Source organism: Sciurus carolinensis, chromosome 7 (genome assembly GCF_902686445.1).
Source record: "Sciurus carolinensis chromosome 7, mSciCar1.2, whole genome shotgun sequence".
Taxonomy (NCBI): Eukaryota; Metazoa; Chordata; class Mammalia; order Rodentia; family Sciuridae; genus Sciurus; species Sciurus carolinensis.
The window spans coordinates 12547518-12691696 of record NC_062219.1 but is presented as its reverse complement, the minus strand read 5'-3'; the positions used below and the strand labels follow the sequence as shown (position 1 = coordinate 12691696).

At 44.6% G+C, this 144179-nt stretch overlaps 1 protein-coding gene across 1 annotated transcript; it reads right to left on the bottom strand.

Annotated features, from left to right (window-relative positions):
- Positions 1-35005: 35005 nt before the first annotated feature.
- On the bottom strand, positions 35006-122618 carry Cnksr3 (CNKSR family member 3). Its single transcript, XM_047559687.1, has 13 exons — positions 122001-122618; positions 69419-69582; positions 62408-62610; positions 61875-61962; positions 55778-55819; positions 53133-53252; positions 51277-51336; positions 47238-47306; positions 46845-46991; positions 42115-42239; positions 40780-40973; positions 40207-40296; positions 35006-37864 (listed from the first exon to the last, which is right to left on the bottom strand). The coding sequence occupies exons 1-13, from the start codon at positions 122050-122052 to the stop codon at positions 37572-37574; spliced, it is 1647 nt and encodes a 548-aa protein (XP_047415643.1). The 5' UTR covers positions 122053-122618; the 3' UTR covers positions 35006-37571.
- Between the last annotated feature and the right edge of the window lie 21561 nt (positions 122619-144179).

Sequence of the window (144179 nt, the reverse complement as noted above, 5' to 3'; positions counted from 1 at the left end):
CCAGTACCGCAAAAAAAAAAAAAAAAAAAAAAAAAGGGAAGGACTGAGTGTGATAAGAAGGCGAATCGGTGGTGTGGATGGGAACTGAGGCTACCTGGAAGGAGTAAGTGATGGGAAGCTATCCCGATGGACCGCAGAGGGCAAAGCTGAGTGTCAGCTCACTGGGAACCTGCGTGGGGCAGGGGTGAGCTGAGTCGAAGGCAGGCTCCAGGGAGGAGGAGCATTCTGATTTGCAGAGAACTCATCAATAGGAGCAAGACTCTCCAACACCAGGAACTTCCTTTTCCTTCTTCTTCTATTTAACTCAAGCCTCCAGGTATGATGAATGGCACAAATGGCCACATAATGTTGGACAACTTAGGTATATTTTCCAGAATTAAAGACTAGCATTCAAAGTTTAGCTTTTCTTCCATTCCGTCCCTCTATGCTCTGTGCTCAGGACTCACTTAATTAGGAAAATCCACACCTCCATTCCAATACCTTCCAGGTCTCCCTCTTAAGCAAAGATCTTCACATTCATCTCATCTAATGAGTTACTTTATTAGCTTAAGACACCTCTGTCCCTCAGAATTCCAATGTTTAAAATAGCCATTCTCAAAAAAAAAAAAAAAAAAAAAATAGCCATTCTCATTTTGAACGAATGAGATACTAATTGGAACAATTTTAGCCAGACTGTCTCTTAACAGCAGCCTACTGGCTAATAAATCCCAGGGAGTCCCCAAACTGTTAAGAACCTCCCTTTGCCGTCTCTAAATCAAGCCGTACACAATACTGATGAGAAAACCACCCCCAGGTCAGGAGGGAGCACCTGAGCCTTCTTTACCTCCCATGGTCTCGAGAACAAGACTGAGCCAAGATCCTATAGGGACGGCCAGGGCCGCAGCACGGCACCTGAGCCCCGAGTCAGGCTGCAGCTTGCTAGAGAAGCAGGTCTCTGCAAGCAGGGCTCTCACCTTTCACCCATAAAGCACTCGGTCCAAACAGATGTGAGCTGTTACGAACCACTGTCTCCCCAGCAACTCCGGCTCCAGTCCTGAGCATCTCCCAGGCAGTGGTCAAGCGAGTCTGAGTATTTTCCTTGCCTAGAATGAGTGGGCTTTTCTGCAGCTTCCAGACTGTGAAGGGCTGCAGGGGGGCACTCCAGGAACCTGTGAGGGCAGGTCAGGAGGGAGGCAAGGCCACAGGAGACCAGCATGACCTGGGTGACCAAAGTGGTAGAAAACCAAGTAGATGCTGGAAATATTTTTAAACATAGATCTGCAGTGAGGTTTCCCACGTCAATTATGTGTTGACTTTTCAGGATGTTACCAGCAACCGGTGTCAATTTGGCATGAAGTCAGAAGTGTTGTAGACCAAAGATTCAACTAAAAGTAAGGAGTTAGTCAGATTACCTTTGACCTCTACAGGCCCAGCAACTGACTGGCGTAAACAGAAGCACTTCTGTGATGCCAGTTCCACCCACACTGTAAAGTGCCAGCAGCCAGGGTCAGTGTCTTGTCCACCGAGGTATCTCACGATGCTAATAGTGTAGGCACTCCACAAATATCATTGAAAAAGCGAAGGAAAGGTGGAAGAAATAAATGATGCGAGCAGGTGTGTGTTGTTTCCTATGCTCTTGAAACAAATCACCATGAACTTGGGGGCTCAAAGCATCATGGACCTGTCATCTTATTGTTCTAGAAGTCAGAGTACAAAATTGGTTGCAGGAGCTGCTCTTCTGAAGGCAGCAGGGTTTTGTCAGTTTCTAGAGGACGCCACATTCTTTGTCCCATTGCCCCATATCACTCTGACCTCTCTGATCTTCCTGCTTCTATCTTACAAAGACCCTGTGCTTACATTGCACTGGGATAATTCAGAATACTCTCCCCATCTCAAGGTCCCTGACTTAATCACATCACAGTTGCCATGTCAAGTGACATATTCACATGTTCCCAGGACTGAACATTTCGGGGAGACCATTTTTCCGTCTGCCAGCTGTCTACTGGGGTAGGCTGTTCCTCTCACCCAAGTTCAGTGGTTTGTAATACACACCTGTTCGTGCATTCCCTGAGTGACTGGATCTCAAGCTCCAGAATGTAAGACAAGAAGATAATGTCCTCCAAATCCCTCCTTCAGTTACCATATCAACAGAGCTAAAGCGGAGGAGAATCGACTTTTCCAGATCCCCCACCACCCTCACAAGTAAATCATAAGGTCTTGTCATCCTAACCTTGTCATAGTCCTCAAACTCCTCCTCCCCTCTTGCCACCTCACCTTCGGGTCTCTCGTTTGGGGCAGAACTGCGACACTTTTCCAGCAAGATTTCTACCCCCATGTGAATGTCCCAACCATCCTCTGTAATTCTGTGTGATGTCTTTAACATGCAAATCTGTTACTCCCCAGGAGCTGACCACATATTCTTGAGAAATATTTACTGAAACATTTGTTGAACAGAATTGGTGATGACGGAGGTTGATTTGATAACAGAGGTCCTATCAGCTGAGAGTCTTCAGATTGGATCTTAACTATTTCTATCATGCGTGTCAGTTTCATAAGACAATCAATTATTCTGGTAAATTAATTCACATATAACACACATGAATCATTTTTATAATCACAGATTTGGGGGAGTCAGAGGTGTATCATAAGAGTGATTGATTGAAGCCTTAGCCTGGACTGAACCCAGCCCTGCCACCAAGTGGTAAATGTCATTGGAATAGCAAGCACAGGGACATGTGTTTTCTTTCACACCTTCATTCTGTTTTAGCCTCAGATGTGTAAGGAAGTCTATGAACTATGTCCCAGAACGCATTGACCCAGCAAGGAACTGAGGTTTATGGCAGAAATTAGAAGGATCTTTATATCAAAGCAGGAGAAAAAGAATACTTGTGAGCTTCACCATAGAAATTAGTTATTTTTTTCCTTCTTTTTTCTACTTAACAAAACACAATCAATCATACCTGTCTACTTGACATCAGTGGGGATATAATAATCTATAAGGTTATTTTCAAGATAACTCAAGATTTGCCATTAAGAAATAAGACTTATTTTTTAATGTAGCCATATATATGGGCAGGTGTAGACCCTCCCTGCAACGGTAGTTTGAAAACAACATGCTACCTGTTGGTGTAGGTGGAAGCCCAGTAGCTGCTGAAGCAGGCTCATGCTGCATCACGGTGCACATCCACCACCGACCACGGTCAGCTCTAAACTGGTGGGCACAGACACCCCATTTTACCTCCTTCTTGGGGTTTCCTGTCGCAGAGAGACTAACTTATCCTAACCAAATCACACATACAAACCAGAAAGCAAATGTCTTCCACTAGAGACAGGAAATAAAACACTATGCATCAACATTAGCCTGACCACCTTTTCTGTCCTGTGTCAGAGAGGGGGCTCAGAGGCAGAGGAGAGAGCAAGGGAGCTAGAGATGCTCCTACAGAGAACGGGGTTCCCCAATTCATTCTGATGTCATTTCTGTTTGGATTCCAGTTCATGCACCTTAGCAACAGGCCGCTTCTTCCTGCAATAATTTACAAGTATCTCTGTTCCTTGCAAACCCAAAGATCTGATTAAAATACTGTTAAACACAAGAGATACTAAGGATGATTTTTTGATTTGCTGGTTTTTTAAACTTCTGTTTTTAATTTTGGAGCATTTGAGGAGATTTGTTGTTGTTGTTGCTATTCAAATATTTGCTATTTATTTCCAGTTTTCTCACAAGAAAGTAAGCTGAATAATGTTTGTTTTGAAAATTAAATTTAAATGTTCTTATCGTACAAGCAATCTGATTACTTATTTTTAATGGCCAATGAATACTGTTCTAAAAAAGATGAATTCTCTGCATTGTAAACAAAGGATATGAGTTTAATCTTTCCAATTATGTCATTCCTCTTAACTAAATCCTTGTTTGTCTACTTGATCTGTCAAACAATGAGGGAGGTATGTTAAATTCTGTAACAATGAAGTATTGACTATTTCCCCTTATATTTCCAAAAGAAGTCGTTTTACATGTTTGAAATGTATGTTCTTGGGTTCATAAGGTTTCTGACCACTTATTACAGATTGTGTCTTTTATTTAAAATGACACTCAGCTATTGAGTTTGCCTTGAAATTTATCTCAATTGGAATTAATGTTGCTGCTTCATTTTCTTTTTGTTTCTGTATCTAATCATTGTCCACCTTTTTTTTTTTTTAAATTCTGGCTGTCTTTTGTAACATCTCTAAGTGATTGTTTTAGGTATTTTGGTTTATATTATAGCGTTTGATCCTCTGCAGCATATCTTCTTCAAGGCTTTGTATATCACCTGCTTGTGTTTCTTGTAATCTCCGTATTTTTATTTTTTGCCTGCTGCTCTTTTGTGTTCTATCCATATTCCTGCTTCCAGGTCTAGAGCATGTGACTGAGCTTGATACAGTCCGTGAATTGCCTGTGATCTGAGCTACTCCAATCAATGCGAACACCTGCATTTTATATAGGAGCTCTTAGGAAGAAAAAATCTTTCACACTGAACCTAAACTTGTTAAGATAGGAAATTAGAGCAGCTATGGTCACCTCATTGGTCTAACAGTGAAGCCATAGAAACAAATAGTTGCAAGGTAGAAGAATGTCAGAGTTCCAGAGGTCTTGTTTTACCTCCAAAATTCAACTGTAATTCAATATAAGTCAACTTCTGGGCTTGCACTACCCAATAGTATGATAGCCACTGGTGACATTGTGACATTGTGAAATGTAGCAAGTGCAGCAGGAATTAATAAAGATGGTTTCTTATTAAGAGAGAAAGAGAGATAAAAATGCAAACAAAGATAAGTATCTTGACTCAATTTGCAAAATTAGCAGCAATGCCAGAACTAGTAGCCCGATCTCTAGAATCCATTTCTTGGAGTTTATGAGCTGAGATTTGCAGTAATTAGTTAACGAGGCAGGAGTAAGGAACTAAAATATACGGTCTGCATTTGATGTGTGGATTTCCAGCCATTTCTTTCCTGGTTTTCATTGCTTATGTCCACTAGCATCAAATATAAATAGCAGTCTTCAGAGCTAAATTATCCCTAACTATGCCAAGGACAAAGAAATAGCTCCTATTATGTTCCCATCCATAAAGCTAATAAGTCAATTCTTGTTTAAGAAAATCTTGCTTAAGACTTGAGCTTGCTTAGAAGACTAAATGAATTCAATTCCCATATTTTAATGACTAACATATCAGACACTGATTCTGACATTTTAAAAGACAGGATAGAAACTCATTTTTTTAAAAAATTGTTGTAGATTAGCCTCTCGATAGTTATGGATTGACCTCCTGATGATTATGCTATTATTACCTCAAATGTGTCCTAAATGGGTTGCCAAGAAGCCAGGAAATCCAGAAGCAGTAAAGATTGGAAAGAGTTCAAATGTATCTGGAACTTGCTTTGGATATATATCTGGTTTAAATTTTTGCAGATCACAGTAAAGAAGGATTTTACATAGTAATGACAACTAAAAGAAAACTTGAGAATCAGAACTAAACCAGTCAGGTTCAGAGTGAGGCTGCATCTGCTGGAGAGCAGAGAAGCAGGAAATGGCCAAAGCCCAGGGCCTGCCGTACTGGAAGTGCCAGATCTCCTGGCCCCCAAACACTGGGCAAGAAATACCCAGGATCCAAAGTCAATGACTCTCAAGGTAATTGTTAGCCTTCTCTATACTGAAGTCTCGCTTAGAAGAGTTCCTCCTTCCATCACCAACATCCTTGCTAGGGACAATCTCACCCTTTTCCTACAGATTTTATTGTTACTCTAAGTTCTGCATTTCGAGGAGAGAGAAGAAGAAAAAGGAGAAGAAGAAGAAGGAGAGGAAGAGAAGGAGGAGACAGCAAGAGAGTCACAGAAGGAAGCAGGCATATGGCTAAACTCACAAAACACACCCAAAGCATCCCCACTGAGGAAGAGGCCAAACTTCTGTTTCCACCAAAGGGTGTGTGAGCTCCCAGATCCGCACAGCCAACAGCAGATGGCCTCCGGGCTGGGTGGGCTAAACATCTCAGTCTGGAATCCACCGGGCATCCTGCTCCCAACGAGGGTTTACAAAGAGCCCCTCACCAGCACTGGCAGAAGAAAAACAAAGGCTCTGTACAAAAGACTGAGGCCAAGTCAGATTGAACTAAATGGCCTTGACTGGCAGCCAAGTGCATTTCTGGGAAAATTAACATAAAGCTGAATATAGAACTTAAGATCACATTTGTAAGTTTCACCTCCATTTTTCATTTTTTTAAATGAAGACGATGGGAAGAAAATTGCTATTGGAATAGTTATTAACCAGAGAAAGGAAGAAAGTTTGAGGAGAAATTGTTTCTTGATAATAGAACTTTATCAATAATGATAGTATTTTATAAATAGAATAGAATGTATATTAGTATGATAATACATAGTCATTGTCAAAATTAGTAAGTAGAATCCATCCAGATAGTGCAATCCTATTTATAGTCCATGTTATGCATCACTTTAAATCACCATGTTGGAGTTAAATATCATCAGCCCTGCAACAACCTGGTGCAAACTGCAGATGCCACAATGTAGTAACAACGAGTAATTGCATAAAGTACAAACCTCGCTGCTAGCTCGTCTGTCCTAAACCTCTGGAAGTGGTGCCTGCCATAATCAGTGACCAACCATGTCACTTCTTCCATAGGCTCCTGGTAACTGTAACCATGCATCTATCATTCAGGTCATATACAGACAGCACATATAAACAAAAATGGATAATCAGAAGAGGAAATTGGCCAGTGAAAATCAAAGTTCAGCAGAGAGACAAAAAGCACAAAAGCTAGAAGTGAATTTCCAAGCACACATCAGTGGAGCTAGAAAAGAAGTATCCGACAGAGGGAGTGTGGATACAACCTCCAGTCCAGAGCCTGGGGGGGCACCAGACAACTTGGTGAAGGCGAACTCAGGCACGTACTTGAGGAAAACTGTAGAGAGACAGAGGATGAAGATGTCCCAGAGCAAGTGACATGGAGAAAATTTTTAATTACATTAAAGGAACTCTCTGGGATATTCTGCATTAAAGCACAAAGGATAAAACGTTAGAAGTTGATTCAAACTTAGAAAGTTTGACAGTTCTCCAATACATAGAAAAGATACAGAAGGTAATCACTGGACAAACTATTCTTGATAAAGTTTTCATGAACACCTTAATTCTCAATGTGTTCAACATTTTAAATGACACAGTGCTAATTAATATTAATTTTACTATTTTTTTATTTCCCTATACATTTAAAATTGACAAGACAGTTTTTGACCTTTTGACAAAAATTTTTAAAGGTAAAGAGCAATTCCAAATTTTTCCCTTCACTTGTGTGATTTTTAGCTCGCTCAGGCATTTTTATGGTCCTGTACTGCTGTGCAAAGTGAAAACTCTCTGCTTTAATAGGAACTTGAATTCCAGAGTTTTGACCTCCCTTTACCTAAGGCACCAATATGTCTGCTCTTGACTAGAATTCACAAGGTGTATTAGCCCACTTTCTGCTGCAATAACAAAATCCCTGAGGCAGGTAACCTATAAAGAAAAAAGGTTTATTTTAGCTCACAGTCCTGGAGGTCCAGGAGCAAGGCACAAACATCCTGGCAAGGGCTCTCGTTGGTTATGTCACACATTGTGGAGGACATCATGGCAGAAGTGTGTGTGAGAGAGAGAGATTACATCATCAGAAGAGGAGGCCTGAGACATTCAAGGGTCAGACTAGCTCTTTTATGACAGCCCATGCTCTTGGGAGCTAACACACTCCATGAGGCCAGCACTAATTCCTTCGGAGGGTGAGACCCCCAGGGACCTCATCACCTCCCACTAGGCCCCACCTCTTCCACCTCTGACCCTGCCCCCGGAGACCAAGCTCCCTACCCATGGGCCCTTCCTTCCCACGGGCCACACTCAGACCACGTCCAGCCCCAGCACACAGCAGCGCTGCCTCCCGTCTCCTTCCCACCACCACGTGTCTGCCACCTAAAGAAAAAAAATGAAGTCTAAGTACCAGATGCATTTCACTCAGGTGACCACTCTCACTTTTAAACTGAAAATGAGTGCCTCTTTTCCAGAGTCCATCATGATTGTCTCACCTGTGAGGACAATTTCTTCCGTAACCACTCCACAATGATTATCTGCAATGCAAAGACTGATTGCTAAAATCTGAGTGCTCTGCACAGCAAGCATCTTCCCCAGAGCGAGCTTAATAGACCCACAGAGAAGGTCTTTCATGCCAATTTTCAGCTTTAAAATAGGGTCTCCCCGTCCCCGAGTGTGGTCTACATACTTCACCTGGCCTTGTTACACCTCCCAGCTGAACTGGTAGGTGCCCTGCTCTCTCACAGCCAGGGTTTGCACCTGGCCATCTCCCCCGCCATGGGTGTTCCCCTGTGCCCAGGATCTGACAGCCAAACTCAGAGACCCATCTTTCCTGTTTATCTTTAGACCCTTAGTTTCCACCACACCTATCAAATACTAGGTTTCCAGCACATTCCGGTTCTTTGGTTTGGGTTTGGTTTTGTTGGTACCCAGGGGTGCTGAACCTCTGAGCCACATCCCCAGCCCTCTTTATATTTTACTGAGAGGCAGGATTGCTTAGGGCCTCACTAAATTTCTGAGGCTAACCTTGAACTCACGGTCCTCCTGCCTCAGCCTTCTGAGTCCTGGGATTACAGGCGTGTGCCACCATGCCGGCAGCACCTTGTGTTATGAATAAATGAATGAATGAAGCCTCGACTCTTCTCTCCAGCAACATCTCTTTGAAGACAGCTTCTCTGCCTCCACCAGACGGACCAGGAACTCTCTTCTCGGAAGCTTGGACCTCTCTATCTCTGTGATCCACACCTTGTAATCATTCAAACAAGTACTGTCACTGCCTCTTTTAAAAACTAACAAAATCTCCTCCTGGATCCCCATTACCTCATATTCTTTAGTTGACACCTTTTGTTGTTTACTCCTTCACTCCACGAGGATTTACCAGTGACCCTATTAAAAGCAAGTCTGTTATCAAAGCGTTCGCCACATGGACCAGCTGACACTGACGTGGACAGATAATATGGCACAATGCCAATCATGCAACCAGAGGCGTGTGGACAGTGTGGTTTGATCAGGAAAGGGAGGGCCTTTCAGCTGGAGTGCACGTGGAAAAGAAGTTTTCCCTTGCAAAGGCCACTGTCCATCCTCAAGCTTAAGGATGAGTCAGAATTCACCCACCAAAGGAAGATGAAGTTGAAGAGGGTAGGCATGATTTTAAAAACCGTACCTTGCTGAAGTCTTCCAAATTATACCACATGGATATCCCGCAGTGAATCCCGAGTAAACGTGCAACTATATTGCACTGATTAAAATAATAAAAATGATAACAGAAGGGAAATCAGTGGTGTAGAGCAAACAGATCAGGGGAGAGAGGAGGGAAGGTCGTGGGGAATGAGATGGATCAAATCACGTTGGGTGCATGTAAGAATGTGGCAAAATGTACCCACTAGTATATATAATTATAATGCACCAATAAAAAATAAATAAGCAAGTAACATTGAAAAAGTAGACTCCAGCAGCGTCCATGACAAAGGACAGAGTTAAAAACACAAGGCGCTACTGACGTCAAGGCTGTTGAGCTTGAATGAATAACTGAGAAAAATGAGCCAGGCTTCTCATTATTTTTTGTGTCATACAACAGAACAAAACTAGGGCCCAGCTTCCCACAGCTGCGCGGAAGCGGAAGCCCGTCCATCCAGCAAGTGGAAGGAAGTGAACAGGCCGCCACCTGTTCTTACTCAGCCGAGGTGCCTCGGCTTCCAGCTCCATTTTTCCACTGAAGTCCCTCTCAACAACTCTCGCCTTTGTAGTGGAAGTGCTCAAAATCCTTAGTCCCCCTCAATCCGGCTCCTCCCCTAGGAAACTGGGTCTGAAAGGGAACTAGTTGTCGTAGCAAGTACAGGAAGTCATTTTTGGGCCTAGCATTTTGAACCAAGGGACTCATCTCCTACACCTGCTCTCATCTGCCCAAACCCTTAAATCGTCTTCAAGTTTCTTTATGTGAGGAAACCAGCAGCGGAGGAAGATCGTGTTGTTCTATTTACTTACATTTCTATATTTGATGAAAACCAAAACAGGACACACATGCCGTGATGCAGACACAAACACGATCCGCCCTGCGACTTCAGAGCGAGAAGCTCAGCATTCACGCTCCTCCCACCTCCTTCCTCCCCCAGGACACCTGCTTGCAGGTGCTGGCAGTTAGGTGACAACCGGGCTACTTTCGCTTCCTTTGAGCCTCCATGGGAGTCTGTTGTAAGAGTAAGGCTTAGTCTCCCTGTCCCAGGAGAACACCCGCTTTCCTCTCCCCGGGGGACTCATCCCGGCTCATTGCCAGAATCGCACATTCCTCACAAGTTTGGCGATGCCTTATAAAATATCTTCATGATTTAGTTGCAATGTAGCAACTAAAACGTTCTTCACCATATCTCGGAATCCACATGGCTCCTGGGGCCTCTAACTCTTGCCTCTGGTCTTGAAATAGTTTAGGCCTCCTTGCCATATTCTAAGGAAGGACTACCACAATCCTATTTCAAGGGCTACTGTCCTTCAAGAATTTCGTGACCTGTGACAGTTTCAAATAGTTGGTAGTGGTTGCTTGAAGTTCTCTCTTGGAGAGGTGGAGATGGTTCTTCATGACTCTTCTGGAGTGTGCACTCTGATCCACCAACCCTCACCACCGTGAGTGGGCATGTGGGAGTGACGCCCAGGGGCCGTGGCAGCCTGAAGTCCAACCTCTGTGTTGTTCAGTAGATTGTCTTTGGCTTGCGATTTTCACCCTCCAAGAATTAGCCCTGGTTACCTGGATCTACCTCCTGAGCCCAAGTCACTAATCTCTCCCCTTCCCACCTCTTATCTCTTTCTTCATTAACTCATGACTTGATGCATCTCACACACTGCTTACAAACCAATCTCCCCAAATTCAACCCCCTTAAATCACCTTGAGTTCCTAAATCCAAGCAAAAATTATACAATGTAGGAAAATTTTCTTGTCTGAACTTGTGCCCTATCTGATCAGCTCCTATCTGATTGTTCTCAATGACAAATTCTGATTTCTAAATCATCATCACCTAGTATACTAGTTGTCTATTACTAAGCAAGAAGCCCCCTAAAATTTAACAGGCTGAAAAAGCATTAAACAGTTACTTTCTCACCCAATTTCTGTTGGTCAGAAATCTAGGAATACTGAGGTGAGCAGCCCAGGATCGCATCTGAGGGGAAGACACAGAACACCTGGCTGGAAGGTCCACTTCCAAGCTGACTCACTCTCATGACTGACAAGTCAATGCTGAGTATGGCAGGACACCACAGCTCCTTGGCACATGATCCCCTCCACAGGTCTGCTTGTGCATCCTTACAACATGGCAGCCACTTCCCCCAGAGTCAGTGATCAGAGAGAGCAAGGTCCTGATACACCTTGAAAGTTACACTCTGTCCTTCTGCAGCATCCTGTGGCTATCACAGACCATCTCCCCTCAGAGTGGGAGGAGACTGCAGGGGGGAATGAATGCCAGGGAGCGGGGATCTCAGCGCATGTGTGGTGCTGGTGGGGTTTTCCTGGAGGCTGATCACCAACCCTGGCAAATATTGTCATTTCAAAGAGTGTGAAGTCGAATAGTCCCCGAACTGAAGCTAATGCCCTCCATAAAGAGCAAAAAGAAAACTTTTACACTTCCTCTGCAGAAAATGGATTTCACATTTTTGCAAGAAATCTCATTGCTTTGGGGCACATCAGATTTTTCTTAAAATTCCAAAAATAATATCATATCTCTTGACTGAAGGCTGAGGAGCAGCAAGGTGAACAGAAATTGATATTCAAAGTTCCCAAGTTTTCCTCTGGAGAGGCCTTTGGTTTGCTATTTTCCACAGGATAATAAGCTCCATTCGTTGAAAGATTTTCTTGCCCTTCTACTTCTGACAATAACTATCATCAGAGAATAATGCTGGCCTACATTTTGTTTTGTTTGTTTTACTCTGTTTTCTGGAAGGCCTGCAATGATAGCATGCAGAATTTCTGGCATTTCCTTACAATCTGCTAAGGAGATAGAAAACCATAAGTCTAATTAGGAAACAAAGTTAGCTTTGTTGCTACGAGGGCAGCAAGCCAGAAACCTGGCAAAGCTCAACAAAACAGAGGTTTTAAAATATTTATATCAAACTTTGTTTAGTTGCCAAACCTTAAAGAAAGAATCAGCAGATTTTCCACAAGGTGCATTAGCATCCCCAAGTCATATTTCCTAAGCCTCCTCTCCCTCATGAATAATCGAATCAAGAGACATTTATGAGAGAACCTACCACCAGACTTTTTTTTTAGGCTTCCAGGAGATGTCAAGAAAGCCAAGATCCTCCCTCAAGGAGCTGGCAGATCTCGGCTCGGCGTGGAAACCTTTCAGGCTGAGCAGTGGGTTGTCGCCTGCCTCCCCCTATGAACCTGCGGTGAGGCACCAAGTCCAGTGACTGCCATCAGCCTCTTCCTCAGCCTCTTCTCTCCACCCCACCTGCCCTGGTAGTGCTTCTCCCATCGAACCCTCCTATTCAGAACCAGCTTCTGTCCGTTTTCCCCAAATCCAGTCAACACGAATTGCCAACCTGCTCAGACACGACGCTCAGGTCTAGATCTTCATCCCGCTGGCAATTCCAGTTTCAGGGTAAAAGATGGCAACAAGGAGCAAGTCTCAGCCCCTGGTGATCTGCACAGCAGGAGCATGTCCAGGGCTGCACAGGGCCTGGAGCGCCAGGAACAGCATGATTCCCCTGGGAACGAGAGACAGCCACCTACCCAGGAGAGTGACAGGGCACTGGTTTTTCCAAATGGCCTCTCTGTATCCATTCTAGGGCCTTTCTGCTTTACTTGGGAAGGAAAATACTTAACCTACCCCCTGAAATGAAAGAGTCACTATGTCACTTTTATCCTATTTAAATGCCTCAACTCCTTCTCCTCGAACCTGTCACCAAATCACACAGGATTCTTCATAAAGAACAAGACTCAGTACGTAAGCAGCCAGCTTTAGGAAGTACAGCATTAGTCTACTCCTTCAGAAAGCAACACTTAAGCTTCCTAAAGAAACCTTTCTACATCGTGAATGAACAATTCTGAAACCTTCCACATAGAATCAATTTAGAGGCGCTTAGGGGTCATTAAAATACAAAGGTTCACATGAGATCATTACATCTTCCCTCCTTCCTCCCTCTTTCCTCACAGGGAGCACACTGTCCCCCTCCACTGTCCCACCTGTCCCTCCCTAGAACCCAGTTGACCAATAGACCTCCCCAGAGTCCAGAGGTGAGTGTCCGCTACAGAGTTTGTCCCTTGTGAAATGGAACCATCAAAACCTGAGGTCTGAAAGGAAAACATAAAAAATAAGAGCCTCAAAATAAATGTAGTAATTATCAGAACAAAGAGGGTAAGACACTTCACTCTAGTTGAAAAGGAATTCTTAAAATCGCATATGACACTGTAGCAATTGCCCTGATCTGTTTTATTTTGTTAAAGGTGGCAAGACACAGGGTGGACTTCTGAAACGTGCTGGTGTGAACTGCCACGCTGCTGACTGAAGGCATGGTGTTGTAGAGCAGATCTCTGGAACTCACCGTCCTACCCCGCGGGATCTGCCCACGCCCCTCCCGCCAGCCTCCGGAAGCCACTACTGCCGGGCTCAGCACGTGCCCTCCAGGTCCCCTGTGCTGTTGGTCAGTGCGGTTTCCCTCTTCCTGGAGGCTGACCGGTATTCCGCTGTGTGTGTTCGCACCTTTTTCTCTGTCCAGTCCTCCCTCTGTGGACATCCGTGTGGTGTCTACGTCTCACCTATTGTGAACGTGCAGCAATGAATGCAGGAGTCCTCCTGGCTCTTCAGGATCCTCATCTGAAATCTTTTGGAAGAATATCCAGAACTGGGATTGCTGGCTTTGTATGATCCTTCTATTTCTTGATTTTTGATCCTCGTCCATACTGTCTTGCACGGTTGGCTGCACTCTCGCCAAGAGTGTGCAAGAGTCCCAGTTTCTCCACGTCCTTATCGATATTTGCTGTCTTTGGTTTCTTTGAAAAAAAGCCATCCCGACAGGCGTGAGTGGATGTCTTATGAGGGTTTTGTTTGTTGGTTGGTTGGTTGGTACCGGGGATTGAACTCAGGGGTACGCGACCACCGAGCTACATCCCCAGCCCTATTTTGTATTCTATTTAGAGACAGGGTCTCACTGAGTTGCTTAGTACCTCGCTGTTGCTGAGGCTGGGTTTGAATTTGGGATCCTCCTGCCTCAGCCTCCCAAGTTGCTGGGACTACAGGCGTGGGTCACTGTGCCCAACCCCTTATAAGGTTTTTTTTACATATACATATGTATATATGTATTTATTTAATTAATTAATTTACTTATTTATTTACTTATTTTTATGTGGTGCTGAGGACGGAACCCAGTGACTCACAGGTTCGAGAAAAGTGCTCCCCCACCGAGCCACAACCCCAGCCCCCTTATGAGGTTCTGATTTGCATTTCCCTGATGATTAGTGACCATGAACACATGTTCTGTAACTATTGGCAAATCATATGTCTTCTTTGGAGGAATATCTGCTCCAGTTCTTGGCTCATTTTTCAAACCAGTTCTTTGTTTGTTTGTTTGTTTGTTTGTTTTTATTTTACTACTGAGTTGCATGAATTCCTTATTCATATTTAGATATTAACCCCTTATTAGGTATATGGCTGGCAAATATTTTCTCCCATTCAAGTAGGTTGCTTGTTGATTTTTTTTTTTTTTCCCCTGTGCAGAAGTTTTTTAGTTTGGAGTAGTTGCACTTGTTTTATTTTTGGTTTTTTGTTTTGTTTTGGTTTGGTTTGGTTTTTTGTTTTGTTTTGTCTCAGTTTCAAATCCATGAAATCATTGCCAAGACCATTGTCAGGAAGCTCTTCCTCCATGTCTTCTTCTGGGAGTTTTATAGGTTTGGATCTTATATTTAAGTCTTTAATCTGTTTTGAGTTGCTTTTTGTGTGTGGTATACATAAAAGTCCAGTTTCATTCTTTGCATGTAGATATCCAGTGTTGCCAATATCACTTGTCGAAGGGATGTCTTTCCCCGCACTGTGTATTCTTGTAACTCTTTGAAGATATATTGACCATATAGGTATGAATTTATTTCTCGGCTCTCTATCCTGTTGTACTGGTCAATATATCCACCTTTATGCCAGCACTACGCTGTTTCGGTTCCTATATATTTCATATATATATACACACACTCACACACACACACACACACACACATATATATACACATATATATAAGTTGTAGGTGGACACAGTACCCTCATTTTTATTTATTGTTATGTGGTTCTAAGGATCAAACCCAGTGCTTCATATGTGCTAGGTGAGTGCTCTAAGGCTGAGCCATAACCCCAGCCCCTTGGTTACTATATCTTTATAATATTTATTTTTTAAATCAGAGAGTTTGATGCATCTGCTGTGTTCTTTTTAATATTGATATGGTTAATGATTTGTTATTCCATATGAATTTTAAAATTGTTTTATTCCTGTTTACAGGAGACATGATCCTATATGTAGAACACACCAAGATTCCATTTTTAAAAACTGTTAAAATTAATAAGGGTATTCAGTAAAGTTTCAGGATACCAAATCGACATACGAAAATTCATTGTGTTTCTGTATAAAATTGAACTATCTAAAGGGGAAACCTGGAAAACAATTCCACACATAATAATACCAAAAAGATAAATTATGTAGGAATAAATTTAGATAAGAAGGTGAAAGGCATGTGTAATGGTTAATTTGAATTGGCAACCTGAGTGGATTAAGAGATGCTGATGATTAAGAGGCCTCTGGGTGTGTCCATGAGGGCCTGTCTAGGAATGATTGGCATGTGGGATAGAGAACTGAAGTGCAGACCCTCCCTAAGCATGGGCAGCAGCACCCAACAGGATGGAATAGAAGCTGGAAGAACAAGGAAGCAGATGCCGATGCCAAGCTCGGCTCTTCTTGAATGGCTTCTTGATCGCTGCTTCCGTTGTCTGAGGATATCAGACTCTCACTTCTTCACTCTTCCAAAGTGGACTCTGCCAGTGATTCTCCAGGTGGTTTCCAGAAACTCAGGTCTCGGACTAGGGTAGCACTGTTGATCTTTCTTATTCTGGGGCTTCTGCGTCTTGAACTAAGCAGCTGTTGGTTCTTCTAGTTCTCCAGCTGCAAACAGCCATTGTGGACTATCCAGCTTCTGATCGTGTAAGCCAATCTAATAAATCCCCTTTTTATAATCTTACTTCCTGTTGATTCTGTTCTTCTAGAGAACCCTAATATAGCATGTATACAGAAAATTCCAAAAAAACTACTGAAAGAAATTAAGGAAAGATATCCCATGTTCATGGACCAGAGATTAACATTTCTATTCTTTTCATTGAAAATATGAAAACAGAATTTAGTCAATCACAATTTAATTTTTAATTCATTATACATCATCATCATCCATCTACACTTGCATTTCTTTTACTATAATTCATTTTGAAAATGGTAAAATGAACACCCAGTTACCCCTAGCCTATCCAAGAACAAGAATATTATTGATTAGTCATGAATCTCATGTGCCTGTTCCTGTTCCCTCAATACCACCCATATCTCAGATCCTCAGCCATTTGCTCTGCCCCTGCCCATGCCTGCCTTGATTGTCAAGGGTGAGCATCCCCTTGTCTGTCAACTTTGTAGCCTCATCAACAGCCTGTACATCTAGTATTTCTAACACCTCCTGCCATTTATGGATTTGAATGAAAGGTCACACTACAAGACACATGCTCTGGGATCTTGTGCAGCCACTACAAAGACTGTGTGATATATCATGGAAGTGTAAGGGCATCAACTTCCCAAAAGCACACTCACCAGTGTGAGACAGGAAATGGGAGACACCAAGAGGATAAAGCCTCTCTTCTTCCTCCATCAATATGGACCATTCCTTATATCTTTCCAGAGAAGTCCCACTAAATAGAGCATAATTGCCTAGACATCCTCAATGTCTCTACATGGCTAATTTTGATGTGGTAGCACTTGAAGGTGTGCATTTCTTTGAGTGTAGGGCTATCAATGAAAAGTACCAACAGATGGGGTGGCTGAACAGAAGAGATTTATTTTCCTCTGGTTCTGGAGGTTAGAAGTACAGATGCTACCAGGGTTAATTTCTTCTAACATCTCTCTCCTTAACTTGTAGCTGTCCACATTTTCCCCTCTGTCTTCACATGATCTTTCCTCTGTGTATACATTCTGTGTGCAAATATCCTCTTCTTGTAAGACCAATAGTTATACTGGACTGAGCAATTTCCAATGACTTAGTTATCTCTTTAAAGACCCAATCTCCGAAAACACATTATGAACTAAGTTTAAGACTTCAGCACACAATTCATCCCATAATATTTTGTATCACTTCATCTCCTCTTTGGTTTCACTTCTTTTTTTCTCACCCTAGCTGCTCTGGGTTTTTATATTCCAAATAAGGTTCGATAGTTGCATCCTTGATACAACCTTGTTTTTAAAGATTTGGGAAAACAGAACTACACATGACATACCCATGGCTTCCTTCTTTTCTCATGCCCTTGGTTTCTTACCATAGTCAACCAACATCCTGAACATGACCTTTCATGTATATGTTGTATCTAAATAATACATTTTTCAGTTTTCAATGTTTAAAAAGAATATAGTAATGTCATGTGTCATTTTCTGGCCCTCACTTTTTCCACTCCACATTATCTTAAAATTAATCTCTGATGATAGCTATGACCTGTTCATTTTCACTTGCTGCAGAATCTGCCCTCATCAGGATATACCATGATGTAAATGTTCTTTTATTGATAGATATTGTGCAAAAAATAAAATAAAATAAAAGGCAGATGATCATGCAGCACACTTCACAGGCCCCATGAAGATCCTTGGTTGTGGATGCTCCCGGAAAAGAAGCAGTGGGAGTGAAGGTTCCCTGATGCGCATTTCACATCAGGAGCACCAGAGCAAAGTCTAACCACAGAATCCAGGAAGTCCCCAAACTTCTTGGAGATTTTAAGCTGCATGATTTAGGAAGCATCAGCCTTTCTCCTGGCGTGGTCAGGGGTCAAGTTTACATTTGAGTGGCACTGCGAACTGGCTGCAGGATTTGCTTCAGTAGCATCTGTGGTTGGGGAACAATCAGCCCTTCCCTGTCCTAGCAGAAGCAGCAGCAGCAAAATGGAGACTAAGTCTTGCATTTGATCAGATTTGATTATTCTTAGTAACGGATCATAGTCGGTTTCCAAAGATCTCTGCAGGAGCCTGGTTCCTTTTCTGGGACTCCAGCTATAAGGATCATTCTTTTACATTTAAGCATTTATATCTTGTTACCATTTTATTTTCCAGCATATATACCTAGGAGTAAAACTGCTGTGTCGCCGGGTATTTAGATTCAATACTAACCATCGCCTACCAGATCCCATCCATCCTCCTGGTACATCAAGGATTGAGGAATTGACCAGATAATACCAGGGTAACCTTGAAATCCAAAATTGGAGACATCATAAGAGAGGGTCTAGAGTCACTAGTTGGAAGAGGTCCTCTATGAAGTCATACGAAGCTGGGACATCCCAAGAAGACTTCGCATGAGGAAGATGTAAAATTTTAGCATGTAAAGCCCCTGAGATTTTGAGGTTGGTTGTTACAACAAGAGCAGAATACAAGAAATTTTTTTTAATTAATAAATCTAAAGGAAAAAGAAGAAAGGAGGTAGTATGGAGCAGATATCAATGAAATAGAAAGTCAATAAATAACAGGCCCTACAGAGGGAAGAATGTTCCCCCGGAACCTTAGGAGAGTCATCAGGCAACTGCCTTGTTTTGTATTCTTATCCTCTTTCCAAGTGTACCTTCATCTCCCCATGCTGTTCAAAGGAGCACACTGAGAGCCTGCATGTAGCAAGCTGTACGGGCTGGATGGCTTATTGCTTATTCACCAATTGCCAAATAAATTTTCTCCCATCACAGGAGACTAAGGGAGAGGTGGTAGGTGGTCCGAGGTTAGAGAGCAAATCTGGGAAACATAGGCAGCTGCTTTGAGCTTCATCAACACACACACACACACACACACACACACACACACACACACAGGCTAAAGAACAGAGCAAGAAGTCTAAAGTCAGGGAGAACAGGTGGAAAAGGCCAAGTGAAATAAAGGTACCTGGTGTGGACAGCAGGGCTTTCTGGGAAGCTTAGAACCAGTGTCTCCCATGCAAGGGGAGAAGATGGAAGCAGAGCTTTCTTATTTGCATGCACCAGGTATTTTCCATTGCCCAAAATAGAATTCAATCCCATTTCCCATGTAATGAGTGAGAAGTATTCTGCATTTTCAGTAAATGCTAAGAGTGCTTTTGATAAAAGTACTCCTAAATACAAACTGGGGAAAAGCAATCGCACAGAGCCCCGGTAACGGTGATCATCATTGAACACTACTTCATCTAATGACCCAGTGCCTCTTCCTTTTAACTTCTTTCTTTGTTGAACTGCATCACAGTTGAATGTCTCCTGTGCTTTAAGCACTTTTTTTTTCTTTTGAGTGTGGGGTTCCTGGGAAGCAGAACTTCTGCCTATTTTCTTATATCAATGAAGTAGAATGCCCCAGACTCAGATGATCCTCTGGTAGCAATGAGCAAAGGAAAACATTATTTAAAAACAAAGCTTTCAGGTCTGAGGCGATTTCGGCAGTGGAGTTTGTTACATCCAGAACAGATGCAACAGTATCTGTTGCACTGAGAATATTCTCAGTGGTTCTCTCACTCCCTCAACCCCATCAAGATGAGAGCTCTTAGTAACGCTTCCCTCTGTAGTCAACAGCCTTGGTGTTTTTACACTGGGTTTTCTCAGGTCCAAATTCATGTCCTCAACCAACCATCACACAACTGGAATTGCCCTCCACCTTGCCTACATTTAAACAATCATTCTTCCGCTTTACTGTCACCATTAATCTTTCTATGGATAATTTGAAACTGCCTGCAAAAACCTTAAATGAGCTCTTTATAGCATTCTGAAAGTGCTCACATTCTCAGCAGTTATTGTAATTCCAGGACTAAAGAAGTTGTCATCCACGGTCAAGGTTTATTCTTCCTATAAATATGATTCAGTTCTGACAGCTAGTATGTTTTCTTTAAAACAAAAGCCAATGTAATGAAATTCTATGCATCACAGTCTGCAAAATGCCTTAACATAAATACCTTCACATAAAATATTTTTCACAGAAACTTTAATAACCTTTTCCTATTGTTTTGAGTGCATAGTCAATAATTTTTACCATCTAGTTATTTTAATAATATTTATTCTGCCTACATGTGAGCTATAGAAAGGCTCACAATCCAAGCTGGAGATTAAATCATCTCACCAACAGATGAGTCAATGCTCTGGAAAGGGAGGCGAGATCAATTAATTCTGTCCAGAGTAGAGTTGGGGTGAACTTCTTGGGGTGATCTCAGTCTAGAAGGATGAGACCATTGTCAGGATTAGGAATTCAGAATTAAGAGCTATGTGAAGGGTCCAAGAAAATGCATCAGCTAAAATTAACTGGTTGCCAGTTAAAACACACACCAGATTTACACCCTGGCCTTGGTATTGGATGCTGTCTAAAGAGTATGATTCGACTGACCTGTGGGATCCCCTCTAAGGGAGGCTACAGTGGCATTCCTTCATTGAGAAAAAAAAGCTGAAGGCAGGCACACCTCCACATAAAGTACCATGCATCAGACAAGGTCAGTGAAAGCTTCTTCCATTTATTTAAATGCTCTGAGAGTAAAGAAGAAACAAAATCCAGAAAAGTCTTGGTTTAATTCTTTTCTTCTCCAAAAGCAGGGCTCTAGTTCGGAGGAGTTTTGATTCGTTTAGCTACTCATCTGATCTCAACGCCCTAGGCTGTGTTGATGCTTGACACTGCCATGCCCACAGATAACCTAAAATGCAAATGTATTCATTCCTTCGCGATTGTCTTTCCTTCTTCCTAGTAATCAAGAACAGTAGCCCTAGAAATAAACAGATGAGTAAGGTCAGACTAGGGGTCATCATGAGCTGTTCACTGGGGTGAGGGACCCAGGGAGGCAGATAATTATTATAAAATGAATGTGACACAGAGCCCAGAACAGACTTGAAAAAAAAAAAAAAAAGAAAAAGAACAAAATATGATTTTTGTCCCTGGGTCACTTGTAATCTGTCGAGTCAAGTCATACAAACTGATGATCGTATAGGTGAATTATGGCCAAATATCCAGAGTCATAGGGTCCCATCTAACGCTGGAGGAGACAGGCACAGAGCTCAAGCAGAAGGGGCTGGGAAATTCACCATAGCCACAATGCGCAGCCACAAGCCCACCCCAGTGGCATGGATAAACTGTGACTGTGAAAAACCACTGTTGACAAGAGTCCTTACAGATCGACACTCAGGGTCACTGCATCCGTGTGAGCCAACGACCCGCGTGCTCCGGGTGCCAGTGTGACTGACACGTTGCACGTGCCCAGACGGCTGAACGGCATGCCCAGCTCAGAGAACCAGAGCCCAGCCTGACAACCACTTCCACATCGTCTCTCCATCTGGACGACAGAGACGTCAGTTTCTCTTTCCTTATTTCTTCTACATTACTCCTTTGTTGTTGTTGTTGTTGTTGTTGTTTTAAGCCATAACAGAGGCCAGTCTGGGGGTACCACTTTAAGATGGCAATGGGAGGTAAAAGCCATTCAGCCCACCAGGAGAAGGGGACCAGGCTCACATGTCCTTCACTTCAATATATTTTGTTAAGAAAAGTCGGGGCGTGAAAGAGAGAAGACATGCTGATGATAAATCAAGCCATCGTTAAGATAAAACTCATCTTCTGAGGGTGTCCAATAGGAGACAGGCTTGTGTCATTTCTTGAGTTGACTCAAAATGTCTGAGTAATTGGGATTTGCACCAGTAAAAAGTCCATTGCCAGGCCACAGCCGCCACAGACGCCTTCTTACAGTGTGACAGTGGCATTATTTTGCTGGTTATGGACCAAAGGATGAGTCATTCCCTGTGGACTGGCTCTGAATGCTTGATTCACTAGAGGTTGCGATGGAGTCCACACCGTTACCACAGCCCCGATGGTTCTGAGGACGGACCTGCCATTCCCATTTAACCGCCCTGAGCCTGGGAAGTCGATTCCCATAACAAATGGAAATGTTATCTTCCATTTCACAGATAACTGGGAGCAGAGAGATTAGTAACTTGCTTCAAGTCCTAGAGTTCATGAGTGGAAAGAGCCAGATTATCTGACTTCAACTGCTACCAATTTCCAAAAGCCAAGACTTCTGAGATAGTTCCAATCTCCCATATCCCTCCTCCCTTACCCCAGTCCAGCCTCAGTTGGGATGATGGAGAGCAGAGATAAAAATAGGGAAACAGAACCTGACATTCACTAAACTGAAAGAACAATCTTTTACTTCAGAGACAATATTACTTTTACATTAAACTTCATTTTTAAAGCTCTTTCATGACTCTTTAAAATTATCAAAATGTTCTGACCAAGGAATGTCAAAATGATCGAGAGGTATCTTAAAATAAAACCTCGTCTTCATCCGCCTAATAATAAAGTTAAATTATAAACTCCTTTTAACGAGTCTAGTGAGTGGAAGAACATTTCTCTCATTTTAATCATTTTTCTCTTGATACTTTCTCTTATTGTAGTTGCTCCTTCACAAAAAATGTGAGCAAAGAGAAAGAAAATAACGAGAATATCACCATCCCTAGGTGCAAAGAATAATAATCATCCTTTCTTCCATTTCGAATAAGCTTTGAGGATTCTTTCTTTTTTTTTTTTTCCCCTCCCTACAACTTCAGTTTCCACAACTTTTCAGAGAAATGTGAAACTTGGTATAGACCACTGTGTAACAAACTGGTTGCTAGTCTGACCTAAAAGCTTGGGCTGTAAGCTGTCTTCCTCGGAGAGCATTGAATCCAAGCCAGTGACCGGTGGCAGAGAAGGCGGGATAAGTGGCCCCCTTCTTCATGTGTGGCCTCTTGTGTCTTCATCCCTGAAGTCTGTTGTAAATCTGCAGCATAAGAACAGTTGCTCAACTTAAGAGATGAGCTTCTGCAGTAAGCCAGAGGATCTAGAATCTGCCCAGGGACGACCGGGATATGACCAGGATCAACACCATGATGACCGACACTGTATGCATTTCTTGGTAAAGGGAGAGGACGGTGTGACTCAAGGTTCTCTTGGATATGTGACATTACTTGGTTAGTTTTGGCCAAAATCTCCTCTCTCCTCTCTCTAAATCAGTAGGTCACAGGCCATTGTTTCAGAAGGACTTTGTAGTAGGAACATTCTGTCTCCCCACAGTGTGGGACAGATGCCACTCCCTAACCCGGAGAACAGCAAGGCTCCTTAACAAGCCTGGATGTGCCATGATCCCTTTTTCCTTTACTTACATGAAGCCCCACATGGGGGACTCCCTCTGTCTTCACCAGATTTCTCGCAATCATTCCAGCCCCAAACAAATAGAAGCCCCAGGGCGAAATAACGATTGGGAATTTACCAAATCATGACAAGGTAAATTTATAGTTCCATAGCCTACAAGTTACAAAATACATTTTTAAGTCCTCGTAGGTAACCAAACATGCCCACGGTCCTACTAGGTTGGTGCGTCATGCAAGGCTTCCCACATATTTGAAGGAACATTGAAAAGGTCAGGTTCAGGGGACTCTTTAAGGTAGTTTTTAAGCAAAAGGTTTAAAACTATTCCTTTTCTAGTTAATTAGCACGCAATAATAAACACACAAGTAGAGTCAGATTGACTGAATGTTTGTGCCCCCTCAGAGTTCAGATGATGAAATTCTAATATTCGGGTGTCAGGAGGTGGGGGTTCGAGAGTGGTGAGGTCATGAAGGTGGGGCCCTCGTGATGGGATTCGTGCCCTTGTAAGAGGGGGCAGGAGGGAGCTTGCTTTTCTCTGTTTTGTGAGATTCCAATGAGAAGACAGCCATCTGCAAATCAGAATAAGAGCCCCACTAAGACCTGTACCTGCCAGCTCCTGGATCTTGAACTCTCCGGGCTCCAGACTGTGAGAAATAAATCTCTGTCATTTAGGACACTGACTCTGCGATTTCATCATAGTAACCTGAGCTAATTAAGACAGAATAATTCCAAATATAAGTAAAATAAAATATCATCAGCCAAACCCAGGAGTGGCTATACCACAAATAGTTCAATTCCTTTTAGGATGCTCACCTTTCCCGTAATCTCCAAGGAAGGAGCTGTGGTAGCCTCGCCCCAAAGGAAATGAGACAGTGCATCTGCTAGCTGGGGTAGGGGTGTGGAGCTCATGGAAACAGTGGTCTGTGAAAACTAATCACATATACAACAGGCAAAAGCATCCACACTAGCTATTTCCAACCCATTCATGCCCAGGATGACCAGGTCAGCGTGAGATTCTTCTCTACTGGTAATATTCAAGTGTTAAAGGGATTTACTTACTAGAACTCCTCAGGGGATGGAGTTACCTGTAAATACCTGCTAGGGTTTTCCGAAGACTAACAAAATGAAGTTTGGGTCTGTCCATTGTCTTTGGGCCAGAGTCGAAAAGAAGTGCTTTGCTTTGGGATTGGGGAATAAAAACAAAGAACGCCCACCCATGAAACAGGTTCTAAAACTGCAGGTGTGGTGAGTAGAGAGAAGGAGCAACAGAAAACAAATACATAGACTGAACCTCTACTTAATGATGACACGATTTCTTTCAAAATGCTTTGTTCTGAAAGGGATAGTGCTGCCCCTAGAGGCAGTTTTGGAAACAGACGGGCATTGGAAGTACCAGGAACCGGCAGCCACTGCTTGGGTTTCACCAGGTGGGATCATGGATGCTGCAGAAGGCCCACAGGTTAGACAACTACAGGAAAGAATGAGCCCCATCAGCACAACTTCCATTTGCTCCCTAAATATTCATGTAGATGAAAATCAAGTTTATAATATCTGAGTCTCTAATATCATTTTATATGTAAACGCATGAAAAAAATTTAGTTTTTATAGGCTTTGGATTTTTCAGGAATGCAGTTAGCGCATTCTATAAATAGAAGGAAGGCTGTGCATCAGCGATGATGTGCAAGGAGGCCACAGCCAGCTGCCTCGAAGCTCATCCCAGCTCTGCCACGACTGGCTGAGTCCCTCTGGATGACACCTCATGTAAAATGGGAATAACAGCTGTACTCGCCTCAGAAAGATGGTGTCCGGAACAGTGCCAGGCTCACGGTAAGCACTATCTGAGTGACATCTGTCATAGATGCTGTCTTGTCTAGAACTTTATCGGGAATTGGCCACGTTTTAGAAAATCACGTTGCCGATCTCTCTGGTATTGAATAGCCAACATCACAGGCCTGTGTGGTCTGCCCTGACATCTGCCATGCTTGTGTTGATTTTATTTTATCTTCATTGGAGCTTTACAGTCACAGTGATAGTCAGGTTCATCCTGACGATCTTATACAGGCACATTCACGGAATTCGATTTCAGTTCACGATTCTCCCCTTTTTCTTTCCATCCTCTCTCTCCTACCCTGTTCTACTTCCTCTACTCTGCTAGACTTTCCTTCATGTGTCTATTTGTTTATATTTGATTGGTTCTTTTTACTTATACATAAGGATGAAATTCCCTTTGGTATTGTTGCCGCCTGCAGCAACAATCTCACGGGTATTTATCGGAGGTGGACTGGAAATAAACTACTTCTATTCCTGTGCTGCTTCCTTGCTTGCTTGCTTATTCTCTAGCTTATAGAGGAAGAGAAGCTTGCTTGATTTTAGAGGAAAAGAAGCTTTGAGAGGGAGTTTTAGAGAAAGAGGCTTGCTACACTTTCAGAGATCTATTTCTTCTTAGAGTTCTACTGCTTCTTCTTAGAGGTGCGTCCTGCATCCTGCAAACTAAAGGTGCGTGCTAGAGGTGCGTGCTAAAGGTGCTATCTATCAGTGGTGCTTCTTAGTGGTGCGTCCCGCATACTGTGATCTGTGATCTGCGACCTAGAGGTGTGTTCTTAGTCCTCCGCTCTGCGATCTGCCATCTGCCTTCTGCCTTCTGCCTTCTGCCTACTGCTTTCTGCCTACTGCCCGCTTATATTCCCTCCAGGAGGCGGAGGGTAGGGCCATGCCAGTTAAGCGAAGATCAGGCGAGGAGCCAGCTGCCCCATCACGGCAATGGTCAAAACGAACAGGCATGAGCAGGAGCACTCGGGAACACATGTGCACGCGCGTTGTGTGCGTGGACTCACTTGAATACAGCCAATGATAAGGCACCTGAGTGTGTCTATGTTAACCAACTTCCTCACCGCCAATGTGATCAAAACAACTTCTGGCTGGCTGCCAGGCGCCATCTTGGCGTAGTCCGCATGGCATAGTCCCCAACAGGTATATTTACATATGCATATAACATGATTTTTAAAAAGAATTCATTCCAAATGTCCTCCCCTTTCCCATCCCTCCACTCTGCCTCTCGAGCTCCTTCTTCAACACTACTGACTGTCCCTTTATCATAATATGATATCCTATCCTTCCCTCTCCCTTTCCTTTATTTTACTCTAACTTCGACATATGAGAGAAAACATTGATGTTTGAATTTCTGAGTAGGGCTTGTTTCCCATAGCATAATGTTCTCAATTTCCATCCATTTATACCAGCAAATGCTGTAATTTCATTCTTCTTTATGACTGAGTAGAACTCCATTGTGTTTATAAACTGCAAGTTCCTAATGCATTCATCTGCTGATGGGCACTTGGTCTGATTCATAATTTAGCTATTGTGGATTGTGCTGCTATAACCACTGAGGTGGCTGTATCACTACAGTATGCTGATTTTAGCTCTTTTGGGAAAAGACCAAGGAGTGGGACAGCTGGGTCACAAGGTGGTTCCATACCTACTTTATTGAGGACTCCATACTGCTTTCCAGAGTGGTTGTACTAAGCTGCAGTCCCACCAACAATGTGCAAGTGTACCTTTTCCTTCATATTCTTGCCAGCATTTATTATTATTTGTATTCTTGATCATTGCCATTCTGACTGGAGTAAAAAAATTCACAAAATCAATGAAACAAAAAGTTGGTTCTTTGGAAAAAATTAATGAAACTGATAAACCCTTAGCCAAGCTAACCAAGAGAAAGAGGTAAAACACTCAATAAAATTGGTGATGAAAAAGGCATGTCACCATGGAAACCCCTGAAATACAGAGGATAATCAGAAAGTATTCAAAAAATTTAGACTCCAATAAATAGAAAACCTTGAAGATGTCAACAAATTTCTACACATGTGACCTACCCAAATTAAATCAGGAAGACACAGAAAATTCCAAGCAATGAATTACACATTCCATCAAAGGCCTACCAACAAAGAAAAGCCTGGATGAATTCTCAGCTGAGTTCTAGTAGATCTTCAAAGAAGAACTAATACCAATACTCCTCAAAGTATTCCAGGAAATAGCAAAGGAGGGAACCCTTCCAAACTCATTCTATGAAGCTAGTATCACCCTAATACCAAAACCAGACAAAGTCACATCAAGGAAAGAAAACTTCAGATCACTATCCCTGATGAACACAGATGCAAAAATTCTTAATAAAATACTGGCAAGTTACATACAAAAAACATAGTAAAAAGATAGTATGCCATGATCAAGTGGGGTTCAGTCCAGAGATGCAAGGTTGTTTCAACATATGGAAATCAATGAATGTAATTCATCACATCAACTGACTTAAAGGCAAGAATCTCAGAATCACCTCAATACATGCATAAAAAGCATTTCACAAAAGGCAGCACCCCTTCATGTTCAAAACACTAAAAAAAACTAGGGATAGTGCAAACATACCTTCAACATTATAAAAGCTATACACATTAAACCCAAAGCCAACATCATTCTAAACTAAGAAAAATTGAAAGCACTCCCTCTAAAAACTGTGACAAGACAGGAATACCCTCTTTCACATAGTCCTTGAAATGCTAGCCAGAGCAATCAGTCAGAAGAAAGAAATTAAAGGGATAGAAATAGGAAAAGAAGAGCTCAAACTGTCCCTATTTGCCAATGATATGATCCTATATTTAGAAAACCAAAAAAAAAAAAAAAAAAAAAAAAAACTCCACCAGAAAATTTCTAGGACTCATAAACAAATTCAGCAAAGTAGCAGGATATAAAATTAACACCCATAAACCATTTGCATTCCTATACACCAATGATGTATCAGCTGAAAGAGGAATTAGGTTAGGAAAACTATCCCATTCACAATAGCCTCAAAAAAATAAATAAATAAATAAACAGTGGGAGTCAATCTAACAAAAGAGATGAAAGACTTCTACAATGAAAACTACAGAACACTAAAGGAAGATACTGAAGAAGACCTTAGAAGATGGACAGATCTCCCATGCTCTTAGAGAGACAGAATTAATATCAAAATGGCCATACTACCAAAAGTGCTATCCAATTCCTATTAAAATTCCAGTGATGTTCTTTATAGGAATAGCATCATGAAATTCATTTGGAAAAATAAGAGGCCCAAAATGGACAAAGCAATCCTTAGTGAGAAAAGTGAAGCAGGAGGCATCACAATACCAGATCTTAGATTATAATACAGTAGTATAATAACAAAAACAGCATAGTATTGGCACCAAAACAGATATGAAGACCAATGAAACAGGACAGAAGACACAGAGAAGACCCATGTAAATACAGTTATCTCAGACAAGACAAAGGCACCAGAAACATACACTGGAGAAAAGAGAGCCTCTTCAACAAATGGTGCTGAAACCTGGAACATAGGTAACAGAATGAAATTTAACCCCTATCTCTCACCCTGACCAAAACTCAATTCAAAGTGGATCAAAGAACTAGGAATTAGATCAGAAACCCCGTGCCTACTAGAAGAAAATGTAGGCCCAACACTCCATCATGCCAGCTTAGGAACTGACTTCCTCAACAAAACTCCTAAAGCACAAGAAGCAAAATCAAGAATCAAAAAATGGGAAACAAAGGAAACAATCAAGAACATGAATAGAGAGTCTATAGAATGGAAGAAAATCTTTGCCACTGGCACCTCTGATAGAGCATTAATCTCCAGGATATATAAAGAACTCAAAAAAACTTAACACCAAAAAAGCAAATAACTCAATCAATAAATGGCTAAGGAACTGAACAGACACTTCACAGAAGAAATACAAATGGCCAACAGATATAAGAAAAAATGTTCAACATCTCTTTAATGCAAATTAAAACCACACTGAAATTCCATCTCATTCCAGTCAGAATGGTAACAATCAGGAATATAAGTAACAATAAATATTGGCAAGGATATGGGGGAAAGTGTACATTCATATATTGATGATGGTACAACCACTCTGGGAAGCAGTATGGAGATTCCTCAAAAAATTTGGAATGGAACCACCATTTGATCCAGTTATATCACTCATTGTTATATATCTAAAGGATTTAAAATCAGTATATTATAGTGATACAGTCACAACAATATTTATAGCAGCTCAATTCACAGTAGCTAAGCTATGAAATGAACTTAGGTGCCCTTCAACAGATGAATGGATAAAGAAAATGTGGTACATATACACAATGGAATATTAGTCAACCATAAAAAAATAATGATTTTATGACATTTACTTGTACATGGATGGAACTGGAGATTACCATGCTAAGCGAAATAAGCCAATCCCAAAAAACCAAAGGTTGAATGTCCTCTCTGATATGTGGATGCTAACACACAACAAGCGGAGAGGAGAAGAATAGAAGTTCATTGAATTAGACAAAGGGGAATGAAGGGAAGGGATGGGGGACAGGAATGGGAAAGACAGTGGAATGAATTTAATATAATTTTCCTATGTACATATATGAATACACCACATTGAATCTCCACATCATGTACAACCAGAAGACTAATATCCTAATCAAAATAAGATATATTCTGCATTTGTATAAATTTGTCAAAATATACTCTATTCTCATGTATAACTAAAAAAAACAAAAAAAAAATTTTAACTGCTTTTAGATTTCAATGTCATCTGTTTTCGTTTCTAAGAATTTCTTGATTTCTACTCTCATTTCTTCTTTGATCCTTTCTTCATAAGAGTCTTGTTCAATCTCCATGTGTTTATGCGTTTTCTATCATTTTTCTTGCTCTTGATTTCTAGTTTCATTCCATTATGATCTGATAGAATGCATGGGATTACATCATTTTTTCTTTTTTTTTTTTCTCCATGTATTTGCTAAGATCTACTTTGTGACCTAGGATATGGGAATATTGGGAAAAGTTCAATAGCTGCTAAGAATAAGATAAAATCAGCTATTTGGGGTGAAATATTCTGTAGATGTCTGTTAGGTCTTTTTGATTTATAGTATTATTTAGGTTGGAAATATCTTTATTGATTTTCTGTTGTGATGACTTATGTATTGGTGATAAGGGTATGGTGAAATCACCCAGTTTTTTTGTGTTGGGGACTGAGATTTAATGTTCTTGAGTATGTGTGTGTGTGTGTGTGTGTGTGTGTGTGTATTTATCCTTTGTCTCTTCTTATAATTTTTGCTTGAAATCTACTTTGTCTAATATGAGAATAGCTTCTCCTGCTTGTTTTCAGGGTCCATTTGCATGGAATATTTTTTTCCATCCTTTTACCTTCAACTTGGGTGTCTGTCTTGGCCCTCAGATGAGTTTCTTATAAATAGCATCTAGTTGGATCTTGGTTTTCTTTTTTGTTTTTGTTTTTTGTCCATTCTGCAGATCTATGCCCTTTAACTGGGGAGTTCATATCATTAACATTCAGTATTTAGTATAAATATGTTTGTGGTTTCCCATCATTATGATTTTTTGCTATGTTTAATACTGTCTTGATTCTCACTTAGTGGATTTCTCTTCTATTGATCTTCCTCTCTTTGGGGGTTTCTGGATTTGCTTTTGAGTTCCTCTCTGTGCAGTTTCTCATTGAGTATTTTTGTAGCACTGGCTTGGTGGTCATGAATTCTTTTAGTTTATTCTTGCATGGAAAGTTTTTATGCACCCCAGTCCCAAATTTAAAACTGAGCTTGGCCGTGTATAGTAACCTTGACCAGCAGTTTTTTTTCTTTTAGAGTCTGGAATATCTCATTCCAGACCTTCCTCAATTTTAGGGTCTGAATTGAGAAGTCAGAAGTGAGCCTTAATTTTTTGCCTCTGAATGTGTCCTGATGTTTCTCTCTTGCAGTTTTTAATATTATTTCCTTACTTTTCTATGTTAGGTATCTTAATTATGATATGTCTTAGAGAACTTCTTATTTGATTAGGTCTATTTGGGGTCCTGTAGGCCTCCTGTATGTGGAAATCTATCTCATTTCTGATATGGGAAATTTTTCTATAACTATCTCATTGAAAATGTTCTTTTGCTTGTATCTCTATGTTCTCTTCTATCCCAATTATTCTCAGGTTTGGCCTCTTGATGTTGCCCAAGAGTTCTTGTATATTTTAATCATGCTCTATAATTTTTTCCCTTTATTGCATTCTGTATACTCAAAGTTCATACAGCCTGTCTTTGAGGCCTGAGGTTCTGTCTTCAAGGCCTGAAGTCCTATTTTCTACACAATTTAATCCATTTGTGATGCTTTCAAGTGAATTTTCAGTTTGAGTCTTTTATTTCTAGGAGTTCTGCTTGGTTTCTTTTTACTCTTTTTTTTTTTTTCTTTTTTGCGGTGCTGGGGATTGAACCCAGGGCTTTGTGCTTGCAAGGCAAGCATTCTACCAACTGAGCTATGTCCCCAGCCCTCTTTTTATTTCTTTATTGAGGTGTTCTTTCATCTCTTATATTTGCTTTCTGAATCCATTCCTTAGATCTTCTTTTAGTTCACTGAACTTTTTTTTTTTTTTTTTTGGGCAGTGCTAGGGATTGAACCCAGGGCCTTGCTTGCAAGGCGAGCACTCTACCAACTGAGCTATCTCCCCAGCCCCATTGAACATTTTAATAATCAGTTTTTATAATCTTTTTCTGGGATTTCACACACTTCTATATCAATGGGATCATGTAGGGGGATAGTGAACTTGGGGGGTTAATTTATTTGCCCGTTTCCTCATGTTTTCAGTCTTAAACTTGCACATCAATTGAGATGGGTCCCCCTTCCTCTTTTATATCCACGACCTTTTGTGTGTAGTTATCTTATTTGTTTTGGGACTTCTCTCTGTTTTTGATATATGAACAGATGTCAAAGGGTGGGACAATTAGAGATCCTTCTCTAATTGTTCCTTCTCCTTGGGTCCTTGTTGGTTTGTGGGTTTTGTCTCTTCAATTCTTTGAGTTAGTTGGAGTAATGTTAAGGCTCAGGTGGGGCTATATCATATGTGGGTGAGATTTACTGTTGCTTGGTTGAGATGTTATTTCTTAGGAGCAGGATCTCAACTCTTGTGATCTTGAAGTGATCCAATCTCTTTCCAGTCTCTCTTAAAGGGAGGAGGGATCCATGGATGGCACTAATGTCAGTAACAGATGTACAGCCTTAAGATAAATACCTGCTGTCTATAACACTAATGGCCACCTATATAGAAATAGTGGAGTTGGCATTTAATAACAGTACCAATTATAAAATAAATGGGATCAGCAACTATAGTGACATAGCCACATCAATGTTTATAGCAGCTCAATTCACAATAGCTAAGCTATGGTACCAACCTGGGTGCCCTTCAACAGATGAATGGATAAAGAAAATGTGCTACATATACACAATGAACTATTACTCAGCCTTAAAGAAATATGAAATTATGGCATTTGCTGGTAAATGGATGGAACTGGAGACTATCATGCTAAGCAAAATAAGCCAGACCCAAAATACCAAAGGCCAAAGATTCTCTCTGATATGCCGATGCTAACACATTATCAGAGGGGTGGCAATAGAAGTTCGCTGGATTAGACAAAGGGAAATGAAGGCAAGGGAGGGACAACGGGAACAGGAAAGACAGTAGAATGAATTGGACATAACTTTCCTATGTTCATATGAATACACAACCTGTGTAACTCCTCATCATCTACAACCATGAACTCATACTCCATATATGAAGAATATATCAAACTACACTCTACTGTCACACAATATCTAAAAAGGACAAATAAAATAATTAAATTAATGGGAGCTAGATCAGGCATTTGACCGCAGGTGTCTACGATGTTGTCCGCTGTATTAATAATCACAACTTAAGTGAAGTGGAAATTATGAAATCTATATAATTTCTATTATTTAATAGGATTTGTTTCTTGAGTAAGAGACAATAGGATAGGAAAGCAAGAGAGAGTTTTAAGTGTTTGAAAAAGTGATCAGAGGAGAGGCAGGAAATAGGCAGCAGGAATCAGCTGTAAAGAAGAAAGAGTAAGTTTTCTCAAAGTAATAGAAAAAAAAGAGAGGAGGAGGGACTAGCAGATTTTGGCTGTTACTGGGGGTCAAGAGTGAAGAATGGGAAGGGGAGGGCCCAGAAGCCAGGTATGAGTGACTCAACCGACAAGATAAAAATAACTCAAACCCGGATACAACTGCACTCCACAGAAGTATGATCTAGGCTAAATAGTGAACACATGCAGAGAGAGCTACTAATGTGTAAGTGATAGGAATACGTAGATAGATTTTATTCAAACCCCTCTGCACAGTGAGAGCATACACAACCACACACACACACTCACATGCAGAAAATAATAGCGGAAAAAGTGAAGAAGAAGAATACAATAAAATGATGTTGTAAAAAAAGTTACACATTTTAAAGGTAAAAAAAAAATGGGAACATAGAGGAAAGAAAAAATAGGAAAAGAAAGAAAGAAAAATCATAATGAGAGATCGGGGACCTGATTCACTGCCGTGATCAAATCTGTTGGCAGGCCTAGATTCTCGGTCTCTGTTTGTTTTGGGTTCTGTGGTTTTGGCCACCGTCTCTGTATCCCTTGCCCAGTTGCTCACTGGGTGTCATGGCTCTCGGTTTCCAATCTCCCCGCGCTGCCTGGGATGGACTGGGCAGTGCCAAGGGACTGAGCGACCCTGCAGTGGGCCATGCAGGGTTCCAGATTGGAGTTCCCATTTGTTGGGCTTTGGACTTTGGTGGGTTTTGGAACTCTGGTGGTGGGTATCTGAGATTTTCCCACTCCTACTATTGGTGTGGCACTTCCTACCTCTGCTGGGCTTCTGGGCCTCTGGGGCTTCCAGAAAAAATCCACTTTTGGGGTGTAGGGACTAAGTGTCCACAGGTCTCAAGTTCACCATTTCGGATGTGACTCACCGGGGATCCGCCCTGGAGTTCAGATGTGCTCGCCCGGCCACAGTGAGCGTCTCTGCAATCGCTCTTCTGGGGTGCCAGCTACTCCATCGTCCTCACCTGCCACCTGGAGGTGGAGTGGTCCAGGCGGAACGTTCTCCGTGCCTCTTTCAGCCTCTGGTTCAGGCACCCTGTAACTTCCCTCACGTGCTCCCATGCCCGTCTCCGTCCACAGCTGCCTCCTGCCCTTTGTCACCTAGAGTTGCCCCCAAGGACCACCTTCATCCCCAGATACCACTTTGGATTCGTTTCCACTGAGACCCCCACAAACTCATTAAAATCAGCCTTCCTCTGTAAACCAGGTTTCCCGGGATCCACTGCATTTCTCAATTTCTCTATCCACTGGCCACGCATCTCCTGGACTCTGCTCTGCTGGCCGCCCAGCGGTGCGTCTCTGAGTATTATTTCTTATGCTCAAGTTACCCACTTTCTGCCGCTCTGGACTTTCTTTCTGCAGTTCAGTATTATGTACTGGCCCAGCTGAGGCGCGGTCTTCTGCTTCCTAAGTCTGGGGCAGAGGAGCTACAGGGGCCTCCTCTCTGCTCCAGCCCTGGCCCCTCCACCTCAGGGCCAAGTGCTGCCCGGTCTCACTACTCCATCCTGCCTCGGAGCAGATGCCCACCACAGCATTTACAATAATCATTTCATTGTTCGACTTACACTTGTTCATATTTTAGTTAGGATGCTATATCGGTGGGTATGTTTGGAGACTGGTTAACTTGTTAATCAGTTCGTTTCAGAACAGAAAGAGATGCGATGCCTTTGTCTGAATGTATTTCATCACCCATGATTTTCACGCCATGATTGTAAAGTGATGTTATAAAACTTTTATTACAAAACGGTGTGGGTGTCAGGTGGGGCTCAGAGCGCTGCTTTCAACTACTGACATCCTACATCTCTTCATGTTGACACACGTCCACCATGACACTGGACTAAGGCCAGCAGTTTCCATTCAGTTCTAAGAAATTCATATGAACTACTGTTTGATATATTGCAAAAGGAGAGGTTTACGATTTTTTTTTTAGCAGCAATATATTTTTCAAACACAATTTAGAAGACATCTCCAGATAAAAGTACAAACAAAAACAAAATTGCAGAGGCTGACTGAAAGCAGAGGAAGCCGGAACCTTCTTTGGCCTTCCCCCTGGCTGCAGAAGTGCGAATCTGGTACGGTAGTTTAAGTCAGGCACTGCATATAGTGAAGACTGGTTCTGAAAAGTCATTCTGAGGATGGTCATCCAATGCACAAGTGGCATCTTCTCCACAGAAAAGGGCTACCCTGCCAGTTAATACCTCCAAGGCTTTTTTATTTTTTGGCAACTGGGATTGAACCCAAGGGTGCTTAACCACTGAACCACATACCAAACCCCCACCTTTCTTTCTTCTTCTTTTTTTAATTTAAAGACAGGGCCTCACTAAGTTGCTGAGGCTGGCTTTGAACTCACAATCCTCTTGCCCTGGCCTCCTGAGCAGCTGGGATTACAGGTGTGCACCACCATGCCCGGCCCCTCCAAAGCTTTTAGAACTACAACACTAAGAACCCTCCCCTAAATCCAGGGAGTGAAAGGAAGCGCAGTCACCGTACTGCACCCACGGCCAGCTCAGGGGACAGCAGACGGGCAAGACCTGCCCGGCTCTCCTCTGAGGCCGCTCCCTCCTGGCCAGTGCCTGTCCACACACACTGCCCTCACACCCACGCGCACACTCGCCCAGTCACACCCTCCAGCCTCTCTCCTATCCCTGGGAGGGTGCACAGCCTCCGTGGGTCCCGGGGAGGTGGACAGCCTGCGTGAATCCAGTCACACTAACTGGGGAGTGGCTACCAGTTCCCTTACCCATCAGAGGCCTTCTACAGAGAAGAGGTTCACCAACTCCACTGAGTCTCTCACGGATGGACCTTCAGGCAGTTCAGCAAAATAAACAATTCCAGGGATGTGAGGAGGCCGTCTGGAGTAGGAATACCAGCTCTGCTAGAGCCCCTGGGAAGATTCCCGTTCTAATTTCACTCTGCACATGCCTCTGCGGCCCCGTTGCTAATTGGTAAAACCCCCAAATGCTTAGGAGGGTTTATTGCATTTTTCAATATGAGTGCCCACGCTGGTGGCAGCAAAGGTGGTCGGTCCCAAGTAGATGAGAAAGGACCGTGAACGCTCTTCTTCATTAGCTTCAGGTATGACGCAGGACAGAAATATTTCAATTACAGGTGACTAGGAGTAAGAAAAATATACAACTATATTTAAAACACTTAAATTAACAAGATAGTACTTTTCCATTCTAACAAAATATCATACATTCAGTTTAAATGAGCGTTAATACCCAGATGCCTTTTCAAAATACCTGATGCTAGTTGAAAATTAGTGACCTTGAGGCTTTCCGAGATATTTCTAATTATCAAAATGTATGCGGTTTTGAAAGAACTGGAGGTTGTTTTACCAACAGAAGAATTTTCATAATTCACTTAAAATCAAAAACCAAAGACAGACATTGAATAGGTCAAAATGCAAACTGATGTAGCTCTCATAAACCTAAATCTTGCTTTACCTTCCTGAATGAGACTTTGGCTTTCAGCAAATCTTATAGCTTCTTTTCCCCAAAAGACGATACGTGACAACACGGACCACACCTCTCACAAATGACCAAGTCCTTCTCGGTGTGGAATGAGCCCTGTGGAAATGTGCTCGTGTTTCTGAACTAACTGACCTAGACTGAGGTTGCTATGAAAGGGGGTTAACCGAGGGTCACAGGCCCACATGTGAACTCTGCTCTGAAGAGCCCCGCACACGCCTGCCAATGCCAACGGCGAAGCTGCTGCACTTAAAATATGGTATATAGCTTTAAAAAAATCAAAACAAAAATGTGTTCTCCACTGGCTTTTTCAGGTAAAGAAGGTGGACCAGCAACCAACACGTCAGTGTGACAAGAGCCATCAGTTTCAGTCCCCCCACCCGAGAAAACAACAAACAACGTCGCCAGTTCCTGACAATGACCAGAACCTTCTGGCCCACATGTGGATTTACAGGGCCACTCCGGGTTCCAATGCTGGGGACTGGAGGAAAAGCAGACCCTCCCCATCCCTCCTTCCGCCTCCACCAGCAGCACCTAAGGTCCTCTGCATCTGCTGCCATCCAATTCCGAGAAAGGCAGCATTCGACTTTCCAAAACAGGAAGTGAAATCACGCAGGGTCACTACATAACACTGTGGATGAAGTCCCAAGAGTCTGTCCACTGAGGAAGGAGGCACTTGGTAGCAGGAGACAGGCAGGGGTCCCTCCAGGGCAGCCCTCAGGGAGTCAATAGCTTCAGGCGGGTGAGCCAGCTGACCAGCAGGGACTGCTCTGCGGAGGAGGACTTCCCCGAAGAGGCAGATTTCTTCTTGGTCCCCTCCTGGAACGCAATGGTGGCGCTGCTGTGGAGATCTGAGTTGATGTGGCACCTGCTCCCTCGGATGTAGTCTGCGCCCCGCACCAGGTGCCGCTCGGCCGTGGGTCTGGAGAAGCGGTACTGGGGAGGGGCGCTCTCCTCGATGATGGGGGGAATCCGCTCGTTGCTGAAATACCTGCAGAGTGCGTCTTCCCCTGTGTCCAGAGAGAGCATGCAAGTCCGTTAAACAGCGCTCCCTGGCACGGTGCGTCTGCGGGGCCCTCTGCCTACCCCAACGTCAATGACACCCCAGAAGGGGGCGCCACATCCGGCTCTTCTCTCCGGCTGGGCTCCAAGGCCAAAGGGCTGTCGGACGCTCTTGCACCAGACAGGTTAACACGAGGGCCCAGCAGGGCCTGAGAGCCTGCACTTCTCTACCCACGGAAGAACTTTCAGAATTCACTTAAAATCACAAGTCAAGGACAGAAAGCAGCAAGATTCTCTCACTTTCCCCAGCTGTCCTTGCTCAGTGCCTAGGACATGAAGTACATGCTTCCAGGGCTGCTTCTGCTGAGGCACCCCCCCCTGAGCATTTAGCAAGGTGGGGTGCCCTTGGATGTCACCCTGAAGGAAGGACAGGCACCATTTGCCTTTGGTGATGAGCAAAGATTAAGGCCCTACAATGACTGGGACATTCCTGAACAAATAATGATCTTGCCTTAATGCCAGTAGGCCTCCTGCGACCAGGGAGGTGTTTAAGAAACTAAATAGGAAGTTAAGAAAGGACTCAGTGGCAACACATAGCAGTCTACAGAAATCCCACTGCCCAAAGCGTGCAAGGATCTGTGTATAGGATGCTTATGGAAACACAATTCATAACTGGGAAAAACCCAGAAAAATCCTTAATATCCAACAATAGCAAACTGAATAATTAGGTGCTTTAGCCATGAGACAGAACACTAATGCAGCCGCAATAAAAAAAAAAAAGAAAAAGAAAACTACGTGTTCTAGATAGGATTCGCTTTACAGAGTGTTCCTGAACATCTGTTTTTTTTCATTTTCCACATTTTTCCAAGTGTATAACATGTAAATATAGGAACAATTGGAAGATACACAAAACATTCACAGTAACTGCTCTTAGGTTGTAGAAGCAAATTCCAGCTGAGTTTTATTTTCTCATGCCTTCTAGATGTTTTTCAATGTTTTGCTTTTGTAACCAAAGAGAAAAGTCGCTTTTAAAAAGTGTCTGTGGTCAGAAAGCTACACATTGAATGAGTCTATTTATATGGAATGTCCAGAATAGACAAATCAATAGACACAAAGTAGATGAGTGTCAGTCAGGGGCCGGGACACCCAGAATTGAGGGAGACAGCTAAAAGGCACAGGGGTGCTTTTGGATGAAGAAAATGTTCTGAAAGAAGACTGCGATTGATGTGAACAGCCCAGAAACCACTTTGAGGGCGAACTTCACGTTCTGTGAGTTATATCTCTATAGTAATGTTGGTGTGTTTGTTAAAGTGGCTAAATGCAGATGGACATCTGTCATTCTAGAACAATCGCACAAGAAACGCAGAAGTAGGAGTGGTGGGGACATTTTCATACTCCCCAACTCCCAAGCTCCATCTCTCAACATATAAAAGAAAAAAAAGGCTGAGCAGGAGAAGCTCAGAACAATGGCAGAGGAGACATTAGCATCCCTGGATCTAAACAGAGGACAGCCTGCCACCTGCTGACTGCTCCACAGCTTCACACGTCAACGAGGGGTACCCTGAACCACAGGCTGGCACCTGCCCCTCGCACTTCAGCACAAGCCTGGTGACCCAGCAAGTCGCCAGGTGACACTTTCCCAAGGCCCTAGCTGATGTCAGGGGATGGTCACTTTGGAAGCCTAAGGGCCTCCCTCTTCCTTTTGCCACCTAAGTGTCAAGGAGCGTTAACCCTTCACCTGCTCTCTGCTCCAACACTGAGAAGCAAGGTTACCATCATGCCCTGCCAACGCTGATGACCAAATGCAATCCAAATGCAGCAAAAGTCAAAACATTTCAAAACACTTCCCTGAAGACTAGCATCATAACTAGTAACTTTGATTCCAGGGCGAATTCAACACAAATTTCTCTCCAATAGTAACCACTCTCTAACCCAAGAAGGATTTGGGGGGAAGAAAAAAGTCTCCATATTGGCTCATCAGAAAAAATAAATGGACCCAATAAGATTAGTCAATAATTCAGGATGAGATTATTTAATGAACACTTTATTTCACTTGTTTAAAAAAAAAAAAAAAAACTTTAAATAGAACTTTTAAAAAGGTCTACAGTCTTTTTAAAGGTCTTCGACCTTTTTATAGCCCACAATGCTAATTAGGAGATCTGCACCCACTATGTGTTCTGTGTCTTTCCCTGTATTCCATTCCAGAAATAAGCAGAGTCTCAGAAAGTTCACCTGATTGAACATAACAAAATGGGACTCGGAGAGGCTAAAGACTTTCTAATTATCACGACACATTCGGGAACAAAGGGGCGGGGCCCCGTGTTTTTCGGTCTGCTCAGATAACACCTACCTTTCCTCCCATGACCTCGAGGTCTGGCAAAAGGGTCCACGATCCCCATCCAGTTCCCGTCCGCGGGCATGGACAAAGGCCGGGGCTTGCCTTCAGAGAGACAAGAAGGAAGGTGACTAGGATGGAGAGTTTGGGGACTTCAGACTCTTTCCCTTTATTTACAACTTTTAGACCCCACATGAGCACAGCCCCCTAAGCAGAAGCAAATACAAATTTTAAAATAAGGAAAGTATTTTAAAGCACTGTGTTTCCACAGCAAGCGACGAGGACACGGGCAGGCTAAACTTGAGTCTCTGAGTCTACAACTCGGAAGTTAAACCAGGCAGTGAAAGTTGAGACCGTAATGTGAGCTCAGCCAGCTGGGCCTTGATGCCAGGAAGGGTAATGACTCAACGAGGCCGCGCTCCAGAGCTGAATTAAGGCCTCATACTTAGAATTTCATTGAGGTTTATGTTTTCCTCGGATTACCCTTCGAGTCTGCCAAATTCAGCCAACAGTTCCAAATAAGGCAGGGGGCGGTGGAGGAGGAGTCAAAGGAAAAACAGCAGAACAAGACAAACAGGGGAGGCTCACCATAAGACGGTGTTTTCTCTCTCAGTTTTGTGGGCAGAACGTTGGTTTCCACTGAGTACCCAGGCAACTGATCAGAGTCAGCAATGGTAAATCTTCGTCTCCGGCTCTCCTGGTCCAAGAAGGAATTTGGGGACTCCGAACCCTTCGGGCCAGGCAACGGCTGTTTACACTTACTGAATCCTCCATAGGTATCCCTGGAAGAGAATAATTAAGATGAGCAATTAAGATGCTCACCTCGGCTCCTGCCAAAAAATCACAGGAATCGTACTCCCTCCCGCACACGTGAGAAAATTTAACTCCTCTTTCCTCTGGGGTTGAGAAAAGCACTACCTGACTCCCCAGACACAGCTGCCCCCCAAACACACAGTTCCTAGTCAAATAACAACAGACACCGTGACCCTAATAAGTCACAGTCAGGACAGTTTTTTGGCCCATGTGTCTAAATGGTACAAAAATGCCTTTGCAAAGACAGCTCTGGGGTTCACACCTTCTGGCCCGTAGTTGAATCTCCTACTCGGGTCAGGGGTCAGAGGTTAAAGCGTGAGCTACGGAACCATTTTTCTTGCCCCAAGAGTACTATCCTTGTCCAGATTCAGCAAAGACGCCGCCTGATGTATAATGAAGTGGTTAGATTTGAAGATTATTCCACAAAGACAAAGGGCGCTTTATGGTAACCAACGGAGACTATTTCTGAACCAAATAAAGAAACTGGAAAAAGCCGGAACGCCGACTCCACCCTGATTCTCTCTAAATGTCAGTTTATAATAAAACTTAATTTTGGTTGATCGCAAGTTACCAGATGGTTAATAAGTTATTACTATTCATTATTATTGTTATTATTTGAATTTAGCAAATCCCTTTAGGCAATCAGTGAAAACATCACTGAACAAAATGCAGAGCCTGTGACCTCCTGCGTGGCCTACTCGCAGTGTGTGTGTGCACGTGCGTGAGCGTGCGGGTCTCCTCGAGGCAGATTAAAGAGCCCCAGCTCCCTCTCTTCTGCACCCTGCACTCACCCCTTTCTTCCCTGGGGCCCCTCCCAGAGCCCCTTCCCAGACCCCAGGAGTATATCCTTTTGTAAGTTTTTCAAAAGTAAGGTATTTCTGTATTCTTTACTTGCAGCACCCCCCTCTCCCCACCGAACGTCACGCTTCAAGCCCCAGGTAGCCTGGACCTCCCCCGGCACCCCACCTCCCACGCAGTGAGCCGCTCCAGGTTCAGCCCGCCCCACTGCAACCCAGCGACCTCCTCTCTCCAGATCCCGGAGGTGTTCCTGCCCCTGTGGCTAACCTACCGACGGGGGGCCAGCACACCCCAAAAACAGGATCAACGTACCGAGGAGAGTAGGGAACAGCAGGCGGAGGAGGAATGTACAGATCCAGGATGGCTGGCTTCTCCTTCTTCAGCGAGGCATCCATGGTGCTTTCGGGGGACTGGGTCGTGGTGGGAGGGGGCGAGGTCTGCAGCGGCAGCCACACAGCAAAAGAGCAGAAGTCAGCACAGATATTACCCTGGGGGCACCGTTCCCTCCCCAAGCCAAGGCCGACCCTGTGTGAGTGGTGGCCAAGGTCACCCACAGGGTCACAGCTAAGTATAGTACCCGGCGTCTGGGCTTCTGTAAGGCACTCAGAATTAACGCAGGGTTTTAGAAGCAGGTGCCAGGGTGTACGTCTAGCTCTGAGAAAAGCAGATGGCCTTCCATGCCTCCGTTTCCTCCTCTGGGAAACAGTGGCCCTGGCAACCAGGATGCAGAAAGCCGCCGTGACATGAAATTCACTGCAGTGCTGCTGCTGACTAGGAGTGTGGGCTCGGAACTCTGTGATCCCAGCTTTCCTGAACCTCTGTGGATCGCTGAGCCAGGCCTCCACCTCTGCCTCATCCATACAATGCCAATAAATGGGAATAAGAGGAGTACTCAACAGGGTAGCTCTGAAGAAGCAAGAGACTATGCATTGTGCAAAGGGCCAAGGACATCACTTATCGCCAAGTAAGCACAATTTCATGTATTTACATTTAGCTACACGTGCTGTACATACATACCTGAGTCAACTAAAAAACTTAAAGTGCATACCACTAAATTTTAATTATATTACTGATCTCAATTTAAATCTTGTGTGAGTGCCCCAGTCTCATCCTTCTGCAGTCTAACAATGACAACGACAACAGACTTTTTCTGGCTAATAAAGCACAGCAAGATCTTACAGCCAAGGTGCGCGAACATTTGGTGGAGGCCAGAGAGAACTGTGCTGCACCCTGGCCAGGCACAAATAGCTACCTTTAAACCCCCTCTGCCCAGGTGGTAACAGCTCTCGCTGTAGTGAGACTGTGAACCCGATTTCAAGCTTGGAAGGACCAAAGAGCCAGTGTGGCCTGGAGCTGGCAGTGGCCACCAGGAGATTCACAGAGAGGCGGCTACTTTCAGTAGAGACACCAAGGCACAGAGACCAGGCTCAGTCTGCAGTCTCCAGTCTCCTACCACATAACCCCATACTGTGGCCTTTGCCACCAATGCATAATTGGTCTCTTCTACTCAGTATGGAATTAACATCTCAATAGGTCAATCTTGGACCATATCTGAAGACACAGGGCCAGGATCCAGACCCGAAGACCTCAGAAGCAAAAGTAAACTGGAATTATTTCCACAGGTCAGAGGCCAAGGAGCTCACCGACGATTTGTCTACCAGCATTCACGTTCTGAAAATATCCTGGACATGTCGCAAGAACACTAAGTAGCTGAGCTGCTCAGTGACCTCTGCCTTTGGATGATGGCACAGATGCAAAACTAGATGTCTTTCTCCCTCCCCGTCAGCTCTTCCCAAACATGGCAGGAAGGCGGGCAAATCCGGAGAAAGTGGGAGAGTGACTCTTCCTAGCTGAGTTTCCGGAAGTCGAGGGGGCTCACGCGTCTGTACTGAAACGTAATTTTCCATTATGGTCTGAACACATCCATGTGGACGTTCCTGGGTCACCTCCAGCTCAGACGAGACTCCTGCCACCTCTGCCTTCCGCATGGCTCCTCAGCTTTCTGACTGTTGTCATCTGCTAGGTTCCCATCACCCTGGACACCTGCCTCTCCTTGCCTCGCCAGCATTCCCAGAGCCTCCCTAAGAGCCAGCACTACACTTAGGACAGCGAGGCTTAGGAAGGTTAGACACCTGGACAAAGGCCCACAGCAAACCAGCGACAGAGCTGGGAATGAGAACTCAAGGGACCCAGCATGAGAGCCACCCTCGTAGCCACCAGGCTGTGCTGCTCTTGAGCCCCATGGGGCTGCTTGCCAAGAGGTCCCTGCACTGTCCACCTTTCACCTGAACTGCCAGGACCACCTTGCCCCACACCTGGCCCTACACAATGGACGCCACCCTGGTCGGTGTTTCTTGTGTCGAGATATTGCAAGGGGTTGAACCGCTGTTCAAGTTCTTACGTTGAAGCCCTGTCCCCCAGAATGTAACTGCATTTGGAGATCTCAGCTTTAAAGAAGCAATTAAGTTAAAGTGGGGCATTGGGTTGGGCTCAATGCAATATGGCTGGTGTCCTTTTAAGAGACGATTAGGACACAGATACAGAGGGAAGACCATGTGAAGACACGGGGAGAAAATGGTTATTTCCAAGCTAAAGAGCGAGATCTCAAAAGAAACCAACCCTGCCAGCACCTCATCTAGAACTTCCACGGCCAATCAGCGTGCTTTGTTATGACAACCACAGCAGAACAGTAGAGATAGTAACGTAAAGCAGGTGCCCCCCTGTCACCTGGAGTGAAGTCCACGCCCTCAGCCTGGTCCTCCGTGCCTGCACCACACTGTCTCAGTTGACCTGTCATTTTATCTACCATCTCTGGTTCCAGGGAGTCCGAGCTACTCACTCCTTTCCAACCCCAGACCCCCTGTACCAATCTAGACCACCCAAGGCTGCTGTGGATATCACCACTGAAAGCTCACAGCTGTCCCTTCTCCAAAGGATGGCCATCAGCTGACAAAGCTGCCTCTCCAATGCAGGGCCACCAAGGCCCAAAGCTCTCTGGTGACACCAGGATCCTTTGAGCGGTAGAATCCTCAAGATCCCCTTCATAAGAATCGCAGTTCTACTTCTAGGAAACCCTACCTTACTCTGACCTAACTCTGCCCTTCCCTGATGGCGGCCTATCCGTGTCGTGTGGGCGAGTGTGTTTGAAGAACAGCATCCATCTCCGCGGCACACTCGCGCCTGCCTCTGCAGATCCTGCCTACTCTTCCAGCTCATGGGGAAGAGGCGCCCTCCCTACACAGTCCAGGTCTTCTCAGAGCCCAGCGTTTCCCCTGCAGCAGTGAGCCAGCCGAGCTAGCAGCTGGGAGGCACCCCATCACGTATCTGCCACAAATTAAGCACTTCTAAGATGCAAAGCATCACATTCTGAGAATTCAATTTTTAAATTTAAATTTAAGCATGTTTAAATTTTTATACTGAGCAACTCAACAAAAGTAGCTGGGGTATGATCGATATTCTCAGTGATGGGAAATGATACTTTGGCTCTGACTCCAAAGCACAAGCAACTAAAGTAAAACTAGACAAAAGGAATCACATCAAACTAAGAACATGGGCACGGCAGAGGAAAGCATCAGCAGAGCCAAGAGACAGCCTGGGCCCTGGTAGAAACCATAGTGTTCAGTGAAATGAGCCCGGCACAGAAAAACAGAAACGGCGCCACCTCACCTCTGTGTAGAATCTAAAAAAGTTACTCTTAGAAGCAAAGAGTGGACAGGTGGTTCCCAGGGATTCAGAGGGAAGGAGGATGGGAGAGATGCTAGTTCAAAGACAGGTTTTCAGTTAGCTGGGGGGAAGAAGTCCAAGAGTTCTTCTTATACAACATGGTGATGATGTTTAATAATGATGTGTGCACACTTGAAACCAGCTAAGAGGGTAGATTTTTAAGTTCTTACCATAAATCAATAAGTGTGTGCAGTAATGTACCCATTCATTAGCCTGATTTAGTCACTTCGCAATTTGTTTCAAAAAAGTAGTATTAATCATGTACCCTCTTGCTCTTACCTTCTGCTGCGTACAATTTATTTTCAAACCTCCTCACCCTCCCATAAGCTAGACCTGTAGATATGTTTGCAGTGTTCTCTATCACAAAGTGTTCAAACTGATGGCTTGAAACTATCACACCTTCCAAGTGAAGATGTATAAAAAAAAAATCACAGGCAGCTACAAATAAAATTGTAATCTCAATTTTATAAAAAGTTTTAAAATGTCATTTCATTACATTCTTGGCTTAGGAAGTAAACACTCAGGATCAGTCACATAATCAGGACAGCTCAGCAGTGAGCCCCTAGTTACAGGTATAGACAACAAGGGCCTGTATTGTTTGAAGAGAATTTAAATAACAAAGCTCAAAGTCAGTTTGTCTTTTATTATCACCAAAGATTGCCAGTTCTGACTGACTCCTAAACAATGCAATCAGGATGCTGTGTGGCTCCTGGGTCACATCCCGTACCCACTGTGCCTGTGCAGAGTGTCACTGAGGACTCAACCCCACGTGGGCTCTCCAAGTTCAGTGATCAATTGTGCAGAGTAGTATATGTTTGTAACATGAGGAGAAGATCTAAAATGAACCTTCTGCGATGATGGAAATGTCAATATCCGGGCTATCCAATATGGCAGCAGGAGCCACATGGGAATATATTCAATACCTGGAACGGGGCCAGGAAGATGGGAAGAACTGAACTTTTCCTTTAATTAATTTATTTAAATAGTCATAAAAGGGCTGGGCTTGTGGCTCAGTGGTAAAGCACTTGCCTAGCATGTGTGAGCCACTGGGTTCGATTCTCAGCACCACATAAAAATATATAAATAAAATAAAGGTCCACTGACAACTTAAAAAAAAGGACAGAAATAGTCATAAAAGGCTAGTGGCTACTATCCTGGTCAGAGTAGATCTAGAATTTATATTTTCATATAAGTAGGATGATCTAAGCATACACAAACCAATTCACCAATCACCTTCAAATGTAATCTTTTTTTTTTTTTTTTGACCTTCAACCTTATTCATGCACAGATGCTGGGTGAAGGCTCAGGATAACAGCTACCTGCACAAGAGGCGGCTTCCAGCGCAGGTTCTTCAGGGGGGCCGGCGTGAAGTTAAAACAACCCGTGGGCCTCTTCTTAAGCAGCAACACGACTCCGGTGGGATTCTCTCTCAGTTTCCTCACCAGATTTTTTAGCTGCCATCCCACCTTCAAACAAAGGCACAGAGGAGAGAGGACCATCTCATGAATAATGACAAATCAAGCCTACGAATGGACTGCAAGGAAGTCAGCGTGCGAGCAGACAGGTACACTACACATATGTTCACCTTAGCACTGCTTAAAAGAGTGGAAAACTGGATGGCAACAGAAAAGCTTTTAAAAATTAAACAAAATGATTTTTTATATAACTACCAATTCTGAAAGGGAAAATCAGGCCTCGATAAATAAACTCACCACAGTCTGCCGGTTAACCTGAATGACTTCATCCCCAGCATGAATCTTCTGCGATCTGTCTGCAGGAGACTATATGGAAACAAAGAAACCTGTCTTAATTTTTTCTACTTCTATTTCTGTTTCTATTTCTTCTTTCTTCCTTTCTTTCATTCTTATATAGACAATGAGTAACAGAAATAAAATTTTCTCAGGAAAAATAATGTTTTTTCGTCTCAAGATGAAACAGTCCGTGGAACCTGATGCATAAACACTGTATTATCTATTTTATTAGTGATGGTTGTCGCTGATAATCTCTCCATCAGAACAGCCAGTTCATCCAACCTACAGGGAGAGTCAGAACACACTGTCAAAATGATTAGCTGCTAAAAGCCGTTGGTTCATCTGAAACACACCTTGTCTGTATCCCTACTAGTCTTGTAAAAAACAACCAGCTGCTTAACCTGTAAAGATCTTCTTTGTAACTCTGTCATCCTGTTTCCTTCCTAAGTGTAAATCTTATTTTCTCTCAATCCTGTTTTATACATTATCACCATGTTATTAAAATAGAAAGTTGGGGGCTGGGATTGTGGCTCAGTGGTGGAGTACTTACCTAGCATGCATAAGGCCCTGGGTTTGACCCCCAGCACCACATACAAAGTTAAATAAAATAAAGTTTAAAAAAAAAAAAAAAGTTGAAATTCTTTAAAAACAAAATAGAAAGTCGGTAGCAACAGGAAATTTATTTCCCCAAAGACAGAGAATTTTATTTTTTTCATTTTCAGGTTAAATTCAAAATGTCTTCAGTGTCAAGAAAAAGATCAGACTTTGTTTTTCCCAAATAATGCACTGCTATTAATTTGCAACAACAGACATATATCTGGAAAGGGATATAATCCATTTGTCCGATATTTTGTCCAAAACACTCTAGTTCATATAAGTAACCGAGAAGTCTTTAAGATACCAAGAAAAGAGAAAAGGTCAAGTCTCTGATTTTCAGATTCAAAGTAAACATTATCTAGGCTAGAGTGTTTAATTTTGTATCTTATGGAACTGGCTGAAACCTCAATTTACAGCCATCCTAAACAAAATAGCACTTTGAACATGACAGGGGCGGGCGGGGGGGGGGGGCAGCAATGAAATTCCTAACACACTTGCTGAATCTTCTCACTCAACTACTGTGCTAGACTCAACAAGAAATTAACAAGCAGAATTCAACTACACAAACACTTCTTTCGATTTATCTGGGCCCAACACAAGGCACGGGTAACAGTGCCAGTTATTTCCGAAAACATTTAACCTGTCACCATGACAACCAGGCAGAGCCTCCCTCACCTGCGACCAGCAAGGTGGGTTCCAAAGCACTAAGTCTAACTTGAGTCTCTCCCTTGAGTCGCTTTCTTTAAAACATGAATTCATCTATGTTCTTTTCATAAACATGTGTCCCATGTTTAACCCATGCTTACATCCTGCATGAAGGTTTCATTTAAGGTAAGCTCCATTTTATAAGAGAAAGCCCCGAGGCCAGAAAGTCCCAGTTCAGAGACGGTACAATCTTAAAACACATGCAGGAATGTCCTGAATTGACTTCCCTGCCTAAGGATCCTCGTGCAGTTATTTCTCAAATGTCTGACCAAGCAATTAAGAGCTGTGTTTGGCAGAACAGTGGTAAAGAGAGAGCTTAATACCAAAATTTTCCCTGGGGCAGGAGCTCTTGCCTATCTTCACCATGAGTCCAACTACTGAAAACTGATGCTTGCTCTGGTTTCCTGCAGATGGGTGATGATCTGAAGAATAATGCCCCCATTCTCCAAGACTAACCTAATGCCCACCTAACCTCAGGGGTCAAGGAAAGGAGAAAGGATAGAGTTGTCAAGACTCTCGTCAAAAGATCTTGAATAGTATTGTGATATCAAAAAAAAGTCTGACAGACAATCACCCCACATGGAAGGATCCTGACCTCTCAGGTAACTTTCCAAAAAGTGAACTGGCAGTCTGAGAATGGCCTACTGGCATCGCATCCAGCCGGAAGTCCAAGATGGAAAAACATGAAAACAATACAGTTGGGAAAGCAATAGGCAAATTTCTGCCCATTACCACTTACCCTTCTAGGCTTCTGTGAAAACATTTTGACTTGAAATCATGGTGACCTTAAGTGACAGTCAGAAAACTGAACCAGAGCTGGCACTTTCTACTGCCATTCAAGGATAAATACACACCAGTAAGTACGAAATATCCACATTATGCCCTTCAAAAGCAGACTCTTACCTACTTCCCACCTTCAGCTGTAAGACAGCCCAGTGCCCAGCACATTCTAGGTATTCAAAAAACATAAGCTGAATGTCTAAAGCAATGAGTAACATTTTTAAATGGATCACCCAAAGGGATAAGACAAAGTTTTCTTTCTTAGATATTTAACCACTTCTCTCTGAGATGATTTCCATATAGTTCTCCCTGGGTACACCAGAATAGACCACATCCAGGTCAACCCTGGATCTGCCACCCAGAATTATGATTTGGGTAGGAATTCGCAGGTATACGTTATTTATGACATTGGACATTTATTTGATTCCAAAAGCAGTTTGTTTAATCTTTTTTTCAACTCTCATCTTTAAACAAAGGGGACAAGGCAGAAGGGAGGAATTTGTGCCTGCTGGTAATGACAGGAAAATATTCCACATGAAATTGCTTCAGGAAGGCCAGGTAGAGTCTGGAACCCCCCAGGCCTGATTAAGTCAAACAATATCATCACCAAACCACACAACTGCAAACCTTCAGCTCTTTGAAAACTGAAACACCAATCCCCATCTTCTGAATCCATCCAACTCCAACACAATGTATCGACAGATGCCTGAATATCACTTCCTGTCACGGCTGATCCGCAATATACCAACTCTAAAACAAGGATGAGGGCGAACCATGGAAAGCTTTGAGCACTTTTTCTTTAGCATCATCTCCAGGCTAAAAACAGAGCTTCCTGCGCTGACATTACCTATCAGGTCAGGTGATATAAAAATTCCTAGGGATTCCCAGTGCTTCCTCGACGGGGAATAAAGACACAACTATCTTCCACGTAATTGTGGATCAGAACTGTGCAATCCATTTATAATTCGTTAACTACCTTAAGCAATGTAATTTTCTTACCACAAAAATCAAGTGCTTGTCACAAACACTCAGCAAAGATCATGCTATTTTCTTTTATCAAAAGACCAAGTAGCCAAAGCACAAAATTAGACATGTGTTTCCAACAAAATTAGAAAAATAATTACTTTTTAAAATTATCTCCTCCTGTCTCGGTTGATTAAATAGATTAATTCCTTAGACACATGTTTCTCTGACACAAACCCAGGGAAGCTACTCAAATGTGTTTAGCTTTATGTCAGTATCATTCAAAAAGCTAGCCACACCACAAGTTGCAAGAATGGCTACTTTTTACAAACTGAAAAGTGAGGAGAAAAAAGACAACCCTACATATATCCGCATTTTCAGAAGGAAGTGAGGTGTTGAAGAAAGTCTCTCAAGGTTGAAAAAGACCTGCTTTTTCCATTCACAGGACTGGGAGTGGGGGTGACTATATTTCAAAATCATGACAAATATTATGAAATATAACTCTATAAAAAGAATTTGTGTTGTGCAAAAAAATCCTAAAATAGCTGCTTTGGAGACACATAAAAATTCCATTTAGCAAAAAAAAAAAAAAACATATTTTACACATATGGCCACCAAACCCAGTTCTTATAAGAGTGATTCATAACAACAAAGAGATCATTGTTTTTGTATATATGGCTTAGCACTGGCATGGTGCAAACAGAATGTAACACAAGTGTGGGTAAAAGCTGGGCATGACGTGTGAACAGGAGCAATAAAGGACAATTTAAATAATAAATTGACAACAGCTGGTGATAAGAGTACAGTCCTCTATCTACAGACATAAACAAAACAGGCACCCACGCCAGCCCTCCCTGCAGAGAACAGCATACAAACATTTAAATGAGAAGTTTGGAGCTCTGTGTCAAATTGGTTTAAACACACAATGGCTGTTAACTTTAAGGGACACACTTACATTTTCTGTGGTTCCAGTAATCACGTGCAATCCATCGTAGGTCGACTTGATGTACATGCCCTAGACAGTCACAAATATATTAACTCGTTATTCCAACATTTAGAGAGAGAACAGAGAGAGATGTAAACTCACAAAACATCAGACCCAGTCACCTCTGAACAATGCTCATTTTTAAGCCTCTGATATACCATGTAACAAAATCCAAAGGGCAGTGAAGGAGAACTAAACAAAGCAAAAGTCTGGTGAAGGAGATCAGATGTGAGATCTCTTTGATATTATAATTTGTGTACCTGGCACACAGAATATCGCCCCACTCTTTATGATGTAGGAATTTTCTCAGACCTGGTCAAACAGGGAGGCATTTCAAACAAGGACTATTCTTTCCTGGCTGCTTCTTTGTCCAGGGACACAATACATTCAGTTCAATTTGGTATCAAGGGTAACAGCAGTGTGACTTATTCAAGCCCACAGTAATGCAGACCAGGCCGTACAACTGAAGATTGTTAAATAATACAACATAGATAGCAAATGAGCAACAGGCACAGCTCCGTCTGAAGGGAAGCAGAAGGCTGAATAGGCTACGCTCCTTCCCAAAGCCTGGAGGCACAATCAGAGGGGGAGGCCACGTCAGTAGGACAGGCCATGCAGTTGGACATGCCAAGCACAAAACAGTTTTTATCAAAACTGTTATAAGATGGGGAAAGGGTAGAAAGTAGTTGCTCGCCCTGGTGTCTATACTGTACTAATGCAGAAATCATTTGGGCCCTGAACTTGCTCTGCTCAGCAACTTACTAGAAAGAGGACCTCATCAAATAAGAGGCCCTCAGGTTCTCCCACTCCTCAGTTTCTTTGCAGAGTCTGTGACCTTCCTCCTGCACCTAATGATACCGCCCTTCCCAGGCCACACGGCCTGTGTAACGTTATGATCGGAAACAGCAGCCCCATTTCTGCAGGGCTTGTATCTGCTTCAGCATTACCCATGCACTCATCTCCAGGAATTCCTCCCTATTTAAACTTAATCTGCTATAATCCATCATTTGCTTTGAAGACAAGCATCAGTATATGTTTTTCCACCCACTAAGAATTTGGGTTCCTTGATAGGAGTTCTGCTTTCCCACCTCTCCTCTTCCTCCTGTTCCTCCTCCTCCTCCTCTGCATCATCATCACCAGCACCAGCACCACCAATACCAGCAGTGGCAGCTGCAGTCATCAATGAAGGCACATGCTTTGTGCCCTCAGCACCGGGCACTTGGCATCCGTCACCCAATGGCACATTTTCAACAGCCTGTGAGGAAACTGACCAGTGAGTGCTCTCTCACTCAAATCCCCCCAGCTAATCAATGGGCCTCAGTTGCTTCCCTCAAAGTTCAGCAACTTAATCCTACGGGATGAGTGCTGCAGACTAGGAAATCAGCTCTAGGTATTCCCAGGGTCTGTTATTATACAGCTCGCACACGACTTATGAAACATTCCTGAAGGTTTTTTCAGGATTCATTTCCTCCAACCAGCCTGTTCTCACATTCTAAGTGCTAATAGACACTCTCGCAACAGATGTTGTTTTGCACCCAGAGACCATCTCTCCTTTGCATGCATGTTTTATATTTCCTTGCATTGCTAAGTCCTAAAAATAAAGCTGTTAAGATATGCGTGTACAGTTTTAAATTGTATTTACTTTTACGCTTTGAAGATCAAAAAATAAGTCAATGAAGTTTAAGATGCCAAATTCCTGGCTGTATAACTGTTAATTCTACTATTCAGAATGATAATGAAAGCAATAAGAAATTAAAAAAAAAAAAATTCAATAAATGTTGGTGTGCATGACTTGAGAATAAAACAAGTGTTACTAGAATGCTTACCAGGCCTTCCCCAGGTTTAATGTTTGGTAAGTGAACTTCCTCGAGGCACGCACACTGGCTCATAACAGGATCTGTGGTGGAGCGGATTGTTTTGTCACAGATGCCATTTAAAACCTTGACCTAGAATTGGAGAGGCCGAAAGTCAGGAGAGTTCAAAGGTTAACCATGTTAATCGCAAGCTGGCTGTTAAAGCAACGCATTTGCCTATCATCCCTGGCTCTGGTCAGCAATCATTCTGATAACTCTGCTCATGAACACATGGCATTTGGACCCCATATTTGCAATCTGTGGGAGTGGTGCCACTACTTCAGCTCTGTTTTAAAAGTTTGGCTTTTATATTAACACCTTTTCAACCACTGGGGAGTACACACCAGGAAGAAACCTCTATCCACAGTTCAAGGGGACGCATCTACTCCCAGGCACCTGAATGGCTTATCACAGGTCACTCACATTTTCTGAATATAGAAGACTGACAAGATTTAAAAAATTTGTTTTTTTCTTTTCTTGCCTGAACCATTTTTTTTTAAATAGACCTTACTTTTTAAAATAGTTTTAGGTTTACAGAAAAACTAAACAAGTACACGAAGCCTCCATCTATTCCCCTTTGCCACGCTAGCTTCCCCTGTTACTAATACCTTGCCGTTGGTGTGATACATTTGCTACAACTGAACTAATACTGAAACATTATTATAAAGTACATATTTAAAGTCAGCATTCTTCATGTTACACAATCTATGGGTTTTGACAAAGTTATGTATCCATCAACTCAGTATCTGCAGAATAATTTCACTGCTGTGAATATCCCCTGTGGTTGATCTAATTATTCATTCCCCCTTCCTCACCAAGAACCCCTGATCTTTTTAGTCTCAATGGTTTTGCTTTTCCCAGCTTGTCAAACAGTTGGAATTATATACCATACAGCCATTTCAGATTGGCTTATTTAAATTAACAATATGCACTGAAATTTCCTCCACATTTTTTCATGACTTGACAGTTCATTTCTTGTTATTGCTGAATAATATTCTATTTTATGTATGTATCATATTTGTTTATCTGTTTACCTATAGAGGGACATCTCTGTTGCTTCCAATTTGGGGCATTTATAAATAAAACCACTAGAAATACTGTGTGCAGTTTAATGTAGAATTCTGTGCACACAAGTTTCGATTCCTTTGGGTAGACAGCTATGAGCACAACTGGTGGATTACATAGTTAGAATATGTTTAGTTTTTATTAAGAGACTACAGGTATAAAGTTGTCCTCTAAACTGGCTACACCATTTTGCATTCCCATCAGCAATAAGAAGTGCCTGCCGTCCTCATCCTCACTAGCATTTGGTGTTCTCAGTGTTTTGAATTCTGGTCACTCTAGTAGGTGTGTAGGGGTATCCCCTCCTTTAATTTACAATTCCCTAATTTAAAATGATGTTGAACACTTCTCATATGCTTACTTGCTACCTAAGCCTCTTCTTTGGTGAGGTGTTATTCCAATCTTTCATTAACTTTTTAATTTTGGGGTTGTTTTCTTGTTATTGAGTTTAAAATCTTCTTTGCACATTTTGGATACAAGTCTTTTATCTGATATGTGTTTTGAAAACATTTTCCCCCAGTCTGTGGCTTGTCACTACATTTCTCTTAATAGTGCATTTCACAGAGAAGAGTTTTTAATTTGTATGAAGTCTGCATTATCCATTGTGCTCTTGATTTTCTGTCTAGAAACTCAGCACCAAACCAAAGGTCACCAAGATTTTCGCCTACGACATCTCTTATTAGTGTCATAGTGCTGTGTTTTGCATTAGGTCTGGGGTCTCTTTAGTGATCACTGGCTTTTTCTGCATGCCACACACTGACCAGGTAGAACTCAAGAGACAAGGTCGGGGTGAGGGGAGCTCTCTGGGCAGAAGCTGCAGTGGTTACCTGTGGGAGCTCCTCCGATCAGTCTCACCTAACCTTCCAAAGCTAAGTAACCAACAGAACCAGGAAATTCCAAAAGAGAGGCTTTACTTTCCAAGGGGGAGAATCCAAGGAGTGACACTTTCCACATTCCTCCAGTTTGTTGGGCCTCCCTATTTATGGAAAATATATTTATAGCAAGTTTCATTGCTAAATTCCTCAAAATCAGGAGGAGGAAGGCCTTATCAAAAGAACACAGGCTGGCTTGTGTCAAAAGGAGGAAGCGATGAGGAATAGTTTCAGAATTCTCTTTAAATAGTCAGGGTACACCCCCACCCCCATCATGAAGTTTTTGCCAAGAATTTTTTTTTTTTTAATCAAAATGGTCCTTAAGGGAAATCTACACATCAGTTTAACCACGACTAGAAGTCTAAGCTAGCACTGTATGTATCATTTGTACCCTGATGACCTATTCGAGGGGAAAAAATGTAAAATAAAACAAAAGCAGAGGATTCCCCCCACACACACACAAATATAGTTAATCCAAAGCACAGGGGTTTTCACAATCATTGTTTCTGTTAAGTAGCTTTAACTCTTCCCCTAAATTAATAGATGAAGAGACTCATAACCCCAAAGCCAGTATTTCAAAGTGTATCCTGAGGGAAGAAGCCCCAGGGCTTTTATCTGAATTACTGTGCTTCCCGCTGCCTTCAGAAAAGGAACTTTTTAAGAACTTTTAGAAAGTATACTTACTACAGTTAAAACTCTATCCTCCATCTCTGCCACAGGGCAATCCTGAAGAAGGGGAAGAAGAAAATGAACACTAAGCACAAGAGTAAAAAACCTTCAAAAACCATAGTTCAGCTCTTCAGATTCTTCACGGAGCTCATGAGGACCCTGACACCCGTCCCCCAACCCGCAAGCCGAGCATCCCTCACCCGGATGGGACACTCTTCCCCGGGACCCCACTCTTCCCTGGCTGCAAGAAGCTCATAATCTAAGGACCAAGTACTTCACTTGAAAACCACCAAGTTGGACTCCACCTACTGTGCAGCCTGTCAGAGAGCGACAGCAAGCCAGAAGTCAAAGTCCAAGAAACTTGACAATGGCTCCCAAGGTGACCCCAGCTCGTGAGCAGGGGACCAACAAGCCAGCAGTCTGTAGCTCCCAGCCTGCCTGTAAGAATAGCTTTCAAATGAGGGCTTGAGTAAACTCAGCCACAAAAGTTTATTTTAAGCACCACTGAGATTAAATCAGATATTTCAGTCCTTGGTAGATGAAAAAGGTTTAACAAAACATTCATTAACATGCTGCCAAAAGAGTGGTGTTGAGGTATGCTATTGGTGACATTAAATGAAGGGCCGGAATGCAAAGCATTATTTACCCAGCTTGAGAACAAAAGGCTCGGGAAGCTGCACCAATAGGGCTAGCTGATTATGGGAATCGCCATTGTCCTGTGCAGAAGCCACCGAAGAGAAACTGCCAATGCGAAACTTTCAACTTTCACAGTTAACCTTCTAGAACTGTCCACAGCAGGGGATTTCAACCTACTCCACAGGGTGCATGTGGAAGAAAAGCAATATGAACTGCCAGCACCACCGTTAAGCATCATCCCAAACAGGGGTAAGGATAATGCTAATAATTTTAGGTACATGAAGAGTATTCATCAACTCTGCTGAAATCATCAGGCAAAGATTTCTACTTAAATCAAAATGTCATTTTAATTTTTTTTTATTATTATTATTGGTGGAGAGGACGGCTACCAATTTCTACCCCATAATTTAATAATCAAACTTTTGTTGTCTCCTTAAATTTTTTAAAATGTTCTCTATCAGATAGAAAGATAGGGTACTATAACAGCTACTTTCCTGAACCCCAAATTTACAAAGACTCCAGAAAAGAGCAACCCAGGGAGAAAACAATCAAAAAAGAAATTTTTGAAGTGCTATTTTTTCAATCTAAAATGCACGTGCGAATCTGATATGAAACCCAGCTACAGGTGCAGCTTAGGTAAAATAAAATAAATGCAGATCAAAAATGTGCCTTTCTGCCTTTTAGTTGACGGAATAAACTACTAACTACCATAGTAGTGCACCCTGTTATTACGAAGTGGCAGAGTTATTTAATAAACGTCAGATTTAGAGGAGCCATATAAGCATGGGATCTTGGTAGAAATATAACTAATAATTTGTATTTACGATCCTTCATTCCAAATTGCAAATGATACAGGCACTGTCACCCTTGGAGACCATTACCCGAGGCAGAGAGCGCCTCTCCGGGCACCAGAGCCCAGAGTCAAAGTGGCGACATGGCTCTCCTACATGATTTTTTGATGGATCCAAGAAGCCACCAAGAAAACAGGTTTCCGGTGTGAGCTGACAGGGGCGAGTTTGCCCTCCAACTACTCAAATCAGCGTGAGAAAGGGCTCACTGTCACCTCCTACCAGGGTGAAGTGGCTTCCCACACCCATTTCTGCTGGGAGGAAACAGCTGCAGACCTGACTCCCCGCTGCTTGGCATGAAGGGAGAAGGAGGGACTGAAGAGTCACCCTCCTGAGTCAGACGGTGGGCAAGCTTCCCTCTCACATCCCTGATCCCCTGCAGGAGCAGCCCGCCCCTGCCTGCACTGCTCACTGTTCCTAGGAACAGATCAGCCTTGGGCAATACGTGGCACCTCCCTGTGCCTCTGTTTCCTTCTCTGTAACACAGGACGATAACAAAGCTGACCTCAGAAGGACCGCTGAGAACGGAACGTGACCATACGTGCCAAGCCAGCAATGGACACCCGACACACAATTCACACTCCACCCTGGACTCCTGTGCGGCTGCCACAGCTGTGGTTCGCTCCATTCTCCATGTCCTGGGCTCAGATCCTCCACCTTTCCCTCTCTCCCTTCCAGACTGGCAGGTGACACCTGCCACTGCCACACCATCACTGTTCGGTTATCACACGTGGAGGGCAGACGGGAAACGTGAATCGCAGCCCCTTCCCAACCTGGTTTCCACACCTCAAGACTGGCTGGGAAGACGGATCCCAGGACTTGCGGCAGGACCAGAGCTGAAACTGTCCTAAAGGAAACAGGCAGGGGAGGAAAGGCAGCAACATTTATCCCCCACATCGAGAGACTGGTACAGAACGTGGAGAGACCCAGGAGGGAGACAAGGCAGTGAGCAGCAGCGGGAGAACAAGGACAAGCAGATGTCTCTCTTCACAGACGGGGACACAAAGAAGGGCTCTAGGGAAACATGTTCTTCAACGCTAGAAAGAGATGCACCCTTCACTCCTTCCACTCCCTGGAGGAAAGGAATGAATGGAAAAGACGAGACTCCTCCCAGAGTCCACAGATCTTCTGTCAAGACTGGTGAGAGTGTGCAGCTCCCTGGGGTCATGGATCCTGTGGCCGCCATGATACTGCACAGTAGAAATGACATCCAACTCGCTGGTCAAGGTTACCATCTCTAATTCATGTGTGCGTGCGTGTGTGTGTGTGTGTGTGTGTGCACTTATGCACTAATAACACCTGCCTAAGCCCCGCGGAAGCACCAGATAAGGGCTAAACTTCCTCCACCTAGGGATGTCCCCCTAGATAGCTACCTATCTAAATCCTTAATATAGTTTAAGTTTACAATAAAAAATATCAGAAAATAAGGAAATATTTGTTTAGTTCCTTTCCTTAAGCCCAAATGTTTGGTTCCAAAAACCTACATAAGCCAAGATTTTTATATTTCCTACCATTTCCTACTATTTCTTAAGCAGGCACTGTGCTTTTATCTTCAAAGCATGATATGAGTTCCATGAAGATTATAAAATATTATTTTGGGGTAGGTATTATCTTCAAGAAATGGGCTGAGGATATACAGCTCAGTGGAAGAGCACTCGCCTAGCATGTGAGAGGTCCTGGCTTGATAGCCAGCACTGATCTCACCAAAAATATTATATTATTTATCTATATTTAATTTTACATGAATGCAAATGTGGTCACTATACACAACTATTGTAAATGAAAACGTTTTTGTCTCTATTTTTGTTATTTGTTTGGCTCCTACATTCTCTCACTACTTCTCTCCCTGCCAGGGTAAACACACCTTTTGTTCTAAACTGCGACTGAATTCACATCTTCCTTTGTATATACAGGTGTGTAGATACATGTACATTATAAACTCTCTCTCTCTAATTTTTCTTTCACCATTTGCCTTTATAGCTTATTACTTTTTTGCTTTTTTTTTGTTTTCTGGTACTGGGGATTGAACCCAGGGGCACTTAACCACTGAGTCACATCCCTAGTCCTTTTTATTTCTTATTTTGAAACAGGGTCTCACTAAGTTGTTTTAGGGCCTCACTACGTTACTGAGGCTGGCCTTACATTTGCAATCCTCCTGCCTCAGCCTCCTGAGTCTCTGAGATTATAGGTATGTACCACTGCACCCGGCTTGCTTTTTTTCTTACTCATCAATAACTTTTAGGAAAGTTGTCTGGTAAGGTAAATATTAGCAGTCCCATTTAACAGATGAGAAAACAGCCTCATAATTTTAAGTGCCTTGCCCAACATCCGAGGCAGGGCTGATTACTGGTAAGGGATTCCAACCTCTGGCTCTTCATCATTAGACTGAACCCTGAGGGTCATGGGTGGGGAGAATACAAGAGTAAGCCCCCAGACAGACAAAAGTAATACCTCAGTGTCCCCTGAGTTTGGGTTAAATTTCTCCTGATAAAAGACAAATTCCTATCTGCTTCTTGGTCAAAAGCAAGATCTCCCTCATTTAAACAGACATTTTAAAATTACGTTGGTCACATACCAGGCAGAGTGAGGCCCCCAGAAGAAGAGGTCAGCGTGAAGAGGAGGCTGGGCACTCAGGGGACCAGTGCGAAGCTGCACCCCCACAGGGAGACCTTTCTCAGTCGGCAATCCACAAGGGCCAGCACCCCCACAAACACAAGGAAAGCGCCACCTGAGGGAAGCAGTCAGTCCACCCTCCACGTGAGCACAGGACGCACCTGGTCAACCAACTCAGGCCTCAGCTCCGTGAGGAGTCTCGCTGAGACCAGCATCTCAGGCCACATGCTACGCTGGGTCCTGCACTTCCTGCTTAGCTCTTCTCTAGCTTCACAGAACTTCACGTATCCCCCCATATAATGTATATATTATTACATATGCCTGTATGTATGCACGTGCGTGATTTTGCTTATTTAGCTCTTAACTTTCTCTTTCCGCTTCATGGGTTTATTCACTCTGGCACCCCAGTGCCCAGACCAGTGGCAGACACAGAATAAGTACTAAATAGATATTTACTGAAGGAACTGTCCCCATACCTGCAAAGCAACATCAACCCTCTTAGACAGAGCAGGCTCATGCTGTGACAGCAAGTACAAGCACCTCTGCCACCGACTTCAGAACGTCCCCTCTAACTCCCACACTAGCAGGGGCGGCTGCATGGGATAGGGCCCTTCGCTCGTGACCCCTGAGCAAAAGTTACCCATTTGCTATTTACAATGTTTAGCCCTTATGTTTTCATTTAATCGGATACAAGAAAACTCAGTTAAAAATCAAAATAGGAGGCAGAATATTAAGAGTAGTAAAGGAAAAGAAAAAGGTATGATATGATAGGAAAATGCCTTCCACCACCAATGCCAGGCCTCAGTGGCTGCTATAACTAATAGACCACAGCTGGTGCCAGGCTCTTTTTGTCAAAAATACTTTATGCATCATTAAAACAAGCAAACAAAGAGCCACTTCGTAGCTCCAGGCACCTTACCCAGATCCTGGCCTCCAAAGTGCGTACACCTAAGGTTCAATGGCTACTCAGGATGGGATCTCAAATACCTGCCCCAGGCAAAGCCAAATTTCACTCTTCTTGTTTCAGAAATGTACAAAGCACGTGTCTTTTCAGAACTGCATGTCTGTGACGGCATGGTCAGAATGGAGGGGAGGATATTCTTTAGTTTTTGTCAAATAAGTAGTGAAAAGAAACATTGAATCACAGAATTTTAGAACCAAGTAGGATATAATGGGGCGGGGGAGAAGGGAGAAGCACCTCCCTATGCTTATAGCCTCAATTCAATTAAAAAATAATTTATAAGTGTCTGGTGTATGACAATAAATGTAATAGGAAGTGGCTAACTTAAGTGCTTATTTTCAAATCCCTTTTTTTTTAAAGTTAAGATCATAGAAACTAGATAAGCTACAGACTGACTGATATAAAACTTCCTGGGCCCTTACTAGGTCTGGACAATGAGTCAAGAGTGAAACTGACATGTGTCGCTTCCAAACCAGAACATGTGACCCTCCAAGGTTCTCTGTCTCTCTGCCCTGAGGACTAGCTACATGAGACACTGATTGTCTTGTTAGTCTATGTGTTGAAGTGAGGAGAGTGACAGCAGATCTCCCAGCTGACCCATCCGGACATAAATAATCAAGGAATAAACTGCTAAAGTTTGGGGACTGTTTGTTACAGCCTCATAACCTAGTCTATCCTGACAGGTCAATCCAACAACCAGAGGTCAGAATGGAACATTAGAATCAGCAGATAGAGCAAAGTGCTCAGAATAAAGACTTGCAGTGAAGTCACACCAGTGTTTAATTGAAAAAAATTAAAAGCTCTGACATTTAAGCAGAAGAACAAGACTATTAGTTCAACCATTTTAAAATAAAAGAAGGTCATCTCAGACTCAGAGGCCACTGGTTATTTTTCACAGCAACTGCCCAGTGCATTTAATTTAGTTTTCCACCTCTCCCAAATTCTGATGGAAAAAGAAAAAAATTGGGGGGGAAGGGGTGCAGGGATATATCATACCTGCATGCACACCCTTTGAAGAAGAAAAGAGAAAAGGAGAAGATGACGTACTACCCACCTTCTGCACGGTCGTGGTCAGGTCCAAGCAAAGCTGAATGATCTTGTTCTTTGTTACCGAGAAATCAGTGATCCCTGTAAACGGAGCCCTAGAAAGGAACGAAAATTCTCCTTAAAGCAAAATGGGGGTGAGAGGAATCCACAGGCATTCCACCCCCTGACAGGCTAGCCAAAGCCATCTTTCACAAGCCTGTTTCCTCAAGTCACACACCCAAGAGGAAACGGAATGGGAAAGAAACACAGTCTAGGAAAAAACATCAAAAAATGGGCCCGAAAGTTAACAGCACATCGGAAGTGAACCAACAGCCTGCATACCAACCAAACAATCATTAATGTGTAATCTCAGTAAAACACGACCTGAGCACACAGCTGTCCTCTCCTCTAAGCTGAGGTTAACTTGTTCCTGTTTTTAACCTTTTAAAACAACTTCCACAGGAACCCTAAGATCAGCACTGGTCTAAGGCTTCTGCATTCCAGGGACTTGAGAGGGACCAAGTGCAGCCTCCTGTGCCCCTGGGACCCTCCGCAGCTCACCGGTCCAGCCAGGCTAGCAGGGCCTTGGCAGCTCCAATGAGCTCCACCACGGACGTCAGGAACTCGTTGGGGGGCTTGTGTGAAGTGCTCCCATCGTAAGCTGGACTCTTCCGCCGGCTACTTATATAATTCTGTAAGTTGTGGGAAGATGCTCGCAGTTTCAGAACCAAGTTCTTCATATTATCAGTTTCAAGGCCATAATTCTATGGGAAATAAAAATCAAAGAGAAAAATACAAAATGATCAACAATGTCCAAACTCTCCTAACAAATCAAGAGCCCACTGAGTGACCAGAATCCCTCCTGCAGGCAGCCCAGAATCCCACATGATCTCCCCACAGCCCACCTCACCCCACTGCACCCACACCTTGCTCCACCCACAGCCTGCTCTTCCTCTGTCTCTCCCCACAGATCTCAGCATGGACAGCTCATTCTCAGCACTCAGGTGCTGGTCCACGTGTCCCTCTGTGAGGATTCCTGACCACTTAATCCAGAGCAAGCAGGTTTTCTCAGCCTCAGTCCTACGGATGTGGGGCTGGACAGTTCTCAGCTGTGGTTGAGGCTCCTGTGCTCTGATGTTCAGCAGCACCCCTGGCCTCTCCCCATTAGATGTCAGATGCATCCCCTCCCGAGTTGTGACAACAAATAAAAGCCTCCCAACATTGCTGTGTGTTCCAGAGGGAATGTCACCCGCTTCTGTCCCTATCTGGACCACTGTGTCCGCTGCCGTTCTCCTCTAGTGGGGTGCCAGGCCTGCACCAGGCATGGAGCAGGGCTCTGTGCATTGCTGACTGCTATTTCCAGCACAGCAAGCAACACTGGAGTCCTTGAACGGATGGATCTCCATCAGCTGAGACTCACAAAACAGCAACATCAAGTGTCACTCCACTGGAACGAACCTTCCCTCTCCAGACCTTCTAATCTGTGTTCTTTTTGAACAAGATCTGACTTTCTTGGGTGATCTGAACATCAATTGCATGTGACAATATCATCCTAGATTCCCTTTCAGATAAAGAACCAATCCTAGGACACAGCGTATAGATGTGAAATGACTTTGGAGGAGCCAGTATGGATTTCTATATTCAATTGCACATACATATCCTAAATGGATGCTTGATCATCTTAACAACAACAACAACAAAAAAACCCCAGAAGATATTTCTGGGGTTACTTTATACTGTCTCAATAGCACCCCAAACCAAGAACCTGGTACCATTTAAAAACTGGCAACAATATCCTGGGCATTTACTCTATGCCAGGCGCTGGGCTAATATCTGACTTTTATGATCTCAGGAAACAACCTGTGAAGGTGGCAGTGTTATTTCAAGTTGAGAATCCCTTATCCAAAATGCTGGGGACTAGAAGTGTTTAGGATCTGGGATCTTTTTTATTTTTTTTCATTTTTGGGATATTTGTATAGCTATCTTGGAGAAGGAATCCAAGTCCAAACAAAAACCCATTCATGCTTCACAGACAGCTCACACAAGCTGCTAGAGGTGATTTTACACGCTATATTCAACGTGCCTGCTTTCTGACTCTCGCCCAGCACTTGAGGGCCGGGGTAGAATTCTTTATCTGTGGCATCACATGAGCCCTCAAAAATCTGCAGATCATGGAGCATTTCAGGTCTCCAGATTTTCAGGGCAGGGATGCTCAACCTGTCTTTCTCATTTTACAGGTGAAGAAACTGAGGCACCAACACAATGAATTCTCCAAAGTTACAGAACAGATCAGTGGTAGGGCTGGGATTCTCGCCCGGATGCTCTGCATCCAGGCACAAGCATTCCATCTGTCCACTGTGGATTCACCCAGATGTGGCACACATCTGCCCAAGAAAGGGCCAGGAGTGAGATCGGAAGTAGGTCGACATTAGACAAGAACAAGGAGAATTAGCCAGGAACCCCAAACAGAACGAACAATCAAGTCGCTGCTTAACTCTCCTCAATTCTCTGCTGACACGCTCCACCCTCTCTGAGGATGGGGACACTCAGCTGGCTGCAGCCATACAGTCAAAAGGACCAGAGAGGGCAAGACACACTTCAGCGTCAAGATGCATAAAACATAAACACATTCGGAGGTCTGCAAGAACAATGGTAAGTTAACAAGAAGCAGCTCTGGCTTTGAGGAAAGGTCTGACTTTAAATAGGTTTTATTGGATGTTTAAATTTATGTTGTTTACTACCAAAATTTAAAGAAATAGAAATCTGGGAAGCATAAATGACCTGCAAACCATCTTTTACAGACTTTAAGTGCAAATTTCAAAGTATAAATGTGTTCTGCATTAACAGCACTGTCCTATGGAAATCTTAGATTCACTCGCCTTTTCCCCTCGCTAGAGACTAAAATAGAATATTTTTCTTCAGTGGAGAAGACAAAAACAAAAAGATGTACTTTCATCATGGCTTTTTTAAAAATTCAATCAGACTCACAATCGAACAGATTGAACGGCAGAATGACACAGCTTGTTTTGAAGGACCTGCAACAGTGATGAGAGGGACAGGTCCCCTGGCTCCATCTCCCAGCCTCCTCCTATCAACAGCGTTGACAGAAAGCAGCGAGGTCGGTTGTCCACGGCCAGTGCCACCACAAATTACGTGGAACTTTTATCCCTGCATATGACGTTTACTTACTGAGCTCAAAAAGGGTCCGATGCATTGATTGCTGCCGGAAACTCGTAAAACCTCCACCTCGTGGCTTTTAATGCTAAACTGAAGGGGGAGGGTAGCTTCTCACAACCGGTTCTTTTCATTTTCCACTCCATTCGCTCTGATTTTTTTTTCTTTTTTCTTTTTTTTTACAAAACGAATCATGGAACTGGAAAGATGGAGAGATGTATCTAAAATTGAGTATGATTTTTAAAAGGAGGAAGGATGGAGGAAAGTTTGCTCCCCTTCGACCTCCTGCCCCAGCTAGGAGAAAACAAGAGACTGAGGACATTGGCGGGAAAGGACCTCTGCGGGAGAATGTAAGCAAGGAGGATCATGGACCTCGGTGCTCCACAATGAAAAGACGGAAAACGAGGAACTTCTCAGACCGGATCTGACGGGGTCTTTTCCCTAACACCTGTCTCCTGAAACGGCTTTACGGGAGGCATCCGGAGCACATGAACTACCCTGGGAAGGGAGCTCAGAGGTCGAGAGCGTGCGAGGCCCGGTGTGCAATGAAGGAGAGGAAGAGGAAGAGGAGGAGGAGGAGGAAGGAGGACAGGAAACAAATTAAGTAACAAAATGAGTCCCCGAAAAATTCACATACACACACTAAAACGCTTCCACCACCATCTCCCTTCATGTCATTGAGGTTTAGCCATCAGCACACATTTCCAGATCCGGCTGAGAAACCACACACCAGCCAGGAAGAAAGGAAAGAAGACCAAATTCTCGGTCTTCGGGGGCCTTAAAATGACCCACACTTTAGCTCAGGGCAAACTGCACAACTCCGCTGTCCTCTTTCCCATTTCTGCCACCTCTGTTGATGATCTAAAGGCGTGACAGAGGCACAGTCAAAGCCATCTTACTGACTTGAGTCAATGAAGTGACAATCTAAGAATGCACTTCATGGTTTTCCTAAGGGTATATGATAAGCCCCTAAGCAAGATCTAGGTAAGCCAGGCATGGTGGTGCACGCCTGTAATCCCAGCAGCTCAGGAGGCTGAGGCAGGAGGACCATGAGTTCAAAACTAGCCTCAGGGCTAGGGAGATAGCTCAGTTGGTAGAGTGCCTATGTCGCATGCACGAGGCCCTGGGTTCAATCCTCGGCACCACCAAAAAAAAAAAAAAAAAAAAAACTAGCCTCAGCAACTTAGCAAGGCTCTAAGCAACTTAGTGAGACCCTGTGTCTAAATAAAATATAAAAAGGGCTGGGGATGTGGCTCAGTGATTAAGTACCCTTGGGTTCAATCCTCAGTACCAAAAAAAAAAAAAAAAATCTAGTTAAATGCAACTTGCTGGCAGAGATTTCTTCTGCCTGATATCACCCATTAAAAGACAAAGAGAGAGAAAGAAGCTTCCTGAAGATTTGCCATGGGTAAATGATGAATAATGACTCATCTCAGGGATGTGGCTCTACATAAGCAGGCTACACAGGTAGATTCAGTGCAGGTGTTTCACTGAACCACAAATTTTAGGCGGTATCGCTGATACATGTACTGATTCCAACTTCATTGACTCCGCAGCCTATTTCAACCTTAAAAGGACAGCTGTCCCTGCCCCAGCCTTAGGAAACTAGGGCTTCATTGATTTGACAAAGAACACAGGGCCCCATTGTACTTTCTTTTTTTTTTTAGTTGTAGGTAGACCCAATACCTTTATTTTTTAATTTTTATGTGGTACTGAGGATTGAAGCCAAGGTCTCACGCGTGCTACACTGAGCCACAACCCCAGCCACACATTATACTTCTTGGTATCCATCACGTATTCTTGACCTGTGCTGTCCAACCAAACTTTCTGCAAGGATGACAGTGGTCTTCATTAGCACTGTCCAATATGGTGGCCCAGAGCCACATGCACCTGGGCACCTGCAGTGTAGCTAGTGTGGCCAAGGGTCTGACTTTTAGTTCACTTTAAGTCATTTTCACTTAAATAGTCACTTGTGGTAAAAGCTGTCTGCTGGAAAGAGCAGCTCTAGAGTTTGCCAGTTCCCTCTGCCCCACATGGCTACAGAAAGGCTGGGCCCGATTCTGAGCTCAATCCTGGGAGGTGGTCCTGTTCCATCTCATAGTGCAAGTCTCTCTCCGAAGCCACTCCTGCCACCCAGGTCAGTGTTCACAAAAGGCCCTTGCTCTCTAACCATTACTGCCAACTGAGAGCCACAGTGAGCCAGTTTCAGAGAATTAATCAGTAGCTCTTCCTTATTTTCAATCCCTATCCATTCTACCTACTCCTCTCTTTGCTCCAGAACTTTCCAGTGACTTTGTTATTTCCTCTCTCCTTCCTTACTTCTAATTCTATTCATTTCCTGTCTATCATAAAATCAACATCCACTGCACTGAGTTTACATAGAAACCTCTTTCATAACACCAGGGCCAATCACAGTGACACATCAACTGCCCAGGAGGCAAATACGCAGAGCAAAAAGCTACCAATTTGTGCATCCAAAGATCTACATGGCGTTGAATTACACAGACAGCATTAGTATATGCGTTACGGTAAGAATATTTTAAATGATTATATGAAGCCTAGAGATATTTCACGAAAATGCTTAAGAAACTCTCCGCAGCTCACTAGCAAACCCTCCAGGGACCCTCCTGCCCGGTGCAGTCTGGGGTGCTCTACTGCACAGAGCAGTCCAGCATGAGTCTGAGGTCAAAGCCTGGTCTACAGAGGAAATTAGAAGGAAATTGTAGGAGATAAAACACAGCTTTGGTTCTGGCACTTGTCCAGCTTTGTTCATTTTACTCTAACGTTTTAAGAGGCAGGGAAAAGGAAAAAGCAAAGAGAAGCCCAGAGGCAGGGGCTGTTTATCCTCCCGCGGGATGGACACAATGTGCCTCTCGTCGACCCTTCTCCTCGCCTCCCGTGCCGTGGGTTTCAAAGTCACTTGTCCTCCAAGTATTACTGCAAAGTGAAGGAGACCATTCAAATTCACAGAACATCAAGCAGAAAAGACCGAAAAGCCATGTTCCCAGAAAGTATAATAAAAGTAAATTCCAACATGCGGGACTGTGAGTAACAGACAGTTTTAATAATAAACAGGATGCTTAGGCACGTCCTCCGCAGTGCAAAACCCTGACCCGTAAGTACACGGCCCCATCTAAGGTGAGTTACTGTACAGATGGGGAAAACAGATTCCCCAGAGGTCGCGGAGGGAGGAATCTCCGGAGCCCAGCCAGGATTAGAATGCAAAAATCCTGCCTCCCCGGCCAATGCTCAGGCCACTTGGCCACGGTGTCTCCCCTGTGGCAGCTCATTTATCAACCACAAATAATTTCCCCATTAGTTTCCTAAACAAGAGCAGCTCATCTCAGCGCGGAAGACACGGCTCTGTCCATTTTAAGAAGAATACGCACAATGGGGCAAGTGTATAATGGACGGAACGCAGACCAGCAAAGGCAAACCCATCGGGAGCACATTCTTTCCCACATTCTGGGTGATGTAATTGTATATACCTCTGGCTCGGGTTCAGGGCATTATTAACCCAGCTTGAATGCCGACCAGCGCGTCTAGATTCTAACAGTTAAGTAAACGGCATCCTTAGCGTGGCACCCCTGCAGAGGGATTGGAAGCCCACCCAGGCCAGTCAGTTTGTAAACAGTGCTCTGACAGGTGTTTCTGGCCCTAAAAGAGCTGAGCACACAGTCACTATGCGGTGTCATGCAAGTACCAGGCCCGGCAAAACTGAATCCACTCAATTACAGCCCAAGTTCAATCATCGGTTATAAGCAGTGAAGTTCACCTTTTTCCCATCTAGCTGCCATTTCCTGGGTTGGTTATTTCAAACACACACATCAGTGCATTTAAACAGCACAAATATCTGTGTAACTGAATATGTTTTCAATAGTCACAAAAGCAGACATGAAAATCGGGACATTTCTTATTTCAACTTAGAAGATGACATTTGCAGTCAAGATTGGGTCCATCCTTTTAGTCTTTATAAAAGATAGGAAAATAAAACTAATACAGAGATTTTCCATAAAAGGCAACTTTTTTTCTGTAAAGGACAAAAGAGTAAATATTAGAGGCTCTGAAGGACCACACGGTTCCTGTTGCAACTACTCCACTCAGTTGCTGCAGCAAAAAGCAGCCACAGACAACACGTGAGTAAATGAACACAGCTGTGTTCCAATAAAACTTTATTTATGAAAACAGACAGTGGGCCAGGTTTAACTCACAAGCCATAATTTTCCAGCCCTCACTCTAGAAAATGATGTTTTTCTTCCCTTCTGGTATTATCTTCAACTCATGCTTCCGTTGATGGATCACTAAGAAAATAATGATGTGCTAGATCATGATGAGGACCTGGCAGAATAAAGTTCTAAAGGAAGACATTAAGTACAGATCACCTCCTCCTGAACTAACCAGTGCACAGAGAAGGTCCACAGCCTCCAACACCAGCTCCTGGTGTCCGATTCGTGTGACCCCCAGCTCTTCAAGATCCTGATGGGAGATCCGCAGCAGCTGCTCCCCATCTATCTTCTCCCGCTCAAACTTGTGGACATACGGCTGCAGGCAGTCATCTAACCCTACCAAAAAAAAAGAAAAATCATTATCATCATTCCATTTCTTTATTCCCCCAAATGGCTCACATGTATATCCATCTCAGCAATCACCATATACACTGCCACCACCTGATGGGCACCCTTCACGTGACATCTTCAAACAGGTTTGAAATGCACAGTGCAAAATTCTAAAGTGGACCAAGCACAATTTTATGATAGCTACCTTCCCATCCCCTATAAACTAAAGGTGGAAACACTAAATCCCTGCTGACTTGAAACACTGGTTATCTGTTCCAGACATAGGTTATCTGTTTGCTAAGCAACCTCTCCTTTGGGGACACCGTGCCTCTCCCAGTGGGCTTGCCAATCAAGATGCTTTGCTGGGCTGGTGATGTGGCTCAGTGATAGAGCACTATCCTAGCATGTGTAAGGCCCTGTGTTCAACTGCCAGCACTGGAAAAGAATACTTTGCCACAGCAGTTGGCATGTGGCCAGGTACCAGCCAGTCACAGCTGCAGGAAGGGCCATGTGACTCAAGCAGAACCAGTCAAAATCTTCCTTGTCATTTGGCACATGGCTACAAGACAGCAGCTCTTTATTCCTTTCCAGCTGAAAGTCGGAGGGTACAACCTTGAAAGTCAGAGGGTACAGTTGATCATTTTTCTGATCAGTTTTCTGAGAATAAATCCATTTGAGAGAAAAAAATGTTCTGATAATATCCTACCATGTCCCTCAATCCAACCTTCCTAAAGACTCTTCTATTCCTAGGATTTTCCACCTCAATTGAAAGGAATTCCCCTTCTAGCTGAAGCATGTCTTTGATAAGTTTCTGGCCCCTGCAGCTGAAGAAGTTCAGATGGGCACAAACCTAAACAGGGAGGAGCCAGCAGTGGTTCAGAGAAAGCAATACGAAGTGGTTAGCTTGGGGCAGCTTTTCCAGGTCAGATAGTACAGCCAATGGGTCGGAGTCTTAATGCTTTCACTGAGTGACTAAAGTGTGTAAGCCAAATAGGACTTGGGATTCTTTATTCCTGTACAAAGAACTCTTTGGTCAACTTGATATAATGGTTTTAATGGAATAAAATCTTACCCTGAGTCAGTCAATCTTTTCAAAGCTAATGATAAAAATCGCTTTTGACTAGATTTAGATAAATTCAATTACAATACAAAGGATGAAGACTCAATTTTTAACAAAACATGCAGAAGGTATGTTGCTACCCACCCCAGTGCACACTCACACACACACACACACACACACACACACACACACACGCTTTTATTTAACCTTCTCAAAAACAGTGTCGTGTGGGTATTCCTCTGGGTTAGCAAAAGTAGACAAGATGTCCAGCACTTCCTTTTGGTCACACTGAAGTTCATGAATCTTAAAATCGGGTGATATGTGACGCTACACTACATCTCAGCCCCATAAACTCTCACCATTTGCCTCCAGATAATATGTAGGAAGAAGAGTTCTGTGCTAACCATTTCTTGCTACCAAATAGAAGAAAAGGAAAGGAAATTTTTAATTTTACAATAACCAACTCATCCTCCCCAATTTGACATCTGTCTAGCAGAGGGACTCTGCAACAGCCAGTGAGCTTGGAGACACTGACACAAACCCTCTCTGACCGCCTCAAGCTCTGGTGGCCTCTGGCCAGTGAGTCAGGCTGGCAGTAGAGACAGGAGGTCTGCAGGCTGAGACTGATACCCTACCTGGGAGACACAGGCTGTCCCAGCACCAGGCCACCAGGAGCCTGTCAACTGGGGAAGGGCATACCCATCTGCAGCAGGCAACAGTGACAGGGGACAAGGTCCAAGGGCAGACCCCTAACTACTCTGTCCTCCCTTTGTAAGGCTCCTGGAAGACCCGCAAGCTGGGACAGTCACATGGCTGGTGAGAAACAAGAAGAAGGATTTCGTCAGTTGTTCTCCTCAGCTGGATACAGAAGAAAAGAGCTCAAACTCACGCCAAAGTCTACCTGTCACGAGCCTCGCTCTTCTGCATTCTACTTGATAAACAGGGATTATAACCTGGGATTATGGAAATTCCTCTTCAAGCATCTTCCTAAATAAGCAGCAAGGCCTAAGTACAAAACAGTTATTAAAATAGAATCACAAAGCCTCAGAGGCACTTAAAAGATACTTTGGATCTAAGTGAGTCCCAAGATTGGGAAAGAGCAGACCAAAGACAAATTACTGTGAACTCGGCCGTAAATCACTTAGCCAGCCCTAAACCAGGTCCCAGGCAGACCTACATGTTCCCCTTCAGGATCTGACTTCTCTAGTCCACTTCTAAGCTTTACAAAGAGCTTTTGTCTTCATCCGTTCTAAAAGGTTAAGAAGGCAATCCCAGGTATTTAAACACTGTTATGGCTGAATTGTGTCTCCCCAAAATTCACATGTTGAAGTCATAACCCTCAGTGCTTAAGAATATGTTTGGAGAGAGAATCTTTAAAGAGGATATCCAGTTAAAAAGACAACATGAGAATGGTCTTGATTTACCACTGGTGTCCTCGTAAGGAGATGCCCAGATGCACACAGAGGGAAGACTCCATGAAGACACACAGGAAAGACAGCCATCCATGAGCCAGAGAGGTCTCTGAAAAAACCAACCCTGCGGACCTTGATCTCAGACTCCCTGCCTCCTGAACAGTGAGAAAATAAATTTCTGTTGTTTCAGCCACCTATCCAAGGCACTCTGCTATGGCAGCCCCAGCAAATAAAGATAAGCCTAGTCCCACTTTATTTCATATTCATCCACACATGGTAAGCTGTTCTTCTAATAAATAAACAAGGACCAGTGACCAGTGGAACTGAAACTGGTGTTTGCTCTGCAAAGAAAACTCAATGCTCGAAACCCAAGCATCAAAATGAGAGACTCCTAATAGTCTTCATGTGCAGGACACATTAACCCATGGAAATGACAGTTAGGAAACCACATCCCATGGATATTCAATAAAGAGAGAAAAAGACATGGCCAGAGTTCCCCTTCAATTAACCAAAAAAAAAAAAAAAAAAAAGGAAGCAACAGGATTCCAGTAATAACCATGGAGCACTTAGGAAATACAAGGGGAACAGAGAGGAGGACTGGGGATGGGGTACAGTGGGGATTCTAGTCAGCCGGGCTGCAAGTGGTCACAGACGAAGAGCTGTAGGGCACAGAGCAGACCAGAATCTCCTTGAGGGTACTGGGGGAGATGAGCAACGTAGCCTCAAATCATCAAAAGTTCCCTGAGACAGGCCCTGGGCTGGGTCCATAACTGCGCTGTATAAACACTGGTGACTGTTAGCACGACAGTGTGCTGATTTTTGTTCTTTGGGGTAAATACTGGGTCATAGATGGTGGTTCCATTCCTATTCTTTCGAGGAACCTCCATACTGTTTTTCAAAGTGGTTTGTACTATGCATATTTATAAAATACCAATTAAGAAACAAGTAAATAAATAGAAAGAAGACCAGTACAGTAGAGGAAGGGCAACAGGCGGATGGCAGAGGGGAAGGAAGGCGGGGGAGGGGGGCACTGGGAACTGAAATGGAGAATTAAATTCCATGCCTGTGTGACTCTGTCAAACTGAACCCAACTGATATGCATAACACTCATGCACTAATAAAAGCACTGAAGTAATTAAATTGCTTTTTGAAAGTTCACTGAGATGTAGAAGAATTATCCAATAGGAAAATCACAGTGCCACCTATAAGAAGACAATCTATTTGGGGCTTACACACTGCCCCTCAAGAAACAAAGATAATGAATACGCTGGGTTTTAACAGAATTGCTCCTGGGCTTTTAATATCCTGCTATATTATGACCTATTGTTCAGTTATCCTACTGTTTTGAATCCAATTAGACATTTATAAACAGCCAGCTTAAACTCCTGTGTGGTCCCACAAAGGAGGACGAAAGTCCCTTGTTGGGTAAATAGCATTTGCAAAAAACTGCATTCTTTACTTATTTGCCAAATGTACCTCTTCACCAGTTTCTTGCTTCAAGGATCTTACAGAAAGTCTAGTGGGACTAAGAAAACATGTAATTAAGTAACATTATGTGAAACACATTCCACTTGCACAAATTAAATTAAACACCCATGGAATGTGAAGGCAAGGAGGAGCATGGAGGTCGGCAGGGGACCCCAGGGGACCCCAGGGGCCATGCTTCCGGCTGTCACTGAAGCTGGCCCAAGCAACCCTAAGCCCACAAAGACATCACAAACCCAAGAAAGCAAAAGCACGAAAGGCGTGTACAGGCCTGAGTTCCCATCCCTGCCCCTTCCTACGGACTGGGTACCTGGGGGCAAGCCACTCAGCTGCCTCATTTGTAAAATGGGGAAGTTAATCCTACCCACTCCACAGAAGTGGCACGAAAAATAAATGTTAATATTTATAAAGCGACTAGAAACGATGCAGCACATAGTAAATGCACCATACGTTGCTTAAAAATGTGATGCATTCAGGCCCTGGGTTTTCTAAGTGTTCAGAACAAAAGTCGCGAGGGAGAAAAAGAAACTCCCAAATGCTTAGGCGCCCCCTCTGGAACAGAGTTCGTTGGACATAAAATCTCAACAGCCTCTGCCATCGCCTTCCCCAGAAAGCATCTGCACACGTGGCAGGTCGCAGTAGCCTAGGTTTCTTCTAGAAGTGCTTTGCAATCCACATCATCAGCACACGAGCACCACAAAAGGAGAGGCTGTGTCTCGTCCACCGCTTACGCTGCTGCACGAGAACATTCTGTGTTCCTGCAAACAACAGTGTTTTGTCCTTTTAGGGCTGAATAGTATTCCATTGCGTGTGTGTGTGGCATTTTCATGATCCATTAAAAGATTTAGCCTGGTTTTTGTTGTCATTGCGGCTGTTGTTGTTTTGTTTTGTTTTCGGGGTTTTTTTCTTTTTTTAAGAAATGTTTTGATTTAGAAACAGATCAGCTAACACTTGTAGACTCCCGTCTCCCTCAGGAATTGAAGGGTCACTGATGACCGTTGCTACGCAAGTTTGCTCCCAGGGGATGTGAATCAACGGTGTTCTTCAACTGGAAGAATCATCCTAAATTCACACACGATCTCACTCCACAAAACTCAGGGGGACACACCCGCACACCCGCGAGAAGATGGACCTCCACTGTGAAGGAGCCAGAGAGGTCGGATTTGATGATCTGAACCAGAGGGAAGGAGGCAAGGCTTGGGGAGGGCTCTGCACCTGACAAGATCCGCACAGCCTTGTGCCTCCACAGACATTTGCTAACACAGGCCTCCGAGGCAGCTCTTCTGTTCCCAACTCGCCGACGTCCCCAGCCAGTACGTTACAACTTCCCCGATCACGACAACTTGCTAAGAATAACAAAGTCAGGTTGCAAACCAGAGCCCAGCGTTTTGACTTCTGCACAAGCATGAGATGATGAAGGGACAAAGCTGATCTCAGAGCACACCAGACCTCAGCCCGGAAGGGCACGTGTGGCCAGGACCTCCCGAGGCCCTCTCGTTCCTGTTCTGTCACATCAGGACGACTTTCTTTTATAACCTGTTCTGACGACGTCTGGAGGCCTTCTTTTTAACCAGCGGATGGGACTGATGTGAACGTAGCCATCTGAGCTTAGGCAACAGCACTGCGTTGGAAGCACAGGCGGATGCGTTCAGCCGTGCCACTTCAAAGGCTGGACGAAATCTTTTGTCCCAGATTGACTGACCTTTCCCAAACTCGAAGAGGCACCTCGAGGAAGCCAGGTGGGGAGGCCCAGAGCCGCCTCTCAGGGGCAGCCTAAGGCAATGGGGTACACTTGGCCCTGGTGCCCACTGAGGTCCCGTGGAAGCCCAATCCCCAGGGACAGGGAGAGAATGAAGTCTGAAGGCCACTGGAACCACCCCATCCCCAATCTCCCCCTGGAATATTCCCAGCTGCTCCAAGGACAGGAACCACAGCCGGGACCTCCCTAATAGGCTTAGGATCCAACTGCACTCCCAGATCTCAGGAGATCATGTGCGGCAGGGAAAGCTCCCTATTCCATTCTCCTTTCCAGACTGGAGTTTGAGTGGCTGCTTTGAGGAGGAAAGACCAGTGGGACTAAGCAGTTCCGACACTCCATCCAAGAGCCCGAGACAGAAACGTCCTAAGTGGCCAGTGCGGGGTGGACCCAGCCCAACGGACGCTGTCCGTCTCAGCCGGCACCAGCACCCCCTGGAGCCTCTCCGGCTGGCCACCTCCCCAGCCCCACGCCCTGGCGAGATCCAACCTGCTGCTGTTTCCTCAAGTCCCCTTCACCTGCCCGCCTAGGCCGCCCACCCCAAGACGGGGGTTCTTCTGCCACTTCAGCAGCACGTTCAGGTCAGACGTCTTCCTTTTCCCAATCCTTCATTTTACACCTTCAAACACTTTCCCTCCCATTTCCTCTGGGACCCAAATTTATCCTCACTGATTCTTGCACTTAAACCTTCCACCTCTCCGACTGCTTCCGCAACCTCCCACGTTAAAAAACAGAAACACAGAAGAGCATTCTCCCTCTCCCTCGCCTCCTGCAGAGCAAGCAGTCAGTGGTCACTCCTGCTCCACCCCTGACCTTCTGTCTACTGAAGTCCCTGCCCTCTGGCCCCTGCCCCACTGTGCACAGGCTGCCCTGTGCTGGTTTGCGAGGATCCCGTTATTGTCAAGGCCATGGGTGGTCTGCAGTCCTGTCTCTGCTGTTGTGATGCTGCGGCCAGCTTCTTAGCTGCAGAAGGCTTCCTCCTCTCGCCTGTCCCATGTCCTCTCTCCCGGCCGTCTCACCTCGTCGGTGAGTGTATCCTCTGTCCCTTCATTGACAGGTCTCCCTATAACAGTCCCTTAAACTTTGTAATAGCTAACTTCATCCTTGGGTCATCTGTCCTCTTCTCTAGGGAAAAAAAAAATAGTCATCAACTCATAAGGTCTTAACCAAGCTTTATGCCAGTGGTCCTCAGTAAGGACCATTAGACATGCGGAGAAAATATAAGAACTTCATCCAAAAATGTAAGAGAGAATCTCAGCTTTACCAACAGGCACCTGACTCTGTCACATGCATCAGGACTATGTGTGAGATGTCCTGCTACAGGCTCCAGGGACCAAAGGCCCTTCCTCCACTGAGAACGGGGAGGGCAGCTAGACCTCAAATGCCTCCCTTCAGCCTATGATGATGATGATGATGATGATAATGTAGTTTATCTACTCTCAGCTCAACTAGTTCTCATAACATAGGCAGAGTCCTTAAAGAGATTCCTGCAGCTGGAACTGTATGCTGAAGATGACACACAGGGGCAAGCGACGGAAAAATAGCAGACCTGATACTCTTCATCCATGATCAAATCCATCAAGAACTACTGAAATATGGTGTCACATCTCCTAATACTTATGAAGAAACCCACTCTAAGGATCCACCTGCTTTGTGATTTTAGAAAGTTTTAAATCTTTAATCATCTTTTGAAGATATTTACTCCTGAAGTAACATATTAGCATAGGCAGGATAGCACCATAGAAGGTCCGTGTTACGTATACATAAATGTCTACTTATTGCAGCTGTGTGCAGTTTACTTATTTATAGGAATACATTATCAAAACACCGAAGACTTCTGGCACCTGCTCCCTAATCTAAAGCTCAACACAAGTGGTCCTGAGCTCTTTCTCTCTCTTACTAAGCCTGTCTCTACCATTTTCCTTATTTTGGACACTGACCCTGGGACTTGCAGTTTTCCAAGCCACAGACTTTGGAACTGTCTTCTTGTACATTCTTCATTCTTCAAGTTCCATCAGTTGCACCTGCTGAACTTCCATCACAATACTGTGGCTGGGATAAGTGTCCCTAAAGGAACATGTGCTAAAGGCTTGGACCCCAACCCATGGCACTACTGGGAGGTAGTGGAATCTTTTGGAGGTAGGCCTAGTGGGAGGAAGTTGGATCACTGGGGGCTTGCCCCTGAAGGGGATATTGGGACCCCAGATCCCTCTCTCTCTCTTTGCTTCTGGGCTACCATGAGGTGAGCAGCTTCTTCCATCATGTGCTGCACACCATGACATACTGCCTTGCCACCAGCCCAAAAGCAATGGGCCAACCAAGCATGAACTGAAACCTCCAAAAATGTGAGCCAAAATAAACCTTTCCTCTTTCTAAGTTGACTACCTCTGGTATTTTATTATAGTAACTGAAAGCTGACTGGCAGAACTGTGGCTCCTCCTTTCTATCTCTACTCTCACAGCTGAACTTATCCCTTACTCAGGTTTCTACAGTAATCTAGAAATGGGCTGCCATGCTCAGTCTTCCTCTTAACTAATCCTCTATAATTCCATCTGAACAAAGTCATACATCCTTTGCAGATCCAAAACGATTAGCTTAGCATGGCCTCCCAAGCTCTTTAGGGCTTGCCCTCTTCCAAAGTCCTCTGCAGTTCCACCTTCCATCACACATCCTGAGAAGATGGGAGAGAGCCCTTTCTAATACATGTCTCCAAAATAGCAAAACTGTCACTCCAGATTGGCAAATACGGCTCACAGGCCAAACCCAACCTGCACCTGTTTCTGTAAGTGAAGTTTTACCGGAACACAGGCATAATTCTCCCATCTGCGTATTGTATCTGGCTGCTTTGGGGCAGCACGGAGCTTTGAGTAGTTGTGACAGACTGTCTGGCCCACAGAACATAGAATATGGACTTTTACAGAAAAGGTGTCAGACCCTTGCACGGCTGTGCCAGAAGTGAGTCACGGTGATGATAAACCTGCCAATCCGAAAAACCAACTAGACAAGTCAGTCTAGTCTGAAATTATATGAATCCAATTTTTCTTTTCTTTTTATATGTTTGAAAGAATCATTTTCTATAATTACATTGAGTTTAAAAGCAGAGAGAAATGTTATCCCTCTTCTTCCACAGTAAAAAAACCTGAATATATTTTGGGGAGACCTCTCACAAATCCTTACCCACTTTATTATTATTTTCTTTTGGTCCATGTTGTATACCTTATACACAATAAAATTCACCATTAGTGTACCATGCATGGAGTTTGGGCCAAGGCATACCATTGTGTAACCACCCCACGATCATGGTGCGAGCATTTCCATTACCCCCAAACGTTCTCCTGTGCCCGCTCCTGCCTGCTTTCTGTCTAAGTGAACTCTATTTCTTCCCCTGGCTGACCTCCACCCGCTGCCTGTGAATGGCCAGTGCGGGTCCGAAGCTCCTCCCTTGTGCATTAGGCTTGCATTAGAACTGACACCCACACAACTTCCTAGCTGCAGCTTTGATTTTATTAGTCACCCTGAGAGGCTGCTGGTTACATTTAATTTCGTACCAGGACTAAACACAATGTCTGAAAGTTGGACTGGAAACCTCTGCTTCTGCATGATGTCTAAACTTTACAAATTACCTTTATTTACAAGAGCAGAGCATGAAAAAGAAAATAAACTGCCCAGAAACTAAACCCCAATGTCCTCTGAGCTAACAAGTCATTAGCAAAAATGAAAGAACTTGGTTTCGAGAAAACACACATAAAAACTCTAAGTCAGGTTTTCTACCCTGATCGTCTCTATGCACAAATGAAGCCTGGGGAAGGGGCCGCGGCCGCCTTCCAGGAGGGGCCTGGATGAAGGTCCCGCCAGCAAGCACCCAGGAAGCCCGATTAAGGGCCACCAAAGCTCTTTCCCTTTGGTTAAGAAATGGGAAATCGATTTTGAGGAGGAGGAACATACCAACTGGCCGTTTTTTAGGGTATCAAGCTAGGAAAAAAAAAAAAAGAAAGAAAGTAATGCTGAAGATAACGGTTGGTCTTAAACCATTTGGGAAAAGCTGGCTTACACGTCATTGAAGAGCTACCAAAGACGTGGCAACCAAGGACAGCTGACATTCCTTACAAGAAGCGACAGGCAGAGCAGGCAGTGAGCGCTAAAGCACCTGCATGTCCCCACTGCATGTCCCCAAGCAAACTCCCCTGTCTCACTAGTAACCAAGGTCCTCTAAGGCAGACATCACTCTGATGACGCCAGAAGATGTAACCCAGAAACAACCACCCTTCGGGGCTCACCGCATAAGGAGAAGGTACAACACTTAAACAAAACTTGGAACTAGGAAACGTGTCCATGCCAAGAAAATTTAAGGAAGGAAAACAGAAAACTTTAGCCCAAGGACTGAAGTTATTCAGAAACCATTAGGATGCGTTAACTCATCTGAGGTTTCTGAATTAGTAAGTAACATATCCTGGCTGAAAATCTTAACCAGGAAACTCCGGCTTCAAACGTGTAGGCCTTCAAGCCCGCCCTGCCCCACCCCCACCACACTCCGCACAACCCCTGACCACTATGAAAGGGACCCAGCCCCCCAACCTCCCAGCACCCTCGGCACTGGGCAAAGCCTGGCAGGGGCGGGCAGGGAGCCCAGAGTGGGAACAGAGGAAAGGACAGAAGTTAGTACTGCTGAAGTCATCCTGAGGGGGGAGAAATTTATACCAATCTCAATCACTGAAGATCAATCAACTGAAGGTCAGTGGTCTAAAAAGATGATCAGAATTCATAACCCAAGTGTTCAGCCACAAGCCCTGCTCTCTGCCCTTCCCACCAACAACTGTATGATGAACTTGAAAAATACCGAGCACAGGGGAAAAACACATGGACTTATCTGTCTGTAGGTATGTGTGTGTGTACCTACACATACGTATAGCCTGTAGCACATGACACATCAAAAAAGGGAAAATGAGCTTCAAAGTCTAAAAGCAAAACAAAACTGTGGAGAACAACATATAGCATAGCACAGGACTCTGGTAAAAAAAAAAATATGTACTGTCCAAAGTCATTGGTTAATGGTTTAGTAACCAAACCCACAGCATCCAATTTTACAAAACTTGGTGCAGAAAGGGAGAGCGACAAGATGCAACACGTGAAACCGAGGAAGGTACTTTCACCCCGTAGGCTGTACTTGTTGACCCTCTAGCAAAACTTATTTTGCCAAAGTTGGAAGTTAGATTTTTGTCTAAAAACCAAACACTGGCTACAACTATTATCACTGGCATGCTGATAAAGAATCAAGGGAAGAATTAACTAGTTCCTTGCACAAGCCAGCAAGTCTAAGAAGTTCATAGCCCTGGGGAGAATCAGCCCAGCACGAGGACCACAAAGCACATGCAGCAACGGGCCCAGAACCTGGGCCTGGGGGTCCCCATTGCCGGACTGTCAATACCGCCCGGGGAAAGTTCCACTTGGGATGCATCCATCACCTCTGTGCCACCTGAGCCACCGGGATTTACACGGAAAAACTGCCCTTGGATAACCCTCTACCACAGCCATTCAAAGTGCGCAACCCAGACTGCCAGACCTCGCACTAGATCAAAACACCTGCACACGGTGTCGTCTTGAGACTCGCCGTGCCTCCAAGGAGGCTGCCAGCCAGGGCATTACGATCGACAGGGAAGCCAAAACTCAGGAGTCCCAGCTACAAGGCAAAGCTAAGACAGAACCTGGACCTCGACCAGGACCCAAATCCTTGCAGGGCCTAAGGTGGCCAACAAAGGAATGTAGAGGAAATGGCTTAACCCAGCACAGGAATTTACAGACCTTCCAACACTGAGTACGGATACATTCCAAGCATGGTACTGAGTGTTGCGAAAATGGCAGAAAGATACAGGTCACCGGTCAAGTAACTGCAGATTAAAGAACTGTCAGCAAAGCAAGAAGGAGTTATTAAGCCCATTTAATTAGTCCAGAGAGACTACACGTCCTCTGGAGTCAGACTGCCTGGATTCAGCTCTACCAATTCCCAGCTGTGTGACCTCATGCAAGTTACTTAATCTCTCTGTGCCTTTTCTTGTCTACAAAATAGGGAGATGAACAGTACCTACCTCATGGGGTTAACTGGATGATTCAAAATTTATAAATGAATTAATGTTCTTGAAGCACTTTGAAATATTGCCAGGACATAGTAAATGCTTGATTTCTTGATTTAAGCATTTATGAAATTAAAAATTAAAAAAAGAAAAGAAACTGGAGTTAAGGAAGTTTCCAGTAACTGGCCTAAGTCACACCACCACTAACAGACTGAATCAGGATGGAAGGCCGTTCTGCAGGACTGTGGAGAGCGTGAACCCGGTGGGGGCCCTGGACACGTGCAGAACTGGAGTTCCCAGCAGCGGATGGCCAGTGACTTCTGAAGCAGCGGATGAGGCAGCTGGGGTGGCCAGATATGAGGAGGGTGGAGACAGGTCAAAACTGCTGCTAAGGGGGCACAGCTGCCCCGGACAGTGCGGCAGGGGTGTCGGGCACGTTAGAGTCACCCGCTTTTCATGACGGCTTTATTGAGATGCAACGCACACGCCACACAACTCACCTACTCAGAGGGCCGACTCAACGGGTCTCAGGACCTCCACAGAGCGGCCCCACCACAGGAACACGTGGGCCCGTGATTGGCATCTCAGGCTCACTGTAACATGCCCGAAGTTCTCCAAAGTCTTCTCAGCACGCAACGGAAATGTCACTGGGGATGAAACCCACAGCTGGCAAAGTCCAGGTGACCTGCCTGGCTGCCTCTCTGGCCTCTCCACTACGCTGGACCCTGGCCCAGCACCTGTCCCCACCTGGGCCCTTCCCAGGACATCCCTGCCTCCTTATCCCTCAGCCTAAACTCAGATGTCGCATCCTCAAGGGTCCTCAGCAGATCACAGGACCATCAATGGCCACCTGTCTTGATGGTTCCTTCCTGGATCTACCTGCAAGCCCCTCCCTTCACAAGCCTGCATCTGCCTCTCTCCCTACGGTTGGGACCACGTGTGCCCCATCATTCCCCATGATGCCTCGTGACATAAAGGGGGTGATTCAACACCCGCTGCATGAAAGAAGGGAACCCCCGGCTGAGGCTGAAGGCCACGGTTTTGACAGGTAGGAATCATTAAGTCAGACAGCCTCCCACCTCTCGGGGTGCGACCGAGTGAACCCGTCTGCTTTCTCCTTCTTACCCTGTTTTCATTCATTCCTTGCCAAATGTTTCCTACCCTCTCCCCTTGGGACCAGAGCTGTGACTACTCCAAATGAGAAATCAGAACAAGTCCCAACTCCTGTAGCGACAGTGTGGCCAGGGGACAATCTTTCAGCTTCTTCAACATAACATTTCTACCAGTCGGCTGTACTTCCAGCTGGGTGGGGTGTCAGCTCTACTTAAGCTGCTTCTCCTTCTCCAGAAAAGCCAGTTTTCCCCGCACTCCAGGACCGACCCCATGCCCCGGGTCCTGTGCTACTTGAGTGCTATTAATCTCACTGTCCTCTCCTCTCACACCACCACCTTTGCACCGAGGTCCCGGGCTCTAACTCTTCCCATCTGTGGGACCTGGAGCAGATCTCGAGGCCACTTCACTGACCTGCAAGATGCAGGGGCTGGGAAGGTGGCCCCGTGGTCCCACCAGCCCTGCGTCTCTGAATCTCTATTTAGGGCTCTGCTTTTCTTCACATAACTAAGGCACACCTTCATCCCAAAACCCTTGAACAGAAAGCTCAGGTCCTCTAATGTCAAAGCCAGCTGCCAGCAGCAGGGCAGAGAACCGACGCCACTTGTCCACGGCTACTTGGCATGTGAAGAAGCGGTGCTTCTTCACCCAAACAGTAAGGAAGCACCTGCCCTGCAGAGACCCAGGAGCACGAGCAGTCACGCTAGCAAAGACCTGGATCCACCGTCACTGAGGGTTCACTCGATCATCACTTGGACCAAGTGTGGACGTCAAGGAAACAACAGAGACAACCTGGAAGGTGAAGGAAAGAGAATCAAGCTACAGAGAATCAAGTTACAGTCACTTAACTGTAAGACAGTACAGGCACCAGAGTTAGAGCAAAGTCCTAAGCATCGTTACCCACCTGCGTTTTGCATCCTACTTAAGACACAGTGGTGTGTACTCTGAACTTCATTTACAGAAAACCAGGTCCTACAGTGGCTCAGTTGGGACTGTCGGGATACAGGGCAATGGGGCTTCCCGGATAGTGGCCTCCAAGAGCATGCCCCTCTGCTGTTCCTGCCCCAGGGGTGGAGAGAGTAGAGAAGACTGTGTCCAAGGAGCAGTCTGAGCTTCTCGGCAGAAAAAAACGAAAAATATTCTACACCAAGTCACACTGACACACAGCACACATCACAGATTGAAGTATGAGTGACAAAAGAAGTTAAAGTCCTGGACCTGGACACAGCACCCTCTCTCTAGCAATGCCACGGTGCAAAAGGGTGTGCATTTGTGGGACAAACTCAAGAGTCTCCATCATCAAAAGATCAGCAAAGCTGAGAGAGGGCCTCAATCAAGTCCTAAAGTCATGAATGCAAAATGCAACGGGACGGGAACATCTTAAAAATATTATGGTTAAAAAGAACTCAGGTCTTCTCTCATATGAAATCAAAAGGATAACGTAGACTTGGGGGGAAACAATCAATACATAAAGTTATGTTGTAACAGCAAACAGTTCAATGTCACTTTCTACATGACAGGGGCTTTTCCAGGACTTAATGGATACGAGCCCCTCAATCCTAACGTCCCCCTTTGGAGATGAAGAGCTGAGGAACCCAGAGGGGAGGTGGCATGCCCAAGGCCACTAAGAGCCACAGCTCAAACCCAGGGGCTGCTGCTCCATTGCCAGATGCCTACAGCATAGAATGTTCTCAGACATCCCTGTCGTTGATCTAAGGAAAGTGCAGTTTTGCAGAACAGGAAATTACACATGTCATTTAAGCTGCCTTAGTTTACTGTCTGTGACCGCCATCAGAAATCTTAATGGCCTGGTCAATAGAAATGGCTCCCCCATCCAGATGGGCCACACAAGAAATGACTTTAAACTGAAAGGAAAAAAAATACAGTCTGCCATGAGGTGGTCCCCAGGTTTCTTAATTATATTCTAAAAGGCAGGAGAGATGGACTCTATCTTTTCTCAGGAACTCTGGATAAAATTCTTTTCTATCAACTCCCTAACGATCATTTCGAAACCTATGTTCCAAACACTTTCCTTTAGAAAAAGGCAAGCTATCCCTTTCTGGGACCAAAGAAAAATAACATTACTGTTAGGATGTGCACTTCACATTCTCTGTGTACCATTCACATCCCAGGTTGAAAAAAAAGAGGCAGAGAGAGAAGTCACTGCAAAAAAGAGGAAAAGTTCAGCAACTGTTAGTGCAGGCCAACATCTACCTGTATATCCTAGGGCTACAGAAACCAAATTCCTGGCCATGGTTGCTCCTGAGTAGACAGCAAGCAGGTGCGCCAGCTCACGCACCCACTGGTGCAGCACCACCCAAACAGTAAGGAAGCACCTGCCCTGCAGAGACCCAGGAGCACGAGCAGCCACGCTGGCAAAGACCTGGATCCACCGTCACTGAGGGTTCACTCGATCATCACTTGGACCAAGTGTGGACGTCAAGCAAACAACAGAGACAACCCTGAAGGTGAAGGAAAGAGAATCAAGCTATTCTTGCATGGAAGAAAAAAAGAGCTAAGCAAAGAGAACAAAGAGTGTAGGGATGCAGAGGCAGCAGAGGAGGAGGAAATCTGGGGAAGAGCCCCAGACAGCCTTTGCAACCACCCCAGACCAGTGCGCATGTGAAACAGCAGCCGCAGAAGCCTTTCTTGGGAACCTCCTGTCGTCCTCCTTAGCCACCCCTGGAGCCCACAGATATCTGATTCCACCACCTCCGTCGTTTGCCTATTTCTTGTTGACACTACCAACACAACAAAAGCTCTGCTGGGGAGTCCAAAAAGAAGGTCGTTTTGCCCCCAAAGAGTTGATTCCCTCTGAGTCAACTTAGTCCATCAGGAGGGATGTCCAGCTCGACACAGACACGGGCAGGACTCACGGGGCCTCAAGGACCCCCCCAGGGTTCTCACAAAGGACACGCTGACAGGTGGTCCAGAAGATGAGGATGTCACCTCCCTGCAGCCATCGCAGCTGTTTAGGCACACACACAAAAACCACGGGTCAGGTACCAAAACCCCTTCAAGAGATTTGCACGTGGCTTACCTGTGACAGGAAAATCACACATCTAGAGTGAGCATTTACGCCTGAAAAGGATGCATTTAGTTTGAAATTAATTTCTATTTATTTATATATATTGTCTATCACAAGAACTTACATACTATATGTTATAAATATACATATGTCTATTATACACACATAAACGCAGAGGTCCTTCCTGACCATTCAATCTTTTTAAAAGGTCCTTCCATAGATCACTGTCATGGCTTTTTCCTTTCCCCTTTTGGTACCAGGCATTGAGCCCAGGGATGCTCTACCATGAGCTACATCCCTGTCTTCATTTATTTTGGGACAGGGTCTGGCTAAGTTGCCCAGGCTGGCCTCAAACTTGAGATCCTTCTGCTTCAGACTCCAGAGTAGCTGGGATGACAGGTGTGCACCACAGGCCTGGTGCTATGGCAGTCACTTCTGTTACCAGGGCTCCTTTTCGACTTTTCTTCTCCAGACCATCACATTTGGAATTCCTATTGGGCCAATGGCTTCCTGACTGCCCCTCCCTCTAAAACCACAGGGTAACACACACAGCAGGGAGGCCATGCAGCTCCTTACCTGCAGATTCCTGCTCACAGCAGGTGCTCCACAGGCAACTACTGAAGGGATGAGGACTGAATTGGAGCCATGTGTACCAAACAACAGGAGGACACCAGAGAGAAACAAAAACAGAGCCGATGTGGACTCAGGCAAGGGGGTTGCTGACACATTTCCTCTGTAACTAGGAAGCAGCTCTCTAGACCTCAGTTTCCTTGGCTTCCACTAAGAGAACATGAAGTACTTTCCAAATTACAAACAACTTTACTATGGCTACTATAGACAACTTGAGTCACTATTTGTTGTGGTAGCAATGAAGTTTCTTTAGAATAAATCCTTAAATTAGCAAGTTAATCTGGCAAGAGCGGACTTTCTCACTGTCAGCTGCATTTTGCAAAACTGACCAGCTACTTCTCAAGTGAAAGGCAATTTGTTCCTCAATTACAGTACCGTGCAAACACCTGGACTCGAGTCCCTACTGCGCTACTCAACTTCCGTAAGTCTTCTCCTCCCCATTACATAGGAATAATAACAGGAATGATCCACAGAGCTCAGAGTTCTTCTGTGACCACAGCATAATGATGTGCTTTGCAGAGCAGGTGACAGCTTCCTGTCTGCCAGAGTTAGGATTCTGGTCCCCAAGGACACGTGGTACCACTAGGAAAAGAACCATCCTGGTAACGAGGGGATAATGACTCGGGTCCCATTTCATTGGAAAGATAGGCAAGGCCTCCAGCAGGAGCAGTCTAGAATCAGCCACATGCTTTTTCATTACCAGATTATTTCTTATTAAAATATCATCCCCTCTCATAAAATTCACCTGTGAAAAGTGTACAATTCAGTGTTCGTACATTCACAGGCTATGCAACCATCACTGCCGTCTAACTTGGGAACATTTCCGTCACCCCCAAAAGAAACCCTCTACTCACAAGTATCACTCCTTTTTCCCTCTTCACCTCAACACTGGAAATCACTAGTCTACTTTCTGACCCTACAGATTAGCCTGTTCTGAACACTTCATATCAATGGCATGGTACACGATCCCTGCAAAACAAATCCGCGAATAAATGGACTCAGACGATCTGCAGCCTTCTGAATCTGGCTTCTATCGCAGAGTTTTCAGGGTTTATCCACACACTGCAACACACATCAACACCCCAGTCCTTTCCCTGGCTGACTAATGTCCCTTGTATGGATATGACACATAGTTTATCCATTCATCAGATGGAAATTTGGGTGGTTTCCACTTTTTGGCTATTATAAATAATACTGCTATAAATATTTGCGTACAGGTTTTTGTGTGAACACATGTTTTCTATTCTGAGTCACATAGTAACTATATGTTGGACTTTTTCAGGAACTGCCAAACTGATTTCCAAAAGAGTTGCAAGTGCCATTTTACATTCCAGCCAGCAAAGGCAGGTTCCATTTCTCCGTGGCTTTACCAACACCTGTTATTAGCCATCTTTTTCATTATCGTTACACTAGTAGATGTGAAATAGCGTCATGGTTATGTCATCAGATCTTAACATACGCATTTTAAATAGGTCATCAGAAACAGAAAGCAAATATCACATAGTGGGAGAAAAAAATTCAGATCACACCAAGGAAGTACTTCCAAACTAGAGCCATCCACACATGACCCTTGGGATTTTGCCAAATCTGAATGTCATTTCTACTATGATGCGTCCGATTATTAAAATCGGTTCACTTTAAAGTCATGTAAAAACCTCTTCAAATCACTACTTATGGATCCTTTGTCATGGAAAGACAGCATTGTAAATATTAATATTGTGAAAATAAAGCAAACTCGGTCTCCCAGGTCTTCTCTTTTACTGAAAGAGAACTCTGCGAGTGAGACGTGCTGAAGAGACGGCAACTACACGTGCTCTTCCCTTGACCGTGTCAGGCTGGACGAGAAGGTGTGATGCTGTGGGAAAGAAGAACCTGCGGCCACGTCCACCACCCTTCAATGTCATGACTTGTGGGGTCACAGGCTCCTCGTTTGGGAGACCCACCTTAACTAGGAGTCAGCATTCCTGAAAGAGGGCCAGAGCCTGAGTTCCACGGTGACAGTCACACCGGGCGCCCTCACCCTCTGCTCTCTAACCTGTGGTCCTACCCCTGCAGCCACAGCGCTGGCTGAGGGAGGCGCCTTCTCTGTGCTAACCAACCTTGTTCAGCAAACTTCCAATACATCTGCCCAAACTCTGGCTGCAAGCACCTGGCTTTTCAAGTTTCAACAAAAACAATTTTAAGAGCAAATATGCGTAATACAAATTAACAGAAAGAGCACCTGCCCCGGGCAGGCAAGCCCAGACAACGTCACTCGCAAGGTGACAGAGAACCTGGATGGGCTTTACTGACAGAACTGGCCCCGAGAGGAACAAACACACACAGTGCACGTCTGTGTTTAAATCCAGCTCGGCCTCCCTGCCTCCCCGACAGCCCGGCACACGTACCATCTCTACACCAGGGAGACAAAAACAGCCAGTGACAGCACATTTGGGTACATCAAGATTTTGAGACTAATTATCATCTGTCATCGTCCAAGCTCAATAAAACACTAAACAGTATATTACATTAAAAGAAAAAGAGCAATTACTGAGTTCGAAGGGCTCCCGCTGCCTCTGTACCGGGTGCTCCCACTCAGGCTTCAGACCTCAATCGGTTCTCCCCACCGGGAATATTTCCCTGCTCCTCGGCACCGGCCACGCCAGCCGTGTAACCACGGGCACCTAAGCCGCGCTTCCCGGCCCATCTCCCTGCCTCATTGACCATCTGCATGGCTGGTGTGAACGTGTCTCCCCAACACAACAGGCCCCATGGAAACAAGAACCGGACTTCTTCAGCCTCAATCCCCCAACAACGGGGACAGCCCGAGGGACAGGTTAGGGATTCAAGAATTATTTGTATAGATATGCGTTCAAAGGGTGTCAACATTGTGCAAGGCTCCAAGCCAGGGTCACCCGGTGCTCTGGTTTGAAGAGGCTCTGTCTCCTCCAAAACTGTGCTGAAATTTGGTCACCACTGTGGTAGTGGACGGGGCAGGGAGCTTTCAGAGCAAGTTGCAGTCGGACTGGATTAGTTACCAAGAGAGCGGCTGTGACAGGGTGCAGATGCCTGTTTTGTCCCTTCTCTGTAGGTCATTTGCCCTTCCACTTTTTCACCCTGTTATGAAGCGGCACAAAGACCTTGTCAGATGCAGACATCAGTCATGGACTTCCGGCCTCCGGGAGCATGAGCGACGAGAACTTCTTTCCTTTATAAATCACCTGGCCTGGTATATTCTGCACCAGCAACAGAAAACAGACTTAAAACGAGCATGAGCAACGAGAACTTCTTTCCTTTATAAATCACCTGGCCTGGTATATTCTGCACCAGCAACAGAAAACAGACTTAAAACAGCCAGTGTGCAGCTTGGGCATGTTAAGAACTAGGACAAGGGGGACATTTCAAAAACACAAAAGGGGGCTGGGGATATAGCTCAGTTGTTAGAGCGCTTGCCTCACATGAACAAGGCCCTGGGTTCAATCCCCAACACCATAAAAAAAAAAAAAAAACACAAAAGGGTGCAGGACCAGGGTGCCATGATTTCCTAAAGGTTCCCATTGACAGCTGCCACTCAGCCCTTGCCATGCAATGGGATCCTCCATTTCTTCTGAGGCAACTTCCAAACAACTGAGTTAGGGACTTGACTCTAGTGACAAGTTTTTAAGGAGGGCCTGCTGGCCAGAGGAGGAGAAGCTGGTGATGAGGGAAGGGAGAAGAAAACTAAAATTTCCCAAGTGCTTACTACACATATTCCTTATTTAATCCACCAAGAACCCGGTGCTATCACCAAGATACAAGCCAGACTTGTCAACTTTAGTAACTTGCTCAAAGTCACACAGCTAGTAAATGATCCGACAGGAACAAGCATCTAGTTCTTTATGAGTTGGAGCAGTCAGACCAGTGCCAGAGAGCAGAGCCAAGCTGAAACTGGCCTAGGAGAATGGACAAGTTAGGAGAAGGAGCAGGGAGGGCTTCACACCAAAGCTGCTGGCAGAGCTGACGTTCACTAGCCATTTTCTCTACGCAGGACACGGGACTGAAGCATCCGACTTACGCTCTTTCCTTCACTCCTGTAAGCACTAGGAGGTGGGCACTACTGTGATCACCACTTTACAGGGTAAAACTGGTTTCAGAGAAGTGACCTGGGCAAGCGCCTAAAATCTGAGTGCCTAAAATCTGAGTAAGTGCCTAAAATCTGAGGCCGGGGCTCATGAGCTGGGTCTGGAGCACGTGCCCCTCCCTCCTGTGGGGAGAATGGCACAGAGGCACAGAGGCAGGAACAAGGACGTTCGTGGTGCACGCATCAGATGGCACAGAGCACAGTGAGCAGGCTGAATGGCAGCCTCTGCCCTCTAGGAGTCACGTGGCAGGAGAGAAGACCGTGAACACGGAGCAGTCCTGAGAGTGTGGGGTCTGTGGTCACGACCATGCACACCTGGGGCTGAGGTAGGAGGACTGCAAGGTTGAGGCCAACCTGGGCAATTTACCACGTCCCTCAGCAGCTCAGCAAGACTCTGACTCAAATAAAAATAAAAAGGACTGGGGGTGTAGCTTAGTGGTAAAGCACCCCTGGGTTCAATCCCCAGTACCCAAAAAAAAGAGTGTAAGGTCACACGATCTGGATTCAAGCACTGACTAGCAGTGCAACCTTAGGGAGTGACTTGATTTCTCTGTGTCTCGGTTTCCTGCACTTATAAAATGACACTGCCTATACCTCACAAGGCTGGCATAAAGAAAACGGACTAAACATAATTTCCTTAGGACATACCGGGCACATGGAAGGAAAGGGGAAATCCTGGAGAATGACACTGGCCAAATGATATTGTTACCTTGTGTGCACGTACTCACGTGTAACAACGGACCTGGTGATCATGTTCAACTACAATGCACTAATAAGGAAAGGTGGAGGAAAGGACAGAGCTGGCACACAACAAGCCCAAATCGACACCAGCAGGATGCTCAGAACTATGGGAGAACGGGGTTAAATGAGAGTGGTGTGGCCGAAGCGAAGGCCTATGGGAGGAGACAGGCCAGTGTTACCTGGAAAATGTGCAAGGTGGCAGAGACTGGCATGCATCAGAGATGCTCTCAGAAAAGCTGCCGAGCAATCCACACGTGCAGGGCGTGAGTCCTGATCACGAGGGAAAGAGAAGGAAGGGTTCCATGACAGCCTGGAACCATCACACAGGGACAAAGCTTCACCAACGACCACGCCAAGGCTTAAACTCCACACCAGGCAGAGAAAGGGGACGGGAAAGAGAGGCACGTAGGAAGGGGTGAGGTAATGCATTTCCTCCTGCACCTGCCGAGCGACAGTGGCGAGAGTGAGTCAGAAAGTGGGCAGAGTCCGTGGGCTCCAGAAGCTTCCGGAGCAGAGCCCTGAGGAAGGGCTGGCCCAAGGAAAGCACCGCCGGCTGAGCGCACACTGTTTGTGGAGCCAAGGAGAAGCTTCCCTGGTCTTCTGAGGAGCCCACACATGGGCCTTATCACTACCCTTTATCCTGAGGAAAGTGATGCAGGAGACAAAGGAAACTGCTGAGGCGGACACAACTGCTAAGTGGCAGAACTGGTCTTGAGGGCCGGGTTCTCCAACTCCAGAGCCCGGGCCTCTCTCTGCACACGCCTGGCCTTTCCCCACCCTCCTGGGCAGCCCTGCTGGCTGACCTCCTCGCCATCTCTAACTCAGCAACTGCATTCATCAGACAAGGACCAGCCCCAATCCTCCCCCACCCAGGGAGTGCAGAGGCCCCACCCCTGCCCACGACTCCTGCAGCCTCTGCTGCCACCCACCCACCCGCCCACCCACCACCTGCACAGACACACATTAGCTCTGGAGTGGGGGTCTGGCCAGCCCACTCTGCCCCTCCAACACACTGGCCCATTCTGCTGAGGAGCCTTTCCTGGGGCCTCTGACTTCCTCTCAGCTCGTACTAGTAGCTCTGGAGGCTGCACAATCAAATGTCCACCCTCTAGAGAGCAAGGGGCTCTCAGTCAGCTGGGGGGCATCCCTGGGACTAAATTACTCTGCTGATCCTTTGACCAATTCCAAGTAGTCTCGTTATCTTTCCTCCACTACTTCCTCCTCCAAACCAGAATCTAAGTTTCTAGAAAGAGGAAGTCACTTCTTGGTGTTGTTCATAATGCCTCATACATGGCAGATGACCAATGAATAATCACTTTTGTCAAAGATGATGAAAAGCCTTTAGGACACTATCACTTTCAGCAACCTCCCCTCAGTCACCCTGGGACCAGAAAGAAAGTCAAGGGGCCTCTTGGCACACAATACCAGAGAGCTTGGGGACTTCCTCTCCCCTCTGCCAATCCCACAGCACGCCAATAGAAGTAATCATATTATAATCTTTCTTCCAAAGTGTGGATAGTTCATTGTTAGAAACACTTGAAAAACAAAGTAAGTCCCCCTTTGACATGTTAAAGCTATGATAAGCCCTATGCAATAAGGTACATTCACCTGATATTGCACAAGGACTTCTCAGACCCTCACCTAAAGCCTGCTCACTCTGTTTCCTAGTCCTCAAGAGGGACAAGTTGAGTAACCTGAACACAGGGATGGAAAGGCTGCTGGGAGCATCTACTACCTAAAGGCCAAGCACAGTAACTCTAAAGACATGGCACTCCAGGGTCTCTCAGTAAAAGTCCCACGAGTATCAACAGGCCCTATCTTTAGAGTAATGGTACCGTGCAATAATTGTGAATAGTTCATTTTCTCATTAAATGAGAAATGAAGAAATTATTAACTACTGAGCATTCTGGATGCACTCTTGTAAGCACAATAAAAATTTTCAAAATTGTTTGAGAAAGCATTCCATCCAAAATTGGAGGGAAAATAAAAATATCTGGTCTTAAGCGATGAAGTTCAGTTATCAGGAAAATTCATGATTATGAAACATGAATAGAACAGCTCATTCCCTCATCAAGTCCAGTAAACAGAATGACACACTGTGTCAAGTCTCTCAAAAGAAGTGCAGAACGTCCACTCTGTAATCTTTTTTAAATGGTGAAAACAACCCAACTGCAAGACTCAGGTGGCTATGAGGTCAGCTGTTTGGATGGCAATTGAAGAGCCCAATCAAACTTACTTCTACATAAAGAACCCACTGTATTTCAAGCATGCAGTGCATTTCAAAGACAATTCCTTAGATTTTTCAATCAATGAAAAAACAATGATTACAGCGCCACAATGCGGCGTCTTCTATTGGACTACCTGGGCAATCATTGGCTTTGCAGAATGAAAACAAACAAAAAAATTCTGAGCTTCTCTGTAATATTCAGTACATTGTCAAAACATCTCCAACCGAATGGCACTGATGCAAGCTATTGATGATTCGCCAGATCAGCAAGCTTGGGACCACCCAAGGCAGCCCGAGGGCACGATCGATTACGTGGTCACTTCCCTCAATATGTACCATGGAAACTGTCATCAGTCTCTGCCACTCATGCTGCTCTTCCCAGCACACAAATACTCATGTGACTCCCCAACTTAGACCCCTCAAAGGCTCTCCCAACCACTCTAAGGGTGAAGTCCACACTCTTAACACTCAACACCAGACACTGACGGAATTATAACCGAAGACCGTCTTTGCTCTCATGGGGCTCCGTTCAAAATGACAGAAAACAGGCCAACAGCTCACAGGCTTCCAAGAGCTGGCCTCGGACAGCAGCCAAGCACCTCTCCTGGCCTCCTCCCCGCGCATCCGGCAGGCCAGCCTCGCTGAGTTAGGTTCCCTCCCCAGCACATCCTGCGGCTCCACACATTCAGGAATTCTCATCAGCTCTTCCTGGGTCTGCAGTGCTGCCCACCCTACCAGGTCTGGCGAACACCTCCCAATCCTGAAAGGCTCCTGAAGATGCTCCTCCTTCGCAAGGCCCTCTCTGGATGCCACCCACACCCCAGCACCCTCCCCTGCCAGCAGCTTCTCCCTCCTGCCACCCTGGCCCAAGCATTGTGTATTTGTGTGTCTGACTCCTCGAGAAGCAGAGCCACCTCAGGGCTGGCGCTGTGACACATCCCTGCCCCGGCACCAGGACCTAGTGGCGGCGGCACATCCAAGGACTCAGAGAATGAATGAAATGTGCATCCTCTTTTCACAGTCCTGTCTCTGAAAAGTTCTGGCCAAGAAAAAAGCAAATTCACAGGAGCCTATATTTCAAATCCTTCTGTAAAAAATAACTCACCTCCCCAACCCCTGGAAAGCTGCATCTGTTTAAAGTCCTTTTGGGATCTTTCCCCTATGAAATGATCTTGACCCACAGCCAGGTGTCATGGCACATAAAGCAACTCTAACTCTGCAGTTGGAAAAACGTCATGTTGTAAAGGAAGAAACTCCACCTGCCAAGGCACTGAAGGACTGTTGGGGCCTCTCAGATGCCAGGCTGGTCCAGGGAGGAAGCAGCTCACGCAGTCCTCTACAGCTTCGCATCGTCTTCCCCAAACACCTCTTCAATCCTACAGATGGAAACTTTCCTTTCAGAGGAGGACAAATTTTCAACGGGGGAGGGACACATGTCCCTTTTGGCCTTCTCTTTTTCAAGAGCTAAACTCTGAGCCTTTAGCCACTGGACCCACACCTTCCACAGCCTTGCGATTCCCCCACAGAAGATCAGTTAGAGGGGAAAAAAGGAAAAAAATGTCCAGGACACCCGGTGGCTACCAATAAAGGAGAGAGTTCACAGTAAGTCTTCTCTCCCTGCAGATTCTTCCATCATCAGCCTAGTTTCCATTTAGTTTTCCATGTTGGGCAAATGAGAGTCTTAGAAGTGAGCGGCTCCCATTTCCGGGGGAGGCGCTGGGTTCAGAGCAAGGTTAGGGCTGCAGAAACGTTAGCCAGACCTCAGAGAGACCAGCCTCAGCCCCGCTGCCAGCTGTCCCTCCTCAAGCCCCTGTGCAGCTCCAGAACCGAAGCCCCCTTAAAAATAACAGAGAAAAGGGCCCAGCTGCTCCATCCCAACTCAAGCACAAAGCAAAGAGGGGGAAATCATTTCCATATTTCACATAAACACAGATCTGACGGCGACAGCCAGGAATGCATGAGTCGAGCGAGGCGATTACCAGGAGCGGATCCCTGCTGGATCCACGCGGGGAAGGAGCCTCGAGCCTCTCAGGATGCCAAGGACGCATGTCCCGGCGGGGAAGGGTCGGTGGTGCCTGTTTCCGAACGGCTTTTCAAGAAGTAGAATGGCCTTTTACGTGGGAGTGGAGCTTTTTGGTTCACAAGGAAGCACCTGGAAGGGACTGTGAATTTAAGACTTGAGCAAAGTCATCTGAGATGGCATTCTGAGGCCGCATCTCTTTGGTTTCCCCCAACCCAGGCCCAGCGTACTGCCCTGAGAATGGAGTCTGCCCCTGAACGGGCCTGGGTTTGCTAGACTACCATGTTGGTGGTAGGGGACAAACAAAGGCAGAGAGATCACAGAAGGGCTGCAATTCCAGAAGGGCAATCTGGGGGTAAGAGGCTTTCTCTCCGTTGGCTGTCAAAACCAGAAAGTTATCCGCCATGCACGGTGCTGAGGACCAGCAGCAGATGTGCAGGGCTGAGGCCATCCATTTGCACACCAAGGGAAAACTGGAAACACCAGGACCAGGAACCCAGCCCCGAGCTCATCTGCATTTCACAGCACGAGCCCGGCACCCACTCCTGGGGATTCGCTCGTACCACACGATAAGGACCAGGATGCATCACTGTCCCAGCAGGTGTGAGGGCAAGCCCTAAGGGATGAGGGCTCAAAGCCACGCTACCAGAAGTGCTAGAGGGAGGGGTCAACACCAGGTTCTCCCTAAAGCAGCTGTGAGAGTTCAGGTCTAGAATGTTCCCCAAAGGCCACGTGCATGTAAAGGCTCAGTTCCCGGCTTGGCCTATTAGCAAGGGGTGGAACGGTAAAGAGGGGGAGCCTACCAGGAGGCCCTTGGATCACTGTGAGCATGACCCAGAAGGAGATGATGAGATCCCAGCCCCCTCCTCACCCTTTGGCTTCCCAGCCACGAGGGGAGAGGTTATGACACACACTACCACCCACGACATACTGCCCCCAAAGCAACAGGGCCCATGGATCATGAATTGGAACTTCCATACACCTTTTCTCTTTAAAAGTTGATTATCTCCGTTATTTCGTTATAGTGATGGAAAGTCACACAACAGGGGTGGCTCCCAGAGGGTGTCCTCCTCAGGCAAGTGAAATATCTGAATATGGCAGGGTCTCACACACAGGATGGACACAGAGAAACACAGCTGTCTTTGTAGCTTTTCCCCAGAGGGTCCAATCAATCAAAGCTTAATAAACAGATAAGTGCAGAATTTAAATCCAGTGTCTGACGGAGTCACTGTGTGAGCATGTCCCTTCTTGCCCACTGTGAAGAGGAGATCCTACCAACTGTAAAAAGCAATTTCACACGGAACAGAAGAGACACCACATTCTTACCCACTTTATTTCTCACACACTCAGTTTCCTTAAAGACCAAAATAAGTCAACTGTATATGTGCCTGTGTCTAGTGATCAGGATTTCTTTATAAAGCTACTAAATGGTCCACAGCCTCAAGAACTTGGAAGGTCCCCCAGTGCTTATTCATAGAAATAATTCCAATAAGCTAAGTAACTGATCACAAAGTATCTAAGTAACTGATCCCCTCTTCCACCCCTCTTCAAGCACTTCCCCCCTGAAGGAAGCAACTGGCAGCATGAAATGCAAGTGGCTGGTGCCTTCAAAGCACCTGTTGCCACGTCGCCTTCCGAACTGTATCATCCGTCCACAGTACATGAGTTTATATGACTGACACATATATTTTATATGATCTGTGCTTTGCTATTTTTAAAGGAGACCTGACTGCCAGATTCTGTACATCTGCAGAGCATGGAAGAAAAAGAAAGACAACAGGTGGTTTGCAAATTGTCCAGCCAAGAGGGCATCTTCCCCTTTGTCTAAACAACATGCTCTGAGGTCGTAATGACAGCATTCCAACAGCAATCGCTGCTGCCAGGACAATTGCTGTTGTACTTAAGGGATTAGTCGAAAATGTCGAGCCCAGGTCTGCCGGGGCGTGGCAAGCTCAAATGCACCAGGCACTTTTAGCAAGGTGCCATCAAATGCTTCCCACGATGTCAGCAGCCATGAATGCAATGAAACAATGCCCTACCCCATTTCCCTTTCCAAAGAGCCTTCTCCTCAATTCTGGGTCAGCTTCTCAGTACTGAAACTCAAAGAAATTACCTAGCCCTTTAGACCCAAAATGGATGATCCACTCTAAAGTGGACTTTGCAAAATTATAAAACAGGCTTTGGACAAAGTCCCACATTCTCTCCCTGCCTTGTCAGAGATCTCGAAGACTGTCTATCATTGTATATCTCATTTTATTATGATCCTGGCATAAAAATGACTAAGTTTGTTTTAAGCAGAGCTGGTGCCACAGTAATAAACTCTCAGAGCAGGAGACTGGTTCACCCTTGACAGGCTGATCCAAGATACTTAGCCAGCTGCCAGCCAGCCTGCCATAAAATATTCTAAATCTGCTGACCGGCCCCCTGTGGGTGGACCATGGCACCCTCCTCCTCCTAAGAGGCTAACCCAAAATTGCACATAGTCATTCCTAAACTATGAATGAAGTTTACTTTGATTATATAAAAATTATTTCTAAAAAGTGTTAGGCCCATCTAAATATAGTAAAGGAGATGCACTCCTATAATCCCAGCAACTCAAGAGGATGAGGCAAGAGGCTCACCTCTGCAAGAAAATCGAGGCTAGCCTCTGTAACTTAGGGACACTGCCTCAAAATAAAAAATAAAAAAGGATGTGGATGTAGCTCAGTAGTAGAGCACCCCTGGGTTCAAACCCCAGTGCCACAAAAAATAAGTAAATAGTAAAGCAATTGTGTTCTTTAGGGGCTTGAGAAATTGACTCACACTACTACTGATACACTAGTTTGTATTATTAGAGATATAGCTCAGTGGTAGAGCACTTGCATTGCATGGGAGAGATCCTGGGTTTAATCCCCACACCACAAAAGAAAAACAAATGAGTAAAGAAATACAGAAATGTGGAAAGATCTGTAAGATAGTATTCAACATAAATAGAAAGTACACATCAGATTCAAGCTCTGTGTGAATCCATGATGCGAAAGAATCCTGACGTATGAATAGGCATGAGCGTGACACCCAGCTCTGAGACGGAGGGCTTAGCAGGGAGGGGCGTAGGGATCTGAATGTTACATTGTTTCAACTATTTACAGGAAAGTATTTCTGTATTTTCGACATGTAAAAATAAAATCTTCAGGCAACAGAAAGACGCCCTGGGGTGGGTGAGCCTACGAAACAAATCGCATTCCACAGCGCCACGTCTCACCGGGAGGATTTCCCATTAGTATTCCTGCGATCACTGAGCTGCTCCTGGAGGCTGCGACTGCTGCCGGCCACACCAGCAGCAGCTGTTTCCTATCATTCATCCTCTGTTTCCTCCAAGGCCATGGAAACTGAAAGGCAGTTCTATCTGGTTCCAAAAACTGAACAGGCAAAGCGGCATCCACACCTTCACCCCAACAGCATCTTGGACGAAGCCCAGGAAGGTTCCCGACAGGGGCTGCCATCTGCTCCTGAGTCTGAGGCAAAGCGTTACTCCTGAACCTGCCTCCAGGATCACACCCCAGCCACGGAGCCTGGTGGCACCTGACCATGCATGCAAGTGACCTTTACACGGTCACACCTGCCACCACATTCAGAGACAGTCACTGCTCTTCAGCACGAAAGCAAGTAGAGCTTCACCCGTGAACTTCCAGCCAACTCTTTTCTTATGAAACAGGCTGGAGAAGGTTGAGTCCAACCTGTTGCTTTCTGTGACCTGTCATTATGCACTACACGCTGGGCCCTAGGGCACCACCGGTACCGGACTCAGGGTTCCAAGTTGCTTTACCTGCGAAGGCCCCTGTCCCTATCCCAGATCTGGCTGGCAAAGTCACCTTTATCCTTTAAAATCATCTTCGTATAACTGTACTAAACCACACACACTATTCTGTGCTCCTCTGAACAGCTCGTAGCCATGAAAGCGCGTCTTACATTACTGGACATATCAGACTGCACAGGCGTCTCTCCTCCCTGCTGGACTGAACGCCCCCCAGCACTGGATCCCCAAGCCAGACACTGGCCCAAGCACATCTGAGGTGGTTACGGATCAGACTGTTCTACAGAACAGGGGGAGAGATGATGTCCCTCACCACCCCTGGTGGGCGGGGCCTCCAAGGCCATGGGTTCAAGGACCGGGGAAGTCATGGGGCAAGGTTGGAGGAAACAGTAAAATCAGAACCGCTCTGAACGGGAGACTGGAGAATTCGGTTCTAACCTAGGTTCCAGGTTTCCCCACTACATCTCAGCCACCGCAGTTCTTAAGTATACCATCGAACAATGTATTCACTCAAAAGAACATGCCTTTGGCCTGGAGGATCTAAGGTCATGGTCAACCCTCAAAATTATAGTCAGTGATGGGGGGAAAAAAAAAAAAACAAGAAAATCATAATGCTGAAATCACAGTCCAAGAAAAACTCCCTCTCTTACATTACCAGAAGTCAAGAAATTCCCAAATGCACCTACTACACAGGGTGTCCTCGCATTCACAAAGCTGATGCTAATGCCCCTGCACCATAAGGATCCCCTGAGTCCTTCATCTCAAACCTAAATGCAATCTCCTCTACATGCTGCCCCAAATAAAACAGATACATATTGGAAAATAAAAAGCAGCTGCTTCCACCTTAGTTGATGGCGAGGCCTCTTGGCACATGTAACCTGCACAGGACACCCAGGCCCAGCACACAGATGCCGGTCAGCCATGCAGGCCAGCGCTGACCCTGTCCCAGGGCTTCGGAGACAGGGGATCTTCTCTGGCTCCTTCCCCAGAGCCAGTTCCATTGAAGGCAGAGCTACCAATCAGTTTGAGTTTCAGTTCTCTTTGGGGTGTTTTGTGTGAATATTTTTCAACTTTAAAATTAAAAGGACAATTTTGAAAATTGCAGCCTCTAAAAGATGCTGCTCATGAATCTATTAATTATGGCTTACATCTCCCTACCCGGCGGAGTTCTACAGCTATAATACAGGGGGAGGACGGTGAGTACAGATATCTTACCAACAAATTTTTAAGAGTATTATTTAACATAAAAATATTAACAATGGGCTGGGGTCATGGCTCAGCGGCAGAGTGCTGGCCTAGCACGTGTGTGAGGTACTTGTTTTGATCCTTAGCACCACATAAAATAAATAAAATAAATAAATAAATATTGTGTCCATCTACAACTAAAAAAATTAACTAAATATAGTCGATTGGAAACTAATCCAAAAGAGGTTATATGGCAGTTTCTCAAGGGTTGGAAAGGACCTTCCTTGGCTCACACAGATTTTTCCAGTTTCAAGACTTTTCTACATTCGTCTCTGCTGGGATCCTGCTGCAGAACCAGCCGCACACTAACTAAAATTTTTTAAAAAGCAATCTTTTTCTTGGCTCTAAGAGGCCTTACCCATCGAGTCCACTTCATCTCCACATAGGTAACACACATCAACTCCTGAGCGTTCTAACGCCCCAGGCCTCCCCAGCAAACACCGGGTCTGAGTCCTGCTCAGTGTAAGCCCAGATCACCCTCCACGCTCCTGGTCCCAACCAGCGAAGGTGCCTCTCCAGCCCCCGTGGAGATCACTCTCTCCCTCTTCACACTTGCAACCTAAACGTCCTTCGAGAAGTTTGTGATTTTCTGTGATTAGGAAACTGAGAGAAGTCACTCAGTGACCAGGAAGAGTGGCCATCGCCCCTCTGACAGCTATTCCCACAGTGCTTACAGGAGCAGATCTTACGAAATGATTTCTTGGCTCCCAGGAAGAAACCGGGCTGGCTTCCTTAACTGGGCTTGGTGAGACAGAGCACCTTCCACACAGGCTGCTCTGCTGGGACAATTACTCAGTGGTGTACACACTACACTGTGGACACACCCATCTATTACTGCCACACCCACTGGTTATCAAAAGCCACAGTAAAGCAGGAAATGCAGTAAGTCCTGGGAACCCACCATGATACAGCAAGGAATACGGCCTCGAAGGCGCCCTTGGTGGCTGCTCCCCTCTGTCATTTAGTGACTCACACATATCACCAGTGGCAACTGTCATGTCCCAAAACACTAAGCTGGGGGAATAACCAAGGAAAGAAGTTTGAAAAATCACCATTACCACTCCCCATGGTGAAATGTAAGAGGCATAGCAGGGCCATCTTACCCTGGGAAGGACATGTGATCCAATTTTTTCCTTACCATGCCTCTCACTGATATGTAACTCAGTATTTGTAAACAGCACAGTGGCCTTGCTTAATGTAAACTTGAAACTATCCTGTTGGAGATGAGCATTTTTCAGGATACACCTGTAGTCCGTACACCAAAAACAGCAGCTTGCGTTCCATTGAGCGCTTGCAATATGGCAGGTGTCTTGATAGCAGCTTCCCCCGCTTTATCTCCCTTGACTCTCCCCACAAGCCCTGGAAGTTCTGTCATAGCATGATCCCAAACTTGAAGATAAGCTAGTTGACTAAGGAGTAGACATAACCCACCTGTCATCACACACATAGTAAGGGACAAGGACCCCAAACTTCAGCAGTCACTCCAAAATGCTGGCTCATATCCACTGTGCCATACTGCAACAGCCACAAAGCCTTTAGAATGAGGAATGGCCCACATAGACACGAATTTATGCTACCACACCAGAGAGAAATGCTGAATGAATACAGGAATGCGTTCTCTCTCCAAGCGAAATCCCTGAGAGTAACACAATCATTCCACTATTGCAGGCAATTAACTAGAGGCCTGTGCTTTTACCTTCACCCCAAACAGACACCTTCCGGTGAGAGCTATGATTTCTAAAGCTAATTCCAACTTTGTTAGAGACTTTCGGGTTTCGCCTTCCTCCCCATCAAGTGTTTACAAAGACCTCGGCGTCCAGGCCTTCATGTGAGTAGATAACAGAGTCCACCCTTGACCATCTCCAGAAGGAATGCTAACGCTAACATTTGGAGTTTTAGAGGGAAACAAAGGTAGTTCAAAGAAAGGATGCTCACAGTGTGGAACAGGAAACAAACGCAACCTACCCTTGACACGGCACTGCCATGATTAGTCACTGGCCCTGGAACCTTGGATCTGCAACAAGAGCTGTACTACACAATCTGCTTTTATAAGAAAAATGCCACAGTCTTACAATGCGCTTATAACGTTGGGTTATATAGTTACCACCAAGATGATAATTATCTACCTTAAGCCACAAACTTGAGATCTTTTGATGATGAGTCATTAGCCGGTACCAAAAAAAAAAAAAAAAAAAAAAAAACCTCAGAATGTGAAAATAAACCTAAAGATACAAAAAGAACTCACAAATCAATTTCGAATTGTTAAAACATGCAAATAAAGATGCTAAATTGAAAGATAAAATAAGAGCCATATAGGTCCTCCAAGGGGCCATACGTTCAGAAATCCTGTGAGGGGGAGGTCTAAAGGGGACAGGAGCAGAAAAATTGGGGTTGTTTTTTTAAACAGTGACTATTAAAAACGAAAAATCTACTTGGTTAAATTATTTGAAAACCACCTTCCACTGAATTATAACTTTGGACTGTTGAAAATGGAAGCCTTCCCAGAACTGAGGATATGTTAACCCTGGGAAAGAAGTGACAATGTCAACCACCATAACCATCCGGAAAACAATGCAGAGAGAGCGAGCGGGCAGACACGCCCTTCAGGGGTGGTTCTTATGTTTTCCTTTCATCCTGCCATAATCAAGTCCCATTAGTTTTAAGTATAAACTGGGTGTTCTTACAGAGTCCAGGAAGTCAGAAATGAAGACCCACATGGCTGCTTCTGCATCTGCAATGCCAAGGGCAGGACTCCCGGGGCTGGGTCCGAAGCGTTCATAGGAGCTATCTGCAGGACTCAGGTAGAGAGTCACTCTATGCTGGCAGGTCCTGGGTACAGGGATTAAGCATGAGGTTTACCAAGCAGAAACGGGGGGGAGAGAGGCAGGGCTGGAAATACTGGAGTACACATGTGCCCAAGCACCCCTCTCTTGGTACTGAGGATCCTCTCCAGCCCTTAGATGATGCCTGTCCACTTTTAGAGAGTCAATTCCAAGACTGCCCTGCTCTGGCAGACTCCACCAGACTGAAGTCTCTGAACCTACAAAGACTGCATTATACACAAAGCATTATTAATCATTAATCAGCAAGGAGCAGCAGATCATGGGTGATAACACAAAACACCCACAGCCCAGGTGTGACCTCCAAGACACACGCCCTCAGAACCTAGGCAGCCCAGGCGCCTGGCCTCTGCCCAGCCCCACCTCCCCTCCTCTCCATTCCACACTGGCTTCCTTTTCTCTCTCATCCCGTCAGCCAGAACTCCTGTCTTTTCTTTCAGTTCAAATCAGTATTTAGTAGATCCTTCTTTTTTTTTTAACAAAGACTTTTTATGGTTCCTGACTTAAAGTCGGATCAGTGTTACATTTCACAGATCAAAGGAAATAAATACCCACATAGTCAAGGCTCTTTTTTCACCAAGCCCTTAAGTGATGTTTCCCCCTAAGATCCAGGGGCTCCCCATAATAGGGTGATCAGTCTTCTCCAGGTCAAAAACCCAGTATGGCGCCATGCTCCAAGAAAGAGAGCCGTGTTTATCTGAGAGCATTCTGAATCAAACAGTAAGAGTAGAAGCCTTTAAGTAAACAAATGCACACCTATGCACATTCAGATGTATGTGTGAACACTGAACAGACACACACGTGACGTGTTGTACTACGTGTCTGGAAATCCTACAGAGGACAGAGTTCACCATTGGCTTCAGCTAGCACAGGCAAACCCAGGGCCCTGTGACCTAGCACCCTCTGCCCCACCTCTCCAGCCTCATCTCTTCCCACTGACCACCGCACAACAGACCCAGCACAAGAGAGTTCTTTTGGTCCCTAGCAAACGCCATACTGTCGCTTGCCTCACAGTTTTTAGCCAAGACCATTCTTTCTCCTACGTGAGGCTTGGCTAGCTCGTGTTCACCCGTAAGGTCTCAATCTGGATGTCTCTTCCTCCAGGAGGTCTTCTCTTACAGCCCTAGTTCAAATCTGAGTGAGATGCCCCTCCTCTGCTCCTAAGATGGTCTCAGCTGAAATGCCTGTTGACTATCTGTACCCCACCCCACAGGGCCAAAGGTATCAAAGAAACAGGGACCCTGTCTTGTTGACTGCACTTAGCAGAGAACATTACTGATGACAGGTGCTCAGTAAATGTTTGATGAGTTCTCTCTAAAGTTGATTGGTTTTCTCTAGTTGTACCAATTTTCCTGCTAACAAATGGCTTCCACCCATGGGCTACAACATGCATTAGTTACATGATTCCATGGCATTCTGGATGCTTTAGGTAAATCCTATGAGATATGGAGGTAACTCAACAGCCATGAGGAATTCTTCTAAGGCTTTGGATCTGTCCATTGTCCATCTTTTCTACATAACTGGGTGAGCTATGGAATAATACAGAACCCAAATACAGACTGTTCAACCTCATTTCTCAATTTTCATTTCCAAAACAATGTGAAAAAAAAAAATGAAGAGAGAGAATTTCTGCTGAATAACACTTCTCTGTAGAAGCCACCAGTACCAAGCCGCTCACTAAATGAGGGCTTTGTGAGTATTAAAGAGACTGCATCATCTTCTGTGTCCTATTTCGCAGGCCAGGGAGGGCATGACATGTCCCACTTTATCAAATATCTAGTTACCAAATAGTTATCTATTACAGAAGTTGGGTTTAAAAGGAACTAAAATAAAATGCATTCAGCACTTAAATCATCCTGAGAACACAGCAGAGCCAAGTTCGTTCAGGGGGTGCTTTCTCAGGACATGGGCTCCTCTCCTCGCACCTGTTCTCGAATCTGCTCTAATCAGACGCCTGCCCCTGACCGGTGCTCCAACACCACCCTGTCCACCTGCCACAGCTGCACACATGGCTGGGTCTCAGTCCTGCTCTCGCTGATCCAGCAGCAAACTTGCCCAGCTATCCGCTTCCCTCCTCCAGGGAACATCTTCTTCGCTTGCCTAGGGACACGCCGGCTCTCCGTTTTCCTCCCACCTACTGGCAACAAGTGCACAGCAGACTCTGCTGGTCACTCTCCCACAGGCCTCCACACAACGTCTGCCGCACCCCTCCTCTCCTCCATGGCTGCTCACTCATTCGGTCTCCAATGCCACCTATGCGCTGATGGCCACCACCTCGCCCTCTCTAGTATCAACACCTCCCCGCCCCACATCCATCCAGACTCTGGAGTCGGCTGCCTGCTTTCTTGGTGGGCTAACAGGAATTGCAACCTTCAACCCCCGAGCTTCCCTTCCCTCCTTCTCCCACATTCTTGCACCTCTCTTAGTAGGTGGTCACTCTATTCTTCCAATTCCTCAAGCCAACATTGGAGAAGTAACTTTTCACATCCACACCCTTCTGTAAATTCCACTGGCTTTGCAGAATACTCAGAGAATGACCACCTCTCAGGGTGGCCACAGAGACCAGCTGGTCCACGCATCATCTTGCACGTGATCACTGCCACGGTCCCTCACCTGTTCCCTGATTCCACCCTCACTGTTATCTTAAAATGTAAATCCGATGTCACTCCTTGGCTCAAAACCCTCCGATGGCTCTCCCAAATGCTGACCAAAAGCCAAAGCACTTATCACATCACCAGGCCTCCACCCCACCTGGCCTCCCTTTCCTCCTGCATCTAGCTCCTGCTGTCCTTCCTTCCTCACTCCCTCTACCTGGGCCACCCTGGTTTCCGGGTCTCTTCAACATGGCGGGTGCTCCCTCTGCCAAGAACATTCTTCCACCTGGGGGCCACACTTCTTGCTGACAACTTTCCCAGATACTCAAGTTAAAACTGAATGTCTATGTCCTGTCCAACCGTGTCCTTCCTCATAGCACATATCACCTCTGCATGCTCTGAATTCACTGATTCTCTGTCAACCCCCGCTATAATATCAGCTCCTGGAAAACAGGAACCATTGTTCACTGCTGTATTTTCAGCTCTCAGGACAGTGCCTGGCAAACAGTAGGCACTCAATATGTTTCCACAATGAATATCAACCATCTCAAGATTTGGTGGAGGTGCAGGTTAACCCTAATTACAGACAGAGGAGAGGAGATTAGGATCAATGGCTTCACACATCCACATTCAAAGTTTCTTTTTCAGGTAACTGGGGTATGTTTTCATTTAAAAATCAGAGATGAGAAATTAGCAAGTTTTAATAGAAACATTAAACCAGACACAGCACACAAGAAAAACAAGCTATCGTTTTGTAGCTAAAAGTAAAGGGTTTGTTCGCTTTCCCTGAGAGAAATCATAGAAGAAATAACGTCTGCTCCTAAGGGCTGGCTGGGCCAATGACCAATAGGAAACGGGCCACGTACCCCCACTGGGGAAGGACCTGCCACCCCTTCCTTTAGTGGCAGGCCCTGAGGGGTCCGGCACACCCTTGGTTCTCCCCTGTCCTATCTTCTACTGGTCCACTTGCTCTAGCAAGTCCTGAGTAACCAGTGATGTCAGGGAGCTGGCTGGCCCACCCACACAGCAACTGCAGCCAGCTGGGTTGACCAGGACAGTCATGTCACCGAGCACCGTACAGGACTGCAGGGACAGGCCAAGGTCCCTGTCACACCAGTCAGCACTGCCTTGACCCCTCCACTACAGCCATCCCGCAGGTCTCTGCGCCCTGTTGTATTTCATAGTCTGTGACTTAGGGCGTGCTGTGCAGGAATAATCCAGGGTGACACAGTCATGTATATTGCATCATTTCACACTCAATTCAAGGACCTGAATTTCAACTAACGCTACCCCACTTTAACACATTCTGTCTGAGAAGCTGCATGATATTTGCACCTCATTAAAACAGGAGACAATCAGAGCGTTGCAGTAAGAGAGGGAGGGCCCTTTGTTTCCTGAAATGTTAGAACTCGGCAAGACGCACCATCTAAACACCAGAGCAGCTGTTGAGGTGGGTGTCCATGAGGTGGGCTCGCCCCAGGGCAACGAAGCAGCTCTTCCCCAGAATCCAGCACACGTTCAATGATACGGCCACACCAAGTCACTGAGGCACGGGACCTGATCTTCAAAGTTCCCACTCACCGCTCCCGTGTTCAGACCCACTGAGGCTTAGAGAGTGATCCCGGGAGGCGCCTCTCTCTACCGAGACACTGCGCTAGCTCAGGCCTATCCCACGACCACGGAGCCTCGGGCTGTGTCGCAGCCTCTAACCATGCACCCCACAGTCCTCCTCGCTCCCACAGTTCAGTTCTGTCGCCAAAACACCGCCTTTCAAATCTCTGTATGATTTCCCCACTACCCAGTGAACTGAGAACACACTTTCTAAAACTCGGTGGGTCATAGTGGGTCACAGATCATCTACAAACATTCACCCGGTCACCTGTAAACCTGCAAAACATACAGTCCCCGGGCCTCATCACACAAGGAGGACGATTCCAGAATCTCTGGGAGTTAAGGCCAGCAACCACCTGATCCTTACCAGTGACACTTAGGACCAGTAAAATCTGAACACCAACATCCTAAACCCTGTCATCAGACAACATGGCTTGACACATCTGACGGGGACAGATTAACGCGCATCAAACCAACCCAGGCCAAACTACAGAAGAGGTTAAAAATAAGGGTGAGCAGTTAGGAGGTGCTGCCACAGCACCCAGGGCCAGGGCCACCACCCTGGAGAGACCACATGAAGGTGAGTCACATTTCCCTGAAGGCTGTTACGGATTCCAAACAGCCTGGACTCTGAGTGAGTACAGGAGAAAAGTCACCTGAGTGCCCAAATGTACAAGCAAGAGAATGACATGCCCGTCGACTCCAGCACCTCCAGGTGACCAGTGTGGGCATCTCGGGGTCTTCCCTTTCAGTCCTTTTTAAACATACAGTCATGTAATCTCAGAATCTGGACCTCGGCGCACACTAGAACCTAAAGTATTAAGTAACTACCTGAAGTTACTCAATCCCTGTTAAATATATTTAAATCTTTTTCCCATTTACCACAGTCCGGTCAAATGTTTAAGAGAAAAGGAATAAACACAGTATTCTCTAGAATTTCTTATTCACTGGTAAATTACTTATTCACTGGTTAAATTGAAGTAGGTCAATTCCAGACACACTGTTAATAATGTACATGTTTCCCCTTGTTCTGGAAACTTCTTAACAGGCCAAACTTACATGAGTCCCTATCAAAGAGCAGCAAGGGGAGATGTCTGATTCCAGACTCAAACATTTTTTGATTCAAACCCCACTTACTATGTGACCTCAGATACATGGCAGCTTGGTTGCCTTAACTCTAAAATAAAGATGATAAAAGTTCCAGCATCAAATACACATTGTGAGGATTAAATGAGATAAGTCATGAAAAGCCTTACCAAAGACCTGGCTTGCTAGAATCTCAATAAATCTACAAAACCACAGGCTTCCCAGAGACAGGCTTCAACTAAACCACCCTAGCATGAAGCCCAGGAATTGGTACAAAAAAGGAAATCTATACCTGTTTTCCAAAAGCTTTTAAAAAGGAATTAATGGTTGAAATAAAAACCTAATGAAGATTTAACAAAACATCATTTATTTTGAATATACATGTATATGTATGTGTCTGTGTCTGTGTCTATGTGTATACATATATATATACTTACATATGCATAACCTATGTGCTTATAAGGCAGACTGAAAGGTTAAAATAAACCATAATTTTTGGTGAACAGTTTGCCAATTCATAGCACTGTGAGATAAAAGAATTTAAAAAAAAAAATCTTTAAGCCAATTGACAAGACAGTAATTCAAACAGGACCCCACAGACCCACACCAAAATCTGGACGTATATTCTATTTTAAGTTATACATGAAATTTGACTGTACTAACAGCAACAGCTCTTGTCAGGGGCCAGTACTACAGAGCCAATCCAACAGAGATGGACTCAACCAAGAAATGCCAGTTCCGGTGCTGACACTGAAGAGTAACTACCCCACAGTCTGGGGCCTTCGGGACATCAGTATTTCTGACGTAACAACAACTGCATGGAATTGTGCATTGTGATTTTAGAAATAATGGAGCTGGGTAAACACACAATGAAATCACAGGTTAAAAAAACACTTGCTAAATGGTAAATTATTATGTAGCCCATTTTATCCACGTCTTACAGGAATATTCCTCCTTAGGACAATGTGAGGTGCCCCCAGAGCTGCTGGGTTGACGCAGGGATAGTCAGAGATGAAACAACCCTAGTTTGAACAGACTGAGAGGTAACTGGAGGCAGGAGCGCCGTGGCTGGAGGAGGTGGGTCCTGGCGCTGCCCTGGAGGGGGGCCTTTCCTGCAGCCCCTTCCTCCCTCTCTGCTTCCTGGCCTCCAGGAATAACAGAGCAGTGCTCCTCCACCAGGTCCTTCCGCCATGACGTTCTGCCTCACCCTGAGCCCAGAGCAATGGACTTGGCCCACCATGGACTAAACCCCCGAAACGGTGAGCCAAAATAAACCCTCCTCCTTGAAGTTGTTCCTGTCGGATATTTTGGTTACAGGGACAAAAACCCAGCTAACACAGACAACGCCTGATGTGTGCTGTCCACAAAGAGAATTACGAACTGGCCCAGATATGTTTTTATTTGGTCTATGTCAAAAAAGCCATAGATGGTTTTCTAAAACCTGGGAAATGTCACAAAGAAATCAATTCCCAGATCATTTGAAAACAGAACAACAAAAAGATCCAAAGGTCTGGAAACTTCAGGTCCACGATCAACAGAAAATGAACAATACCTGTATCTGTGGGTCTCAGTCTCCGCCACGTCGAATCATCTCCCACGTCCACACTTCCACCTCTGGTACTGCCCGACTGACCCCTGGAGGCGACCCGTTTGCCACTCCTGCTGCTACCACTCCTGGTCTCCAGCGTTCGCTGCTGAAGTGTCCTTTCCCTGCTCCCAGCTGTAGGACTCTCGCTCCATCTGCACTGACTCAACATCCACGTACTGAAGATAAAAGAGCTCTTGACCTTGAAGTGCAAGGTAGTGTTCACTCCAAGTACCTCTCTTTTCTCCTCTTTTCTTTCCCTCACTTCTCTTTGCATCTCCATGCTTTATAAAAAGTCAAAAACTTAGAGCTAAGTGGGAACGAACAACTATCCATTCTCATGGGCTGGGGAGATAGCTCAGTTAGTAGAGTGCTTGCCTCACAAGCACAAGGCCCTGGGTTCAATCCCCAGCACCGCCAAAAAAAAAAAAAAACTATCCATTCTCTCCTCAAAATGGAAGGGGGAATAGCCAAAGAGTGGGATAGCTGGGTTAAATGGCAGTTCCATTCCAGGTTTTCTAAGGAAAAGACTTACAATCAGCATACTACAGTGATGCAGCCACATCAATGTTCATAGCAGCTCAATTCACAATAGCTAGATTGTGGAACCAACCTAGGTGCCCTTCAAGAGATGAATGGGTAAAGAAACTGTGGTATATATACACAATGGAATAGTACTCAGCCTTAAAGAAGAATGAAATTATGGCATTTGCAGGTAAATGGATGGAGTTGGAGAATATCATGCTAAGTGAGATAAGCCAATTCCAAACAACCAAAGGCCACATGTTTTCTCTGCTAAGTGAAAGCTGATAACATGGGGGTTAAGGAAGAATGGAGGAACATTGGATTGCGTAGAGGGAAATGAGGGGGGGAAAGGGGGCAGGAAGAAGGAAAGATGGTGTAATGAGACAAACATCATCACCCTACATACATGTATGATTTCACAAACGGTGTGACTACATCGTGTACAACCAGAGAAATGAAAAGTTGTCCTCCTTTTGTGAACAATGAATCAAACTGCATCCTGCTGTCATGTTTACCCAAAGAAAACAAACAATTTAAAAAAAAAAGGATGGGGGGAGTGTTATGTTCTGCTCCTCGGTTTTAGGAAATTTCACACGAAACCTCAACGGGTCCCTTCAGATCTGTGAAACACCGCTGGCCTCCTGGGTGTTAGTGGGCTGAGTTCTCACAGAGGCACACAATAGGATGCCCTGGGCCTGGGACTGAGCGGCCGGCCAGGAGCCCGGGAACCACAGCTTTACTCCTCCCTGCCTCTTCTGTGCGAAGGAGCCTTACCAGCCCGGCACGTTAAACTCACCACCTACAGATGTCACGACCACTCCTACTGGAAAGGCCTCCTTCCTGATCAACAGCATGTCACAGCTAAAAGGCAACCATCAGCAGGAACTAGGGGGAGAGTCTGGCTCTCGCCATTTACTTCTCTGTGTCCCACATGAGTGCTAGAGACCAGAGGTGCTCCAATTCTCAGCCTCCACCAGCATCGCCTGAGGGACCTGCTAACACACAGCCGTTCCTGGGTCCCACCGGGAGTTTCTGTGTGGCTGGCTGCGAACGTGAATGTCCCTGTTCCCAGGTGCTGCTGCTGAGGAAACAGTTCAAGGAGAGTGGTGAGAGGTCGTTGGGAGGCACCACGCTTTGTGGCTAGGTGTCCCGAAAAGCTCAGTTTAAAAGCTAACTAATTAGAACAAGTAAAGAAAAAGGAAATTTAAAAAAAGCTTCAGGGATCCTTTACAACAGTCACATATTTACAGATGCTCATCGCATCTCCCTCTGCCACTGGGAGAGCTGATCTCTGTGAGGCTCCAAAAGAACGAAGACTAGCTCTAAGAAAAGCCGCCCTGCAGCTCAGCGCCACAGAAATTTCTTCCCGTTGGCCTGGGGTGCTAAGAAGCAAACCACTTCTTCCGTCTGTCTCAGAGGTCTCACGAGCAAGGAAGAATTGTGTTTTTTTTAAATACTTATTAGTGCCTATTTTAAGCTTCTGTGTAGACAGAGCCGTCTTCAGAAACGCTGCTCACAAACCTGTCATCTGCTCATGGTTAGTGACTTCTCCAGTCAGATCCCTGCTAGGATGGTGCTGCCAGTTCCAACAGGTGCCACACAGCCGGGTCCGCCCTGCACACTACGCTAGCTTTCTGCTATTTCACAGATCACGTTCCAGCTGGTAGGTTGCCCTGATTCTCGTGAAGACACTATGATCTGAAGCTGCTCTGAGAACACGCAAGATGGTTCCATTATCACATATTTAAGTACATTTGGAAATGCACACACACACACACACACACACACACACACACACACACACTGCACCGAATACCCCTCTCTTTCTATCTCTGAAAATAGGAAATAGAATGCTTCCTTTCACTAAAACGTCTTCCTCGGGAAGCACGGTTGAGATTATGAAAATCCTGCCTTTTCTGACAACACATAGCGGTCTTCCTCCAAGAGCTCGGACAGATGGTCTCCCTAGAGGTGGCCCAGGAGGTGGGGACGTGCAGCAGGATAAAGCTTCCAGGTTACTCTGCTACATGTCTTCAATTTCCTGTCCCACTTCTTTCAATTCCCTATTGAGAATTGATGCATCAAGTGTTAAAAAGGAAAAAAGTGTCCAATTCTTACTTGCTGATAATTTCCCAAAATAGCATCTATTCAACCAGAATGGCTACCCTCTCTCTAAAGTAAAAATTAGGACAGTCCATCAGCAGAGCAAAATATTTTAAGTCAGATCTGCCAGTTCCATTACTCAAATAGAAAGCTCCAGAAGTTTTCATGCAGAAAGCTTTCTAATTTTTACCACCTATTGATCTGTAACCTAAGGAGCTTCTTTGTCCTAATAAACACAACTGTGTTTGCCCCTCTGGTCCCAGGTTAGAAACTGTTCAATTAGCCAGGCGACGTCAAAGAAAACAAACTAGGCTAAGTCCACTTTCACAAAAACCCTATTCATAGATGAAGAAGCAGTTCAGAGACTGTAGCTCCAGCAAAATGTGCCGGAAAAGAACAATGATGTGAAAAAGCACGCGAAGGCAGGGAGAGGAGCGTGCCTCTATTTTAAATGACCATCTTCATGGCAAGAGAGCAATCAGGACAGGGGACGGCAGGAGCTCACCCAGGCCTGGGAGGAGGGCAAGAAACAGAGTTCCAATTTCAAATATAAAATTTAAATTCCCCACGCGTGAAGCTACGGTTGTACCTATCTTGGCTTCAGAGAAGCTGGAACCACCAACCCCAGAGTCCAAGGCACCATCATCTCCACAATAGTGCAAGGCCTTCCAGTTGGGCTCCCTGAATTCACTGCCGTCCCAGGAAGCCAGGAGGATCTCTCCAAACACAGATCAGATAACGTCATCCTCTGCTTCCCATCAGAAAAAAACTGCAAGCACCTGTGACATACAAGACCCTACAAGATCTGGCCCCTTTGTGTCCCTCACCTCCTCTCCACCTACCACCCCATTAGCCTCACTCTTCAGGACTCCACTACCTTCCATTCCACAAACCCTCCAAGCTCATTCATACCACTGGGCCTTTGCACAGCTATTTTATTCCCTCTCCTACAATGCCCTTCTCCCTAGCTTTTTCATGGCTGGTTCCCCCTGCCATTCATACCTACATGTCGTCTGCTCAGAAAGGCTTCCCTGATCATTCCACCCAAAGGAGCCTTTACCCCTTCGCTCTCCTCCACATCTCTGCTTCACTTTCCTTTTTACACTTATCGGTTCTATTTTCTCGTTCCTGTTTTGTTGTCATCTCCCACGTCTACCACACTAAAGCAGGGACCACCCGGGTCCCTGGCCCTAGAACGAGACCTGGAAATGAGTCGGTCCTCTCCGGAAGCACAGTCAGGGCTCCACATCTACAGTTTCCCCATCAGCAGATTCAACAAATTGCAGACTGAAAATATTTGGGAGAAAAAAAATGTCCACAGTGAACATGTACAGATTTTTTATTCCGTCATCACGCCCTAGACGATACAGCATAACCACTATGTACACCGCATTACCTTGTGTTAGGACAGTCTAAGGAATCTAGCAATGACTTAAAACGCAGGACACGGGCAGGTCATGTGCAAATGCGAGGTCAGTTTACCTAAGAGGCTGAGTCTTTAAGGATTTGGGTAGCCAAGAGGGGTCCTGAAATCAACCCCAACAGATCCCAAAACATGATGGACTTGTTCAATAAATGAAACTCCTTTTTGACCATGTGACAGAGTTTGTCACCAAGGCCAGGGCTGCTGCTAAGGCTTTTCCAACAGAGCCACCACTAGACTTTAGATGACACCACCTCAAAAGAAGGAGGGGAAAGTGGCCAAGCAGACAGGAAATGGAGAGGCTCTAACTTACATCACAAGCACCAAGGAAAGAGGGTGGGACCGCAGTAAACTACAGCGAGGCAAGTGAAAGGTGACATCAGTCATGACCACGTTAAACATTTAAATAAATGTGATCCAATGCTGTCACCAGTTTTCTTGGAGGGATTATGAATTATCATTAATGAAAAGCATGTGGACGCTGATGTGCCACACACCTCGCCAAGTGCCCTCTCTGCGCTGCCTCTGGTAACCCTAACTGAAGCCCTGTCAGTTGGCTACTGCCAGGGCCATCCTACAGATGAGGAAACTGCCAGGGGGCCTGGAGAAGATCAGACCCCGCAGTGTCAGACAGAATTTGAATCCAGTCCTCTCTGGTTCCGAAGCCTGAATATCATTCACGAACCAGCCCAAACTTCCCTCCCAAAGTTGCCAAATGAGTAAGTTTTGAGGAATCAAAGGTGAGCAGGAAATGGGGCCATGAAAATTGCAAGTGTCATTTAAGAAAGTTTAATGTACGTGGGAAATTCTTACACATGCCAGTTGTTCACACAGATGATAAATGTGCAAGGTGACACTCAGAAATAAAAGCTGGATTAAGAGAATCATTCGTTCCCTTACTGAGCTGCCTTCTGAAACAGCACAACACATCAACAAACTTCAACAACATAAGTAACTGCTAGTAATGTCCCAGCTGCCAAAAGGTCAAGTTCAAAAACTCTAGGATCCTCCATAAGCTGTACACTAAGAACAAGAAAAATAAAGGAACAAGTCCCGTGATCATAAATCCTAAAGAAATAATCAGGAAAGGTTCCTTTTTTTTTTTTAGTTGTTGATGGACGTTTATTTTATTTATTGATCTATATGCAGTGCTGAGGATGGAACCCAGGGCCTCACACATGCCAGGCAAGCGCTCCACTACTGAGCCACAACCCCAGCCCAGGAAAGGTTTCTTGAAGTTGCCCCTCCTCACACCTGGTGATCAGGAAGGAACTAGGAGGTGCCCACCTTGATGACAGGAGGAACCAGGGACCAGACAGAACCATAGAACGGAAGCCTGTGAAATCTGGTCCTGGAGCCTCACCTTAGACCTTGGACAACTCATTTAACTTCCAGAAGCCTCAATTCTGCTCATGGGCAATGGAGATGGGCCTGCCCCGGGCCTCTCCAGGCCAGAGAAAAGAGCTGACAGAACCAACCTGTGGATGGAGGTGCCCTGCTGAACTCACAGAAGTAAGGCTCAATACTTTCATTTAAAGCCTAGGCAGTGGCCAAGCCAGGGATGCGCTCCAGGAAGAGCAGGAATGGAAGTGAAAAGGGAGAGCGAGGTGAGGACAGGAACGTCCCCACGCGCAACAGGCTCAGGACAGCCACAGGAAAGGCAGGGACACTGGCGTGGTGAGGTAGACAAGAGAGGCATCCGCAGTTAACCCAGTGAGATGCAAAAAGCAAGTCTGATGGGCGAGAGCAGGCAGGAAGAGGTCCCCTCCACTCCACACGGACACAGGACTGAGACACTCAGCACTCAGCACAACGCGACCTTCCAAACTTTGAGAACTGTGCTGGTTATTTATTCCTAAAGAGACATTCAGTGTCATTTACCATCAGCAGTGAAATCTCCCCTCGAAATCAGGTAAATATGAAGAACCCCAAGCAGTCACAGGCTACAGGACAATGTGACTAGCCAAAAGCCCAAACTGCCCTCCAAGTCCAGCTGAGGATCTTGAGAATAAGCAGCAGCCATGGCGACCACCAACTACCCCAAGACCCCTCCTGCCTAATTGCGGTAAAGAATAAAAAATAAAAAAGGACGTTGTGGGAACTCTTCAAGTGCTGAGGGATGGGTAAGAAATCTCAGGGGAAATGTCTCACTGCATTTGCTAAGAATTACCTGATGCTGTTGCTAGGTGGTGCTTAAAAATATAAGCACACGCCCTAAGACTGCCTTTCTGATTTAATGAGTGGCCAAGTCAAAAATCCTCAAATTAAGTGTCATTACTCCAGAACTTAAATAAAACAGACTGAGCACATATCCAATCAGATAGCCCAACGACACAGTCGCAAGTCCTATCAGTAAAGTTCAAAAACTTTTTGCAGCTATGTGCTAGAACTGGTCTTCTCAACCTGTGATGGGTTCATGGATCCCAGGGGACCTTGTTAAAACAAACTGTGCTTTAACAGGCCCGAGGTTTTGCATCTCTGAAAAGTCCCCAGGAGAGGCCGAAGCCACTGGTGACGGACCAGATGTCAGACGGGGTCCACCGTGAGCGCCATCCTAACGCCATCCTGACTGAAGTCCAGTTACCAATTAAATTTTTTCTTTAAATGCTGAACTCTGGTTTGAATTGCTTGGCCCAAAAAGGACCATGACACTGGCAAGAGACATTTGTCACTCAGCTACCCAAGAACCTTCTTGATCAGCTGCAACTACTGCCCTGATCCTCTGACTTGTTGGCAAACAGCAGAGAAATTTCATTAGCACAGACTGATGAACCTGGATGGTCAGAATTCACCTTATGACTGACCGAGTGCTCAGAGAGAAGAGTTTATGTCCTGGAGCTACAGGATAAAAGAAAAGAGGAAACAATAAAAACAAGGAGTAGTCATTTACAGAGGCGGAACTGGGATGCAAACGGAGCCTGCCTCCTGAGCCCACGCTCCCAACCACCAAACCTCACTGCCTGGTGCAGGACACCCAGAGAAGAAGCGATGGACCGGGGAGAGCTTGTGCACCACCACTCGGGAATATGTGACCCTAAGCAAACTTTCTCTGCCTCAGTTTCCTTCTTATGTGCTCACAGAGTACCTACATCTCATTGGGTTTCCTGAGAGTTAAATGAGGGCAGCATCTGCCACGTAATAAATGTTTCAATCAATATTTTTCCAATATTATGATCAAGAAAACCTATCACTGGAGTCCAGAAGATAGAACAGAACCACAGTGGAAGGAAAAGTAGTATTTTAACCTGTGGACAAAAGGCAGACCTTCAGCTGCTGTAAAAAGAAAAGTCCTCTCCATTCCAGTGACCACAGAAGCTGAAAGAAGTTATACCCTAAACTGGAACCAGGGTTACAAACAGAGCTGGCCTCCACATGGGTGGTGGTGGGAAGGGTGAAACGGGGAGGTGGCACACTGAGGTGGACCCCCAGTGGGCCAGCCCTCTAGAGATGACATGGAAATCCAGTCCCTACGTGATGCACGTTAAGATTGCTGGCTGCCGTCTACTAGGAGACATTACAAAGAAAGAGCAGGGCCTGTGGCCAGGTAAGCGCACGGGCAGACCTGCAATCCCACAGGCTCAGTCTTCCAGGGGGAGACCCTGCAACTCTTGGTTGGAGGTGGGAAAGGTGCAGACCCTTCAACCAGGCAGACGACTGTTCTAGAATGAAAACTGGGTTTCCCTGATGTGCTAGCTCAGCAACACACCACTTGAGCTGCCCAGCCTGGACTGATCATGGCCAAGGGACAAACCAGTTCCCCTTCCTCCTTGCTGAGCACACTCCCCAATGGCCTGAAAACAAAGACTACTTGCAGTTATCTGCATTTTACAAACTCCTAACATTTAAATCAAGCTTGGAAACAAAGACCTCAGATAAGTCAAGGTTTTGACCTGAGACCAATAACCAGGAAGAAGTCTCAACAGTATTTCTAAAACCGAGCTGGTCCCTGGCTGGATCAAAGTAGGAACGGGTGGTGATCACTGACTCTGCAAGCTCATCTGTGACCACGAGCGTGTGTGAGCTCCTGTGTGGCAGAGGCCAGGGTTGCCCACCACCATCTATTCTCCCCTCTTCCCTACTGACTCCACTTGTTTTCTTCAAGGCCAAAGTATACCAAACTTCAACAAGAAACGTCCCAGTGACCAGTCTCCCCGACGGCATGAGGTGGCCACAGGACAGTTCTGCAACGAAAATGGAGGCAGGGGCCCTGGACGGACTCTCAGAGAACTCTTTGAGAGGAAGACTCAGCAGCCACCAGGCATGGCCTCTGTGGGTCCTCCTTGCTCCTCCCTGGAATAGGAGCACAGTGCTGGGGTAGGGCAGCCACCTTGCACTGAGGTGCTAAGCATGAAAATGGACACAGCCCGCTGGGCCACCTCTGTGCCATGCGCTGGGAATGGCAGCAAAGACAACAGGAGCCTGGGCTCCAGAGGCACCAGGAGCCCCCATTCAGTCCTGCCTGGCCAATGATCCCAGACTCTCAGCAGAGAAAAACAAAGCCCTCATTTGGCTAATCCACTGGCTCTTCTGTTACGTGCAGCTGACTCTCCATGTTGTAAAAGATCATTTGTTTTGCAAAAGTCTTTACTGAGTTATTGGGCTGGCAAGGTGCCATGAGCTATGAATTAATTTGATTTATAAATTACTTCCTGGCATATTCATATACAGAGAATATACAGGAAGAAACATACACATGAAGGAGGATCCTCCTCCACCAACATATAATCTTAATAACTTCCATCAAGAGTATCCTCAAGACCTACTGATGGCAAAGCTGAAGGTTCTCAGTGTGTCTAGGCATGGCCTTTGAAAGAAACGGAATGAGGAGGAATCCAATCACTTGGGGTCAAATGCTGCTCTGTTACCTTCCAGCTGGGTGACACTAGTCGAGGTACTTAACCTCTGGGTCCTGGTTTTCTCAACTCCAGGATGAAAATAACAGTACCTACCTCAAAGGTTGGTTGTGCATATTAAATGAGTTGACATTCATACAACATTTAGACCAATGCCTTCGACATTGCTAATATTTACTGAGCATTTATTAATATTATGGGAAAATAAAAACCAGATGAATTAATTCATTCTGCAGACAGCAACCTCTTTTCTAAGGCATGGATCTGGCTTGCAATATCAATAGCTGCAGATGTGGCCAGGTTTAGTTTTAAACCTCAGACTTCTCCAGGGCTCATAATCACCACACTCCTTCACACAATACCAAGAGTGGCAAAGTCTACATGAAGAGCTATTTATCAGGGGATATATTTATAAAATGAGGGTTGGGGACAGAGATTAGCAGAGACCACTAAAAATAGTCCTACAAGCAAAGTTTGCATAAGTCAACAGCTTATTAAAAAGTCAATCCCTGAACATCATTGTTATGAAAAACGTTCATATGTCATGCAGTCTGGAAGAATGTGGCCTCTTGTCATCTACCTCAGTCATACATTGGCTCCTTTCATCTTTTTTTAGATTCGAACAAAGAAAATATCCAGGTCTTTCTATGAGGTTGTACTTAAGGGTCCAAAAGGGCACAAGTATTTTGTATGAAGTTGCCAAGTGCTAGCCACAGGTATGTAACCTAGTAAGTATCAAAGGTATTCAGTCACCCACACTGGCTCTTTCAGGTCAAGAGAAAACTCTTTCTAGATGAAAGCAACCTTAGCTCAGTCACAATGTCAAGGCAATTGGATACCAAAAACACATTTAATCAGCTCTTCCTTTTAAATGCTAAACAAATATAACAGCCTGTGAATTTACACTTCTCTCCCAATCCCAAGAGGAGTCAAAAGAAAAAAATAAATTAAAAACCAATGACAAATCTTAAAGGTGCGAAGATGTCTCTCCATAATCTTCCTGTGTGCCCGTTACCATTTTTTGTTGTTGTACATTATCAAATAGGCTGGCAGAGACTCAGAAAAGTCAAGATGTAATCTTTTCTCACCTCTAGAGCAGTATTGCCCAATAGAAATATAATGTAAGCCATGAATATGATCCATGTATAACTGTGAATTTTTAGGAGCTACATTTAAGAAGGTAAAAATAAAAAGGTTATACTAATTTTAATAATAAATTTAGCCCAATATAAATCTATTGGGTTACTATCAATATGAAATAAATGTAAATACTATTAACATGTAATAAGTATAAAAATGATTTAACATCTTTTTTTTTAATTTTGTAGTTGTAGATGGACACAATGCCTTTATTTTATTCATTTTTGTGTGGCGCTGAAGATCGAACCCAGTGCCTCATGCATGCTAGATTAGCGCTCTACCCCTGAGCCACAATCACAGCCCCAATTATTAACATCTTTGACCTTTTTTTTATATACCTAGTCTTCAAAAGTCACATGTATTTTTTACTTAGAGCACTTCATAATTCAGAATAGCCACATTTCAAGGACCCAAGAGTTAACCTTGCTACTGGCTACCATACTGAGCAGAGGTTCTAGAGGTCAAGTTGCTGAAATCATCAGTTTCTCATGCTGTCCTTGAGGATGGACACACAGGTGAAATGGATCACCAACTTAGTCTCTGCAGTTGCTAGGCAGGGATTTGGTAGCATCTTGAATGGAAAAATACACTTCATTTCCAACTAGGACATGGGCAGGTATATAGCTTTAAGTCTATCCTGCACTGGCAATGCTATTTACCATTTTTCCAGGCAAATGGAGTCACAGTATCCAAGTATTTGTTGTTTTCATCCTTGTTTCACCCAAGAGTTCAGGAAATCCTGGTCACCCTTCTCAAGGAGGGTGTTTTCTTTCCCTTCCCAGAGAGGAGCGGGAAATGGTCAGACACCCCCCTGGCACATCCCACACACCTGAGAGCCCTCTGCAGGGGTCTATGACAGGCACAGGCATGAGAAATGAGATGATGGGTTTCCATGATGCTGCAGCCATGAGTGAGACGTTGAAGATGAGCTGATCTTACCAGCACCACCTACCTCACAGGCCTACTGGGACGACCAAGGGCAATAACATAGAGCTCTTAAGAAACTGTGAAGCGCTACACAATTCTACTTATTATTATTGAGAAAGGGCACCATTCCTCACCTGAAAGAGCAGATAGAAAAAAAAGAAAAGAAAAAGACAGTAACTTGAAACAGAGGTGCTGAAGTGGGGAGGGGGAACCCCTGAAAATCCGCTGGTCGTTGGTGGACTTTGTTCTCTTGGAAGAGCACAAAGAGGGTTGAGAAGCCTCTAGCACCTTTTCCTGGGAATCTTGGGAGGCGCTAAAAAGTAGAGACAGCGAGGAGTAAACCCTGAGCCCCGCTTCGCCGCCCATCACCCACTGCGTATCCTCGCACAACTGGAGACAGTGGTTCAAAACAGATTTCTCCTCCCAGGAGAAATGTGGCTTGAAATGTGGCCTGAAAATGCTGCGCCACCGGGGGTACTGGCGCCTCCCCGGGAGTCTTGGCTCTAGGTTTCTCTCGGCGCAGACGCCACAGTGCTGGCTCGGTGCTGCCGGCTCGATCGCCTCTCCAACCAAAACAGAAAGGCTGGGCCAGCGCCGCGGTCTCCCTTTACCTGTCCAACCGCCCCGTCGTGCCTGCCGACTGCCCTGGGCAGGCAGCATTTACGAGGTCCAGCGAGAGTCACCCACACAAAGGCGCCTTGTGCCTCTGCGCTCGCGGACCGGCAGCCAGGTCCCCGGGCACCGCACTTGGGCAGGCAGGGAGGGCGCTCCCCGCGCCGAGCCCCGAATCCCCAGTCCCCATCCCACCGAGAAAGGCTACCCCTAGTCCCTGGTTTAAAGATGGGGCTCCCTTAGGCTTGCCACAATCCGCACCCCCGAAAGGAACAGCTCGGGGCGGGCACACACGGAAGGGGCGCAAAGGCCACTCGGCAGAAGTTTGCATTGTCACCGCGCTGCGCTCTCTCCGTGTCTCGCCTGCAGGAGGGGCTGGGCACCCCCCTCCCCAGCTCCAGCCGCCCCGCTCCAGGGCTGCAGGACGCCGGGGTCCCCCAGGCCCGCTCACCTCTCGTCCAGTCGACCACTTGTTTGGGGCTCCACTTGGTCACGGGCTCCATGGTACAGGATTCGCTGCCCGCCGGGTTAGCGGGGTCAGCGGTAAACTGCTGCCTGCGCCGCGGCTCGGTCCCTGCGCTCCAGAGCGCCCCGTCAAGGCTGCATGGCAGCGGTCAGCGGGTCATCCCGGCGCGGCTCAGCCGGGGGAGAGCGGTCCGGTTGCCAGCACAGGGGACAGCTGCGCGGCTCCTCCTCCAGCTGCCACAGTCCAGCTGCAGCTTTCCTCCTTTCCCCGAGGCCGCCGCCGGGACCCCGGGCACAGCTGCGGCTCCTGGGCGACGGCAGTTGCGGGCGCGCAGAGCTGCGACCCCAGACTCCTGGCCTCAGTTCGGCCCGGGACTCTCCCCGCCTGGGACCGCTTCCTCGGCTCCCGGAACGCGCGCCCGGTTCCCCCGCGGCTCCCCCGGTGCGCCCGTGTGCTCCGCTGGGTCCCCGCTCCGCGTGCGCTGGCGCCCGAGCCTTCCCGCCCGCGGGCCCCACCTCCTGCGCCGCGCTCGGGGGCCGCCCTGGCAGGGAGGAGCGCAGAGCGTGCGCGCTCGGATTACAAAGTTTCAGCTCCCCCGGTCGCTGCCGGAATAAAAGAGGGGGCGGGGCCAAAGGCCCGGGAGACACTCCTGGGAGGGGGAGGGTCCGACTCCGGTTACTTTCCCTCGTAAAGCCCTGGAAGCGCACACCCGGAGCGTCCCCGGCCCCACTTTCCTTTTCAAGGGGCGGGCTGTAGCTCCTGCGTGCATCCTGGAGAGCCGGTTGGCTCGCGTGAGGCCCTGGTCCTATTGGGAGCAGAGCAGTCTATCTCAGGGTGAACAACAGTACATTGAAAAAAAAAAAAAAGGATCTACGAGTTCTGTTCGTTTAAAATGTTTGTATCACAATATTGCTTGGCCATTCCGCCGTCCTCGTACTAAGTGTCTCAAAGTAGAATGATTTTATTTTATTTATGTTTTGCATGACAGGATGACAGTGTAACTCAACGCTATTGCTGTGGCAATATTTCAATTTCTCAAATTAATCACAGCAGACTGGCAGCTCTTGGCATTATACTTTGCCATATTATAGTATTCATATTTGCAAAGTGAGCTAAGGCTTATTTAGATTAGTCATTAACCTTGAGGGGAAAATTGTTAGTCAGCCAAGAAAAAAAAAAAAAAAAAAGTGTGTGCATAGTTTCAATGACTAAGGGAAGAGCCCTTTCACATTCATATGCACTCAATCCGGGACCAGAGTTAACATTAAACTAGGGGAAAATCGTAAATGCCACCTCCTATCTCTCCTTCAGGCCCTCCCTTCCCTACCCTCCAAATATGCATAGAAGATTTTTTGGCCCTTAGTGATTCTTACTTTAAATTACAGTTATTGATTTACATCTTGCCTTGGCAATTGTAACCTCACAAGGGTAGCACCTGCTTGACATTATAGAGAGCTCTTTCTCCTCTCCCTCTTCCAACCAACTAGTTCCTAGCATCTAGTACAAGGGTATTGCTAGTATTTATTCATTCAGTAAATATCTGAATGCTTGCATTAATTCACTCTTTGTTGAATTGGGATCATAGGTACAATTTAGCACATGGGGAAAGATGGCTCGCACCTAGGCATCTGTTGTACAGTGCGATGAGCTAGATAAATCAAGCAGAAGACACATTAAAGATGGAAAACACCAGACTCCGTCCCATGCAATGTTATCTATAGGACTGAGGAATATGCAGCTATCAAACACAGTGGGGTTGTTTTTTTGTGCAAAAGTGATGGACAGACCAGGAAACTTGGCAAAGCCAGTGATAAATTTCCTGATAGAGTAGTTGTCCTAAAAAAATGATCTTTGAAACCATCATTAACTGTCTTTATGGCAGTTAAGTAGGAAGAAGCAACTGGACATTTGTTCACTGGAAGATGTGACCAATCTCATCCATGCCTTTCTTTCCAGCAACCACTATATGCTGTGTCATCTGAGATTATGATTAGGGTGACCACATACCCTATCTCCAAATCAAAATATTCCTGAGCATGAATTATTGATAATTAGGTTGGAATAAGATAAACTAGTCCATAATATCCCTGTAATTATGGGAAAAAAAAACTCAAGTGTGGGTGATTTTGCCATAGTCGGATGATTTCGCCAAGTGTTGATGCTTTCAAACAGTTTTTGAATTCATTTACATTAGTCTTTACTGAAGAGTTAAAAGCAAAAATTCAGGATTTTATCCCACTAAATCGACACACTGTCCACCCTCAGAACATAATCCAGCATAGCTAAAGAGGAAGGCCATGCTAAAATCTCTAACCAGGAAGACCAATTAACTACCTAAATGAATTAGCATTCTGTTTACACTTCAAGTCCTGCAGGCTAATTATTATTTAAATAAGACCTTCTACCTTAATTACAGCTGTTGGCATGTGAAAGTTTTTAGGGAGGCCTGACTTCATATCTGAAATGCAAACTTGAGAACATCGAAAATCACTACTGGCATGTAATAAAGACAGAGTTTTAGGTAAATAGCTTTAGAAATTAAAGTATGTCCAAAACAATCATTTATAATTTGCCTATTTTTCCTCTCTGCTAACTATAATCGTAGTTACAATGTTACCTTGTATATGCACATGATACCACACGGCCTCTATGCAGCAGAACTCTTCTGCTTTATACCTTGAACTGCAATTCCTTGTACATAACAAGGAACTGCATAAGTATAGAAGAGCTGATGCTAGGACCCAAGTCTCCTAGAATTCTCTTCCCTCATCCTTCGTTTTTTCTGAACTTGGGCCTCCTTGCACATTTAGGTCATTTATTCAATCATTGAAATACGTAGTAAGGATCTGTAAAGCATCTACCAAAATAGGCACAAAGGGGTCAGAAGGAATGCCCAGTGGCTTTCATAGATCAAGTCATCACGTGAATTTCTGAGGGGGGAGCAGTTTCTTCTTCAATCAGAGGAAAGTGCCCTAAAAATTCAGACAAGAAGTTTTGAGGATAGATGTGATACCAACATTTTAAGCAGTCTACAATTTATTATTTTATTTGAGAACTAGAGATGAAGCATTTTTGGATTAGTGACTGTTATTATAATTTTTTTATATAAATATGGGAATAGCAAAAGACCCAGCCCCTTCCCCAATTCAAAGCAATGCTTTCCAGAATGAAAGAAAAAAAAAAAAAAAATGCAAGCTGCTCCACTATCCTACATTTTCTCTAGGGTCCTTCTCTTGATGATCATTTTTCCCCCACAATATGGCTTCGTGTTGTTGTTACTGTTGTTGTTTTCAGAACATTTTTAATCATTTGATTCTTTTCACATATAAATTGTCTCATGTATGTCTCATTTGTTATCTTTTAACTTGAGAGATTCCAAAAGATTCTGCAAATTGCTGCCTGGGAAATATCCTACAGTTGGAGCTTAGCATTCTTATCTATGACATTACCTCACTGCAAAGTCATCAGTTAAGGAAATTATCCAGGCTGCTGATGATCTTGTCTTCCACTCAACTCCATTTGGTCTGGTTTCTTCACACCACAGTAATGTAGTTATCACCCTGAACATACCAGGTTTCCATCAGACAATTCAGGTAGTGAAGTCTCGAACTTTTTTTCATTAAACAAGTGCTGCCTTACTTATTGAATTCTTTTGATCATTCGGGTCCCCTAATTAAGTCGTTCTGCCACAGGAAAACTGATATGTGTCTTTCTTTTGCTGAGTCTCTAACTCAAAGATCTCTGTCAATTGGATAAAGATCCAAAACCTCACCTACTTTAAACCATACTTGCAGAAGTTGATTCCACTTTTCCAATAAAAGGAGAAACACAGACACTGTTAAATCCTATTTCCAAAGATTTGAAGCTGTATTGTCATAGACAGTAATACCCACAGAAAGTGTTGAGTTTTAGTACTGGCAAGTGCTGAAGCTGCTAAGGAGCACACAGCACAGACAGAAAAAGAACAAACAGCCCTGCATCCCTCCCCCGGGACCTGGGACCTGCACTTTTCTTGCAGCTATCAGGTTGCAGAGTGTCCAGAGAGTACGGAATGCCATTCCCACCAGTTGTTCTAGCAGTTTCGATTTAACTCATAATCTCCGAACAAGTAAACAAAATACCGAGAGTTTCAGACTTGGTGACTTTTGTTTCAAACCTAAGTTCTGCGTTGATAATAACAAAGACTTGAGGTGAAAGGGGGTTAATAGACCTAAAATTAAAAGTCATTAAACTAGGTCAAGTGAACGTTCAGCTTTAGAATAAAACATTGATTTGAGTACCGCAAACACACTAAGCTATATTGTTTTTAGTTCTCTATAGTATTAACAAAAAATAAAAAATAAAAATGATTGGTTACATACTCTTTTCTATTTCTCTAACTCGAATCCAGCATATCAAACATTTTATGTCATTTCAAATCAAATACAACTATAGATTCAAATACTCTAAACTATAATTAAGCTGCTTTAATGAACTCTGAGTTCAGCTTAAACACTTGTTTATTTTGCTACTGCTTAGCTAAAATTGTATGTAGAGCAACAAAATTCCAGTTTCAAGCTACACCAAGAGTATTTAAATCCTACCACTACTACTAATCAACACATCCAGATCCGCCCTGGCATCTCATTTACATTTCCCAATTGGTATCCTTAGACATCAGTCTGTAACAGGACTCTATTCCTTAATTTTCCAAACTAGCCCTCGCATTTGGAAACGCTGTCTTTATCTAGGGTGGGGGAGAGGTGGAAAGAAAAAGAACATAATAGAAAAGCAGGAAGTAAGAGTCTCAGTCTACTGCAGCATCAGACAGGAAAGGATAAAAATTAACACCAATCAGTGTTTTCCTGTTGGGAGTTGGAGGATTCCATAGGATTTTGAGAACCTTCCCAAAGGTCTAATTGAGCAGGAAAACTCCCACTCGCTGCCAAAAAATCAGCACTATGGTGCTTGAGACCCATATCCAGCTCACAAATGATAGCAACAGTAACTCTTTTAATCCATATGCACTCCATTCTGGAAAAATTCCCTCAATTTTTTTTTCCCATATGAATTCCATATGAATTTTGCTTTTAGTGACAGGGAAATAGGTTTCTCTTCATTCCTTTTTCCACTTTTCCCCCTTTTCTTGGACTTAGTCCCAAGGAAGCTGCTTTGGTGGGAGCAGGGAGATTCTAGGACCTGGGAGAGCCTCAGTTAAGGGCCAAGGGAAAGTCCCATGGAGCTCAAACCTGGAATGTCTGGGTTCCACCAAAGCCTTGCTACAGGTTAGAGAGAAATCAAGGTGAGTCCTGAATAAAACTGGAGGTAAGTCCAGGCCTTCATTCTATCAGGCCCCAAATTATGTCCCCTGTGGGTGTCACATACTGGCTAGCCAGGTAGAGCAAAGACTATAATATCCAAATACCAGGGCTGCCTCACCTGGGAAGACCAGGCAAGGCAATCAGGAGATCCAGTTGTCCTACCATCTCACCTCTTCTTCCAGAGTCACCTCCACCATCTTTTTTTCCTTGTCCTTTCATTAGATAACTTGGTCTGTTCTGTGGCACTGACCTAAGATGTCCCTTTCCTGGAAAATTTATGTTTTAGAAAGGATCTCTTATGAGATCTCAAGTGACTTTATCATCTCAATGCCTTAACCAATCTATCGCTACTGAGTAACCTTGAGCAAACCCACCTTCTGGGGCCTCTATACTGAGGATTTTCCGCTAAAGGAACAGTAAGGATCCTTGTAGCTTTAAAGTTCTCTTTCTAATAGTGAGATACCAATTGCTGGGAGCAGAAGGGAAGGCATTTTTGAATGAAGGAATTGACAATTCCTTTCTGTCTCCTGTAAGCCATGATCATATAAAATCACTTGGCTTGCCATGAGCGTATAAACTCATTTATTGAACTAGTTTTGGAGGTATTAGCTACAACAACAGGAAATGGCATAATAACAAGAGAGAGAGAAAAAATACGACTCCAAATTCTGCATATTTTTTATAGATTTTAACATAAAATGAAGATAGGCAATTTATCAGAAGCTATTAATAATATAATGACAGCAAATCATACCCTGGTTATCAAATTGAGGATTTCACTTCAGTCAGTGTTAAAATAAACAAAATAAACAAAAGTATTAAATACACACACACTTATTACTACTACTAGCCATCAGATGGCAAACCTGGATCTTTCTTGAGGGTATGTCTCCCCAGAACAAAAACGTCACCTGGTTGATTTTGTGTGTTAGCCTGATGGACTAAGGGATCCCCAAGAGCTGGTGAAGCGCTGTTTCTGGGTGTGTCCATGAGGGTGTTTCCTGGAAGAGATGAGCTTTGGAATCAGTACACTGAGTAAAGAAGATCCTTCCCGACCTTGTGGGCAGGACTCACACAATCGGCTGAGGGCCCAAGTGAAACTGCAAGGCAGAGGAAGGTCAAATTTTCCTGCAGTCATCTGGAACACCCAGCATCCACCACCCTTAGGTACAGGAGTTCCTGGTCTCAGGCCTCCAGACTCGCTTCTCAGGCCTTTGGTATCACAGTGGAAGTGTCTTATGCTGATAGCACAGAACACCACATTCTGGGTAATTCATAAAGAATAAAACATTATGGACTCACAACTCTGGAGACTCGAAAGTCCAAGACCAAGGTGCCAATAGGTGAGAGTCCAGTTTCTCTGCTTCCAACTTATGCCTTGTTGCTGAGTCCTCCAGAAAGGATCACAGTTGTGTCCTTACATGGCAGAAGATATTAGGACTGAGAGTCCCCTCCTAAGAACAATTTTATTTTGGGCGCAGTGGTGAATGCCTATAAACCTAGCAACTCATAAGGCTGAGACAAAGATAAGTTTGAGGTTAGCCTCAGCAACTTAGCAAGACCCTTCCTCAAAATAAAATAAAAAGAGCTAGGGATGTAGCTCAGGAGTAAAGCACTCCTGGTGGATTCGATCTCCAGCACCACACCGAAAAAATAAAATGAAGACTAACCAAGAACATTTTATTAAGGCCTTAAAATCACCCACAGGCTGTAGCCCATGTGACCTAATCACCTTTTAAGGAATTCCCCCCTTAACCAATACTGTGACATTGGCATTTAAATTTCAGCATGAGTTTGGAGAGGACAAACATCAAACCGTAGCAGGAGTTACACCATCAGCTCCCCTTGATTCTCGGGCTTCTGGACCAAGACCGGATCACGCCATTCATTTTCCTGAATCTCCGTCTTGCAGACAGCATATTAAGGACTCCTTGACCCCCATAACCACAGGAGCCAATTGCCATAATTCCCACGGGTTCTTTGCTGGAATGAAGTGAGGCACCCCCATTTTACATAGGACCCAAACTGCCATCTCACTTTTAGGTACCTTCACTCTACGTTCCCCACAATCCAGAGGTCGCACAGAAAAGCTGAATTTTCATTTCAGTGAATTTTTTAAGATTTATATTCTGTTTAGTTGTGAGACTCTTATATGCCCCCCGTTCTAAAACATGTACACAAACACACACACACATCAAATGACCTCTGACTGAATTGCTGTTTTACACAGTGAAAATTCAAGATCAGTGGTTCATTTTATTTTTCCAGAATAATGTGCTAGAAGCTTCCAGTAGTTCTGCCCACATCCCTTTGTCAAATAATGATTCACCAAATCACTTAATCTCTCTTGAGTCAGAATAAGACCATCTATGAAATCTTTATAGATTCATGTAATCAGAAATTTAACCATTATAGTACTGCTCAGCATTATTTAAAAATCAGTATGAATACATACATCTAAGGTTCACCTTCTCCTCCATCCAAAAGAGTTCCTAAATACCAGTGTGGCTTAAAGCAGCACTTCCTTTATTTGCATTTAGCACTTTACAAAATATTATGTCTTTCTAAGAGAAGGAGCATCCATCCTCCTCCATCCTTTTGCTACTGCTTAACTAGACGCACGACCATTATTCACAGATGTGAAACGCCCTCACCCAGGCAATGGGAGAGAAAGTTCCTCTCCTGCTCCCATTTCTCTTTGATTTCTGGCTCCATCAACAGCCTCTTCTATTCAGGGCAGAATCTAGAAGGGACAAGCTCTCCACATAACTGCTGAGGTCTGAAAGTTGGCTGATTATTTTTTATTGTGTTTTTTTTTCTTCATTTCTTCTTATAGAACTTGATTCTGTAGTTCTGGGTTGCAAAAATGGGAAGAATTCAAGGAATGGCATTATCTTCAATTACTAATTAATCCACTAAAAAACTTAAAGCATTCTCTTCTGGGAAAAGGGAGCCCTATGTAGTTGACAAGAGTCCTTTATCTTTAAAGGTCCAGAGGCTAAATCAGTGTCAATTTCCAATTGAACAGTCACTCCTTTAAAAACTCCCTAAATGCTCATAAGGGGAGCCAGTTACAAGAAAAAGTTGAACTTGATGAACTCCAAATGTACCATTTCAGAGGTTAAGAGATAAGTCCTGTAACTGTCAACACATAGGGGCCACAAAAGAAGGATCTCTCATCTATTCCAGTCAAGCATAAAAATATTATAGCCAAGACCAAAGAATGACTCCTTCACCCACATTTCTTTATATATTATGTATGTACTCTGAACAACCATGCATAATCTCTTGCCAGATTGCCAGGTTAAAATGTAGCTGACCAAAATTTCAAGTCTTTCTATCTTACAGCATTTATGTACAAATAATCATAAGTGAATTCCACAAAAGAGCCATACTTCTACAGACTATAGAAAGTGTACAATGAGAATTAACTTATTTAGTAACCAGAGGGAATTTTTTTTTAATTGACAAGTAAAAATTATATACATTTATGGCTTTACACTATGATGTTTTGATATTTAGGTAATTTGTAGAATTGCTAAATCAAGCTAGGGGGATTTATTTTACCTCTAGACCATGTAATTCCAGAATCCCTATCATGCAGGCAACTCGTGTTCAATATAAATATGAGTTAGTAATAAGTTATATTTATCAACTAATCTCAGAAATGAAAAAGAAAAAGCTTATGTTTTCATTAAAGGAACTCTTAAACAGTATTGACTGCCTTAGCCATCAGAGCAATAAGAAGAGCAAAACTCAAAAAAGCTAATGATTCTTTGCCCAAAGATAACGTTAATGAACAATAATAAACAACAAAATAAAATAAGGCATTATACGCTAATGAACAATAAGAAAAAAGGCAACGCTAATGTTAAGGTCTCTGAAGCGTACCATTAAATTTTTTTCAAAAGTATCAAGATAAGTATGGTAGTTTTAAAATGTGTCCACAAATTCACTGATATCTGCTCTTTGAGACGGACAGTCTTGTTCCCCTTTCCCTTGAGCATGTGACTCACTTCCAACAGATCATAGCAGAAGTAAAGATCTGTGACTTCGGGAACAAGTCACAAAGGACATTATAGCTTCTGCCTGTGTTTCCCGTGGATCAGTCCTGTGTGGGGGAGACCAGCCTCCATGTTGTAAGGCCACTCAGCAGCCCTGGAGAAGAGCACATGGTGAACAACTGAAGCCTTCTGTTGGTGGCCAGCACTGATCTGCCAGCCAGGGACTCAGCGCCTTCGGAAGCGCCTTCAGCCCCAGTCGACCTTCAGAGGACTGCAGCTCTGGTAACATGGCAACTGCAGCCCATGAAAGGACCTGAGTCAAACCTCCCGCTAAACTGCACCTACCTCACAGAAACGGGGAAAGATAAAAAATAAAAATAAAAAGATTGTGTTAGTCAGATTTCTGTTACTATAACATCACACCTGAAATAACTGACTTATAAGAGAAAATGTTCGTTTTGGCTCACACTTTTGAGGTTTCAGTCCTTGACCAACTGGCCCCATTGCCCTGGGCCTGTGGTGAGACAGCAAATCATGGTGGGAAATGTAAAGCGGAACAACCTATTTGACTTCCAGTCACCAGGATGGAAGAAGAAGAAGGAAAAGAAGGAGTGAAATCAGAAGGGACTGGTTCTCACCGTCCTTGGAGGGCACAGCCCCAATGGTCTAACGTCTTCCCATTCATCTCTCAAAGTTTTTACTACCTCCTAATAGTGCCAAGCTGGTGATCAAGCCACACGGGCCTTGTGGGTGCATTCCAGATGCAAACTTTAGCAAACGTTTGTTGTTACAAGCTACTAAGTTCGGTAAGTCATGCCGCCATAGGTGACGAATATAAAATACTTCACCCATTTCTACATGAAGATTTTTGAAACATAAACATACCCTAGGACATCACCTCGAACATGATGTATTAATTTACCCTTTGTCCATCCCATCTGGTTCAAATGTAAACTCCGCAGAGACAGGGAGTTGCTGTCTTGTTTCTGTCTTGTATGCTGACAGTAAGAAGTAGTGCGTAGCACAGAGTGGGTGCTTCTCAATATCGTTCCATGTACGGATCTATTGATGAATTTGTCACATGCATTACCAGACAAAGAAGTAGAGGATTAAAAAAAAAACTTTTTTTACTAATGTTTTATCCATGGTAAAGTTAATAAACTTTAGCAAAGAGGCTAAACAGCAATATGTATGATGAAGGTGGAATAACCATCCTAATGTTTTAATTTTATTATGGAGATACAGTATAAGTTATTTGTAAACAAAAGGAAATGGCTCAAGTGAAGATAAATTTCATAATTTCTGCACATGGTCTTAACCAACAATCAAATATGAAAAGGAAAAGTGCTGTAGAGAGAAAACCAAAACAATAACCAATCACACACACACACACACACACACACACACACCTGGGAATCCAGGGTGGAAGAATGGACTAAACGGTCTCCAGGCATCATTGTCTCCATTGATAACTTGCACGTGCTGAGACTGTCACATGAGAACAATGTGGTAAGTCTTCTAAATGCCAAAATAAATAGTGCAGTGAGCATTTCCTCCCTCACAGGGCTGTGCCTTTTTCTGGGTATGCTACAGAGCAGGAGGTGGGTGGGTTTGCTTCAGCAGCTTCCTCTTTTGCATCTAAAGATGCAACTAATCAGTCTAATTATTTTCCACCCAGTCCAACTGAATCCTGGTCGACTAAATTGATTCTTTGTTCAAGTAACCCGATCTCTGGGTTCATCGACAGCAGGCAGGATCTTTTTACTCTCTGCAATTGCTGGTCATTAAAGGAATGCTTAGTAAATGGCTGTCCTGTGTTTTATCATTCGGATCCAAAACAACTGCAGAAAACCTGTGCTCATCTCAGCATCTACTTGATGAGGAAGCAAGGGTCTTCCACCAGCTGCTACTGCCCAAGTGTTGTAAACGGAATTGTGTTTTCAAAATCAGACCATCGTTTCTAGAAGAAAACATAACCCATTCCAGAAAATGCTACCTTTGTACACCAGATCATCACGCTAGTCTCATGTGAAGAGACCAGAGCCATGGTGTCTAGCGCAGCTTCCTGGCTGAAGTGTGTCACACAGAAGGAAACTGGAAGTTTGGGGAAATCGGAAATGGTCAACATTTCAGGAGAAAAGTCAATGCCAGATCCAGTGTGGGCTGTTGAAGCTAAAACCAGATTGTCCTGAAGGAAACACTCCTAGAAAACATTAAAAGAAGAAAAAGAGAATGAACTGAGAAAAATGATGGAGTGTGAGTGAGACACACAAAAGTTGAATATTTAAAATGGGGCCCCCTTGTGATAGAGACCACGCGGGACTGCGTTATGAACTATTGCCACCTGGGGCAATGAAGGGCTAGAATTGCGCCCCAGTGTGACCGTGGAAGGGAGGACAGCGGAGAGGGCCTGTGAGTGGGGTCCCTGTTCCCGGGGCTTGTGAGGCCACAGCCACATTTCTCCCTCGGTCAGTACCTTGGGAACTGAAATATTGATAAATGTCATGAACCAGGGACAGACAGCTCTCAAATAATCTAAATATTGGGGGAAATAAAAATCATTTTAAAAACAAAATAAGATGATGAAGTTTCCCATCACAAGTAATGCGAACTGTGTCTCCCTTTAAGCATAAGAATTTATGAATTTGCCCTAGCACTGCAAAAAAAAAAAAAAAAAAAAAAAATTTATGAATTTGATTTTTTTTGTTCTAATTAGTTATACATGACTGTAGAATGGACTTTGACACATCACATGTTATTGGAGCATAACTTCTCATTCTTCTGGTTGTACAAGATGTAGAATCACACCGGTCATGTAGTCATTATGCATATAGGGTAATAATGTCCGATTCATTCTACTATCCCTCCTACCCTCTGCCCCATCCCCTCCCTTCACTCCCCTCTGTCTAATCCAAAATACCTCTATTCTCCCCGCCCACCACCTTATTGTGAATTAGCATCTGCATATCAGAGAACACATCCAGCCTTGGGTTATTTGGGATTGGTTTATTCCCCTTAGAATGATATTATCCAGCTCCATCCATTTATCGGCAAATGCCAAAATTTCATTTTCCTTTATGACTGAGTAATATTCCATTGTGTATATATACCACAACTTCTGTATCCATTCATCTGTTGAAGGGCACCTAACTTGGTTCCATAGCTTAGCTATTGTGAATTAAGCTCTCTATAAACATTGATGAGGCTGCATCACAGTAGTATATTAATTTTATGTCCTTTGGGTATAAACTGAGGAATGAGATACTGAGTCAAATGGTGGTGGTTCCATTCCAAGTTTTCTGAGGATTCTCCACACTGCTTTCCAGAGTGGTTGCCCAATTTGCAGTCCCACCAGCAATGTATGAGTGTACCTGTCTCCCCACATCCTCACTGACACTTATTGTTGCTTATATTCTTGATAATTGCCATTCTGACTGGAGTGAGATGGAATCTCAGTGTAGTTTTGATTTGCATTTCTCTAATTGCTAAGGATGTTGAACATTTTTTCATATATTTGTTGATGGTTGTATTTCTTCTGTGAAGCGTCTGTTCAGCTCCTTAGTCCATTTATTAATTGGGTTATTTGGTTTTTTTGGTGTTAAGTTTTTTGAGTTTGAAGACATTTTGATGATCACAACTAAGGATGTTCTGGTGGCCTGTAGTGGTATTGGACAGAGATCATCCTGCAGTGCACAGGACAGACCCTCAGCAGCGCAGAAATACCCACTCAAAGTGCAAGAGTGGCCCAACTTTTGGACTAGACTAAATCAGAGGCCCTTTCTTAGGTATACTACACACCATTCCTGATTGAACAGGATCTGAACATTGATGATGAACCCACTGTAAATCTACTAGAATTCGTTTACCACATTTATAGAAAAGTGTGCATATTTCTCATTTCAGACCCAACATCTTTGTCTTCCTAACAATGCTTAGCTATTATTTTACAGTTGTCTGGAATAGCTGAACTCATGACAATGGCTACAAAGATTCCCCACAAAATCCAAGCAACAGCACCCTGTGCAGAAAGCTGTCTTAACCAGACCCATTGCACATGGACCAGAGAAAGGTATTTTCATGTTCTCCACTGTCCATCCAGCCAAGGAACTGTGTCTCAGAAACCCCATATGTTATTGAGATGAAAGCCTTTGGGTTTGTTAAGCACCAAGACTAAGCACTTGGAGCCAGATGAACACCAAGAGGGGACCATCAAGGATCAAACCAACTGAGGGGAGAGAAGACATGTAGTGAACAGTCACGCCACCTCTGGGCGAGGAAGGGAACGTGAGCCACACAGAACCCCAGCGAGGTCAGAATGCCCACACTACCCCAGCTGAGCAGAATAATCCATGAGTAAGAAGTTTCCTGAAGATAGATGAGTCCAAACCCGAGAGAGAAATGACGGGGCACATAGGCACTTTCAAGCACAAGGCAGGACACACCCCAATTCAGACTGGCCGACCTTGAGTCAGGGATTCTGCCCTCTGTGAAGGGACCACGGACTGAGGAGCCAGACCGACCAGATGTGAGGCGGAAGGGTGCGATGACGGAAGTCTAGCACAAACCATGTGAGGCAGAAAAATGAGATGTTGTCAAAAATTGGTAGAATAACCTAGACTTTCTGAGCAAACCACTGTGAGCAGATGATGGTAATAATCCCATTACTGCATCTATCCAGTGAACACTCAGAATCATCCAGGGAAAGGAAATTTGAAAATGATAATTGACTTTCAAAATAAGTCCTTGGGTTTAAAAAACAAAAATGCAAACTTTGACTTACAAAATGATGATAATTGTGACTAGCAATAATAATAACAAGTAAAACATTATTTTACTTTATTTTCTCATTTAATACACTAATTTTATGATGTGGGTACTAACAATAATTACATTGAAAAATGGGGATTAAAGAGGTTAAGCAACCAGACAAAGGTTATGGAACTAAGGAGTGACAGACTAAGGTCCTGTCCTAGGTCACTGATTTTCAGGGTGTTGCGGAGAAATCCTGTCCTTCCAGGGTGTTGTGGTTTGGGTCTGCAGTGTCCCTCAAAGGCTCATGTGTTGAAGGCTGGTTCCCCAATGCAGCAGTGCTCAGAGGTGGGCAACTGGATCTGAGGGCTCCCACCCCATCAGTGGATTAATCCACTTGCAGTGGCATGGCTTAATGGAGGTGATGGAAAGCAGAGGCAGTGAGACCTAGTTGAAGGGAGTAGATCCTCGGGGCTGGTCTCTTGGGGAGTGTATCTTGCCCCAGCCCCCTCCTCTCCCTCCCTCTCTCTTTCTCTGTCTCTCTCTCCTTCTCTCTCTCTGTTCTTCCTGACCAGCATGCAGTGAGCAGCTTTGCCCCACCTCACCACCATGATGTGCTGTCTCACCCCAGGCCCCAGGAATGGAACCAAGTGCCTCTGAGCTGAAACATCTGAAACTGTGAGCCAAAAGAAATCCTTTCCCCCTTTAAGTCATTTTCTCAGGTATTTTGTCACAGTAGCGGAAAGCTGTAACAGAGGAAAGCTATAACACCCAGGGTGAGTATCCCTAACCCCAAAACCTGAAATATTTTGAACATATGACTGATTTTGGAGCATTTCAAATTTGAATTTTCAGATTAAAGATGCCCAACCAGTAAAATCTATGTGACTATTTCAAAATATGTAAAACTCCACAATCTTAAATGCTTTGGGTATCAAGCATTTCAAATAAGGGCTATTCGACCTGTATTAAGCATGTATTTTAATTGAGAAACTATTACATGAATCTGGGGAAAAACACACACACACACACACATGAACTGTTAATGAGTAACAATCGCTCTTTCCCACCCTAGATTTTCTGTCCCCGAGTCTTCATGCTAAAAAATTCACTGTCTCCAGCATTTTTCAAATATATTTATCTAGAAAGTGGATAAAGCATCTTTTGCTCACTTGATCCTATTGCTTTCAACACAAATAACATCACAGAGCTTCAGAAAAGGATTAGCAGAGAAGTCATTCCATGTTTAGCAATCTGTGGTAGAACATTTTATAGGTGACACTAAGATAAAAACCACAGAACTCAGTTATTCCAAGCAGAAGAAAGATTCCCAAGACTTCTCAGAGTACTAACATCTGATACCAGATGTCAGCACAGTTGAAGGATTTTATAAAATCCCTTCAAGTTCATTATAAACAGAATTTGATGATATGACAAGAATGAAAACTAAAGGAAGGGATGTCCAAATATAGGATCAATTTTTTCAGGTTTTCAAAATGGCAGCCCATAATTCTTGCTGAGATAAAACAGTAGCCCCTCAAAGGGCTGGAATTCCTGATGTGCTTAGTTTTTTTTTAAACTAAGTGCAGAAAAGAAGATAAACTGTCCAGTGCAACAGAATGAGCAGAGACACAAGTTTGTCTCCCATCTCCCCCTCTCTTTTCCAAACCTTCAGCAGCTTCTCCCAACCCACTTTCATTTCTAGCCCTGAGCTCACTGCCTTCCCATCCCCCATCATGCTCTGCTTTCTTGACCTGAGTCAGGGTCTGGCTTGACCACCAGCTGGCAGCGGGACCTCAGCCACACCACACCTCCTCACTGACCATTTACTCATTTACTCATTTATGAAGCAGAGATGGCAAAACTTCTCCCCACAGAGTTGTCAGAATCCAATGAGAATGCTCTTTGCAAATTACCTAGCCCCAGACAAAACTGGCACATTATTAGACCCCTAAAATTTATATTTACGTAGACATGAGGCAGAACCAATACTGGATGGTGGCATCAGATATCCCAACACTTCATCTCCTGAAGGCGAGCAGTCGAGAAGTGACTTTGGGTTAGTGGTGGAGATCCTAGGTTATTAAGTGCTTGAGATGGCCTCTCTCCTTCCTCACTCTTCTCCTTCAACATAACTGATCATGGCTCAAGGATTCGGGGGAGCCAGACGTTAAACATGATGGATCCTCTTACTCCTGTATGACAGTCCCTGAACTTGACTTTCCCTCTCTTTTCAGCACTGACTCATTACCGTTGGCGTCCACAGTCAAGCTCTCAGACCTTCTGCAGCCTGCAGCTGTCCACCCTGCAATTCAGGGGACTGGGGTCACGGTGTTAGGGCTTGGGTAGTGGAGCAGTGTGGGACGTTGTGTGTGGGAGCAGAACTGAGGTTTGGCATATGGGGGGATGTCCTGGAAGATGGGGGGATCCCACATACCCTGCAAGTTAATGCAGTTACAGGGAGGGGACCGGTGGTCACGGTGATGACAGAAAAAGTGGTAGACTTCACCCAGAACATTCTGGACTGATTACAAAAACACCAAAGCGAGAAATTCAAAACCCGTGGGTCATTTTGTAAAAACACAATAACAATTACAGCAATTTATATAAAATGCTAAACATGTATGCCTTCCTTGCGATGGCATCTCCGTGATGATCACGCGACTTGTTAGGTAGGTGTGAGCTCACCCTTATTGTTTTCTTTGACAACAATAGCAAACAGCTGCATCTGGTGCTCACGTCACCCATGAAGCTGGTCATCAGTTTCCTGTCCCCAGCAAGACCAGCAAAGCCTGCAAAACACTGGCTGAGCCTGCGAGGCCAACCCAGACACTGTGCCGCCCTCATCGGCGTGTGTGTGTGTGTGTGTGTGTGTGTGTGTGTGTGTGTGTGTGTGTCTTTCTGGGCGTCTTCCATCTCTGTCTTCTATTGAGCTGCTTCAGTTTAAAAAAGAGCCAAGGCTGGCAGGTCTTGAATGCCTGCCCACCGTGACCACATCTGGAGTAGTGATTTAAGAGTTTTCTGAATGGTAGCAGCAAATTAAAACATTTAAACAAAGGGGCCCTCGCGGGATGTATTAGCTATAAAGGAACCTAGGAAGGTGGCCCTGATTTTACATCGCTCATTTTTTTTCCCCTTCAATCTTCCATAAAATTGAAATAAATGACGAATCAGCATAAATTAAATTTTTTCCTTGGGAGGGGATATGCAGACGATGATCTTAATACATTTCGTAAATCATCTTCCAAGAGAACAAAAAAGCAGAGATGAGAAAGACTTTTCCTTGAATTATTTATGTGACAAGTTAAAAGCCAGGGAAAGTACAAAAATAAATAAGATCCGACCCGATTTCAAAGGCATTACAACATGGTACAAGGGTCAGGCAGCCATGAGCACTGTTGCTGTGACATCAGGGGCCGGCAGGGCCTCTACCCGTTGAAGGATGCTCTAGGAAGTTGCAGAACAAAAGACTTTGTGTTTTCATGAAAGTCTTTGGTTAAAAAAGGAGGTGGAGGAAAAAGAATGTTTATGTTACAGCACGTTCTTTAAATCTGCTGAACAGATTTAAAAATCTATACGAATTTTTGTAAGTAGCAAATACTACATTAAGAAGCTAAATAAGTTTTTTTGTGTGTGTTTTGCTCTTAGATCTTAAATACTAAATTCCTTCCCCAACCACAGGTTGTCTCATGCCAACTTCTAGTGAATTTACTTTCCCATAGCAGCAAAAAATGGGTGTATTACTCACAAATCATGCAATAGTTTCTGTAAAGAATTAGAAAAGTAGATACTGTGAAAATAGAGAAAATCATAAAGCAGAAGCCCAGGGTTTTGCAATAAAGCCCTCTACAGGTCCTGGGAGGAACGCAAGAGAAATGGGGGCTTGATACTCAGAGGATCTTCCTCCTTATGGGAGAGATGCTGTCACCAAGTTTTATGGACAGAACTAAGGCTACACCATTTGGTGTCCCCTTAGCAATGCGGGACAGGGCTTTGGGAAGCTGAGAAAGCTTGACTTACTGCATAGCCTAAGTAAAGTTTTCTCCTGACTTTTCCCATCTCAGGCATTCAGATCTGCATCTCCTGGGACAAGGCTGGAGCCTGAGAGACCGGCATTAACAGCTCAGGGTCAGGAAGCCAGAGAGGCACTCGCACAATGCATGGGGCATCCAAAAGGGGCAAAATTATTCTAGGATTTTTTTTTTAAACAAAAATTAAAAGGAATTTACTTAAGATTTTAGAGAAAGATGAGAAAAAGAGCTTCTGGCTACAAACAGGACATGACAAGGAATGGTCTAGTTTTAATATGTGTAAGATGCCACCAAAACCATTTTCATTTCATGCACTATTATTTTATTAAATGTAAAAATATGCATAAGGGACTTTGTAAATGCTAAACAAGTTTTATCATGCAAAGACTGTTATTTAACTGGATCTTTATTTTTTTGCCCAGAATTAGTTGGGTTTTCTACATTTCTGGATTCTTCATACATAAACAGCAAACACTGAATTCCAGTTTTAACAGAATAATACCTCTCCTGTTTATGATGATAGCAGAATATTGGTAGTTGGCTACTTTTCCCAGTAGTAAATACACACACACACACACACACACACACACACACACACACACATTGCCTTCCCACTCCCCTTAATCCACCATGTGGAAATTCTATGGTGATAGCAACTTTCTATTTTTTTTAATTTTTATTTTTTATTTTTTATTTCTGCAGACTGCATTTTGATTCATTGTACACAAATGGGGTCCATCTTTCTTAACAGTAACCAATCTTTGCTGCAGCCATTCCCCAGGACAGATTTTTTTCTTTAATTTGCTGGTAAAATATATTTGTGATTTTCTTAGGAACTTGTCCTCAAAAGTCTCTAACGTTCTAAGAATTGAAAGATGCTCCCTCCCATACTCTGCCTTTCCCTGCCTTGGGATTCACCACCAGATGTGGAGCGCTCTAACCAGTAGGTGCTGCCGAGATTCCATTTTGCACCACATCCAAACCCGTCTGGACAGCACTGTGATCTTCTGAGAAGCTTTGTAACCTATCCTAACTAGAGTTTCCAACTATAAGTGATCTTCCATCTCCTTCAGAAGCTTGCTGGGTTCTGATCTGATGACTCTTCCTAATTGAATTGACATTAGCTAGAGTCAGTAAAGATAAAGATAGAATGCACAGAATCATAGCCCGTCTCCTGTCTCTATTTTGTTTCCTCATAAGGCATAAAGTTTCTTAACTGTGAATTCTTTACTATGATGTTTTCTAGAATTTAAGTCTAGGAGAAACTCAAGTTAAGAGGTGCAACCTCATAGAGCTATTGTGATCATAACCTACAAGGACTGCAATGATCGAAGAGCGAACCCCAAGATCATGGGACCTGCCTAAGTTAGGATCCAGGAGCAGAGGAGAAAATACTCCCTGAATACATTGCGAAAGGGTCAAATATATAAAAAATTGCATTTTAGTACATTCAGAGTTATCTTTAATGTTATGATTTTTATTATTTTTAAAGGAGGTTAAATTAGTCAAGCAGGAAATAAAATTCTCTTACGATGGCCAAAACGCATCCTTTTGAAATACATAGCAGTTCATTTCTTCACACACAGTACTATATTTTGGAGAAAAATAAACTCATTTCAACATTGTTACTGTTCGCCCTTCATGCTCATCTTCAGGAACATTTAAGCTTTTTCTAACCTGCAATTCCTCTATGTTTGGCAACATGGTGTGTTCATGGTATATTCTTCATAGACCTAGGCCTTCTTACAAATCTCTTCCCTCCTAGGTGAAAGTTCCTTCAGATCTCGAGTGCAGGGATCACAGTTTACTCATCTACAGAGCTGACGCCATACTCCATGGCACAAAATATTGTGCAGTCCATTCTTAATAAAATATTAATTTTCTTTACTTTTAACAAGCTTTTGCAAGTGCTTGTCACTCAAAATTCATGCAAATGCTAAAGTCATCCCATTTCACAGATGAGCAGACTGAGGCTTAAATGCCCCAGAGTGAAGAGTGGAGCCAGAATTCTCAGCAAGGCAGGGTAACTCCAGAGCAGAGGCTCTGAACAACTTTGCTGTGTGCCTGGGCCTCACTGACTTAGTCAGTTTAAAAATATGCTAAGCAACTGCTACGTACCTCTCTATTGCAGGTGCTGGAGAGAGCGGTGACCAGACAGAGCAGGCCTGGACTCTCATGGAGCCTACACTCTAGGGTGAAGGGTTGCTTTGAGGGCACTTGAGGAGAGGGTGGGAGGGAGAGACGGAAGGAGAAGTGGCCTCCCTTCTCTATGGCTACTCTATGGTTAGCTTGAAGTGCTAGACTGTTCTCCAAAGTGGCTGCACCACTTTACACCCCACCAGCAAAGACATGCACACCAACACTCAAAATTCAGTTTAATTTCCTGAATTTTTAAAACTAAAGCCACAATGAGTTTCACTTTTAATTTCTGATATGTGATGTAGTATCTTCTAAAACAAAACCAGAAATCAATCCGATTAAGAAAAAATAGAGTCCTCAATTTCACAGCCCTGATTGACAGATTAACTGGCTACAGAATTCCCCTTTGTGTTTCTGTGCAGACAATGGGTCAGCCCAGCAGGCCACTCAGTGTCCAGGACACCCACCAGCTATGTGGGGACAAGTTTCCCAGATGGTCTTTAAATGATCAATCAGGCTCCTTCCTCCCCACTGTGTCAGAGAAAAACAAGGTAAAACCCAACTCTGTTATGCAACCATCAGCAAGCCAGCCAGCTCAAGGCCTGCGTTCCTTTTCTTTCTTTTGTAAAAATTTACATTTTACAAGAGTCACAACTCATTCAGACAAAAGTAGATCACCAGTGCATTAGAGGTTCACAAGAGAAAGAAAGCCCTTTCTTTCCAAGTGGCTGGTACAGATTTGGGGTCATTTTAAAATTAAAGAAATGTAAAATAATAAATTATGTATTGGGGACATAGTTTTACAACATAAATGCAACTCTTTTTAAAAAAAAAATGTTCTAACTCTTGGGAATTTTGGTTTTAAAAAAATCTGGCCTACAACAAATAGTGTGTTAAAAGTGAGAGATACACCCAGTTAGCGATTCAGAGACATAGAGTATCTAAATTCCCAGGCACAACTGACTTCACCCAAAATACATTCCTGAAAATTAGAGTGCTCCAGGCAAAACTATCTCCAATAAGAACAAGGAACTGACTCTACATTTGGAATTCCCCATTTCTCTTTGTTCTGATAATGGTTTGCCTTTAACTCAATAGAACAACCAAGCATGTTTGTATTCGAGATCAAGAAAGGAGTGGAATGGAATTGAAAACATGGCTTCATGCCATTTTTAACAACAAAGGATGTCAAGAAAATGTAACTGAAAATTCTTACCTAAAGAACTCTTCAGATAGTGGTTACATAAAATCTTTATTTCATGTTTTTTCACTTAGTGCTTTGGTCTCCCAACTACTTTTGCTTGTTGGGAACTCCCACTGACTCCTATTCAAATAAATAAAGTTTGTTTTGAGATGGGCTACTGTGGGAAGATGCTCCTGAAGAGTCCATGATGCACTCAGAGCAATAACATTCTTCCATGATTCCCTTTGCCAGATACATAGAGTATCGGACATTCCTCTTAACAACAACTTTGTGACTTTCAACCCAATACCATATTAAAATAACCTGTGTCTTTCATCTGAAGATCTTACAAAACTTGGTTTCATGAATATACCTTCCTGCCCCACCCTATCCAAGTGCCACAGAAGTATAAACTTCCCTTTGCTGAAAAGATGAAGGTCAGAAGACTAAGAATTTATTACACAGGAAGACATGTAAGATATTCTCTAGGTCATTAGTTCTCAAAATGTAACCTTCACACAACAGGCATACTTAGAAATGCAAATTCTCAGGCCTCATCTGGACAAACTGAACCAATATCTCGGGGTTTGGACCCAGACAACTATGTCTAAGGAGCCCTTCAGGTGACTCCAGTACATGCTAAAGTGTGAGAGTCACTGATTCAGGCGAACCCCCTTATTTGACAATGGAAGTAACCAAGCTCTGCTGGGTTAACAGATTGCCTAACATTGTTAATGTCAAAAGTGGAATGAGATTCC

Bases quoted from the DNA above. Each gene is read 5' to 3' on its own strand.
- Cnksr3 (XM_047559687.1), bottom strand. From the start codon at position 122,052: ATGGAGCCCGTGACCAAGTGGAGCCCCAAACAAGTGGTCGACTGGACG. The intron at 55,820-61,874 runs GTGGGTAGTACG...CCCCTTCTTCAG, and splicing joins TGACCACGACCGTGCAGAAG to GATTGCCCTGTGGCAGAGAT. The intron at 46,992-47,237 runs GTGAGTTTATTT...CTTTGTTTGAAG, and splicing joins AGGTTAACCGGCAGACTGTG to GTGGGATGGCAGCTAAAAAA.